This window comes from Eublepharis macularius, chromosome 12, assembly GCF_028583425.1.
Source record: "Eublepharis macularius isolate TG4126 chromosome 12, MPM_Emac_v1.0, whole genome shotgun sequence".
Taxonomy (NCBI): domain Eukaryota; kingdom Metazoa; phylum Chordata; class Lepidosauria; order Squamata; family Eublepharidae; genus Eublepharis; species Eublepharis macularius.
In genome coordinates, this window is record NC_072801.1 from 78,726,726 (window position 1) to 78,865,012 (window position 138,287).

Here is a 138,287-nt window from a genome sequence, read left to right on the forward strand (position 1 = left end):
TTCTGCAGGGATTCTTGATTAGAGCACTAACAGGGCTTCATTTCCCCAAAAGATTGCCTGGATCACCTTTAGTTGTTTTTTCCTGCAAGGTACTACTTGGTGGGGAGCTCATGGGTGACAATGAGATCTCAGCAATCCTGGCCAACACACCAAGTAAAGATCCAGGGGAGTTAGCCGTGTTAGTTTGCAGTCGCAAAATAGTAGAGTTCAGTAGCACCTTTCAGATTAACCAACTGATGCAATAAAGTTGCATCTGACAAAGAGAGCTGTGGTTCTCGAAAGCTTATGCTGCACCAAGCAAAGTGAACTTGCAACCTAAAAGAAGCCAAGTTTCCATGAAGCAGAGGGAGGGAAGAATTACCTTACACCCTACATCTTTCACATCTCGCAAGAGAGGTTGTATGAATGGTGGGACTCAGGGCCGGTGCGCCCATGGAGGCCAGGTAGGCAGTGGCCTTGGGCGCGCGGGCATTGGAGGGGCGCCAGAGGGGGTGTCGGGGGCGGAGGCGTGTGCAGCGAAGCTGGCATGACTGGGCTGCAGCTACTGCTGCAGCCAGCCAGCCAGCTCCGTGCTGCTGCTGCCGCCGCTGCCACACACCCCAACTGGGCGCAGCTTCCAGGCGCTGCCCCAGCAGTGGCTCGCGGCTTGTGCGCCTAGCTGGGGTGCGTGGTGGCGGCGGAACGGAGCTGTCTGGCTGGCTGCAGCAGCAGCTGCAGCCGGCCATGCCAGCTCCGCTGTGTGCTCCTCCACCCCAGCCGGTCGCAGAAGCCGTGGGCTGTTGCTGGGGTGGTGCACGGAGCAGCCTCCACGCGCTGCCCCAGCAGTGGCTCGCAGCTTCTGCGCTTGGTTGGGGCATGTGGCGGCGGCAGCACGGGGCTGGCTGGCTGGCTGCAGCTGCTGCTGCAGCCAGCCATGCCAGCTCCACTGCGCGCTCCTCTGCCCCAGCTGGGCGCAGAAGCCATGAGCTGTTGCTGGGGCGGCGCACAGAGCAGCATCCGCGTGCCGCCCCAGCAGCAGCTTGAAGCTTCTGTGCTCGGGGCTCCGTGAGCTGCCCAGCCCCCCTGCGGCACGTGATGACATCTGCGATGATGTCATCACGCAGTCCGTGGCGTGCGCGCGCGCGCATGCAGAGCGTGCGCACACCGCGTCGGGCGCCAGAACCTCTGGCACCGGCCCTGGTGGGACTGCATCTGCACAGAGTGTACCCTGCAAGCGGTATACCCTGAGACGCCTTGCTTGAGTCTCCTGACATCGTGTTGTGCTACGGTGCCACAATTTGAGAGCCAGGTGTCCCACCGCTAGTGTTAGCTGAAGTGTGGGTGTACGTGGCCCCGCCACAACAAGGATCCAGCCAAGAGACCGTGACGTTAGAAGGCACCGCCTGAAAACTCTCCGGTCCCAAGTACTAGGAAAGACCATTCGAGGTGGGCCAGCGGTCTGAACCGGGAAAGAGCTGCTTCATACAGACAATATGAATGGACCTGATACTACTTATTTGTGTTTAATTTGTTAAAACATTTCTACTTCACCTTTCTGAGAGGTACAATGTCTACGTGCAGCTGACCATTTCAGCTTTCTGGCCCTCACGGTTTTTGAGATGTATTTGAATCATTGTCTCAGCAGCTGGGGACGTTCGGGGGAAAGGAATGGACTTCCAGTTGAGAGCCTCTAACACTGTAGCCCGTCCAAAGCCCTCGCAACAGGAGGCAGCGAACAATTAAATACAACCAATGGAGAAGCTGCAGACCCTCGGGGTATAGAAATGGACAGCCTTTAGAAGGGAGCTGTGAAATGGGAGAGCTCAAATGCGAACCAAAGTTACATCACTGCAAAGGCCAAACCCGAAAGCCATGTCCAGAGCTTGTGCCGAGAGGAACCAACCAAGATTCTTAAAAATCAGCGTGCAAGTCTCTGAGCTATCTGGGCCTCTTCCTCAAGCTAGAAGTTGCAGAGCTCTGGAGGACTGGAATGCTTGCGTTAGGGTTGCCCATTCTGGATTGGGAATTTCCTAGAGATTTGGGGATGGAGCCTGGCGGGAGGGCAAAGACAGGCCTCAGGCCTCAGCAGGGTCTAATGCCAGAGAGTCCACCCTCCAAAGCAGCCATTTTCTCCAGGGAAGTTGATGTCTGTCAAACAGAAATCAGTTGTAATTCTGGAAGATCTCCAAACTCCAGATGGAGGCTGGCGACCCTAACGTGCATGCTGCTTTTGCTGTTCCATTGGATCCAAACAATAGAAATTTCATGGCTTTTCGCAAGTTACTTAGGAGAAACTGTGTGATTTCCTCCCATCCACCTGTGAGCGATGAAGACGGCTCATGTCGGAGAAGCAAACGAGCTCCCTCTAGAGGCGAACATGGGAAAAGAATTACACGGAGCAGGAACAAAAGAGGAATAAAGCGCATTCAAAACAAAGAGCAAAAACACACACGCAAAATATGGGGTGGGGGGATGGCAGGGAAGGAAAATTCTGAGTCCCAGATTGAAAAGACGAGGCCAGTCCTGGTTTTTACTTCTATCATGGCATCGTTCGCCCAGCCTGTTACAGAGGAGGAGATCAGAAGCTGGGCCCCTGCCCCAAAGAGGTCGCAGTTTCCAATCAGGGGAGAAAGAAAGCAGGGGGGGGGGGGAATCTGGCTCCCCTGCCCTTTATAAGTCCATCTGCAGGTTTTGAAGGGGAATTGAAGAGTTGCAGCCAGAGCTTCCTAGGAAGGGAAACCAACTAGCAGGGACTGGGCTTGGGAGGCAGGACCCCATTCAGGTTGGGGGCGGGTCATGGAACAGAAGGAGGGGGGGGAGCTGTGAGCCAGGCCCTGCAGCATCCTGACCTGGGAAGCAGAACACTCCGTCTGCCCCAATCACCTCTTTACTTTCCACCAATGGCACTCACTTGCTCTGCGGCTTACGGAGAGCCACCCTTGCAGTTGCCATCAGCCCAAAGAACTGCGATTACTTCCGCCACAGCACGAGGCCTGCGCCTTAGGAAATCTCGCAGTTTACCCATTCCTCCAGGGTGGCTATGGCCTTGCTCACTTCCCTGGGACATGAGGCAGGTGGGAACAGTGCGCAGTAGAGCCACCGGCGGCATGTCAAAGCACCACGTATGTGGCTCCTGAGCCATTGAGTATCACTGCTCTAGATGATGTATCGGGTCTCAGAAAAGTGTCGTGCTGGGGCAGACCCAGGCGCAGCCTTCCAGTCCTGCTTCCAGGCAGACACCACCAAGACACCTGCAAGCGGGGCACGGACTATGGTTGTTGTGGGTTTTCCGGGCTGTATTGCCGTGGTCTTGGCATTGTAGTTCCTGACGTTTCGCCAGCAGCTGTGACTGGCATCATCAGAGGTGGAGCACCAAAAGACCGAGATCTCTCAGTGTCAGGGGCACGAACTGTCTCCCAGCAAGCGGGGCACAGAGATATACTGCCTCTGAGTATGGAGGGTCTATTTATCCGTCATGGCAAATAGCCACCAATGGACTGATGATCCCCGTGACTTTGTCTCACCTCCTTTGAAACTGTTACGTTGTGTCTTGTGAGGGTGAGTTCCGTAAGCAAATCACCCCTTGCAAAGGGATCTCCATCGTGGTCAGTTTTGCCTCCTCTGAACGGTCAGGGGTTACCAGAGGCCGAGGCAGAACTCCTTCCCATCACCCACTACCACCAGATCCTTTTCACTGAAGATGCTGCCAGGGATTTAGCGCGGGGGGCGGGGGGAGTCTTCCGTAAGTCAAGCAGATGCTCTGCCACTGACTGAGCCACGGCCTCTCCCCTTTTGTACCCTGGAATGTGCAAGTAACATGAATGCACCTCTGGTTACTATGCACTCCCCCCATCCCCAAGGGACCACAGTTACCCCCCCCCCAGCAGATGACAGCCCAGGCCAGCAGGCTTGGGGGTACAACCCCCTTCCTCTTTTTCTTGGAAATCCTCCTAACTGCTGGGTTCAACTTCCCTTTGCAGGAGGACCAAGAATTCCTGCCTCGCTGCGGCGTCTCCGTCTGGAGCCTGCCAGATAATTGTCCTGTACCTGGGCTCACCTTAGGAAGCCGGGCCATTTAGATGCAAATCGCCCATGAATATGCTCAAGTGCCGGGGCACGCTGGGCCTCCTGCTGGCAGCGTAAAACCAGCTGCCCCCACTGAGCCAGACAAGCCCCCTCCTGGTAGAGACAGGCGCTGATGGGCAGAAATCACGCCGCAGCCATTTGCCGGTGGCTTCCAGAAAGATGCATAACAAGACGGAGAAAAGGAAGGGGGGTGGGGAGAGGAGAACAGTCCGGTTACCCCTCCGTGGGCGAAGGTATTCCTGAGGCATTCCTGAGTCCTCCTCCTAATGCTCTGCTCTGAGACTCCATTTCGAACTGCCACGTTTTACAATTAATTCAGATTTACCGGCCTAGAGTCTTGCTGCACCCTAAATAAACATTTGTTGTGTAGCAGACGCTTGTGCAAGCCAGAGACATCTGCTACAACAAATGCATTCATCTTTCAGGTCCCACAAGCGCCTTGGTCATTTTGGCTGCATCAGTCTCAGGCAGACCCCCACCTAAGTTTTGTTTAAATAGAAAGAACTCTTTGGAACAGCTTGTGACGTGGCGATGTGTGAGACCTTGCTGTTGACTTGCCCTGGTCACTTTAATCAAATGCCTCAGCCTGAATTACGAGACCTCTTTTATAGGAGCCCCCCCCCCGCCCCCCCCCACAGCAACTCTTTCATACACCAGAATTTCTGCTTAATCCTGTTCCAGCTTCCATGGCAGCTGAAGGCCTCGTCCTCACGTTCCAGTCTACCTCCAGAAGCTTGTTTTTTAAAGGGGGGGAAAAAACTAGAAAAGCAAAGAATAGGAATACTGAGTTAATAATAGCAGCACGTCTTGGGCACTTTCAGCATTCAATTTTTGTCCCAAATTTCATGGGTATGTGGAACACACACAGCTGTGTTGATAAGTCTCCCTCCTCGCAAGAGGTCAGAGCACAGCCACAGCCACCATTTAAAAATGTACAAAGCAAGCCTACCATCCATTACATTTGGACCAAGTCATGTTCTAAATTGCAGGGTGCAAGCTTTTCGCTTACACTGAACACTGCTTCGAATTGGATACTCGGGAGAACAAAGGATATTTTGACACAAAACCACTTTTTAAAATATCCCCGCTAAAGCTAGATTTTTTCCATATTTGGGGAAGGGAGAGAAAGGGGGAAATCCCAAAAAAGTAGAAATATTTCCAGTTTGCAACGAGAGAGAGACCCCTCTCCCTGAGGAGCAAGCTGCAGGTGAGGGAAACCTCCTTCCAGCTGCAGGTAATGGAATGTGCCTCCCTAACAAAACCCAGGATCCCTGCACACAGAAAACCAGCGTGTGAAGGCCAAGGTCTGGGGCCCAGGCTACCTGGGGCGTGCTTTTCTTCTCTGTGTGCCGATTACTGTTGAGAGGGCTGCACAGAAGAAACTTCGATCACAGGAGCCCAGGTGCAAGCTTACCGCCCACCCACAATCAGAAACCTTACAGCGCCCCCTGCAGGGTCGAGCAAAACCTAGATTTCCCTGCTCTCCTGAACGAGGCTGTGCAGTTAAGGGGTGGCAGCGGATGGGGAGACCCCGCTGGGTTAGTCAAGAAGTAATCAGAATAAGAGATCAGCTGCTGCTGTGCCCAAAAAAGAGAAGCCACGTGGCACACCTGGTGCTGTTTAAGCACAAACAGAACAATTGGAGGGAGGGGAGAGGAGAAATAAAAGAGCGTGTGAGAGAGGGCAGGGAGGTTTGCTAGCTCCAAATCACCACCTTTGTGAGATCTCAGGGGTGGCTGGAAACGGAACTGCCAAGTTTATTGAGTTTGGCTCACCAGAATTTCTCCCCGCCCCTCCCGGCCATTCATTTCCATTGCAAGGAAGCCGCAGCCCTGGAACTAGCCAAGTACTAAGACTGAAAGTGCTCTTGTACATGTACAGAGTGTTTGCACCTCATTTCTACATCCACAGGGGTCAAGAGGGTTTCGTTCTCATGGCCCCTTCTTACATACCCAGGGTAATGCCAATCACCACCTTTGGGTCAGGTAGCAATTTTCCCCAGGCCAGTTTGGCTAGGGATCCTGATGATGTTTTGACATCTTCTGGGCATGGAGTAAGGGTCACTGGGTGTGTGTGTGTGTGGGGGGGAGGTATTTATGAATTTCCTGCATTGTACATGGGGTTGGACTAGATGACCTTAGAGGTCACGTCCAACCCTATGATTCTATCATTCTAAGTGCTAGGCAAGCTTGAGGGCTGGAAGGAAGCCTGAAGTCCATTCACAGACGGGAGTCACAACACCCCCCACACTGTGCACGCCAGCAGTCGGCACTATCAGCCTACGACTAAGCTCGTTTATTAAATGTAGTTGTCAAAACGCTTCTGCCACCAGCCTGCCTTTCTAGCACTAGAGTCCTCAAAACGGCTCTCACTCTCCACCTGACTGCATTCACATTGGCTAATGCAGGCTAGAATTACCCCCCCCATTCCTCGCACACCTGAACTGGAAGGATGGCCCCTTTACCCCTCAAGTGTGTTAGAGCCCCATATGATAGACTGATCAGATTATCCAGGGCTTTTTTCCTGGGAAAAGAGGTGGTGGAACTCAGTGGGTTGCCCTTGGAGAAAATGGTCACATGGCTGGTGGCCCCACCCCCTGATCTCCAGACAGAGGGGAGTGTAGATTGCCCTACGCGCCACTGAGCGGCGCGTAGGGCAATCTCAACTCCCCTCTGTCTGGAGATCAGGGGGCGGGGCCACCAGCCATGTGACCATTTTCAAGAGGTTCCGGAACTCCGTCCCACCGTGTTCCAGCTGAAAAAAAGCCCTGAGATTATCCCATACTGCAGACAGGGGAGAGGTCGAGGAAGCGTGAATCTGCTAAGGTGGTGGAGGTAGTCTGTGGCAAAGATGAAGTGTGAACAAACACCCAGTCTCCCAGGCATCGCATGCAAGACTTCTGGAGCCAGAATGAAAGTTCAACTAGCCCTCCTTCCCCGCCACAGGGTGTCCTCTTCTTGGATAATGGCTGCCCCAAACCCTCTATTAGGAAGGAGGCCCGAACAAAAATCATTCACTTCCCGCCCATCCAGGCTCCGTTTCAACAGATGCTGGTGGACTTGGAGGCCCGAGCAGTCGGCAAGCGCGCAGCCTCTCCGTCTTGGAACCAGGCTGCCGCCCTAGCAATAAATAAGGATCTACCACGGTCAGGTCTCAATGACCCACAGTATTAAAGGACTCCGTATAGCTGAAGGAAAACACGCTCCCTCTAATAACTTATCAAAAATATTACTATTTATCTAACCAGCTAGGTGTTCATACAGTCATATTACAAGAAGTATGGTAGGTGTTCCAAAGACAATAGCAAAGAGTCCATAACAATACGATTTGAGCATCAAAGAATTATATCCCATAGAGAGGTCCAGATTCTCCAAAGTCCATACAGTTTGAAAACGGAGCCCAAGCTCTCTTCTTTAAATGCCTTCAAGGGAACCCGAAGCTGCGAGCGAGCAGAAAGCCGACTTCTGGATCGGTGGACCCACAGTGGAGACAATGGACGTGCAGGGAAAGAATCACAGCTATCAACCGCTCAACAGGGCGTAAGCTGGAGTCCTGTTTCGGTGTAGCTTTTTCAAGAGCGTTGATAGACAAGAGTTCCAAATGTAACAAGAAACCTCACTTCTCTAATCCCAAGTGGGAAACCCAGATACCAGGTGTCCTTTAATACTGTGGGTCATTTAGACCTGACCGTGGTGGATCCTTGTTTTGTTTATTGCTGTCTACTACACGGTGCCCTTCTGCTTTAGTTACTTTTGCTGCCCTAGCAAAGCAGCCAGCTCCACCCTTTGCTGCTTTGCACAGGTTGCGGGCTGGTTTCAAGAAAGTGCCATATAAGTACTAAGGGCCTGGGCCAGCCGCACATCCCAAAATCAGGTCTTATTCCGGTTCGGAACGATTTCCAATTTCTCACACCAGACCAACCCCCCCCCCCCACAATCCCACGTGTCCCTTGTGCAAATCAAACCCAACTCTCCATTTCCCATGCCATTTCTTCCCTCCCTGCCCTGAATTCTTTCTGCACAGTGTGCAGTTGCAAGAGAATCAAATCTACAAAACCAACCATGAAAAGCAGAGACCCGAAACTGGTAACAGGAACAAGACAAGAAAAGGGAAGTCCACTCAGCCCAACTCCGGTTTGGCTCAGACGGTACAGCTTCCTCTTCTGGACTTGTCTGGCCACCAAAAGGAGGACCTAACAACTTCTCTTCCCCCACATGTGCATATACTGGGGTGCGGACGGCACAAAGTGTCTGCTAAGCCAGGGTAACCACCTCACACCCCCTGCAATAAAGCCCACAAGAGGCCCACCGGGAGCCATCTTAGGTGGGGAAGCTGGGCTTTTCACACACACCCGCAGATACAGGAAAAGGTTAAAAGGAGCAGGCGCATCCACCATTTAGCGTGGCTCCTCTTTGCCACAGGAGCACAAACCAAGTTTGTCTTGCTGGGCTGAAGGCTACCAGCATTTGGCTGGATGTACAAAGAGGGAGGCTCATTTCCAAAAGACAGTCCAGTAGCACGTTTAAGACTAACCAACTTTATTATAGCATAAGCTTTTGAGAACCACAGTTCAGATTGGGTGAAGAGAGCTGTGGTTCTTGAACGCTTATGCTACAGTATGATGGATCTGACAAAGAGAGTTGTGGCTCTCAAAAGCTTATGCTACAATATGATGCATCTGATGAAGAGAGCTGCAGTTCTTGAAAGCTTATGCTACAGTATGATGCATCTGATGAAGAGAGCTGTGGCTCTCAAAAGCTTATGCTACAATATGATGCATCTGATGAAAAGAGCTGCAGTTCTTGAAAGTTTATGCTATAGTATGATGCATCTGATGAAGAGAGTTGCGGTTTTCAAAAGCTTATGCTACAATATGATGCATCTGACAAAGAGAGCTGTGGTTCTCAAAATCTTATGCTACAATAAAGTTGGTTAGTCTTAAAAGGTGCTACTGGACTCTACTATTTTGCAACTACAGACTAACACGGCTGACTCCTCTGGGTCCAGAAGACAGGAAGCCATACCATTATATACCATTATATATTCTGTTGTAAGCTGCCCTGAGCCTGTTTGTGGGAAGGGCGGGGTATAAGCTAAAACAAATAAAATAAAAATATATAAGTTCCAGGTAGTTCCAGAAGTTGCCTGTCCATAGCCTGCTGTCTGCCCGTTTTTCCTACTTCCCATGCCCTGGAGTTGAGGCAACTTCCAAATCTGAGCCCAGCTCCAAATGAAGGGCGGGGTGGGGGAGCGCCTTCCGCCTTCTCAAGGCCAGGAGCATCTCTTAGGCGGTGGCTTCTGCAGGGGCTGGTGCTCAGGCCCTCATGGGCAGGCCGCGCAGAGGCAGAGTTTGACAAGCACCCGCCTGTAATTTCGGTTTCATTACTGCAGCCTTTGAAATGGGGCAGAGAAGACAGAAATCCTTGGGCGCCCAGGAGGGGAAATATTCCTGTGCAGAGGCAAGCACACGCTGGTGCACCGGGCCTGTTCAGTTTACAGGGTTGCCAAGCAACAGGCTCTCCCTGCGAGAATTCACTTTGGGGCCATTAACAGTAACTATTTATACCAGAGCTGAGAGGGCTGGGGCCAGTGGACTACAGAAGAGGGAGCCTGGAGGAGGAAGAGGGTCTGGAATTCCTCTCACCCCAAACTGGGCTCTTGTCAGGCTTGGAGCGACATTCTTACACCAGCCTGAAGACCTCCTGCTCTGAACAGTGGCCATTCTCCACACACACACACACCCTGCAATGGTGCAAGGCCGAAAGCTTCTCCAGGCCCAACTCTATGGTAAGCGTGGGGGCTAGAGAACCTTCAGGAGGGGCAGAGGAACCCTCCCCTTCCTGGAAAGGCTTGGATTTGGCTACAAACTGCATTCGTGCACATTCAAACCTGCCTCGCCATCGAACACATAGGCGGGGCAGGAGGAAGTTTTAGCAGCCCTGGAGTCTGGAAGGGCCTCCCAACCACCCAAACCATTAATCCCATTGCAAGCAAGACTGGGGTTGCTCTTCCGTAGAAAGAGGAAGAGCCTCGCGTTCATCCAGGAGGAGCCGCCCAGAGAGACTGAGAGGCAGGCACACTAGAGGACGAGGGAGGAGACCGGGCCAGCTCTCACCAAATATGCACGTTTGTCTTCCCTGCCTACAAGTAAAGACAAAATTGGAAGCTTTGGATCAAAGACCAGTAGATATTTCATTCTCGTTATTATTTATCTCATTTGTACCCCGCCTTTCGCCCCAATGGGGACTCAAAGTGATTTCATTCTCCTCCCCTCCATTTTATCCTTGCAAGAAGAGAGAGCCCGAGTTGTGCTTCCTAGCTGAGAACGCAAGAGCAGCCCTGCAAAGTCAGAACAGTGTGTGGGAAAGCTGCTCAAGGCCCTGGCAAGCAAGAGGCAGCTCACCAAGCGGCAGGAATCAACAGCCCTCCACCGCGGCCCCTGCCACTGGCCTGGCGTTGAGAGAGACCCTAACGGCAGGTGCACACCTGGCATTTGGAGCCCGGCCATGTAGCCCTACGGACACTGCCGGGCCGAACTCGGGCCTATTTCACGTTCTCGCAAATTTACTGGGATTTTTTTTTGCCAGAAAGGGGAAGAAAGGGAGTGAGTGAATGAAAGGGTTTCCACACCTTTCAAAATCTCCCTGAACATCCTTTGCGGGAAATGACTTAAGGACTACACAGGTCCTCTTTCTTTCCCTAAAACTTGTAAGAACAAGAGGAAGGCGGCACAGAGCATCTTGCTAGATCCCAAACCTAACAACAGCAGGCCAAGAAACCTTGGGTGGGAGCAGGCTGCCCCCTTGTGGTGCAGAATCAGTCTTGCTACACCTCCCCCCCCCCCTCCAAATCCTGCAAAACTCAAGCTGGGATTTTTGCAGCTGGAAAACCAGACATTCTATCAGTCAAGAATATTCTTCGTCATGCCCTCCCAAACAGTGTGTGGAGCACTCAGGGGGCTCAGCACATTTTTGAACAAACTGAGTTGCTGCTCCAACTTTTTCCACAGCAGAGTATAATTTGACAGCCTACAAATTAGTGATTTTCCTTGCATTCCTTACTCAGCAGGATAAGTATATTATAAACTGGGTGCATGTTTTTAAAACCCATTCTCTAATGAAAACAGATCAAGACGGGTAGCCGTGTCAGTCTGTCTGTAGCAGGAGAAAAGAGCAAGAGTCTAGTAGCACCTATAAGACTAACAAAATTGGTGGTAGGGTAGGAGCTTTCGTGAATCACAGCTCTCTTCTTCAGACACAGCTAGAATGGCTCAATCTTCTAGCAGTATCCGAAGAAATTAGCTGTGACTCATGAAAGCTCCTACCCTACCACTAATTTTGTTAGACTTATAGATGCTACTGGACTCTTGCTATTTTCTAATGAAAATAGGAACATCATTTCATAAATGCACAAGATTAAAGTAATCCCACTCTCAAAACGGACAAAGTTTTAGAGCATGGGTCTCGAATGTACACGCAGATTAGGTTGGCATACCCTCAAAAGGGAATAAAGAACATGTGCCAGGGCCACCCCACCTCACAACAGGCTGCCTGGCAATTCAGTGTTTAGACTGGCGCCCTTGGAAGAAAGAGACAGTAAGAGGTACAACGTAATAAACTTTTATTAAACATCTGCAACGTTTACTGATTGGCAAAAGGTTGTATTCTACTACTCAAAAAAAAAAGTTAGCAAAGAATGTAATACCCAGAATACCCATCCAGAAGCCCCTGCCTGCCCTCCCCACGCCAGGCTGTACCAACATCCACCTGTCTGGAGAGCCAGTGAAATAGAGAAAGGTTTACATGGCAGAAAAGAACCATAAAAACTCTGAAACAATCATCTTCCTTTTTCATTTTTTTTTTTAAAAGGAGACCTCCCCATTCATGTGGGGCCTCTCGCCCCCCCCTTCCTGCTGCACACTCCCAGATCCAAATGCATTGCCTGCCCCTCCCCCCTGGCACTGCCAGAGCTCTCTCTGATGAGGACTTCAGGGAGCCAGTGGCTGTGGGTGATTCAAGCCACGGACGAAGGTTCTCAGCTGGAAAAGCTGAGGCCGCCATGTCTGCCCCTTTATTCCAGACCAGTTAAGGAAGCAAGGCTGCCATGAAAGTTGGAGGAGGAAGCTCTCAATGGACGTGGGGGTCTGCAGCCATCCCTCCCCCCAGGCATTGTTCCTCCTGGAATACAACAGAACCCACAGCTTTCTTGCTCCCATCTTGGTAGGTGCACATATCACGAGAGGCGCCCCTCTCCCCACAACAGGGCGCCTCAAAATACCAACATCCTAAAGTTTGGTATTTCTCACAAAGTAAACAAATTCCACTGTTTGATCTCTCTCTCTCTCTCTCTCTCTCTCACACACACACACACACACACGCTCACTCACTCACTCACTCACTGGTAAACTTCATGAACACACACATGCCACTTCCACGGGCACAGACCGACCCCGCCTGGGACACTCCCTCGCACTACACGGCTCTGTGAGCACAACTCCCCCCCCAACTCCTGAGAAGACGCTTGTCCGGCCTCAAGACTCCACAGCTCCAGTCCAAGAAGCAGCCGGTCACTCGACGGTTTGTGATGGACTTGCTGAGGCAGCCGAGGAACAGAACCACAACATGAGAGAGTTGCTCCCATGGGCCTGAGGGCAGCTGGGCAGGCGGCCCCCTTCCTTCTCCTCCTCCTCCTTTTCGTCCCCGCTGTCCCACAGGTCAGGAAATTTGCGTTGGCCAGAGGCAGTGGCCAGCAGAGGTAGGCTGGGGTGGAGGCTGAGAAAGGGGGGTCAAAGTCAGATGCGGAGGAGCGGCTGTTCTGCCCTTGACCCACAGAGTCCAGCTCAGCAGGCCGCCGTGCTCCTCTCCCCTGTGGCCAAGGAGCAGTCCAGTGCTAGACTGCCTCACCAGCATAGGCAGCGAAAGAGGAGTGCGATGGCCGCATCAGGCGCACCAGCCTCGACTGCAGACACAAAGGAGTGGAGCCGAACCTGCCCCCTCCCTCCCTCAAGGGAGACCCCCTTCTACAGAGCAGGCCAGGGGATTCCCTGCTCTGATTCCTGAGGGACGGTGGTTGACTTCTAATCCACTACAGCTCTCACCACACAAGCCACAGTTACTCTCTAAAAAGATGTGGGGCCATTCCCCCCCTTAGAGCCTCTCATGCTTCGCCAACCCCCCAGTGATACCACCAGGTGAGGAGGCCACCCCCGCACAGCAGAAGTACCTGATGCCGTTGACACAGTCTCTCAGGGCCTGGAACTGGAGGGTGGGCTGCAGGACAGGGCGAGGGGTGCTGCTTGGAGGCTGGGAGGTGTCCCAGATGGTTATCAGCCCTTCCGTGTCTCCGCTCAGCAAGAACCTCCCGCTCCTGGGACGGAAAGCACAAGAGCCCCTGCTGCGAGCCTCTCCCAGGACAAGAAGCATCCGAGATCTCCCCCTTGGGACCCCCTTTTGCATTCACATTTGACCGGCACTCATCACGAGTGACACCAGGCTTCGCAGGGCCAGTTCCGACCACAGTTGCACCCCCCCTTCCCATGGAGACCCTCCCCCAAGAACATTGCATCATCAAGGCCGTGTCCTCTTCCACGTTTCAGCCCACTCTTTGGCTCTGCCTTCAAGCTGCCCTGATGGGGCCAAAGACCGAGTCACGCGCGATCTTGTACGCAACACCAGGAAAAGAATCCGGGGGCTCACTTACGGATCCAAGTCAAAGTAGAGTCTTTGGTTGGTGGCCACCATTCGGCTCACGGAGAAGAGGATCTCGCCCGGCTGCCGGAGGTCCCAGCAGAGGATCTCTGAGTCCTGGGGGAAGGGCACGAGGCTCATCCCTGGCCCCAGAAGTCCTCGCCTGCTCCACTGAACAGAGGGGGACAGCCACGGCACGGAGAGACAAGCCAAAGCCCCCACTTGGCAAGGCCCCAAGACACTGCCTCTCCCAGGCTGCATGGCAAAGACAAAGCCCCGCCCAACACCATGTCACTCTATAAACCCTGCCTCCAGCTACTCTAAGCCACACCTACCAGCCCTCCCTTCCCAAGTCGAGTCCTCACCTTTCGGCCTCCGGTGTAGAGGCAGAAGCCCTCGGGGGAGAAAAGGGCATGAGTGACCCCTCCCCGGTGCCCATGTAGCAAGGCAAGGGGGTCTCCCTCTGCCCGGGAGTAGAGGCCGACTGTCTTCAAGTAGGAGGCGCAGGCATAGACCGGCTGAGTGGGGCTGAAGGCGATACACGAAATTATCCCGCTCTGCCCCTGCTTCTTTGCTGGGAATGGAGTGGGGGGTATGTTAGTCCACATGGGCTCCCTTCCCAGTCACACTCTTGTGCATGGCAAGACCCACTCCACTAAGGCAGCCCTACAACAAAGGAAGCCAGAGGAGGCGGGGCCTTCCCAGCAACAGCCTCAAGGCGATGCAACCTCCTCCCAGAGGAGACACAACTAGGGTTCAGCACCCCAAAAAGATTCAGTTTTCCTGCTTCAGGTTCACCAAAGTGGGGAAAAGGTTTGGAAAAACCTGAATCCCAGCTTTGGGTAGAGCAGCAGCAGCCACAGCATTTTTCTTGCTGTTTGCTCCAAATCCTCCTCCCCACTCCCATTGGGTAAAAAAGGTGGCGGGAAGCTTGAAAGCAGCACTTTCCTTGCTATTTGCAAACAGCAAGAAAAGTGTTCCAGCTGCTGCCCCTCCACCAGAAGCATTCCGAAGCGCTTTGGAAAGCTTTGCTTTGGTATTTCCGAACTGGCTCAGCAATACCGAGGCCGATTCAGAAATATCGAATCATTCCGAATTGGGCCCAATTCGGGTTAAAAATCCAAACTGGAAACCCAAAGTGCACACCCCTAGACACAACCCCTGCCCTGGCTGCATACGGCCCAACAATTTAATTATTTCTTAAAAAGTGAATGCTCCTTCCTATTGCTAGGCAGCTTTTAAGACACGCCCAATGCTAAAGTTAAGCAGGAGAGAGGATTTTTATAAACACTTTTTAGACATGGAACAATCACAATTAATCATTGCCGTGGTGGCAGCCTGCTGACTTGAGCTGGTGGCTGACTTGAGATGCAGAGGCCCCAGGAGAAAAGGGAATTCCCCAGCCTTTGCTTTCCTTCTTCTGCTCCCCCAAAGAAGGAAGAAACTGTTTTTGAAAGCCACCGCCTCCCCGCTTACAGGCCTGAATCATCAGAGTGGCCCGAAATCTCCTTCCCAGGAGGAACCTTGGAGCCTCTTCAGACATCAAAAAGCTGTACTGCCCATTTCATTCCCCGTGTAAGTGAGAATGCCAGGAAGGCTTCGGGCATGAAGCCACACCTCGCCCAGGAACTCCGACGCCTCTTTGAGGTCGACTCACCAAATGTGGGCCTGATCTCACATTCCCGGCCCGGGCGTGACGTCTCAAACACTCGCACCGTCTTGTCGAAGCCGCAGAAAAGCTGGGAGCCGTCTGGGGTGAAGCTCAATGCGTGGGCGGCAGTCAACTCGTCCTGAGGGAAGGCAGAAGGTCAGCTCCTGACATGTCTCTTGGGAGGGACGCGGGGCAGGCAGGCAGGCAGCAGATAAGGGAGCCGGAGGGTTCAGGGCCACAGAGGCAGGTACTCACAAGGTGGTTGTAAGAGCGGAAGGTGGCCCGCAGGTCTCCACAGAAAGCATCCCAGATGTGGATGGGATTATCGCGGCTGCTGCTGGCCACACTGCAGAGAGAGAGAGAGAGAGAGAGAGAGAGAGAGAGAGAGAGAGATGAAATAGGCAAGGAGGAGAAGCAGAGGGCTGCTTGAGCCCCAGAAGGGCTACCAATCGAGCAGAGGGCAACCTATGAATGAGAGGATGGCAGCCAGGGCTCCGTTTATTCCATGGATGCCTGGCCTTTTAGTATTTTAAGAAAAGCAAGTTCCTAGCCCTGGTGGTTGTGCAGATAAGCCTAGTAGGGCATGGGGGTAAAGCCAGTTGCCTCCAAAACCCTGCATGGCCAAGCCCTTCCCTAGGAGTAGAAGCCACAGACCTGGGCCGCACTGATTGGCAAGTTCTCTCATCACCAAATTCTTTACAAAACAGTAAAGAGTCCAGTAGCACCTTTAAGACTAACCAACTTTATTGTAGCTTAAACTTTTGAGAACCGCAGCTCTCTTTGTCAGATGCATTTCTTACTCTTTACTATTTCGCAACTACAGACCAGCACGGCTAACTCCTCTGGATCTATGAGCATGGAAATTCTTTACAGGTTGCTGAATTCTTTGCACAGAAATTGATTTTTAAAGCCCGCGCCAAGCATGCATGCACCTCACGAAGGCGCCAAAAGCCTAACAATCTTCATCCCCTGCCATCAGAGCCGGGCTGCCGCCTCCAATCTAGGCAGGGGCTTAGACAGCAGTCATGTGACACCCCCCCCCAATCCTTCTGCAGCTGACGGCAAGCCACCCCCTTCAGCTAATAACTCTGTGCATTTATCTGCAAGTCTAACTGAAGCAGCCCATCCCACCCCAGGGTGTGGCTCAGCTCTTTCTCTGAACCTCCTGCTGTTAGGGGTGGACTGGAGACTTCAGGGAGGGAAGCAGGGAAAGACAAGAAGTATTTACAAACAAGCCTGCGGGTCAGCCGAGTTCATGAGCGGGAACCAGCAGTAGTCATAGACAGTGTCTCCTTCGGCCATGTGCAGCACGGGGCTCTGTGGCGGGAGAGGGAGAGAGAGGGGAGATGAGTGGCAGGAGTCTGCACGCAACCGTGTACGGGGTCCCCTACTCCTGCTGGGGTGCTTATGGAGCCTGTTTGGCTCACACACACTCGTCATGTGTGTTGCCCAGAGAAGAACTCGGGTCTCATGAAGTCATGTGCAGCTATCCCAGAACTGTCCTCTAGGTTTGTCTTTAATTTTAAAAAATGGTATCCTGTATATTCAAACACGCCTGATTAGCTGACATTATGCACTAAGCACTACTGCACTTCCATATGTAATAAACCGAGAGCAAAGACTCACCTGTAAACTCCATCTCCACACAATCCTCTGCAAATTTAACCACTCAAAAACACATCTCGGTGGACTGTGTCCATTCAGTGCCTATTCATTGCCTTCAGAAAGCTAGCTGATAACTTTGGGGGTGGGGGAGCAGCTGCAGAAGGCCCACTCTTTCCAAGGTCAACTACTCTGCCTGAGAAGAAGGGATGGTCAGGAAAGACAGTTTAACTGATGTATGTGTGCATACAGGTCTACGCCAGAAGAGGTGTGTGGGTCCCAGGTCACGAATGACTAAAGATACTCAGCACATCAAAAAACCGAACCTAGGAACAAACTGGGGGAATCAGCACAGCTGCTCTCACACAGATCCTAGCAACACCATCAGTAGACCCAAGAACATCAGCCACATCACCTCAGGTTCACGCTTCTGCTCATCCTCCAAGGTCGTTTATGCCATCATGCGTCAGCGATGCCCTTCCACACACTACATTGGACAAACTGGCCAATCACTTCGACTAAGAATTAATAGACGTAAGTCTGACATCAGAAGCCACAACGTTAAAAAAACCAGTGGGGGGACATTTTAACCTCCCAGGACATTCAGTTGGTGACCTAAAACTAACAGTTATCCTGCAGAGGAATTTCAAGGGGAGATTAGAAAGAGAGACTGCTGAATTGCAACTGATAACGAAGCTTAAGACAACGCATCCACCCGGAATGAATCGAGACCTAGGCTTCCAGTCTCATTACCAGTGCTGATTTCTCCACCTCTACTACCCTTCTGCATACCCCACCCTATCCAATCACACCTGCTATTGCCATTCACTGGCTATTGTCATTTGGTATCTGAAATCACTCCACTCTCCAAGATATAAGAACAGATGGACTCACATTCTAGCTGTATCTGCAGAAGGGAGCTGTGGCTCACGAAAGCTCATACCCTACCACACATTTTGTTAGTCTTATAGGTGCTACTGGACTCTTGCTCTTTTCTACTGCCTCAAGCTCATTGTTCTATGCTCAAATCCACCCACTCCAATAACCAACTTGCATTTTGCACCAGCTGAAGTTTCTGAGCAGTATTCAAGGGCAGTCCCATGCAGAGCATGTTCCAGCAGTCCAGCCTCAAGGATGGATCCGCTCTAGAACAGTAGCCCCTCCGACTAGCATCACCATCCTGTCTGGATTCAGTTTCGGCCTGCTCTCCCCCCTCTGCTTGACCACCACACCCAGGCACTAGTTTAGGATGGAGACAGTAGTTTCTGAAGGCTTATTTGAGAAAAAAACCTCAGGGCATCAACAGTATATGGAAGACACCTGATTCCAAAGCTCTATCTTATTTAAATCAGCAACCTCATACAAATACCCGGCCACAATGGCGACAGCAAACACTAGGCAATGGACGCTGCCTCTCCAGAGGAAGCCCTCGGACAAAAGAGAGCGAAGTCAACCAAGTGACACTGCTGTAATGCTCCTCCTCCCATCTTTCTCCAATGGACACGATAAAACAGAGCAGCCACTGATAGATCTGACAGCACCAGTGCCTCATCCAACTGAAGTGGGCGACTAAGCACCGGGGTGATTAAAGCCAGAGTCATCCTGCAGCCAGGCCTGAAACTTGACTGGAACGGGCCAGGAGCTGTTCTGCCACCATCTGCTTACGTGCCTTGCCCCAACACAGTTGCCTGAAGCTGGACTACACATCCTTGGCCAAGTCTCGCTGCCGTGAAGGTACTGACAGCCCCTGAGCCATGCTCAGCAATTTCGTCCGAGGAGATTCTACCAACGCATTCTAATCATTAAATACAGTTCCATCACAAGGGTGACAGAGCTATGCTGGGCAAACTGGCCAACATGGCTTTGCTAACAAGTAAACCGTTCAGGAAGAGCTCGTGGCCCTGCTCCTTCCTCCCACAGCCAACTGATACATCATTTTTCTTATTAAGCAAATGCACGGAATTGAGCCCCTCCTCTCCCAACATGATGTGTCCTTCCGTCACCACCACCAACTCCTTTACTGGTCTCCTGGCCAGTATAGAAAGAGATACCATGAGTTCCCTCACGCCAGTGTACAAAGAGTTTGTGAAACTGCAGATACCCTTTCCACCCGCTTGCCCAGCCACACTGGGCTCTGTCCATCACCTACCATTTCCCCAATCGGCCCCCACTCATTAGCATACAGCTCAGGAGGAAGGTTGTAAATTCGCAGGCTGTTGTCAGCGCTGTTGGTGAGCAGGCAAGTCCCATCCGGAGCCCTGCAGAGAAGGGGTATGGCGTGAGCACCACAAAGTGATGTAATGCACTGGCTGGGGCATTACAATAGCATCAGCCACCCACATCTCTGCACTGAAGCAGAGCATGCTAGGGGCCAAAATGCTGATTTCACAAAATTGGAGGAAATGGGCCAAGCCATACGGCAACAGGAAAAGGAGACCCCACAAGGACTGCCAGCCAGCCTGATCCAGGGAAATGCTGACCACCACCCCTTCACCCTCCAGATTCCCAGAATTCCTCTCTATCCTTGCTCTCCTTTCTGAAGCTTTTCTCCCCCAATGTCCTCCTCAGATGAGTCCGTCTCCGCTTCTTCTCTTTGTCTAAAATAGCCTTCCTTCACATCTCTTCTTCCCTCCCTGCTCCTCATGTGGCCTTGACGTGCCTTGCACGTGCCCTCCTCCTGAGACCCTCGGTCTCACTCTGACCTCCGCTCTATCCCCCTGACCTAGTGCAGATTTGGAAAGCCCTTGGCTGGCACCCGAGTCACTCCGTCAGCCTGTCTAGCTTAACAGCCATCAAGGTGACACTCGGAGGGCTGGGATGCCTCGCGGCTCAAAGGAGAGCCCAAAGGGTGCAGTGGCAGCATCAAGACTCCCAAACTCCACCCTCAGCTCAAACCAATTGCCCCATTATGAGTTTTCAGCCTCACATTTCCTAGTGGCCAAAGCACAAGGCAAGAGTAAGCAAAGCTCCACTCCGAGGATACGTCCTCGGAGAAGGCCAGAAAGATCACTCCACCATTCTCACCACTTGCAGCCTTTCAAGAAGTTCTCTGGGGTGCGACTGTACTCTGCCCAGGAGCCCGTCAGAAGCTGGGGGGGCTGCGAGAAATCATATGTGGGGTAACTAGCAGGAGAGAAAAATTAAGAGCTGTTGGTCTAAAGAGTTCATGCCAAGTGCCCTTATGAGGGCAACCCATGCCCTCCTACCCCATCTTAGAAGGACTGCTCCCACATGCCGCGCACAGGACAGCCTCCAGGGAACGGGCACCGAGAGTGATCTCCATTCAGTGCCTGGCTGCTCCGCCCAGACGCAACAGGAGGGCAGTGGGCAGACTGCTGCCCCAGAAACACATCCACACTCACTAATATTCACCGCCTCCGAGTGCTGCTTCCCCTCCTTCGTCCCTCACTTCTTCCTCCGGATGTGGCGTTGCACCCTCCAACCGGGGCTCTTCTCCAAGGGCTTCTGGTCCAGAGATGCTCTCTCCAGCCTCCTCTTGTCCCCCATTTAACGTCAACTCCTTAGCAGTAGGCTCAGAAGCCCCTCCCACTTCCCTGTCGCTGCTAGCTGGCTGGTCCTGCTCCGGAGCGTCCTGATTTTCATGAGGCAGCTCCGCCTCCATCATGCAACCCCTCAGGGTCTCCTCTAGCCCAACTCCTAAGAGGTGCTACTCGGACAATGTTTATGCACGTTTCTGTCCTGGCTCCAACCAGATCTCTGGCTCGAGTGTGAATGAAGAGCAGCATCAGGTGCTTTATACATCCCAGCACAAGAATGGGCAGGGGGGCTGCCACCACAAGTGAGCAAAATATCTGCAGGTAAACAAAAAATTAACCAAGCAAGACACCAAGACGATCCCACTGGTTTTCCAAGCAGGGCAGTGAATATGCCATCTTCCCATGGGCGGGAATCAGAAGGCTGACAAAGCAACAGCCAAGTTCCCAGCTCCTAGAGCAAAGGAGGGTTGAGAGAGGGTAAACAGCCTGGGCCCAAGAGCTACCGACCCAAGGCGAAGAGCACCCTAGGTCCAGCAGGGAGCATTCATCCTTTCCCTCCCAGTGCTTTCTGGAAACTGCGATATTAATAGTTCTACAGAAACAAAAACGGGAAATCATAGGTTGGGGATTGGGAAAGAGTTTAGAATAAACATTCCAGCACCAGACCCAGTGCAGACACAGGAGTGGGAGAAAGCACAGTCACTTCCAGGGATGGGTCAGGGCTCATTGGCAGAACATCTGCTCAGCATGCAGATGGTGCCAGGTTCAATCCCTGACATGTTCATTTAAAAGGGACAGGTAGCAGGTGAGTGAAAGGCATGGAGAGCCGCTGCCTACTGAACTTGATGGGCCAAGGGTCTGATTCACTACAAGGCAGCTGTGTGTGTGTTTATGAGTGTTCCAGGGGCCAGCTGTGGCAGAGAAAGGCTAAGGGCAGTTCTCTGGAACAAAGGAGGGGACAGCCAAAAGGTGTGGGGCAAGACGAGGGTCTGCCAAAGCCTTATCTGGGAAAAGTTCCAAAAAAACAGTATCCTCATGCACACACTGGAACAACCAACAGACTGAAGGGGGAAGTGGCTACAGCATCCATACGCAAAGACAGTCTGTGGGTCAGGACTTGAGTCTGGCGGCACCTGAGAGATAGACAAGATTTCCAGGGTGTGACGCTGAAGAAGACAGCTCTGACTCGCGAAAGCTCACCCCCCTGGGAATCTTGCTGGTCTCTCGGGTGCCTCCAGACTCAAATCCTGTAATTCTTACTCCAGACCAATGTGGCTACCCACCTAAACGACCCGCTTTGTCCCCAGGAGGGGTCAACACCCAGGTTCTCCGGGCAACAGGTCCTGGGAGCCCAAAGGCCCCAGCGGGGCGAGAAGGAAGAAGAGGCCGCGCTCTGCACGCAGACCCTCCCCGGCTCACTCCCACCGCAAGAAACGGGAAGGAGCCTCCCTAAGCCTAACCCTGGGCCAGGAGATCCCAGCCAGGGAACGGGAGGCGCCGCAGAGCCCCTTCGGGGACCCCCTTCGGCGCTGGGCCGTCACCTTCCCGCGGCAGCTTCCCGCTCGCTCGACCGCCCGCTCAAAGCGCGGCGGCAGCCACTCGTGGGCACCCCCTGGAGGCGGCCATGACACCCACAGGCTCCGCCCCTTCCGCCCGGCCACCTCTCGCGAGAACGGGGACGAAGCCAGGGCGCTCACGAAGGCGTTCGCCCACAAGGTGGCGCTGTCTGCTCGGCGGGTTGGGGTTGCCAGCCTCCAGGTGGCGGAGGGAGATCTCCCGGAAATACTGCTTACTTCCAGTCGACAGAGACCAGTTCCCCTGGAGAAAATAGCTAAGTTTGGAGGGTGGAAACATTTGTCTGCTCCCATTCCCGACTGTATCTGTTTCACTGAATGTCCTCCTAACTGTCGTTCATTATTTATTTATTTATGTCATTTATAGCCCACATTTCTCGCTGAGACTCAAGGCGCATTACATTTCCATTTCCCTAGGGGAAAGAAATACAAGTTGACAAAGACATAGCATTAGCAAGAATCCAATACATTATTGTATTTATTCATTTATTTATTTATTTCTAACCCGCCCTCGCTGCAAGCGGTCTCAGGGAGAGGTACAACATTGATTAAAAAACAACTTAAAATCAATCATAAAAACAGATAAAATACTGTACTGCTTTCGGGGCAACCAGCGTGAGTGGACTCTCCATACCCCTTGTAGAGGGAGACTGGGGGAAGGCTTGGCAATGATGGCCTAAAATTAGCCTCCACCATATGCCTGGCGGAACTGTTCAGTGAATGGTTGTTGTGGGTTTTCCGGGCTGTATTGCCGTGGTCTTGGCATTGTAGTTCCTGACGTTTCGCCAGCAGCTGTGGCTGGCATCTTCAGAGGTGTAGCACCGAAAGACAGGGATCTCTCAGTGTCACAGTGAATGTCCTAGCTGTCAACTATATTCACTGGCGCTGTTGTAATCTGCCTTGGATCTCAGTGAGAAAGGTGGGAAATAAATGAATAAATAAATAATATACCTGGCAGAGGTCCCTCCCCAGACTCCCCTCCCCCCTGCCCCGCCAATCTCCAGGAATTTCTCAACTTGGAGCCTAGACAGGGGAGAGCAGAGAGAGTGGGCAGTCCCAAGTGAGAAGGGGTGCTTCCCCCCCCCCGCCCCATCCTCGTAAGAGGGAACTGCAGAAGAGAAGGCAGAAGCCCTCTATTGAATATGGGACTATTTTGAGCTTGGGTTAGGGCTGTCAAGTCCAGCCTGGGAAATTCCTGGAGATTTGGAGGTAGTGACTGTGAAGAGGAGAATTTGCAGAGAGGTCTTGCCTAGAATCTATGGTATACCATAGAGTTTGCCCTCTGAAGATGCCATTTTCTTCAGGGGAACTGATCTCTGTAGCTGGGAGCTCAATTGTCATTCTGGGAGATCTCCAGGCTTCACCTGGAAGTTGGTGAGTGGCAACCCTAGCTTGAGTGGAGTTTTTCCAATGTGGCCTAGGTTTCCAGTGCTTGGAGGGAGAGGCAGCTTTGCATACAAAAGGTCCCAGGATCAGGCCTCCATTTAAAAGGATAGGGCCCGGCTAGCTTCCCTGGACAACCGCTGCTGGTTGGAGGAGACAAGATGGACCCAAAGAGCAAAGGACTGACTCTGGAGAAAGCAACTTTGTGTGTTTACAAAAACCAGTTGCCGACAGGGGTGGGGGAGCTCTTTCAGAAGAGCCTGGAAGAGCTGCCCCCCCTGCCCAGCCTCTAGGATGAAATGCATCCCAAATCCAAGTCTCTTTGCTTCCATTTTCAATCCTTGCCTTCCTCCAAGGAACTCAGGGTGGTGCACCCAGAGTTCCTCATGTGGCCTTTACAACAGTATGTGCTCCTACCTGCTACCTGTGCTTCAAGTATGATCCTACTGGGCAGTTTTATGTTGTCTGATGTCAGCCCTAGAATTGCTTCTGCTCTGTTTCAGCATTTCGTCAACTCTGTATTGGATTCTTGCTAATGCTACATCTTTGCAAACTTTGCGAACTATGGCATTGTTTATGGGAAAGTCCTTGATAACTGATTGTACTAATGTAATCTGCCTTTAGTCTCAGTGAGAAAGGCAGACTATAAATGACATAAAACAGACAAACAAACAAGTCCTGTGAAGCAATGACTGGCCCAGAATCATCTACTGAATTGCTCAGACCTGGCTGAGCAGGGACCGGAACCCAGCCGAGCCTCTTGGCTGCCTTGGTGGGCACGGCAGACAGAAGGACCATGTACAGGGTTGGACATACAAGTGCTCCAAAAGCATCAGAAATGTTTCAGGTGCAGGAAATCTGAATTTCCATTGGACTCGAATCCTGCTGTTGTGCTGCAGGCCAACAAGGCGAGCCTCCTAAAATAAAAGAAACCAAAAAGCCCGCCAGAGGGCGTACGTAAGCCTCTCCTGCCTTTTTTCTAATTTCTATGGCCCAAGACCCTAAGCCTGACTTCCGGTTTGAAAGTGCCCTGGTTTCCGGCTCCAAAGCAAAGGATAGAGGCCTTTCACTATAGAGTTTCAAAGGCCTAGAGCGACACCTCGGGAGAATCGGCGGAAATTCCAACCCCTCCCCCCACACATCTCGCGAGATCTTAAGAGCCGGCGATGACGGAAAGCGGAGAGTTGATAGGCGCGGCTTCCCTTTTTCTATGGCCCCGTCTCTTGTTTACCCACTGATCTCGCGAGAGTAAGCGCCTCAGTGTGGCTGGACCCAGCGCCTGCTGCTCAAATCACGCGAGATCTGGTTTGGTGGATGGCTTGGCAGCGGTTGTAACAGAACTGAGTGGATTCCAGAGTTGCCAACTCAGGCTTCAGAAATACCTGGAGATTTTGCGTTGGAGCCTAGAGAGGGTGGGTTTTGGGAAGAGGAGGGGCCTCAGACTCCTCCCATCCAAAGGAGCCATTTTCTCCAGAAAAACTGATCTCTGTGGCCTGGAGAATTCGGGAGGTCTCCAGCCGCCTTCTGGAGCTTGGCAACCAACTCATCAAGGTCTGGTTGAGGCAAGAAGGGGGAATGAGTGAGCAAAGCTTAGGGGGCAGCACCACTGAAGATTGCTCCTGATGAGTTTGGACTCTGCATGGGGAACTCCTTGCAACTAGCGAACTAGCGCAGCAAAGGAAAAGGTTTCAATCTCCCTCTCTTTCCCTCTTGTGCTGGCTTTCTAGTTGCAGGGTGTTTGTAAGCTTCCGGCTGCAGCCCATCCTGCTGCCTCTCTGTCTTTGACTACAATAATCTCCTGGCTGTAGAAGCCAGGCCATAGCCAGCCGATGTCCTAACAATGGGGGTGTTGTTCCGACAGGCCAATTCCAGGTACAAGCCTCTTTAAACTCAAGGTGCGAGCCTCTTTGGTGCAAGCCTCTTTAAACTCAAGAGGGACCCAGGTTTGACTTCTCTCTTTGCTTGCACTAACCTTGGGCCAGTCAGACACTTCTAGACTAATCTACCTAACAGGGCTGTTGTGAGGACACAATAGAAGAGAGCAGACTGATGTAAGCCACTTTGGGTCCCATTTGGGAGAATGGTGGGGTATAAACGAAGGAGTAAAGGAAATGTTGGTATGTCCATGCACTACTAAGTGTGGCATAGGTTACGTTTATTTTTATTTATTTATGTCACTTATAGTCTGCCTTTCTCACTGAGACTCAAGGCGGATTACACAGTATGAGGTTAATACAATCAGTATCAAGTAAGTACAATTCAATACAATACCATAAGGTAAACACATACAAGTTTAAAGGCATAGCATTAGCAAGGATCCAAGACATAGTAGAGATACTGAAGCAAAACATAATCAATTCTGGGACTAACATTAGACAGCATGGAGTGATGGTTGTACATGGGAGTACGTATTTAAAGCAGCAGATAATATATGAGGCAAAAATGGTCATAGATGAAGTCTATGACCCCCAACTTGTTAGTGAAGCACCTGAGACCCCATCCCTACAATGCAGCCCTCCCATTTGAGTAAAACGCCTTTCTGAATAGTTCGGTTTTGCATCATTTACAGAAAGCCAGGAGAGGGGGGGCTCTTCTGACTTCCTCAGGCAGGTCATTCCACAGGATAGGGGCCACCACAGAGAAAGCCCGTGTACAGGCTGCTGCTGACTTCACCTGTGGCAGCCTGATTCCTGCAGGAGACCCTGTTCAGATGAGCGAAGCTGCCGTAGAGGAACATAGGGAGGGAGGCAGTTCCATAGGTATGCCGGACTAAAGCCGTGAACAACTTTGTATGTAATAACTAATACTTTGAACTGCTCTTAGTGTTTATAGACCTGAGTTCCAATCACCACTCTGCCATGGAAGCTCACTGGCTTACCTTGGGACAGTCACCTGCTATGCAAAAAGGAAAGTCCCATCACACCTTAAAGGCTAATACATTTATTGTTAGCCTCTAAGATGCTACACGACTGTTTGGTCAATAGCAATCTGTCCCATTGGAATTTGGCTGAGGAGAGACCTTTACCAATATGGTGTAGTGGTTAGATAACTGGGCTGGGATCTAGGAGACCCAGGTTGAATCCCCCCCCCAATCTGCCTGCAAGCTTTCTGGCTGACCTGGGGTCAGTCACATGCTCTCAGTCTAAACTGCTACACAGAATGGTTGTGTAGCCTAGGAGTGCTCTTGAACCCAGGCCCGTTACTGACTAAGCAAGGTGGCAGCTGTGGCCAGGAGTGCCTTTTGCCAGCTTCAACAGGTTAGCCAGGCCTTTCCTGAGCAGAAAAGATCTGGCCACTGAGCTACAGGCCTTGGCTACATCTAGATTACTGCAATGCATTCCACGTAGAGCAGCCCTTGGGAACTTCGATTGGTACAGAATTCTGCAGCCAGGATGCTGACTGGAGTGGGGGGTTGCAGGGCCACTGTACTAGCTCCCAATCTTTTTTCTGGGCACACTTCAAGCTGCTGGTGATGATGGTCTTTAACACTCTGTGTATTTGGGACCAACATACCTGAAAGACCATCGACTCCCTTATGAACCTCCCCAACCACTGCAGTCGTCTGAGATCCTGATTTGGGTGCCCCTGCCTTCTAATGTTAAGCGGGTGGCAGTCCAGGAGACGGCCTTCTTGGTTGTGGTACCAAAACTCCCCAGGAACCCTGATCTACCCCCTTCTTCTGCTATCTTCTGTCAGTGAGTAAAGACTTCTTTTTGTTTCATTTGGCATTCCTTCAATTATCTTTCCTACCCAATGTTTCAGTTGTTATTTTTGTGTTTTCTATCTATTTCAGCTCTGGTTTTAATTGTTTTATTGATGTGTTTCTTGTTGTTTTCAGTGATTTTCATGATATGATTTTTATCATGTATGTTTTAATAGTTTTTAAGATACTTTATTACGTATATTTTGTTAGCCACCCTAGGTGGCCCTTTGTTCTACATTCCGAACGTGGCACTAATCTGCCCAGAAGGGTGATATATAGGCACACTGTTGTTATTATTATTATAAGGTTAGTAAGGTAGGGTATGAATTTTGGAAACTAAACTAAACAAATAATAAAATGGAGGAGGGGAAATGACATTATAATAAGCAGTTTTGGGTCTCTATTTGGGACAAAAGTGGAATATAAAAATCTAAATAAAACAAATTCAGTTTTCCGAACGGTGATGTTACTTGCAGAATTGTGGGGAGGCAGAGGTGGAAACAGTAAGAACTCTTTAACTTTTTATAGCACTACAAGACCCTTGTAGATTGTTTCAAGAGGACATTGAGGTATTTCTCTGTCTTTTGCCCTCTGTCTAATACAGCAGAGTGGTGAGCAGAATTCAGCTGATGGGGTGGCACCCTCCTCAGTCACTGCAAAAGGGCTGCCTGCTATGCGGCTCTTCAAGACTTCCCAAAACACGATCAGGAAATAAGGACAGAGAGCAGCTGGATGAAAATGGCTTCCTAGCCAAAGTTGTGTGTATATCACAGATAACAATCTCCCAGCTGACTCTTCGTACATAAGAAAACCAATTTGGAATTCTGGACAATCAGATCAGAGAGGGCCCTGCAGATCTTACTTCGGCATGAACATTTTAGATCTTCTCCTACCACAAATGTCTTATCGTGTGTAATCTGCCTTGAGACTCAGTGAGAAAAGCAGATTATAAATAACACAAATAAAAATGTAAGATTCTTGGACTCCAGTACTTGCAAGGGAGGGTCCTTGCATTTACAAAATGAAGTTCCCAATGTAATCAATGAACTGGGAATCACAGCGGGAAGGTGGCATAAACAATTTGGAAATTTTCTACCCATATTCAAATTTCTTAATTCGGAATTCAATGAATTCTTAGCAGACCCTTGTCCCTCCCTTCTTTGACCAAACTGCTCCCATCAGCTTTGCCTTCTAGAACATGATCATTTCTTGTCAAGGCATTTCGGTTGTTTTTCCTTTTTCTTTTGGTTAATTTACAAAATTATGTATTTCTGCATACCGGGTTTGGTCCAGAAAAAAATTCTTTGTAACTTTATCCATAGGAGAGGAACAATGTAATTAATGCCAGTAAGACTTAACAGACTATTTCCTACTATGGCATTCAAATGTTTGGCTTTCTGGGTGGCTTCCCCCCCCCCCGCCCCATCTTTGGTGGACCCGATTCTACATTTAACTGTAGAGTTCTGAAGTAGTTTCTGTAACCTCTGACATTATTGGAACTAACCTTCAGTTTGATCTGTTACTTATTTTATTGAATTCTGCCAGTATAGATTGTCAAACTACTAATAGATTACTGATACTAACTCTTAATTGGTAAAGGCGCTGGAAGAAAGGCAGGTTAAAGTTTTTGAATTTGCAGAAATTAAATGCTTGATAGAAATAGTTCCAACTTTAATCAAAAGGAAACTATTTCTAGAAATAGTTTCCTTTTGATTAATATTGGAACCGACGCTCTCTTAATGAGCCCTGAAAGGAATGTGAGGTGCGGCGCTTTTACAGCTAATTCTTTATTATGGTTTCTAGTCACTTCTGCTTTTTGAGTATGATACTGTATAATCACTGTAAACATAACAATTAAAAAACTGAAATACAAAAGTAAGTTCCTTCACTGAGGAGCTCAGACAACTGGATCCCAACTCTCTCCCGCCACTAGGAATGAAGCCTCCGGATTTGGGCTCCTGTCATTGCCAGCTCTGGCTGTAGTGCTTTAGCCTTGAAGGGCTGACCCCGGCTGTCACCTCCGTGGTGCCTCAGGGCTCTCGGCTCCTCCAGGGACCGGGGTTCTTTCTTCAGAAGACAGCTTGCTTGGCCCAGCATCTGGATGTAGGGGGGAATGGACTGGCCAGGCACCCCCCTATAGACGGAGCAATCCCAAGAAGGTCCCGTGAGGACTTAGTATGAAAGAAGCATTGAAGCGTGGAATGCGCAAGTTCACACGGTCTCCATGTTGCAGGTGGAATATGCCTGGGAAGAGACAAAAGAGGGCGAGTTTCCTCCCAGCCATCAGCTTCCCTCTCAGCTGCTTTTGACAGGGTTTGTTACTCTACTCACTCCTGGTAAGCCTTGCAATGCTCTTGATGTTATGCCAATAAAAGAGGTATGTTGCCGCTTTTTTAAACGACACAAAAAGTTTGCAACTATTTCCTCATGTTGCTTAATATTTTCCACTAACCCTGTGGAAGGGCAAGTAGGCCTGCCCGGCCCCACAGTTCCCTACATGTCCCCGCTCTGCTCTGATGCACTGCCTTTTTCAAACACCTTTCTGCAGTCTGAGGAGATTGAAACAAGTTCTTTTTAAACATAAATTAGAGGTGAGAATCTGTCCCTGTTGGAACTGTACCCTTGCAAATTCTCTGTGACTGCTGTCTGAGGCCCCTCCAAACTAACAGTGAATATCCTTCATGTTCCTTTCGATGACGCAGAAGTGCTAGAAAACGTAGTTGCTTTCAGAAGAAAATAATAACACAGAAGAGATGCTAGAGAACTGCCGCCTTTTTCCCCTTGCCAAGTCTCTGACAGCTGACTGTCTTGCAGAAATTCAACCGGTGAGACTTCCCAGCTCCACTCTTCGGACCTCCAACTCCCCAGACGAGATCCACCCCTGGAGCCCAGGCGCCCTGGATCTCATCCCGCTTGCCTCCTCCCCCAGACTGGGCCTGCATACAGCTTCTTCTCTTACCTCCACTGTAGCAGCTGTTGTATGCCTGCTCTGGTTTGGCTGGCATGCTCTGGACACAGCGGAACAAGGTCTGATCCTGTCCCCCTGGCACCAGCCGCCTCAGCTCCTGCCCCATAGTAAAGGTGTTGTCATGAAACAGCACCTGGAAGAAGGAAGCATTGGTAGGCTCTTGATCCAGAGCTGATAGGCCAGCAGGAGGGTGAGGGTGAGGGGTTCAGAGGGGAAAGTTGTACTGACCAGGTGGATTGCCGTACATAGGGCTCCCCACATCCCTGCCAGTATTGTTGGTAGGACCCATGGATGAACTGGAGCAATGGCCAGGGGCCCAGGCACCATGACCCCCAGCTTCCTTACCTGGCTATAAATGAAATAGAGCCCCGTGTGTTTCACTATCACATCTTGACCACTTGGTTCCAGGGCTCGGCCCTGGCGGAGAAAGGTCTCCCACCAGATCTCTGTGAATTCTCCATCACCTAAGGAGGGCAGGAAAACAGTTGGTGCAATACATTCTCTAGGAACCAGCCTGTGGCTGCCCAGAAGGGAGATGCTGGCTGGGCGGGGGGTGGGGGTGCTCTCTGGTGTGATGTCTTTGCCTTTAACAACAGCACGAAAGCCTTCCTCCCAGAGTGCTCTGCAGACAACCGGAAAGCCAGCATTCTTCAGCACAGGAAGTTGCTGGCATGAAATAGCTGGATGAGAATTTATCAGGAAATCTGATTTTAGTCAAGATTGAGGTGTTCTCAGCCACTATAGGCAACTGGCAAAGCAAAACTCCGAAGATGGTGCTATCAGCACCGCCCGCTGCAGCAAAAGGTCCTGGAACTTGTTGCACTCGAGCTTGATCTAAAAATGTCTCTAAAGCTGTGTTTGGTTTTCTGCCAACTGATGATTCGCTTCACTCATCTGATGAATGGGCTCTAGGCCACAGAAGTTTCTGCCTCAATAAACCTGCCCGTCTGTAAGGTGGCACGACACTTGCTCTGGTATTAGCCTAAGTTGGCAGGGCTGCATTTGCAAATTATATGAATATAACTCAACATCTAGGTGCCGTACGGTCATCATATTAAAAAGCTCTACTCACTGTTTACACTCTAGAGAAGAGAAGAGGAAGGAGAGAGGCCAGCGGGTTGGGAGGAGAGGTAGACAAAGTAAGCAATTGGAGAAATGCCAAGAAGCCCGCAGGTTCCAGAGAAAAGGGACAAAGGCCTGGAAAAAGAAGAAGTAACTTGGGGGTTTTGCTTGAGCAGGACAAAGGTGACAAGAAGGCAGAAAAAGAGGACAAAGAAACAAAAAAATTATGACTTCAACAACGAAACATAAGAAAATGAAAAGAGTGTAACAAAGCAGAAACATTGCCAAGATGAGATACAGAAAAACAAGTAAAGAACAGAAGGAAGAGGCCGAGGAGGAGGCAAGCCAGAAAGAAGAGACGCACAATGGCCAAAGTGGGAAAGAGTAAGGAGCAAGATAGCCGTTGCAGAGCAGGAGACAAGGAAAGAATGAACGGGCGCAGTATTCAGACGTGGCAGTGGTCAGAAGAGAAGAAGAAAAACAAAGGGAGGCACCAGCAAGAGCTCTGTGGCTTGGTGCCTGGGGAAATCAGAAGCAGGCCAAGCGAGAAGCTCCCAGAGCAATGCAAGAAGAAGGGCCGGCAGCTCACCAGTCCTGGTGTCAACCAGTCATATTACTAGAAGAAAGGAATGGGGGTGGAGCAGAAGCAGCCAAGACAAACTGCAGAGGAGAACAGGTCAGGAGAAGGTTTCTTCAAGATGTGCTGGACGGAGAGAAACAAGAGCAGCTTTTGAGCAGGAGGGCCAGAAGACAGCCAGCGGTGGCCACTTCATAGAACCACAGAATCATTGAGTTGGAAGGACTCTCCAGGGTCATCTAGTCCAACCCCCTGCACCATGCAGGGAACTCACAGCTACCCCCACACACACCCCTGTGACCCCTGCTCCATGCCCAGAAGATGGCAGAACTGCTTCCTGACCCCAAAGTGGCGATCAGCATTGCCCTAGTTATGTAAGAAGGGGCCACGAGAATTAAGCACTGATGCAACTCTTCCTGCCCTCCCTCTCATGATCTGCCATAGGACTTCATCTCCAGACCCCTCACCATCTTTATTGCCCTTCTTTGGACATGTTCCAGATTGTCTATATCCTTCTGAAATTGTGGTGTCCAAAACTGAACACAATACTCAACCAGAGCAATGCCATCACTTCGCGTGATCTGGACACTGTCTATACCTCTGTTGATACAGCCCCAAATCACATTTGCCTTTTTAGCTGCCACATCACACTGCTGGCTCATGTTCAGTGTATGTTCTACTAAGACCCCTAGATCCTTTTTGCACATACTACTGCCAAGACAAATCTCCCCATCCTATAATTATGCATTTGATTTTCCTTCATAAATGCAGAACTTTGCATTTATACCTGTTGAAATTCATTTTGTTTGTTTTAGCCCAGTTTTCCAGCCTGTCAAGATCATCCTGTATCCTGACTCTGTCTGACGGTATTTGCTACCCCTCCCAATTTAGTATCATCTGCAGATTTAATAACCATTTCCTCTGTTCCATCCAAATCATTTATTAAAATGTTGAACAGAACAGGTCCCAGGACCGATCCCTGAGGTGCTCCACTTGTCACTCTTCTCCAAGAGGATGAGGAACCATTAACTAGCACTCTTTGGGTGCGATCTGTCAACCGATTACAGGTCCACCTAACAGGTAAAAGATCCAGACCCCATTTTACCAGTTTGTCAACAAGGATATTATGTGGAACCTTATCAAAAGCCTTAATGAAATCGAGATAAACTCTGTCTACAGCATTCCCCTGATCCAGCAAGGTAGTTTCAGCAAGAGAGAAGGTTAGTCAGGCACTTTCAGGCCTATCACGAAGGAGAGGAGCTCCCATCAAAGAAACAGGAACAACTGCAGCAAAGGAGGGCCAAAATGGACCTGGGGAGCAACTGGAAGAAAGAGAGGGAGAAAACAAAAGCTTATCAAGGAAGAACGGAGAAGAGAGAGAGAGCAGGAGGGGCTGAGGAATTTAGGAGTGAAAAGGAGGCCCAAGGCCAGAGGGGTCAGAGAAATGGGCGCGCTCAGCAGAAGATAGGCGAGCGAGTGCAGGGCGTCCCGGGTGAGCCAGACCGGGAACAGCGTGGGGTGCACGTTCTTCTCCAGTTACCCTGGGCTCCCCCCACTCCTTCCCTCCCTGTTTTCAGGGAGTTCTCTTTTTGCTTGCCTTGCTTTGGAAACTATCACATTTGTATATGATAAATTAGCCTCTCCTGGCCCATTGTGGAGGGTGACGGTACTCACGGCTACTGGATTGGCGAGCAGGAACCAAATGCAGGACAGATTGTTTTTCTGGCAGGAAGAGAGAAAAAGTCTCAGTCTAGTCCAGCCATTAACTTTCCCGAAAACATTCCCCTTCCCCAACTCTAACCCTTTTGTGCATTTTTCTGCTTCGAGGAAAGCCGCCAGCTGCAGCACCCTCATTCAAGGGCAACTGGCATGGAGAGAATCGGGGGCTCACACCTGCCAGGCAGCTGGAGTCCTCGGCCCTAACCCTGGGTGAGCACGGGGCAGCTTGTGGTGGCTGGACAGTATGGCCCAGGCACTCTTTTGCTCAGAGACTTTGTTTTTCCTCTTTGTAATTGCGCGCCAGGCCCTGAAGGTCAGACCCAACACTGCAAGCAGGCTTTGGGGATCAAGATCGACTGAATACTAGTTTAGCTTTCGCAGATGTAGGAATCCAGATCCCATCCTCTTGCAGGTTGTACGGGATTTTAGTTTGACAACGGGGAACATCTTCTGTAGCCCTTCCCCCAACGGGCCATTGCAGCCTGGATCCAGCGAAAGGACCCGCATGCTGGAGAGCAAGTGCCACCATCTGGTGTCTCTCTGCAAGCTGGGCCAGGCCTGGAAAGGGGCAGCGCTTTTGTACCCTGATCCTTGCCAAGCTGTATCCAAAGCCTCAGCATTGGCCCTGTTTCTGACCTGGCACACACAGCTGCTTCCCAGCACACTTTCACTTCCCCTGCCAAGCCACCCACATCCTCCCCGCCTTCCCTTCACCCCTCTGTCAAGCCAACGGCCGGAAGTGGCTGGCTTGTCCTGCCCGCCCTACGCGAGACGATGCAGTGCGCAGCCAGTATTTTGTGACAATGCTGCAAAGCATCCTGGGGCACACCTCTCACATCCACATCGCACCCTGCTTCAGTCACGCGTAAGGCAGAGAATGTGCCTGTGCCCCCCCCCTTTTGTGGTAATTTCATGGTAGTCAGAACAAAACTGCGTAGCCCACTTCAAAGCTCTTTGTTTACATTCTCTCAGCCCTGTCAATTCCTCTCTCCGCCATCGTTAAGATTTGCGCTGCCCGTCTTCTTTCCCCAGCAACACACAAGACAGGAATCCAACAGATGCAGCCTTTTCACAACATCAGTGTGCAGACCAGCAATTCAGTACCTATTGAACTTTTTTCTGCTGTGCAAAAAAAAAAAAGCCCCATCATCACACTTTAAAAGCTAATATGTTTATTACAGCAATTTGTTGAGCAAAATTCAAGCGCAGTAGCACCTTAAAGACCACCAGGGTTTCCAGGACCTGAGCCTTTAAGAGTCAAAGTATCTGACAAAGAGTGAGTCTCGAAAGCTCATATCCTGGAAATCTTGGTGCCCTTTAAGGTGGGAGTGAACTCAAATTTTACTTTTTTACTGCACTCCCCACCTGAATCTATCTCTAGATGGTTATCCTTTAATGTGTCACAGGACTCTTCTTTTGCCAACAGCCGGCTGTCCTATTGGAATTTGCCCACCGTGGGAGAGAGGATGGTCCCAGACCTCTACCAGTTCAGTGCAGTGGTTAGAGTCTTGGACTAGGGTCTGGGAGACCTGGGTTCAAATCTTCCCTCTGCCATGGAAGCTTGGCTGGGCAATACTGAGTCAGTCACTCTCAGCTTACCTGACAGGTTGGTTTGGAGGATAAAAGGGGCAGAGGAGAAGGATGTAAGCTGCTTTGCGTCCCCACTGGGGAGAGAGGCAGAATGTAAACGGAAGGAAATAAATAAAGTCAGGAAAAGGAGAGGAGGGAAGGCCAGAACCGCAAAGAAGCGGCCGTGCAAAGAAGTTTGCCTAAAGCAATATTTGTCACCACATGCATTTAATGGTGTGATCCTCACTCGCTTTCCATTTCCTTGTACCTTACACAGGTGACTCAGGGTTTCAGAGAGGTGACCTTTGCGACTGCCTACTCACTGCGTTGGCGGGGGGATTCCTGTGGGGTCTTCCTCAAATCCCTCTTCCTCCTTTCCGGGGGTGTTGGAGGCCTCTCCTTCGGATCCCAGGGCACCAGAAGCTCTCCAGCCTCCTGAAATCAAGGCAGGGAGGAATGCCAGGTCTGCTCTTCCCATTTGCTGCTCACCGTGCCCCTCAACCCAGGTGTGTCGTCATACTAGGAGCTTGCCAGGTACGAGTCGGGGCACAGAAGGGATGGTCCAGTCTCAACACTCAACAGCATGGACAAGTCCTGTCCCCTCCTCCCCACAGCTGGCAAGGCTTTTAAAGACAGACCAGCCTTGCTTGCAAAAAAGTGGTAACCAGATGCAGAGGGAGGGGGGTGGTAGTGGAGAAAATAACCTTTTGTTTCAGATCTCCAAGGCCCACCACAACCCCACTTTTTAATTTTATTTTATGCAAGCAGAAGCCCTTGGGGACTTGTGTGGTTGCCAACCTATAATTATTTTTGTGAACTGCTCCTGCATCTTCAACAGCATAACAATAAATTTTCACCCTGTTGCTTTTTTGCGTGTGGGAGATTCTTTTAAAGCCACCAGGGCTCTTGAGAAGTTTGCAACGCAGCGGGAAGCCGTTTCCCGGCCTTTTGATCTGCTCAGTGGCAGGTGATCAGAACTTGGCTTCTGTTTTGAGGCATGGAATAATACTGTGGTCCCCATGGCAGTAAATGAACAGGAAGTTCAAAGGGGAACTGTAAGATATGGGAGAAATAGAGAAGGGCAAGGAAGCAGGTTGCTCTCAGGACCCCCAGACGCCAGTCTGCTCTTCACCAGCATTACCTAGGCTCAAGAGCTGACATGAGGCTATTATCCTGAAACAGGAGATGTAGCAACAGCATGCCATAGGACATGTGCAGAGTGCATTTAGCTTACCACTCAGGGGCAACTCTTCCAAGGCAGTCTGAATCCGTGCCTGCCTGGGCGAGGAAGCTTTCTGCAGACGGTCAGAAGCACATTTCTTCCAGGATTCAGCTTGGGATTAAATGCATTCCCCATGCACACATTCCCAAAGCTGCCTTTCCTTATACGAAAATTGGCAACTCGCAGGAAGGGGGGGATTCCCTGTCTGTCCCCCGCCCACTGATTGATTCCTGGCAATGGATGGGAGCTAATTTCCCTTCCTAGGGCTGGCCATGTGCCCAGCAGAGATTTGGAAAACCCATTCCTCCCCTGCAAAGACAAGAGGCTGGCTTTATTGCGAGCAAAATAAACGAATCCAGTTTCTCGGAAAACACAAGGGAAAGGCAAGGCGCCAAGTGGACACACTTGCATGAGTAGTGGAGCCGGGGGGGGGGCAGGAATCCCATTTCTAGCGGAGCAAGTTTGGGGGATTAAAAAAAAGCCTGGAATGTTCGATCTGAATTAGGAAGATTGTATAACCCCCCCCCCACACACACACACACACCCAAGCCGTTTTCAGATCTGTGCGTCAGACTGTAGCATTTTGCAGCAAACATGCCCTGGCTTCATCCTGGGCTCAGCTGTCCCCATTGCTGCTGAGGCTGCAGCACGTTCCCAGGACTCCGCTCGAGCCTCACCCTGCCTGGCGGAGGTGAGAAGCCCATTTCCAGGTGCTGCCACCTCCCCCTGGAACTGTTGTAAAAAGAGCAATATTGAATGGCTGTGTCAATATTCCCTGCGACCCTCCGAGAATTCCGCATGCACTTAAGAGGCGTGTTCGCTTGTTCACTTTAGGGGGTTCACGGCACTGAATTGTGTGGCTTTTATGGAGCCTTCCATGCCCTGTAGCTTTAACCAACAATGCGAGTAGCGGACCCCAGTTGTGGAGAAGCTAGGACTCCCCATCCTTCCTTGCCCCTACCCACTGGACCCTACTGTCTCCTGCTGTGCCACCCCTTGGTTCCATACTGTGCAAAGGGGACCACCTCTTACCTGGGGGGTCCTGAGGGTTCCTGCGTCTCCGTGCATCTTGGACAGCAACTCTTTTCTCAGCTGAGAGAGCTCCATTCGCAAGGCTTCCAGGTGGCATTGGACGCATATTACCGTGAGCAGGCAGGCCGCCATTCCCAGGGCACCCCCACCCACCCAGACCGCAGCCAGCAGAGAGGGGTGGCGCTGGGACTCCAGCCTGAGTCCTACATTGGCCTTCAGTCCTGGAGGGGCAGCTGGATTTAGCATGCTGTGTTCACTCCCAAGTCCTTCTCAGAGACCCCTTTTTGTTCTCCTGATCTGATTGCTAGACCCTCCCTGCAATTTCCTCCCAGAACTGGAGACCCCCCCTCCCCAACACGATCTCAGCACTGGGGAGAGAAGCCAGGAGTCGCCGCTACTGCCCTCCGAATCCCAGCCTTTGCGCCCCAGCTGCCTGCTACGGAACCCCTTTTGCCTCGCTGGGATCCTCCGGTCCTGAAAGCTTTGGAACTGGGTGCCCCCCAGTACACCCCATGGCACTCATAGATCCTACCGAGCCTCTCCGCCAAAGGGATACCCGAGCACACCCCACATTCCAGCCCTGTAAGCTCTGCCCGCCTCGCTCTGTGCCACTGTACCGACCAGCCTGCCTGCCCGGCTCAGTCCTTGCCCTTTTGAATGGGCTCTGCGCCAAAAGGGAAGGAACGCAACTCCGGACTCCTTGCGCAGCTGGAATAGGCCTTCATGCCCCACGGCAGGGCCGGCAGCATCTGGTGTTAGTGAAAGGGACCTCCTTTCTGCCTAGCCTGTGCCAAGGGAGGTGGTGGATTGTGCAAGACTGAAGGGGTTTGAGGAAGCTGTTCCATGCCCACTGCTGCCGAGTGCACCCGCCCAGCGTGGAGCTCAGCCAACACGTTATTTCGTCCTCGTGCACCTACAGCAGAGTCAGGGAAGCACTCCCTGTGTCCCAGGGCTGCCTGGCCAGCGCCCACTCCTGCACTGCCCCATACCACTTCGAGCCACCTGCACATCTGCCACGGCAGGCTCCTCCTTGGCTTTCCTGCTTTGGGATTAATACACCCGAGAGTCCCAATTGACAGCTGTTATGTGTCATCTTGCCCTCAAACCCAGGACTCTGCTTTCCTTTACACGCAGGCACAATTCCACCACTTGGAGGATGCAGAGGCACGCCAGGGCCTGGGGTAGAGGGCAGAATTTGTGAGCCACAGGGAAGCAGAAAGAAAAGAATGGGGGAGAGTTGCAGGGAAGATAAAAAGCAAAAAAGACAGGCAGGGAGGGAAGTCAGCCAGGCAGATGGAAGGGCAGAATGGAGCCCAAGGGAGGGAAGGAAGGGGGAGGGGAACATTTACAACTTTGGCTTCTCCCCAGTGCTGTATTGATGACTGCCTGTACTAGGAAATGGGGGGGGCACTACAGCCTGAGTGGCTGGGGGTCCCACTGGCCCTTTAACAGGGAAATGGGGGGGGGGTGTTGTACAGAGCCTCCCCCAAGCAGTGCAGTAGCAGAGGGCTCCCCTCCAACCACACTGTCTGGGAGAGTTCCTCTACCCCCTCCCTTGCCTTGTAATTAGAAACAATTAAAAGCTTGTTCCTGGTGTTACAAAAGCGAGGGGGTGGGATACAGAAATTGCCCACTCCAGTCTGATCTCATTATCAGGATGTTTATCTGTTTCTAATGTGTGTGTGTGTGTGGGGGGGGCTCTCTGATCTCCTTTTCTTAAAGCAAAGGACCCCCCCGGGGGGGGGCTATTTTTCTGCCCTCCTGACAGAGACTTGGCAACCAAGTTTGCTTTTAGCAGTGGGGATGATGGAATAGGTCCCCTCCAACTGGATGGCTACCCCCCCCTGCACACACACACACCACTGCAGAGCAGAGAGCCCAGAGGCTGAGTCATTCTCCCTGCCTGATATGTGGGGCTTGGTAAGAGAGGAAGGCACTCTGTGCATGCTCCGTAGCATGTTCCATTTCAAATGCTGAACGAGCCCACACCAGGTTGGAGAAAAGAGGCACGAGGGCGGGGAACGTGATATTAACCACCATGAAGAAATGAATGAGCAGAGAGAGGGGTGAAGCCCGCTCGTGCCTTGGCCCCCCTCCCCATCCCAGCCATGTATACATTTGGGAATAGAAAGTATCTAGACACAGACACTGTTTGGTGACAATACTTCTGTTATCATGACATTTTCATTTAAATTTTTTTTCTGTGTTAACAACTATAATAATTGCAGTCCCATTTCCAGTCATCCTTCACTTTTCATTGACTTCTTCCCCCTGCCCTGCCCCACTTCAAAGTCAGTCAAGGACCGGAGGGGCGGGATATCATGCCAAGGGCTGTTCCTTGAGGTTGCCTTTGCTTTCCTCAGCCAATAGGAAGATTCCTATCACTCCATTGGCTCTTCACCGGTCCAGGTGGGCGGGGTTTGTCAAAGCTGGCTGCTTCCTGTCCTTCTGTGTCTTGTCACCTCCTGCTGGCTGTCACTGGAACTGCAGCCCGTATATACAGATGTGCCTTGGCCTTGTGCTCCATGGGTCCTGCCCCATCCCCAGCTCAAGGGTGGTGGTTGCAGCCTGCAAAGTCCTCGGCACCTGTGGGTCTGCATGAAGCTTTTGGAAGAGTTCAGCCACTTCCAACAGAAAGGAAATGGCAGAATAATATGAGGCATAGCAATTCACAATGGCACAGAGCCCAGCAGAGGAGAAAGCATAGCAGCATTCAGAAGACAATATAATCCACCGCAGAAACGTGGCAACCACTTGGGGAGTCCACACCTTTGGCAAGAACAGACTCTGTGCCTTTTTGGTTTACCTCTGCAGATGTTCTCCGTGGGATTCAACGAGGGGGCACCGCTGGGCTGGGCGATGTTTTCCCCCCATCCTGCTTGCATGAACAGAAAAAATGGACTGTGGAACCTTTGAGGAGGGCTACAACCAGGAAAGGAGGGCTGCGGATCAGAACCCAAAGGATCTGGAGAACTCACAGGGGAAGCAGCTGGACATGAGAGCCCCTTGCGGCCGGATCCAGTACAGCCGGAAGCAGGGAATACCTGCAGCGTAGAACCAGCCGCCGCTTCCTTCTTCTCTCCCACTAGACCCCATCCACACACCCCAAGGACCCAGGCGCTCCATTCCTCCCGCTGTCCAGTCTATCAGTGAACTTGGAAGAGGCCAAAGTAGGTGAGGTAGCGGTCAGCCTTGAGCTGGACATTTGGGATGGTTTGGAGCCGGATGGACTCCTGGGGCCTGAGCAGCACCAGCCCTGAGACGTGGCACACCCGCAGCTCAGCCTTCTGGGGGCCAGAGCTGGTGGGACGGAACTCTTCCACGCAGCGCAGAGCCAGCTGCCCCCCCAGTACTACGTCCAGCTTCATATAATTGATCTTGTCCTCATTGAAATGAACCTGGTAGCGATGAAGGAGGGGCACAGGGAGGGGAGAGAGAGAGAAAATGAACTTATGGAATTCAAGATGCAGCAACAGCCACCAGTAGTAAAGACAGGTTTCAACGAGGATTAGAAAAATCCATGGAGGGCAGGTCTAGCAACAGTCATTTGCGACAACGGCCAAAAGAGAACCTCCATGTTTAGGGGCAGTGTATCTCGAAGTACCAGATATCAACAATGAACGACAGCTGTGGCTTGTCGCTTCCGGGCTCTGCTGGTGGGCTTCCCCACAGGCTCTGGCTGCCCACTGCTGGAGTCTGTGCCAGCAGGACCGGTTCTGCAGCTGAGTCACCCAAGCAACAATAAGCAGAGTGCACCACAATGGCTGATCTCCTGCAGGGGCTCACCTCGCTCCCAGCCATGGGCGGAAGGGGAGCTGAGTGGCATCCCCTCCTACGTCTGTGCTGGGGGCAGCCGAGCCCAAGCCAAGCCCCTGCGGAAGTGGGCCCAGGAGGGGACTGGCATGCCTTGCTGAGGGTGGCAAAACCCATCCACTAGCCCCGTGCGACTGGATGTTCCTTTGCTCCCACCCAGCTTTTGCCCATCCGTCCATCAAAGTGGACAAATAAGGAAGCACGAGGAAGGGGGTGGGCGACGATTCCCCTGGCTCTGTGTGCCAAATGAGGGGGGGGCTCTTTCACTGATGTCCAGCTTAGCAATATTTTATTTTATATTTATTTATTTATATTTCAATTTATATACCACCCATCCCAGGGGCTCTGGATGGTGAACAGTTTAAAATAGATAAAAACAAAAAACAATACTAAAATCAATATACAAAACAATAATGAAATAAATTAACCAAGTGCAGTGGTGGGGAGAACCCTCCCCCACCCCAAAGGTGGGAGGCGGACATGACGCCGCCCCCCTTCAACCACCAAATGCCTGGCAGAAGCTCTGTCTTACAGGCCCGGCAGAACGATAATATGTCCCGCTGCGCCCGGGTCTCCATTGACAGAGCATTCCACCAGGCTGGGGCCAGGACTGAAAAGGCCCTGGCTCTGGTTAAAGCGAGGCGGGCTTCCTTAGGGCCGGGGACCACCAGTAAACATTTATCCGCTGATCGAAGCGGTCTCTGGGGAACGTACAGGGAGAGGCGGTCCCAAAGATATGCCGGTCCCAGCGGATAGCCTCCTCACATATGACTTTCTGCTCATCTGTCCTCAATGGAGACCTTTTAGTAAAGAGTCTAGTAGCACCTGTAAGACTAGCCAACTTTATTGCAGCATAACCTTTCAAGAACCACAGCTCTCTTCATCAGATGTATCATCGTCTTTCGAGAACTACAGCTCTCTTCATCAGATGTGATGCATCTGACAAAGAGAGCTGTGGTTCTCTAAAGCTTATGCTACAATAAAGTTAGTTTGTCTTAAAGGTGCTACTGGACTCTTTACTATTTTGCAACTACATGGCTAACTCCTCTGGATTGTTGCTGGGATCACAGACCTTTTAGCGATTCCAACAAGGCCCAAATACTGTCAGCTCCCTTTACATTTCCTTTCTGTGACGATCCTGGGAAGATTTCCTCAAAAGCTGCCCCCCATTACCTGCCCACGCCCGCCCAGAGAGAGCCCACGGATCCTGCTTCCCAGGCTTCCCTGCTGCAGCCCCCTCACCTGGCAGTACAGGTAATAGAGCCCTCTCTTGAGCACGGTGAACTCCCCGCGGCTGCTGTTGTAGCGGAGGGGGCTGCTTGTGTTCAGCTTGGCCTCTCCCCAGCCACGGATGGTGCCGCTACCATCTAGAGCAGGGTAAGGAGGGGGATGAGTATTCGGGCAAGACACAGGAAACCCCCACCCCCCCCACCCACCCCCTCATCCTTAGCTTGCCCAGTACTGGCCTGATGGGAAAGCAACAAAGGAACTCCTCCCCCCCTCCCCCGCTCTTCCCTTCCTTTCCACCCCAAGAGGCCCTGCCCAAAAGGTGTGTTACCTGCCTGGATGCCACCTCGTCCTTCTGTGGGTTGCACTGGAAGAGAGACACTCGGGTGAGTGGCGGGGAGGGAATTCAAGCTCAACAAGGTTGGCCCTGCGACGACCTTCCTCTGAGGCTGCAGCCCGGCCTAGCGCCCAGCCCCTTCTCCGAGGGCTAAGCTACAAGGGACACCAGACTGGTGGGAGAGGAGCTTTGCAATTGTTTTCTAGCAATCTCAACGGAGAGGTGAACTACCAGCTCTTCCCCTCTGCTGCCTCCCTGTGCTGGGGGCAGGATCCTGTATTCCTCTCTCCGTTAGGATTGCAAGAAAACAGTGGCGCCCCCAGTGAGTGACCTCGCGCAGCCCTCTCTTTGAAAACTGTCTTTGAAAAGCTGTTCCCCTCCCCCGCCTCCCAACGCTAGGGACATAAGGCTGTTTTCAACTATCGTTCCCAGGTAAAATTGCATCCCTGGCACATTAAAAAACACGTGTCTGGCTCCTCTAAGCAAACCTCCAGCAACTGGGAAAGACCAACAACTTTCCCCCAGCAACAGAATTCTTCGCTGGCACAGCACCGGCTCAGGACAGGCCCACAGGGATGCGCCGCGGCGGCTGCTCTCAGAATCCAGGGCAACAGGAATGCCACATGCCCGAACTGAGAACCGGAAAGACGCACAGAACCAGTAATGCGGTGGTCTAGTTAATGGTCTGTGTGTGTGTGTGTGTGTGTGTGTGTGTGTGTCTTTCAACTAAAATTAAATAGGATACACATTTTAAAAACATTTCTAAGTACTTCTGTTGTTCTCTGTTAACTAGCCTAATAAAAGGGAGCTCTGACTCTCGAAAGCTTACCTTCTGAAAATCTCGTCGGTTCCTAAGGTGCCAAGCTTACCCAAGTAAAAGATAGCGACAACTAGGAGCCTCGAGTCCCCCCTCCCCGCAAGGGTCCATTTGCAGTGGGAGGGGGCAGCCTGGAATCCTGTTCTCCGGAGAGAAGGCTCCACTAAGGCGGCGGCAGGGGCTTGGGGAGGGCCGGTGGTCTCTGCTCAGCATGGCCAGAAAGCAGCAGGCCCGCAGGGGCCGAGCTGAGCCATAGGCAGGCCCGAGCGCACGCAGCGTCGTCTCTCACCTTCGTAATGCGCAGCAGAGATCGTGCTTGCTTTGCTGGACCGACGCTTCCCTCGGCCAGAGGCTGGAAGGGAGGGGGGAGAGCTTGGTTACGGGTGGAGGGCATGGAGTCAGCAGCTCCCTCTCCGGGGGGGGTTAGGGTTAGGGTGGGAGGGACCCTTGCCTCAAACACCCTAGGCCCTATCATCAGCCTAGCCGCCTCCGAGCACAACCATCACCCCGACTGCCAGGGCTCAGCCGCGAGAGCAAGGAACTCTTCATGTTGCCTGAGGCCTGGTGGGAATGACACAGGTGAGGGTGAATTGGTACCTCCCCTTCCTAATACTATCAGGGGGAGGGAGAAAGGCAGGCCTCGAGCCTCATAAACTCCTGGAGGCTGGTGTCTGCCCAGTTCTTCCAGCTCCCTTTATTCCCCCCTCCTCCAGGGGTGTTGAACTGCCCTCAACATTCCACGGATGCCAGAGGGCAAAGAGCATCCTCCGGGGTCTCTGGGTTGGGTTTTGGGGGAAGAGGGGGGAAGGATAGAAGGAATCTTTTAAAAAAGTTTTGGAGAAGATTCTTTCTTTGCATACCAAGAATACAGAAACTGCAGCCTTTTTACGGGTGCCCTACTGAGAGGCACAGGATCATTATCTGTAGTGCAACTGCCCTGCTTCTTAGATGTCTCATCTTATGGAGGGACTTACCCAGCGTCATTTGCCTTGAGTCTCAGCAAGAAGGATGGACTAGAGAGAATGGCGGGCCAGCAGGGTGTAGCAGCTAGAGGGTCAAGCCAGGATCTGGGAGACCTGGGGGCAAATCCCCCACTCTGCCAGGGAAGCTCAACTGGGTGAGCCAGCCACACACACTTGGCCTAACCTACCTCACAGGGTTGTTGTAAGGATAAAAGGAAGATGGGGAGAATGTTGTCAACCATTTTGGGTCCCCCTTGGGGATAAAAACGGGGGAATAAGTGAAGTAAAAATAAATAAATTTCTTTTAAATTTAATTTATTGCCTGTCCTCCCCACAAGCGGGCTCAGGGTGGGTTACGACAGCAACAAGAATGCAATAAAAGATGAACCATAAAAATGCTCAATAAATTGAGATAAAATAGAAATAACCACAACACAAAAGTTAAAACTATAGTACCCAAGAAGCGGCATTCATAGTTTCACGAACTACATTCCGACGCTCGGTTATTATGGGGTATGACAAGGCAGGTTAACCAAGATCCAACTAGCAGAACTGGGCGGGCTAAAAAGGGCCACAGCAGGAAGGCCAGATGGACAGTTCATCCATGCCTCAACCACAGCCGTAGGCCTGGCGGAACTATAACAAGTCCCGCAGGGCCCTAGTCTCGACAGGGAGAGAGTTCCACCAGGCCGGGGCCAGGGCTGAAAAGGCCCTGGCCCTGGTCGAACCCAAGCGAACATCCTTGGGGCCAGGGACCACCAGTAGATGTTTATCAGCAAATCGATAATATAATAAATAATATAAATAAAGTCTGCTATAAGATGGAGTCACTTTCCACAGCAGGAGCAATCCACGTGGTCCCTCTAACAGATGAAAGGCACTGCTATCGCAGGTTAGTTCCACGCGGATGTTTTGCTCTGCTTCGGCTTCCTTACAGGAGCACTTTTTCGGGGATGAGCCACATGATATCCCCTCTTCATTCTTCTTCTGTGTTTCCCCCCCACTTAGTTGCCATGATTTCCAAACTTGTTTTGGTGTGGTCTCTTTTGGAAAAGATCAAAGCACCTCTGGATGCCATGTGGACAGGACAGTGTATTTCCGGAGGTCCTGCCCACATCCGCACAATTATTCTTGCTTCAGCTCCTATGACCGACGTTCCCCACCCACACACACTCACAGACAGACCAGACAGTTTTTCTTGGGCTTAAAAAAAGAAACCAGGAACTGCTAGATTTGTGTAAGATTGTAACAGACTCCTGTAAGAATGTACTAGTTCCCAGCCTCCATTTTTAAAAAAACGATGTCCCTTTCCTTTTGTTGCAGATTTATAAGGGAAAAGGTGGAGGCTGCACTTTTCCCTGTACAAGTTTAGAATAAAATGGGCTAGAAACATGCTTTTTTAAAAAATGAAAGCTGCCAAGAAGAGTCTTAAGCTGTTATAGTGATCTAGCAATTACTGATGTTTAAAGTTCTTTGTTGTAGCATGAGGAAGCGATGGCTGAGGGGGCTGAGATAAGGAATGCGCAAGGGAGACAATGGAGTGGACAGAGTGCATTTGCAGCAGCAACAAGACTGCGCAGAGAATTGTCTCCACCTGGAAGCAGCTATGCCACTCAGGCTGATCCCCGGCACAGCTGAATGCCTGCCTGTATAGACTATTTGCTGCCTTTGCCTGTTTTGTGGCCCAAAAGATGTCCTGCCGATTTGATCGCCCAATCCAAGGAGCGGGGACTCACCTTGTCTTCGCTGCCGCAGTGCCCCCTGCTGGGCAAAATGGTGTAGGAAATTGCCTTGGCTGCTCCAGCTGGAAGAAAGCACCACCTAGAGGGGGGGAATGCAAGACAGAGAAGGCAGATGTCACGAAAGGGGGGAAAGAAGCCATCCAAACAGACTGTGCGGGCCAAGAGTTGGTGGCTGCCATCCCTGCCCCGCACCACAGAAGATGTGCAGTCCTCGGCTGCTGGGCATTCTGAGCAGACTACAATCCCTACCCAAAACAAAAGATGAAGCCCCCTACCCCCACCCCTGGAGACAAACCCTACAAAACACAGCACAACGGGACACTTGTGGGCCCAGGCAGAACACCTGTGACCCCCAAACTCTCTCCCCAAGTACCAGCCCACCAGCCTCTCTTCCGCACTCAGGTCTGCAGCGTACCAGAAGCTGAGCAAATGAGCCTTTCGGAAGCAGGCTGTCCCCTCCTCCTGCTCCAAACATATAAAGCCAAGGAGACTCGGACACAGGCACCTCCACCCGTGCTTCACCTACACGCCTGCCGATCACCCTAGTGCAAGCCTCAACAGCCATTAAGAAGAAAAGACACCTACTGAATCCATCGCCTTGGCGTCGTCTGCAGACAGCGCCTCCTGGCAACCAAAGAGAGAGAGAAAGATGGGAGAGTCGCACCCCCAAACTGCAAGAACACGAGAGCCCAGCTGGAAGCAAGTCCTCGGGAGAAGCACTCCTTCCCCCCAAGGCTCCCGTTTCAACTGAAATGGTGGCCCGACATGTGAGATTGTCCAGAGCCAGCTGCCTGCAGAAGCAAGCCAGACAGCCCAGTAGAGACAACCGTGCCACGGACGTGGCTGCCAAGATTCAGAGACTGCTCTTGTGGGGTTGGAGGCCCGGCCTGCAGCAACAAGGCATTGGCAGCCCAGGCCCAAGATGGTCACTTTGGACGGCAGGCTGAGGGTACCCACTGAAAGACAGGCAAATGGGATCCGCGGGGAAGTTGCCCTGTACAAGCCACACAGATCCGAGTAAGACCGGAGTCCCGTAACCTTAAAAACCAACAAGGGAGTAAGGTTTTGAGAGCCAGCGCTCCACCTGAGCTGTGCACTGTTGGGGTGTGTGTGTTGTGTTCAATCACTCTGATGAGGGCAAAAAAATACTAGCGTGCTTGGATCCTGACAGGTTTTGGGCTACACTACACTAACAATAGTTCTCAGCAATTCAGCAAAGTAACATTTTAGCAACATAGTATTTTGGGCTGATTTACTGCTTTTATACCTGGGAGGGGGGGGGCAGCTGGCCAAAATCCAGCAGTGCTGAGATGGAATGTACTTGGGGGTTTGCATCCTGGAAGCAGTTGCTAGGGAAACACAGCAAACACCTCCCCCAACATCCCAGCTGCGAGGCCAGGAAAACACAGTTGCCGTGCGGATTCCTTCTGGCTCCCCTTTTGCTCTCCAGTGTCCCCTTTTGCAAAGCACCTCAATGCAAGGGCTTCCCTCTAGAAAGAGGCACTGGGTCTGCAATCTGCCTCCTGGGACTACAACTGTGCTACAAGTGGTTTGCAACTGTAAAGGAGAAGCACTTTGCACACACTTTCCTTTTCCTGGCGCTATCAGCTGTTCCAAGGCCTGGAGCCGGAGGCTGAAAGAAAACTCGAGATGAGACCTTGCTTGGGGCACCTTCACTGCCCCCCCCATTTGACAGCTGTGAATGTTTGCTATTAACAACTTGGGCAGCAGAGTTCAGAAAGCGGCTACAGGATGCATCCAGAGCAGCTCCTGAGGCCAGGCCAGCTGTTGGGCGTGAGGCTGTGGGTGGGGTGGGAAAAGCAAGGCCTGCTAGAGGGGTTCCCACCCCCTCTGGTTCCCACACCAACAGCTCCTGGCAGTAAACGGAGGGTCAAGAAGCAAGCAGAGCATCGCTGGGGATGGCACAACTGTCCCAACAGATCTCTGCACCCGCCAGTCCTTGCCAAGCTGCCACTCAGACGTGGGGGGCCTTTTAGAGCCTTTGGTGGGGGCTGCTGGCTGACCTGCAGTGGAGGCACTTGGGTGGCCCCAGGAAGCCAGGCTTTGTTTTCCTGACCCGAAAAGGGGCCGAGCGGGGCCCCTGGGACCCTCCTCCCGCCCTTCACACCCAGCAGCTGGGCTGGCCTCGGGAGCGAGGGAGGCCTGCCTGCACCAGATGAACCTCTGCGAGGAAAGCAGAATGGCCGAGGGCAGTCTACATGCAGCTGTGCCCGTGAAGGGTGAGCCCAGGGCGCCCGGCCCTTGCCCAGCAGCCCAGGCGGCTGGTTCCCAGCTGGGCTGCTGGCTGCCAGGTCCGAGGCAGGCTGGCCCTTCCCTTGCTCCAGCGGGCTCGGGTGCCTTTCGCGGCGCCGCGGCAGCCTCCGGGGCTCCGGTCCCACCCCGGGCAGGGCTGCCCTCCGGCCCGCGTCCAAACTGGAGACCGACCAAAGCGCCCCCCCCCCACTTCCAGGCAGACCTCAGCCCGCGCCCCGCCCGCGGCTCTTGGCGCGGCAGCGGCGCTGCAACCGGAGCCGTGCGCGCGTCGGGGGCAGCCCGGGAGGGGCTCCGCGCGCCCTGCCCGCCGGCTCATGCCCGGCCCTGCCTGCCTGCCTGCCTGCCGCGCGCGGGGCTGGTGCGTGTGCGCGGAGGGAGGCGGCGGTGGCGCGCGCGCGCTCCCGTGCCGTGCCTGCTGCCGGGCTCTCACCTGTGGCGCGGCGGCGGCGGGGCGGCGGGGCCAGGCGGCCAGGAGGAGGCTGAGCGAGGCGAGCAGCAGCGCCGAGGCCGAGGCCAGCGCCAGCGCCAGCAGCAGGAGGCGGGCGGGCGGCTCCCGGGCCCGGCGGCGCCTCCCCATGGCCGGGGCGGGCGCGGCGGCGCTGGCGGGCGGGCGAGCGGACGAGGCGGGCGGGCAGGCAGGCAGGCAGGCAGGCAGGCAGCGGCCGCAGGAGGAGGCGCCGCCGCAGGAGGAGGCGGAGGGGGCGAGGCCGCGCTCGGGCCGCTCGGCCGCCTGCCAGCAGCGGCGACGGCCCCAGGCAGAAGCCGGAGGGGACGGGGCTGGACGGGGCGCGCCGGAGCGCAGCCCGGGCGGGGTTGGCCTTTCGCGGAGCTCCTTGGCGGCCATCCGCACGTGCGTCGGGACTAGCGTGTTGCGAGTTCGCAGAGAGGTGCCCAACCCGCCGCTCCCCGCGCACGTCTGGATCGGCCGCCCTCGCGAGTTGCAGCGGAGCAGCGGTCCCACGCCGGCCTCCGTGCCCCGGGGAAGGGGGCTGCGAGGCCACGGAAGTTTCTGCGGCTGGTCTGGAAGCCGCCCGCGGGCTCCGTTTGACGCAACCTCGCGCCGGCGTCTGTACGATGCCTGGCCTGGCCGGGCGACGACGGCACCTGTTGATGCTCGGTCCTAAAATGGGGTGGGGGTGGAGCACTTGCCCAAAGGTGGTTGGTGTGAGATGCTCACCTCGTATCTTGGGGAGGGGGACGTAGATAGTTCAGACTTCCTCAGAAAGTCTGAGCACCGCTGGGGTTAAAATGATTTCTTTGTAAAAAGATCCAGAGGAGTCAGCCGTGTTAGTCTGTAGTAGCAAAATCAAAAAGAGTCCAGCAGCACCTTTAAGACTAACCAATTTTATTGTAGCATAAGCTTTCGAGAATCACAGTTGTCTTCGTCTGACAAAGAGAACTGTGATTCTCGAAAGCTTATGCTACAATAAAATTGGTTAGTCTTAAAGTTGCTGCTGGACTCTTTTTCTTTGTAAAAAGTACCCCAGTTGCATCTGCCAGGAATCCGACTGCTGGGAAGGCACAAGGCGGCTCAATGCACCATCAGCTCAGTTGGCTCAGGGTCGAAGGTGCAGCTGGGGCAGCACAGGATGGACGAGGCAAGACCCGAGAAGCCCCTCACGGTCCTCAGCCCCCGCCGCACGTTTGTTGATGCGCCCCACGTCACCCGCAGTTTCGCTGCAACACACCCATCGCCCCCCTGATTCTAGCTTCCAGTATAATCCTATGCAAGCTTTTCCAAAACACATTTTACATGCTCACAACCAATCATCAATGTGCCAGCCCCTCACCTTTAATAACCAGCACCAGCCAGCACAACAAGTGGTTCTGAAAATGATTTGGGCTGCTTATTCATAACTCACAAGTTCTTTTGCATAAAAGGAAGGAGGGGTAGGCTGCTCCAGCGCTGCTTAGCAGGAAACGGTTTCCAGTGTTACCTGAACATGGGGGAGGGTACCTAGTTGAACCTTTCTGTGATTCGTTTAGAAGCCCCACACCCCCTCTACCTAAGGTAGCGTGGCCGAGCGGTCTAAGGCGCTGGATTTAGGCTCCAGTCTCTCTGGGGACGTGGGTTCGAATCCCACCGCTGCCAGATGCTTTTCTCAGCTGCCACTGGCAGGATTTTGCTGAGTTGGCGCTGCTTCCAAAGTGGGAGGAGAACTCTAGGCCGCTGAGTCTGCTCCTCCCAACCTTTCCCTGCTGTGCTTCGCTCTCTCCATTCCTGCATTTCTAGTTTCCATCAGCCTCCTCTCTACATCCAGCGTTGGTGGTATAGTGGTGAGCATAGCTGCCTTCCAAGCAGTTGACCCGGGTTCGATTCCCGGCCAACGCAGTTGTATTTTTTGCTGCCTATTTTGGTCCTCCTGCTGTTTTTTCTCCCCTAGTCAACCTCTGAGTTGTCGTTTGTTATAAAAGGCAAAGGATCTGCCTTTGACGGAAGCAGGGGCCGCTCCAGAAGAGAGGGGATTTTATGTAATGCTTGCTGGTCGCCGTTTTATTTTTTTTTTTAAAAAAAGGATGAAATGGGGGCAAGATGGAGTCTCCAGCTAACATTGGCTCACAAGCCCCTCCATGCTTTCTGATCCTGATAGCCACGGAGTTCCAGGATTCAAAACGGAGATCAGCAAAGAGGCTGAGAGCAAGAATTCTGTCCACGGTGCTTCTGCCTTGCCCAGCTTGCAGGTTGGAAACAGAAAATCTGGGAAGAGAAGGGACCTTTGACTCTCAAAAGCATATACCGCCCAGGTGCCATGGGACTCAAATCCTGCTGATCCTAGGTTCTCATACAGGTATGCGACAGGGAGCCTCCTCTGGGTTAATTCTACTGCAGCTTTGGAGATGGAGCAGTTGACTCCAATCACACACAGGGCAAAAAGGACAGAATTCTCCAACATCTCCACCCCGCCCCACAGACTCATTGGCAGGAAGCAAGGATAGTGAGGCATGCAGAGACACAACGGGAGGCCTGTTTCACGTATTGTATCTCGAGAGCCTTGGTTTCAAGTGGCAGTTTGGGAACTACCATGCTAGGACTGCAAGATTCGAGTCCAGGAGTACCTTAATCCCAACAAGATTTTGAGGGTAGAAGCTTTTGGGAATTAAAGCTCCAGTCTGCTGCAGGCCAGCACTGCTACCCACCTGAAACTGTGCCAAGACTGGATGTCCTGTACCTAGAAGCACCTTTGATTCCCCCCCTTGAAGCCCCTACCACATTTCTCCATCGTCAAGATCTCGGATATATTTTCTGCATGTGTCCAAATGTTGTCACAGTAAAACAGGCCTCAGCCCCCCCCCCCTTTTTGGAAATCAGCAGGACACACAGGGAAGGGGCAGTTCTTTTTAAGAGAATCCTCCTTCCCTTAGGTACTGCTCCAGGCAAGGAAGGTGCCCCCCCCTCCAAGTGTTGCACATTGTTCTTCCCAGTGTAAGTTGTTGTGAGTCCCCCATAAGCAAAGGTAGTAGCTTGCATTGCCTTCCTCGTACTCGGAACTGTGGTGCTCCAGAGCAGCTTTGACACTTCCAAGTTGTAGCTGTGTTTAGGGAACAACTGCTTACATCACTCAAAATAAATGAGCCTTCCAGCAGGAAGTCCTGCAGGCCCAGCCGCCAAGGACTGCGAGGCAGGCTACGGAAGTGCTGCGTAGCCTTGCAAATAGTCACAAGGCTCTATCCAAACCGGCACGACGAGCCAGTTCCAGCACAGCTTGGCAGTCTTGGCCTTCAAGAAAGCCAGCTGGAAAATTGATAGCCACCTTCAAAGGCGAGCTTCAGGTGTGGGTTTTTTATGCCCCAAGATTAATAAATGCAACGAGTTTGATGTGGTGTTTAAGAGCAAGGGGACTGTACTCTGGAGAAACCTGGTTTGATTCCCCACTCCCCTGCTTGAAGCCAGCTGGGTGACCTTGGGAGAGGCAGCTCTCTGGAGCTCTCAGCCCCACCCACCTCACAGGGTATATACATCGAATGCTGTTATCAGGGCTTTTTTTCTGGGAAGAGGCGGTGGAACTTGAGACCACACAATAGCGTCATTTTGGGTCAGCTGGAACAAGGGGAGAGTTTTTTAGTTTAAATCGCCCTTGGTGAAAATGGTCACATGGCCAGTGGCCCCATGCCCTGATCTGTAGAGTTTAGATTGCCCTCTGCAGTGCAGAGGCCAATCTGAACTCCCCTGCCTGGAGATCAGGGGGTGGGGCCACCAGCCATCCTGGTTATTATTACTAACCCCACTTCATTTAAAGATTGGCTGCAAAGTCCAGCTTCATATACACAGCCACCTCAGGGTTAGGGATTCTTACATGGAAAAAAAAATCACTATCCCGACCTTCAGGCATGTCAATAGAAGTGGCTGACTTCCATCTAGCACGAAGAATATGCCAGGCCCATCCATCACCACACATCTCCAACAACGTAGCACTGAGCTTCTAAAAATCACTATTAAAAGGCCTTCCCCAAAGGGCAAGATTTTGATTCACTCGTGTTTGGTTATTTGGGACCCCACCCCCTGCTGCCGGAACATTAATTTTTTGCTTTGGTTATCTTTATGTATAGATCTTCTTTGCTGATTTTTGTAACTGTTATACATTCTATTGCTAGTAGCTTCTTTGAAGATTCGACATGACAGAACGAAACGGTCCAAATGCTTGCAATGAAGTTCTGTAGTTAATGCAGTTGAAATTAGTAAAAAAAATTTATTTTTTCCTGAAAGGTACAGTTTTGTGTTGCCAGAAAGCAAAAATGTCAAACAACCAACAAAATGACAGTTTAAATAGTCTCTCAGCCCCCTTTGTTCCACCAGCATGAGTCACATGTGCCCTCTCAAACTGTACCCCCAAGCAGAAAGTAGAACTGAAAGTGATGTCAGGCTGCAACCCCCCCCCCCCCCCGCCAAACGAGGACAGAACAAGAAATGACTCAACTTTTAACATGCTATGCAGGGGGAAAAATAGCCAACTTGACAAAAGTTTAAGAGTTAAAAACGTCTTTGAGATTTTTTTATTCTCAGACCAAAAAAAACCCCCAGCCCACAGAAACCTCCTGAAGTCAACATAAATAATTCCTGACAGACATGTTAAGAAGCATTGTATATATTCGGCAGCTGGAAAAGCGGTCACTGAAAGCAAGCAAGAGATTCAAGGAATCAGATTTTTCTTCCCCACTCAAAAAAAGACCAGAGATTTGGCTTCTTCTTTCTTCCTGCTGAAGGCAGAGAGTCGGGTGTGGGTTTTTTCGGCGGTCCTCACCTCCAAGCCGCTAGTGAGGTTACCCCTTAGGATATATGTACAGCTTTATTAGGTAGTCTGGTTATTTACAAGAGATGTTTTTAAAGATAAAAATGCCAAAAAGTGGCCGAGTACGGAGACTAAAAGCTCCTCCACTGAAAAATAATAAAAGGAAAAGGACAGGTATCCACGCAGTAAGATTTCTCACTGGCAGCCACAGATTTCCAGAGGTTGCTAGACGAGAGATCGCACCCTGACTGATCTGCAAGGTGACGGGAACTCCCCCTGCACTTTCAGTTGTCTTCATCGCTGTCATCCGGACTGATAGCAGGGCTGGTGAGGCTGTAAGTTGGAGAAGTAGGACTGTAGCCAGGAGAAGTTGGGGAGTATGTGGAGCCTTTGGGGGAGGTTGGAGAATAAGTAGGCGACGTCGGACTGTACTTGGGCGATGTTGGCGAGTAAGTGGGGCTTGTGGGGCTGTACTTTGGAGAGGTTGGCGTATAAACAGGCGATGTTGGTGAGTAGGTTGGGCTGGTTGGGCTGTACTTGGGCGTGGTGGGGCTGTATGTTGGTGAAGTTGGGCTGTACTTGGGCGAGGTTGGGCTGTACTTGGGGCTGGTCGGACTGTACTTGGGCGATGTTGGGGTGTATTCTGGAGAGCTGGGGCTGTACGATGGGCTCGTCGGTGTGTACTTGGGGCTGGTTGGGCTGTAGCTGGGCGAACTGGGGCTGTAGCTGGGTGACGAGGGGGTGTAAGTGGGTGACTGAGGGGTGTAGCGGGGGCTGGAAGGAGAATAGCTAGGTGAGGTGGGGCTATAGGATGGGCTAGTAGGAGAATAGCTTGGGGAAGTTGGGCTGTAGTTTGGAGAAGTAGGTGTGTAATTGGGAGATGTTGGACTGTAGCTGGGAGAGGTTGGGCTGTAGCTAGGAGAGGTCGGGGTATAATTTGGAGATGTTGGACTATAGTTGGGGCTTGTGGGACTGTAACTTGGACTTGTGGGACTGTAGCTAGGTGATGTTGGACTGTAGCTAGGGCTGGTGGGGCTGTAGCTAGGTGACGTTGGACTGTAGCTGGGACTAGTGGGGCTGTAGCTAGGCGATGTCGGGCTGTAGCTGGGACTAGTGGGGCTGTAGCTGGGCGAGGTGGGGCTGTAACTAGGGCTGGTTGGAGAATAACTAGGCGATGTGGGGCTGTAGCTGGGGCTGGTGGGGCTGTAGCTAGGTGATGTGGGGCTGTAGCTAGGACTAGTTGGAGAGTAACTGGGTGATGTGGGGCTATAGCTTGGGCTGGTTGGGCTGTAATTTGGGCTTGTGGGAGAGTATGAGGGAGAAGTTGGGCTGTATGAAGGAGACGTGGGGCTGTAACTGGGGCTTTGTGGTGTGTACCCTCCAGGGGATCGAGGTTCATAAGCAGGAGATGTTGGGGAATAGCTAGGAGACATGGCTCCACCTAGAGGAGTGGAAGAAGAACAGCTGTTAGCTGACAATCCATCTCATAAGGCTCAAGGGTGGGGGGAGGCACGAATGCTACTGGCTTACCTGGCGATGGGATGTATGGGCTGGAAGGCCCAGGAGAGCCAGGAGAGCCCGGGGTGGGAGACCAGGCTGGAGAATAGCCCGGACTGAAGCCACTGGCATCTGAGGCAGCGCTGGGAGAGAAACCTGCAGCACCCGGAGTCATTCCACTGCCTATATAAGAACAAGGGAAGGTGTTAAAACCAGACCAAGGGGGAGAGTCTGTGCAGCTCCGACACACCAGGGCCAAGACTGCTCTGCCCTGGCAGACACAAGTGAAAAGGAGAAAATCAAGGATTCCCTTGTGGGGGGCCCCCCCCTCCCCCTTTGGCGGAGATTGCTACATCGAGAGTTGCAGTTGCAAGTACTGGTTTCAAAGACCCTGAAGGTTTGCTCCTTGCTGCCATTTTTTTGGGATGTAAATTTCATTTAAAAAATAAAAATTGCAATTTAAAGTGCATGGAACCTTATACAAAATACATTAGACTACATCAGAAAAAGTACACAGAATATACAGTAATAGATTTGAGCTACATAAAAGACAGAATATATGAAAGAACTGAACATCATACTTTTACTCCTGTCCCGCACTTCCATTATAAGGAAGGAAAGAAAGAATGAGTGGCCAGGATACTTCTAAATGTATCTGATAACTCATTTTTAGAGCTTTTTTGAGGCGAGAGTCAGCATAAGTGGAACTTTAAACTTTCCATATTCAACATTGTATTCTATCACAATATTTGATATATTTAGTTGTTAGTTTCAATATTTAACTTAACCATTAGTCTATTTGATATTAATTGTGCATTCTAAACGGATAAACTATTATATAGCTCCTTGCTGCCTTCTGTAACATGTAGCCCATTCACTTAATACAAAAGGACAAGAAAATCTTTATAATTCCTAGAGCAACCAGAAAACACAAAATCTAAGCATAATATACTTTTGAATGCAGTGATCCCCCAATATGGCACCCACGGGATTACTGCTATGTTTTCCGAGGCCCACTTGCTTTCCTCCCAAAGCAAAGAGCCAATCTTAGTTCTTCTCTACTTCATTACAGCAGGAGATACTTCAGAAGACCCCCTGAAGCATCGCCCTGGGGTCTGCAGGGAGCACCCTTTTGGAAATAGCTGCCCTCCATCATAGGATATGGGCTTGGAATCTTCAAACGTTTTTTTTCTGATCCCCCCCCCGCCATGTAGGGTTGCCAGCTCCAAGTTGGGAAATTCCTGGAGATCTGAGGGGTGAAACCTAGAGAAAGTGGGGTTTGGGGAGGGAAAGGACCTTGGCATGGCATAATTCCATAGAGTCCACCCCCCAAAGTAGCCATTTTCTCCAGGTGAACTGTTCTTTGTGGCCTGGAGACCAGTTGTAATTCCGGGAGATCTCCAGCTACTACCTGGAGGCTGGCAACCCTACCCCCATGGCAGCCATTTTGTGATTGGTCTTGCCTCCTACGGCAGCCATTTTGTAGTTCTCACTATTCTCTGTCAACATTCCAAAAGGGCCTACAGGCTCAGAGTTGGGGACACGCATCAAGTATGTATGAACAATTTACAGGGAACCTATCGGCTTAGGAAGCGCTTCCCATAGCTTAATATCCAGAGTTGCCACAAAAAGAGAAGCATCAGAAACATAACTGCAGACAATCCATTCAGACCATTCCCAGTTTATATTACATTAAAAGGGGTGTTTTTTTCGCAACAGCCTAAAAAACAAACTTTTTGTCTTCTTAAAACTGTTTTGTTAAATTGTAGTGGTTGTAAGTTTTAGCTAACCGTTGATAGTTACAAGGATGCTCCTCGCATTAACAGTAAAGTACCTTAAGATGAGATCTCCTCAACATGTGGGGGAAAGGCTTGGTTCACCAGGATCAATGGCATACACCCAGCACCTCCCAACAGGCGGAGCCCTGCGAGGAATGGAGGGCAAGGAAAAGCCGCCCCCACCCCGAGCTCTGCCAGGGCACTGCACCCACAGAAGACGGCCCAGCAGCTCATTCTGAAAAGCCCAGGCAGGCTGCGGAGCAGCTTCTGGACGGACGAGCGCCCAGAATCCCACCTACCAAATGCCACAAGATACGCAGAGAGAGAGAACTCAAGCCACTGCCATTTTTGTGGTAGCTGTGTGGTGGTCCCACTTGTGCGTGAAGGGGTTTCTAAGCTTGCGATTCCTGTAAGTGGTTCATACCCATTTCATGTAATAATAATAAGTAACAACAACATTCGATTTATACACCACCCTTCAGGACAATTTAATGCCCCTTCAGAGTGGTTTACAAAGTGTGTTATTATTATCCTGACGACAAACACCCTGTGAGGTGGGTGGGGCTGAGAGAGTTCTGAGAGAGCTGTGACTGACGCAAGGTCACCCAGCTGGCTTCAAGTGGAGGACGGGGGAATCAAACCCGGTTCTCCAGATTAGAGTCCTGCCGCTCATAACCACTACGCCAAACTGGCTGGATGCAGCAGCACAGTGGTTAAATAGCAGAGCTACAAATCAGCACTCTGCTGGTTTGACTCCCACTCCTGCCATGAGCTCAGCAGTTGGCCTTGGGTCAATCCCTGTTCTCAGCTCCAGCTCCCCAGCTGTATTGTGGGGACAATAACAACACTGACTTGGTTCACCGCACTGATTGGACTCTAATCTGTCTAGAAGAGTGGTACATGAGCGCACTGTTATGCGAGCTGCTATAGCATAGTGGTTGGACTGTGAGTCAGCACTCTGCAGGTTCGACTCCCACTTCTGCCATGAGCTCAGCAGGTAGCCTCTTTCAGCTCCAGCTCACCAGCTGTATTGTGGGGATAGTAACACTGACCGCCGCTCTGAGTGGGGCATTAATCTGTCCAGAAGGGCGGCATATGATCACACTTATTATTATTACTTTAGGATACAAGGTTTCCAAGCACTGAAGACAATTTGGGTAATTTTTAAAGGTTCTTCCCTCAACCTTTCAGTTGCCTGTTCACTTGTGACTTTTATTGCAACAGAATTAAGATCCTTTTTGCAACTATGGGATGAAATCCAGACAACTGTACAGGGAATGAAATCCTGTGCTTAAAGACACAGAACGGTAAGAATAGTGAAGTTAAATGGGCAGAGTATCATTTTGGCAGCTAACAACCACCCAAAAGTACAATGCAGGCTCTGGGAGGTCTTGGCGGAGGGAGGGGCGGGGGGCAAATCAAAGGGAAAGCTGCCAAGCGAAATAGTTCAGTCTGAACTTGCTGAAAAGAAATCCTGGTGGGTTTTTTCTTGTGTTAACATTCCCCCCACTGATACATACCGACACTAGGGGACCAAGCTCCATATGCTGGTGTGGCACCTTGGTTCCATGGAGTCATGGCAGGTGACATTCCACCCATTGGGCTGGGAGCTGACCCAAAGAACATGCCGGTGGCTGTGAGGATCAAAAAAAGGGTTAAAGGACAGTGTTAAAGGCCCATGTGGGAACTTTCCCCCTCTGTACATATGCAGATGGGAGAAGTCATCTACAGGTGATGCCCTCCTTCGCTAATGGAACACACCTTGCCCATTTTTCCATCCAACTTCCCATAATTTATTTTATTTATTTGATTCCATTTATATCCCGCCCTCCCTGCATCAGCAGGCTCTTCCCTTAAATTCCCACCCAAGCCTCTACATGCTCCCATATTTCTCCTCTACCCATAGGGTGAATCTGCCCCTCAGCCTCCACCAGCTGTGACCTCTCCATCTCTCAACAGCACATTTTTAAAAGGTAAAGATCCCTTTTTCCTATCACTCTTACCCACAGATTAATCCAGAGTCCACCACACAAGCATACAAAGTTGTGCAGAGCCCTACATGCCCCCCAAACCCAGGGAACTCTGAGGAACCAAAGGCAGGAATTGCTAGGCAATCTCATTTCAATCCTCTGAACGCGGGGCGGATCGCTAAGGGAGCCCCAGAGTGTGTTCTGCAGCAGTACCAAATTCCCAGCGCCGCCTGCTCTGATCTGCTCTCTCCTCCACCCCTAAGCCATAGGGGGCAGCTCGGATTCTCAGCTCTGTCCCCTCCTTGCTCCAAAGCCCAGCACTTACGTCCGCCCACCCCAAGGCCTGGGATGTTGGTGGGAATCTCCATGCCGTATTTGCATTTCTCTGCATCCAACAGGAGGTCAAAGCAACCAGTGCCTGCAGGGGCAAGCTGGCCTAGCATGATGTTCTCAGACACGCCCTTCATGGGGTCGCTTTCACCATGCGCAGCTGCTTCCATCAAGACATCCACCTGTGCCAGCAAAGACAAGGAAGGGTCAGAGATTACCCACTGCTTCTCTCCTCTCCCCTTCACCGTGGCTGACGGATACAAAACCACCACTGCCCCGCTCACCGTCTCCTCAAAGGAACACTTCATGAGCGGCCCCGTGTCCTGGCGGTTGACGCCGTGACGAGTGATGGCCATTAAATGCCCACGGCACGTCATGGTGTCGCAGAGCAATGCCAGATGGCGGTAGTTGACATAGGAGCCGTCGAAGGAGATGACGTGATACAACTCCCTCTCCAGGGCCTTTCTCACGGCCTCGATGCCCAGCACCTGCACGAGTGAGACCAGGAGGTCAGAGAAGCATCACCAAGCCACTGCATATGAAACCCTTTAACCTCATCCCCCAGAGCACAAGGCACGCTTTAGTCCCACACCACTGTGGGGAGGTGGTCAGCCCCAGGGCAGTCCTTTCTGAGACGCTGCCTGCAGGAGACAGGGCAACCTGCACCCTCTGCTGCTTCATGGTGTAGCCTAACCTTGGACTCTGGAAGAGGCTTGTTCAGGCTGCCCACCTGTGCCACCTGCCCTCTACAATGCTCCTGGCTAGGTCCTCCTTGTGCAAGGCGGGCTTGGCAGTCCTGCCTGTCCCTCGGGGGATGCAGCAAACGTAACAAGCTGCCAGGCTGTTTTCCGAATCCCTTTTCACATCAGGCTTGAGTTCAAAGCAAAGGCCACCCAAGGAGCACACCAGCCCTCACAGTATCCCCCCAGCTCCGCCCGAGATGCCCACCGTGAAGATCTCCACGATGTCGTTGGAGGTGGTGCGCACAGGGTCCACGTCCTTCTCGCTCAGCACTCGCATGAGGCTCACACCGTCTGTCTCCAAGATCCACTCCTGTAAGGCCTTGAACTCCCCGTCCTCAGTAATAATGATTTTCTTCTTGTTGTCTGTCTGGGGCAGGTGCATGTACACCTAGAGGGAGGCAGGGCAGAGCGGAGGGGGAGAATGTCAAAGACGCCCCCATGAGCGGCTTCATCAGGCTCAAGGCCTTCAGGGAGGAGGGGGCTCTGGGCCATCCTCACCTTGCTGATCTGCTCAATGCCTTGAAGGGTCATATCTGTCAGCATGTTGGATTCAATACAACGCAGGAAAACGTCATCGTCCATCTTGTCTACCACCTCTTCCTCCTAAAGAGAAAGGGGAAGAAGGCCATGTCAGCCCCATCTGGTGGAATCAGGCCCGTACGCCACTTAGTTCAACAAAGTGCTGCAGGGCACAGCTGTTTGTTTATTTATTAAAGCACTCATACCTCACATTTTCCACACAGTTTAAGGCAGCTTATGAATTTAAAGAAGTTCTAAATTAAAATCAGGATATTGCCCCCCCCCATGCCTGCCCTTCACACCCCTTCAAAAGCCCTGGCAAATAAGCAAGTCTTGCAGCACCTCCCAAATGTCTCCAAGGTTCCCCTCACCTCCTCAAGGAGCCCATTCCACAGAGCTGGGGCATGCTGGAAAAGGCCTGGCCTCAGGTCGAAGCCAGGCAGGCCACCCTAACTGGGGGGACAGCCAACAAATGGCTGCCTGAGGAGCACAGCTGGCACACTGGGACAGATGGAAGGAGAAGGACCTTCCAAAACGTGGGCCCCTGGTCATGAAGGGCTTTACAGGTCATGGCCAGCACCTTGAACTGAACTCTGAAACCACCTGGCAGCCCATGTCACCGTTTCAAAATGGGCAACGTCTGTTCCCAGCAGCTGGCCCCTGCCAATAGTTGGGCTGCTGCATTCTGGACCTGTTGAGCTTTTCAGGGGCAGTCCCACAGGCAGCATGTTGCAATAATCTATACATCTCCCAGGCGTCCAGATTTGTCAACACAACTCAGAACTTCCCAAGTCGTGATACTGGATGGGGGCCACACGAACCATCTCTGCTCTTTGTGGCTGGCTTGAGGATAGCGGCCTGACCTGCTCCAACCATTTGACCTCCTAGCCTGGATCATCGCTACAGCAGTCCTGTAATATTGCACACGTATGAGTGGAACGTGGCCACCGACTCACGCAGGAATGGTCTCACTCCTGCACTCTAATCTCAGGGTCTAAATGTTCTGGTACCAGGAGGCAAGGGGTAGGTCTGCCTCACCAGACCACTGCAGTCTTCCAGCAAGGAAAGCAGGGCTAGTGGCCAGCCCACTGACACATTTCACTCTTACTATCAGGAACAGTTTTCAAGACCTATGACCACGACCCCTTGTGGGAGGAAGGTCCCACGATCCCATTCCCTGCCAGCCAAAGGCTGTGTCTCCTCTCACCAGGGACTATATCAAGACGCAAGTCCTCCTGGCAGGGCACCCAGCCACAAAGACCACCCCAGTGGCCCAAGCTAAGCAGCCCACTGTGCAGGAGGGCTCCTGAAGCTCTCTCTCCCCCCCCCCCCGCCCACTGGCACACTGCTTTCATGCCCCACCTCTTGCATCTTGTTCTCATCACTGTTCATGATGCGAATCCGCAACACCAGCTTCTCAGCGTTGTCGTCATTGAAAATGCAGTTGAGATCGTCCCCAAAGCCTGTGCAAAAGAGGACATCCCTTTTTCGGTTTGCCCAAAGGTGCCCTCATAGCCAACCAAGAAAGGCCCTTTGGATTATGCCCTGTGCCCGCCTGCCTCACTGCGCCCCTCACCAGCATTGATCTTCTCTGCAATCTGCTCCATGGTCAGCTTGCGGTCCGTCATGTGCTTGCGGTCCAGCTCCACCCGCAGTAGCCAGGGAGAGATGCGGGTCACATCAAAATCAGGCATCTCGTAGTAAACATTCACCCACTCCTGGTCTTCAGCCACCACTGTGTTCTGTGGGTTGGGGTCATAGTAGATGGCTGTGTTGGCCGTCACCTTGCGAAGGGTGGTGTGTTCAAGGCGGCAAAGGATATCCTGGGAAGACAGAGAAGGGAACCAGGAGATGGAGATCACTGAAGGGGAGAATAGGGAACCTGCAGCTCCAGGCAGCATGTGTTTTCTTAGAAATCCTGCCATCGGTCACTGTTTTTATACTATGATTTTCATACAGCAAGCAAGCTTCTGCACTGAAGTGTGTACATTTGGCACAATGCACAGAACGAGCTAAACTTCATGGAATGGTGAAACTGAGCACAGCGACCGTCAGGAAAGAAAAGGGCTCGTGGTGGTCAGACGAGAAAAGAGACTGGGAGCTCTCAAACAGGAGGGGAAGGGCTGTGCGCTGTCGGGCAGAGGGGAGCACACGGATTTAAAAATGATCGTGGTCTTGGCTCTTCGCCTGCCTCTCGAGTCTCAGGCGCCCTCTTTCTATCCCCTCCCCCCTCAGCCCTGCTTCCCCGCCCCCCCCCCCGGCATGGGCAGAGTGCGCGCATCCCAGCCCCTCCGCTACCCTCCCCCTTACCTTGGCCCTCTCAGCGTCACGGGCAGACTGCCCCAGCAGGAAGACAGTCAGCGAAGGAGTCTTGGGCTTCTTGGAGATGTTGATCAGCTCCTTGAGACGAGGCACACCGAGTGTCACGTTCTTTGCCGAGACGCCAGCGTAGTGGAAGGTGTTCAAGGTCATCTGAGTGGCAGGCTCGCCCAGGGACTGGGCAGCCAGGGCTCCCACCATTTCGCCCGGGTGAGCCTGGGGGCGGGGGGAAAAAACAGCTGTGATGCCAAGTCTCTGGGCTGGGCCCCCATCAGCTAGGCCAGAGCCCACCCACTCCCCACATACGCCATTTGCTTTCCAGAAATAAAACCTGTCTCTGAGGGCTGCTGTAGCACAGTGGTCAAGTGGCTGGGCTGCAAATGAGCACCCTGCTGGTTTGATTCCCACTACTGCCACGAGCTTAGCAGGTGGCCTTAGGTCAGCCATGCCTCTCAGCTCCAGTTGTATTGTGGTGGTGATAACAAGACTGACTTTCTCCACTGCTCTGAATGGAGCATTCATCTGTCCAGAACGGTGGTCTAGAAGCATGTTGCTATAATAATAGTTACTACTGGAGCAAGGGAATTCTGAGATGGTTCACCCTCCGTAACTGCACTGGGTCATTTCCAGACCACCCAAAGACAACTCCCCTGCCTGCTGCCGTTTACACAAATACCTAAAACGTTATTGAAAGTTTGGCTCCCCTTGCCGCCACCGCCTGTTCAGGCACTCACAATCGCCTGGTTGAACTTGGACTCGATCTCGCCCAGCAGCCAGTCAAAGGCCTCCCCGCTGAGGCGGAATTCCTCAATCATGCGTCGGCTGCACAATGTGGAGCGCAGGTGGATGTTGAAGAGCAGCGTGGCGTTCTCCTGCGCCTGCTTGCTCAGCGGGTCATCCCCATTCACAATCACCAGCTTCTTGCTGAGTTCCTTCACGCCTGTCCCAAGGCGAAAAGAGGGAGGAAGACCAATGACGAGAAGGACAGTGTCTTTCTGGGTGCCACTTTCAGCCAGGTGCCCCTTTCAGCCAGGATCAACCGTCACAGCTCAGCCACACCCTCCAGCACTTGGCCTGCAAAGCCTTCTATCCGCCTTGGGCAAACCCAGAACCGCCCCCCCCCCCCACCCGGGACAGGCTTTCTTCCAGCCCACCACTCACCCTCCACCACTTTGATGGGGTGCAGGTCAGACGGCAGCCGTGTGTTGATGTGGAAGATTTTCTGGGCATTCCAAATCATGCGCAGCAAGTTACAGGGAAGAACCACCTGTGGGGTTAAGGAAGAGCATGCTGGTCAGCGCAGCAGTGAGGAGGGCTGGGATCAACCACACCCTGCCGCCAGCTGCAACCCCTGCTGCCTTCGGCCAGCCTTGGACTCCATCTATGGCATATTTTGGGACATGGGCACATCTCTCTCTTGCTTCTGCAACAGCAATGCTGGGGTGGGATGAAAGGAGAACGGGTGGTACAGTGGTTGTTAGGAAGGCAGGCCAGAAGTTCTGGTACTTCTCTCCTTGCATTTGGGAAAAGGAGCAGGTTGATGAACACAGTCTCTCCCCTCTCCCCTCCCCCCCCCACACACACACCCATCCCAGGAGCACAGACAGGTCAGGAACACCCAGGGGGTCCCCCCCTAAAAAGTGCCTTGCTGGGCGTGACCAGATGCCCCCTGTAATCTCATCCAGCTCTGCTCAGGGTGCCGAGAGAGAGAAAGGCAGGGCCCCCGCCGCCTCACCTTGCTGTCTCCTGTGGGGAAGATGACCCGAAGCACCTCCCGGTCCTCCTTCATCTTCTCAAACTCCCTCTCCAGCTCGTTCTGGATATGGGCGTTGCTGAGGATGTCCTTCACCATCTCCTCCTGCAGGGTGCGCCGCAGAGCCCGCTCGTTCGTGTAGTCGAATTTGAACCTGAGGAACAGGCAGGATGAAGGCGATTCCTCCCCTCCCTCAGCCCCTGGACCCCCCAAACGCTCCCTTAGAACGCACAGAGGCAATACGCCTGACGGAGGACGGGGAGCCTTTCGTGTGCACCGGAGAGACTAGAGTTCGCCTGTTCCTACGGGCCTTACCGGGGCTCTGAAACAAAGGCCCCCTTTCCCTGCCTCTCCAGAGCATTTTAATCTTGCCTTTTCTACAGGTGTTCAGGGCAGCTCCATGCCTGCTTCTGCCTGCCCCGTTCTGACCTCAAAGTAACCAAGCAAGGAAGGGGAATCTGAGAGAGTGACTGGCCCCAGTCCTCTAATGGCTTCACTACCCTGGTTCCTCACTGCTGCGCTCCATTGAGGGCAGCCCTTGCGCCACCCTGGCGTCATCAAGCCAAGCAGGAAGAGCTCTGTTGGAACTGCTCCCCCCCCCCCCACCCCACCCCAGCCCAGGACTCACTTCTTCTCAAAGGCCTTGTTGGAGGGCTTGAGGGTGGCCAAATTCTGGAACTCCACGCTCTCCCCCGCCAGCCCGTCCTCGCCATAGCGCAGCTGCACCACCTGATTGATGGAGTTGCGCACGGTGGCATCATACTTCACCATCACCGATTCCATAGACTTGATCAGCCGACGCTGGATGTAACCTGGCAATTAAAGGTGGAGTAAAAGCCACGGATCAAAACTGACGAAGGCAGAGGGAGGAATTCCCCATTGCAATTAAACTGTAACCAGTGTGAACTTGGCACACAAGATGATTTATCTTAACAGTACAGCCACCTCCCAAGCATTCCTAGCTCCACATCCTTTGCCACTTCCCCACACCGTGCCCATCGCCAGCCAAATCACCGGTTTCTGCTGTTTTGACAGCTGTGTCGATCAAGCCCTCTCTGCCACCCATGGCGTGGAAGAAGAACTCTGTTGGGGTCAGGCCAGCCAGGTACGAGTTCTCCACAAAGCCTCTACTCTCTGGGCCATAATCGTCCTTGATGAAGTGGGGCAGCGTCCGGTGCTTGAAGCCAAACGGAATGCGCTTCCCTTCAACGTTCTGCTGACCCACCACGGCAATGACCTGCGGAGCAAGGACAGGACAAGGTAGGACTGGCACACAGGGCTCTGTAGCAGCAGGCCAGCCAGCCCTCCGGCCAGTCCCGAGGAGAAGGCAGAAGCCCACCTGCGAGATGTTGATCTTGGAACCTTTGGCACCCGACACCACCATGGACTTGAAGTTGTTGTACTCCGAGAGGGACTTCTGGGCAGAGGAGCCGGTCTTGTCTCGGGCGTCGTTCAAGATCCTGTTGACCTGGTTCTCAAAGGTCTGCCGCAGCGTGTTCCCGGGCGTGGGCTCCAGCTCGTTGTTGTGGGCCTTCTCAATGACCTGGGAGGGAAGAAGCAAAGCCCTTCAGGTCTGGTGCCCCTCCCAAAGCACGCACGCCCCCCCCCCATTAAGCCTAGTGAGCAAAGTCTACTTTTTAAAAAATGTATTTTATTTATCCCCCCCCTTCTCCCTAATGAAGACTCAAAGCAACTTACATCATTCTCCTCTTCTCCATTTTATCCTAACAGCCCTGTGAAGTAGTTAGGTTGAGAGGGTATGACTGGCCAAAAATCACCCAGCAAGCTTCCACGGAAGAGCAGGATCTGAACCCGGGTCTCCCAGATCCTGGTCTGACACTGACCATTACACAACACTGGCCTACTTGATCCCCAAACAAAGGAGACTCCAAATTCATCTCTTTTCACCCCAACTCCCACCAACCAGCCTCCTTGATCTGATTTTCTATCTGCTTCTGTCTTCTATGTCTCCCCTACTAGCCACAGACCCTCCTCCTCTACCACCAAAGAGCTGACAGAGGATCTGCAGAGCCAGCATGCAGCAACGCAGGATGTCTGGGATGTCTTCCCCCACCACTAATGATCAGCCCTGGACCCCTGGCCACTAGGCCTCCCGCCCCTCAAGTACCTCCTCTCCCAAAGGCCAGCTTGGGATGGAATTCCTCCCCTCCCCTCCTCCTTGCTCATACCTCTATCACATCCTGCTTGGCCTTCTTAATGGTGTTCTGAATGTCCTGGTAGGTCTTGGCATCAGCAATAGAGTCCCCAATGCCAATCGTGTGACCTGCGGACAGGGACAAGTTTCAAAACCAGTCCTCGTGCCCCTTTGAAAGATGGTTGGCAGGATGCCCATTCTTATACAAGATGAAATTAAGAGAAGGAGCCAGCGCCTCATTCCACCTGTTGGTGGGGTACCCCTTTCCAAAGCCTTCCCTTCTATGGGCCCAGGACTCCTCTCTCTGTGTGGGTCTCCCTAGTCTCCTGCTGGCTGTCCACCCGTATCACATGCTCCCCATATGCCAGGTTGTTGAATGAGACCCCCAATGAAGCTGGAGGACCCTTGGCACTATGAACCGTGGTCTCTTTGACCGACTCAGCAGGGCTTGATTCCCAATATCCCTTCACGTTTTGTCCACACTGCAAGGCTCGCCTAGAATCCCCAAGGGAACAGGGGGGAGCCCCCAGCATCACCCGCAGGACTATCATTCCCCGGGTCCTTTGGAGGAAGCCACAACAGACCACTAAACACGGAGTTTCACCTTCAATCAACAACCAGTTGTTGATGACCGTCTGGATGTTGCTGTAGAAGAGACGGGTGATATCATGCCCCATCTCCAGGTAGGAGATGTGGACCAGAGAGCCTGCTGAGGTTCCCAGCGATTTCTTGCACAAGATCCCCATGATGAGCTCCCCGTTTTCCACAATGACCTGCAGAGGAAGAAGTGTGAGAAGGAAGCACTGGGCAAGGAAAACCTTCTGCGGCTGTTGCTGCTGTGGGCCATGCTGTAAGAGTTTTACAGAGCCAGGGCACGAGAGAGGCCAGGTCCCATGCTACTCATTCCTTGAATTTAACATCCCACCCCCTTCCTCCAAGGAGCTTATAGAAGTGTATGGGTGATCCCATTATTCTCTCTCACTTCGTAGCAAGGCGGTGGCAGAAGTGGTCGTGCCTGCCACCTTTAGGGCGCAGTGACATCTGAGCTGCTGCATAATGCGCAGCAGCCAGGACCCACCGAATCCCAAAGACAGCCAAAGAGGGCTGCCAGCCAAGCCAGCACATATCTGGATTTTGCCACGTTTGGGGCTCTGGTACAGCATCATCCCTCAATTCCCTGGGATTTCCTCTAAGAAGTGGCTAGCTGTGTGTGGTAGTAGTGGCATGTTTCTTGAAGTTTACTGACAGATTGTCAGTCTGGGAGGGCACTGCTATAGGAGCCCAGAAAACACGCAAGTGTAGAGACTGACTGCTGCACAGGAGCAAATTTTTATTTTATTTTATTAAATCCATGTCCCGCTCTCCCTGCAAGTGGGGAGGGTGTCAGTCGCCTCTTGACACTTTTCCCAAGGGTGGTCCAGGGCAGTACCTTGGTGTCTCCAGGAGAGATGTGTTTGTAAGGCCCACTGTCTTCGTCGTCTGGGTGAGTGCTGTGCGTACGGATGCAGTTGATGTGGCCCGGAATGATCAAAGAGAAGATCTGCTTTCCAGTCCAGAGGGGGCGGGGCTTCAGAATAGCTGGCTGGGGCACTTTGCCATCCCACGTGGAAAGGAACATCAACAGATTCATCACCTCCCCCTGACAAAAGGAAGTGAGAAAAGGTAGCACCAGAGGGCAAAACATGAGCACAAAATCCAGCTCCCTCAGATTTGACATGTACAGAGTACCCAAACATGACTGCATTGATGTTGCTGTGCACATCGTCCAGGGACTGCTGCTAGCGCCAGAGGGTCATACTTTCTGGAAAGACGTTCACTGTAGAGCAGTGTGCCATTTAGAACTTCTCCCTTCAGGTGTAACGTATTTGTAATGCACTTTCTGCATTGTTTACGGTAGGGCACACCATGCCTAGAAAGTAGGTTTTTTGTGCTATTTTCTGTAATCCTAGTCCTATAAAATGCAATAATATGCTGTCTTATTGCATCTTTTAAAACGTTTGGTAATCCACCTTGAGTCTCAGTAAGAACGTCAGACTATACTGAGCTTGCAGCTGGAAATGTTGCAAAAATCCACCTTCTCATCACAACTTTTTAATAGGGAACTTTGCTGGAAATCCTAGAAGCAGGAGGCCATGCGCTCCTCCGGCAAACAGGATCACATATCTATCAAAAGCCCGTGGAGATGCTCCCCCCACTCACCCTCTCTAGGAAGACGTCCCTCTTTGTGAACTTGCGGACAGCCGTCAGGGTATCCTGCACGATCCCCATGACGGGTCTGTTGGACTGCGGAGTGACAATCATGCGAGGCACCATGGCCAACTCCTGGATCTCAGCTCGCGTCTCCAAGGACTGGGGAAGGTGGAGGTTCATCTCATCACCGTCAAAGTCAGCGTTGTAAGGGGTGGTCACGCTGTTGGGAGAAGACAAGGGTCAGAAGTGGAGCTCAGGTGTCTGACTTCATTGTTACTGAATTGGATGCAGTTGTATACAAAGTCACTGCAACTCAAACCCACCCCCTCCAGCACCATGAATGTGCAAGTCAGCCCCCCCCCCCCCGCTTCCTCAGACTGGCAGTGGGCTCTTCAGGGTGCCTGCAGCTGGACAGCCTTTGACTGGAGATAGCTGGAATTGGGATTTTCTGCATGCATGAAGCTTGGGATTGCTTTCCAGCTTTGAGCACAAACACGGAACTCCATTCAGTGTGACAAAGAACTGGTCAGAATCTGAACCCAAGTCAACGGAAGACCTGGCTGAGAATGCCCTTTGGAGAATGCCCTTTGTAGGAAATAGGATTTGTACAAGTCACTAACAATCAAAAGGTAAAGTTGAGCATTCAACGCCAAAGAGAGGCTGTCCTCGTTTGTGCTGAAAGTCTTGTGTAAAACACTGCTTTGGTCTGCATATGAGCTGTGGAGGAATTTGATGCAATGCTGATGCTTTCAGGTCCATTTCTATTGATGCTGTATAACGGAAGCATGCACAGCAGCAAGAAAACAGACTTCTTTGAACTCTGAACTTTGCATCAGAATAAATAACTAGGTTAGGGGCCTTAGCAATGCTACTGCATCCTGGCCATCTGCAGCCAAACATCAGACCGTAAGTGCTACCCCCAGATTTCCATTCAGCTTATTCACAAAGTTCTTTGTACCAACCACCTGATCTGTTTCCCAAGATGATCTTCGAAAAAGATTTCGATCCCTCTTCATTTCCTCCAAAAAACACTGGTGTAAAAAGTGAACAAAAGACTGCCTCTTTGCTTCACCTGAGATTGAGGCGGAAGGTTGACCAGGGCAGGATTCGGACCCTGTGCCCCATCATGGACATTTTATGCAGCGTCGGCTGCCGGTTGAAAATGACAATGTCCCCATCACACATGTGCCGTTCCACCTGGAAGAGCAAGCAAGACAGGCATGGCTACGGACTTGGAAGGGCAAGCATAGACATGGGGGCAGCAAGTACACTGGCACACCTGTTAAGCTGAGCAAAAAGTGACTCGATTCAGTCCCACCCAGTGCTGTATTTGAGATGCTGACTGCCTATTTATAACACGAGGGTGAGAGAAACAGAGCAAGACAGGACCCCCAGCAACTGCCTATGCTTTCTTCCGTTAAAAGTTGGGCAAAGTGATTTGCACAGTCTGCTGTAAGCCACTCTGTCCGTAGAAGAGGAGCGGCTGCTTTTCAAAAGGCAAAGGCTGCAGTTTATGTGATGCCTGTTAATGTTGCCAGACTCTGTCAAGTCTTCCCTTGTCCAGTAAAAACCTCTACAGGGAAGGCAACAGGGGCTTCCCCAATTCGACCACTGGTCAGGAACTCACTGATACACCAATTCAATTCCCCTCTTGGGCCAAAACTGCCGCCCAACCCCTGCAGCACTGACCTTGTATCCTATCTGAAGGTGGAGGTCGCTGGGCTTGGGGTGAAAACGAAGGTCGATTCTGTCCCCGTTGTCCCGGATGATGTACTTGGCTCCAGGATACTGGCTGTTCCCTCTGCGCACCAGCTCCTGCAGCCTAGGAGGGACAAGAGGAGTTAAGCAGCTATGCAGACTGGAAAGGGCGTCACACCAGGTTGCCATCAGCCTTGGAAGTGCCTCACCTGTCAATGTTGAAGGGCGTCACGATCTCAGCGAAGGTCATGTTGGCCGCAATGGAGCGGGGCACGCCCACCTGATCAATCGATAGGTTGGGATCAGGCGTGATAACCGTCCGGGCAGAGAAATCCACTCGCTTCCCCATCAGGTTCCCTCGCACACGCCCCTCCTTCCCCTTCAGCCTCTGCTTCAGGGACTTCAGAGGCCTCCCTGATTTCTGCATAGCCTATGAGATGGGAGGACAAGTACAGTTAATAAAGGGCAAATCAAGAGTCTCTGATGAAGCCACGTCTCTAATGGTGAATTCCTTTGAATATTGTTATATGTGAGGCCTCGGAGGGACTATTAAGATATTCACCAAAGACTGTTGAGGAAGTATAGCAGTAATGGGGTAACACAGATTTGTTTTAAAAGTTGGTTAAATGACAGGAAGCAGAGAGCAGAAATAAAATGGACAGTTCTTGCAAGGGGAGGAAGCGAGCAGTGGGGTCCCAACAAGGACTGGTATTGGGGCTGGCGCTATTTAGGTTGGTTCATAAATGATCTGGAACTGGGGCCAAACAGTGTAGTGGCCAAGCCTGCAATGATTTATCAAATGGTTCAGAATGGTGAAAATCAAGGCCGACTACAGAAGTACCTTTCTAAGTCGGGTGAGAGGGCAACATGGCAAATGTTCAATGTAGTGGAACGATGACAGGATCTGAAATGGCTGAGACTGTGACAGAAAGAGATCTTAGATCTTTAGTAGAAAACTTGATGAAAACGGTGACTCAATGTGCAGCAGCGATGAAGAAGGCAGGCGCCTCGAAAATAAAATATTGTAATGCCCTTATATACACAGCTACTGTGGACTTCTTTGGATGGCTTTCAAAAGGGGTCAGACAGATTCATGGAGAAGAGACTCATCAGTGGCTATTAGCCATGGCGAGTTAAAGGAACTTCCATAAACGGCGGCACTATACCTTTGAATCCAGTGCCCTATGCTGGCCTGTCCAGCAACTGGTGGGCCACTGCTGAAAGAGGCTGCTGGTCCGGATGGACAGGCAGAAGGATTCAGCAGGGCTCTCCTTGAGATCTTACGACTAATTCTCCAAGTAGATAGCAACATAACAACCAAGCCACAACACCACACTTTAGGCCAAGTTGGATGCTGCTGGCTCCTACTGGCTCTCTATATCTGGGATAGAGCCGACAGGCATCCTCAAAGCGTGACTGTGCCATTCTCTGTGCAGGTGTCCCCGATACTTACACGAGGTAGCCCAGGCAGCTCGTTGTCCACCATAGTGGCCACGTGGAACTGCAGCAGCTTCACATCTTCAGCAATGACGTGAGCAGCTGCCCCGTTCTGTTCATTCCGCCGCAGCTGGTTGTTGATTTTCACAATGTCAGCCAGCTTATGAGTCAAATCATCCTAGGGAAGGGAGAGGTTCAATTAAGGCAGGGTACTCGGAGCCAAGTACCCCAAGAATTCTGCCCCCACCCTCAAGGCTAAACCACGGATTTGTTTAGCTCTGAAGATCAACTAAGAAAAATACCATGTAGGAAATGTGCAGTTTACGTGACAATTTTACTTATTAGCAACTGAACAGTTATCTGAATTTCCTGGCGCCCACGTTACAATCTACAACTGGTAGACGCTAAAATCGGCCGGGCCTCCCACCTGGTTTCTGGCAGAGCCCTGCATGACCACAGCAGGCCGGACAGACAGCGGCGGAACTGGAAGCACAGTGCAGATCATCCATTCAGGCCGGGCGTATTTCGGGTCCATGCCAAGGATGAAGCACTCCTCGTCTGAGATGCGCTTGAAGATCTCGTGCACCCGCTCTGGGCTCAGCAGGATCTTCTTCTCTTGGGAATCCTCATTTACGTGCTTCCACTCAGCATAGAGCTCCAAGCCTGAACGTCGAATCCTTGGCTGGTAGCGCCCACAGCCCCCGTGACCCTGGATAAAGAGAAACACAACCAACATGGCCACTTGATAGGACACAGCCTGCCCCCTTAGGGGTTGCCCACACATCTGATCTCAGTCTGAGGAAGCTCAAGTCAGGATTGGGGTCTCTTTTGGGCGGCCCTGCACTTAAACGGAAGAATTCACACAGGAAGCCTTGATCTGAGGTCCCATATTTAAAATATAATGGAAATCATGAGGAAATCATTAAAATCTTATCTTCTGTACTACTAGGAATATGAAATGGATTGTTACATGTTAAATCAAAAAGAGCTACTGGACTCTTTTTGATTTTGCTACTACAGACTAACACGGCTAACTCCTCTGGATCTATTACATGTTAAAGTAACCCCACTGCAAGAATCGTTTCTTAAAGAACATGCCTATAAAAATAGGTTTGAAGAGCATAAGGTAAGCAATGGCCCCTTACGAAAAGAGTATTTGCTTAATACATACTTCTTCCAAGTATATGAGTACATAATTACCAAGATAATGAAGCTAAAAAGTTATTACATTAGAAAAATTAATATTCTCTATTAACAGTGACAACAGACCCATTTCTGTCTTTAAGAGTATTTAAAATTCAATAAGATTAAAACAAATTATTTGCATTAAGGTTACTGATAAGAAAAAATTGAGCACAAGCATTTATTTTAACATGGTCTGCTAGCCCAGTTCCTTTGTATCTGACAAAGGGAGCTCTGACTCCCGAAAGCTCATGCCCTGAAACTCTTGTTGGTCTTTAAGGAGCTACTGGACTTGAATCTTGCTGTTCTAGCCCAGTTACATTTACTTGTCTAAGAACTTACAGCATTTGTTCAGCTTTAACTATAAGCTGTTACTTATGAAAATTAAATGGGAAGATGGCAGGAACAACACGTGTACATATTGGTTGGGGAAAACTAACCTAACAGAAATGATTACCCTTATTAGATTTTTTTTTCTTTTCCAGGGATAACTTTACAAAAGAGCGACTATACTGAGACACTAGCAACAAAGCTCGTTGTAGCAAAAAGATACAACGGGCTCTAGAAAGGGAAGGGGGGGGAGCTGGCCATTGCTCCCTCCCCAGCATCCCATCTGGGTTGGGGGGGAGGGCAGGGCGGCAGGGCTGGGCATTGGCCCCCCCTCCCGAGCACTCCAATCTGCGGTGGGGGGAGGAGGGCAGGGTGGCAGGGCTAGGCATTGCCCCCTCCCCAGTGCCCCAATCTGCGGCAGGGTGGCATGCCTGCCTCCGCACCCCCATCACGGCTTGAGAGGGAGATGAGCGAGGCATGCCTGCCGATGCATGCCCACCCTTACCCCCAACCCCCCCCCCCACTGTAGCATCAAGGTAGACTTGCCTGCTCCAGGTTGGAACATTCCTGGAGATCTGGGGGAGTGCAGCCTGGAGAGGGTGGGATTTGGAAAGGGGAGAGACCTAAGGTGGGTACAATGCCTTTGAGCCTACCTTCCAAGGCAGCCATTTTCTCCAGAGGAACAGAGCTCTGGAGATGAGTTGTGATTCTGGGAGATCTCCAGCCCCACCTGGAGACTGGCAAATCTTAGGCTTTGGGGGGGGGCAAGGCAGGCAAGTCACCCCCCCCCCACAATTGCGGTTTTGGTGGGGGGTGCAGGTGAGCGAGGCTGGCCCGCTGCCGTGTGCCCGTAGGGTTGCTAGCCTCCAGGTGGTATACAAAAGAGAGGCACTCCCAATCGAACAAGCTAGTAATGCGGACAATCTGAGTTAAAGGGAAATAGAGACACTTAAAGCAGTAGTGTAACCTCATACAAAAATAAAGAAACTTCAGTGTCAGTTCAGTCAATTACAAAAATATCTATTTAAACAACTTAGCTTAGTTGTTTAGGGTACTTTCTTTATTTTTGTATGAGGTTACACTATTGCTTTAAGTGTCTCTATTTCCCTTAAACTCAGATTGTCCGCAGCCTCCAGGTGGTAGCTGGAAATCTCCCGGAGTAACAACTGATCTCAGGCCACAGAATCAGTTCCCCTGGAGAAAAATGGCTGTTTTGGAGGGTGGATTCTATGGCATCATACACTGCTGAGGTCCCTCCTCTCCCTCAACCCCACCCTCTCCAGGATCTGGCCCCCACGATCACGGCTTTGGGAGGGAGAGCAGGTGAGGGAGGCTTGTCTGCCTCTGTGTACCCCCCCCCGCCCTCCAGGATCATAGCTTGGGGGGGGGGGTGAGGCAGGTGAGCAAGGCTTGCCCGCTGTTGCACGGTACTCCTCCCACCGCCCAGAATCGTGGCTGGAAGGGCGAGGTAGACAAGGGAGGCTGGCTCGCTGCCACTCAGCCCCCCCCGATTGTGGACGGGGGGGGCAGCCCTGCTTGTCTGCGCTGCCAGGCCTTCCAGCTGACTAAGTACTTATCCCTGCGAACTGCATGTGCATGGGGATAAAGTGTGAGCCGTCTCGAACACGGTTTCTCTTTTATGTTTAAGAATTGTTGAAGTGAAAAAATAGAAAAACATTTCTCTCCCTATGTGAGCTGTTTACAGAAGAGCAATATGAGAATTTTTTGCGCTAATCCTGATTGTTTCTCTCCCCCCGCCCCCAGTCAACAGGAGAAAAATTTCATGGAATTACTCTGGAAAGGGGGTTGTAAAAATAGACAAGAATGACTGTAGTATTATTTCAGGGTTTTTTTCAAAACTGAAAAAAGCAGTACTCAGAGATGGAGAATAATATTGGAGCGCACACACTTACTACAGATGACTTGTCGTTAGCTAACGGATATGCTCAAGGATTACGACTATTAGACAGAGCATTTGGTGTTTTACCTTACAAATTACCGGCACTGTCATTCCCGTGGAATGCTGAATCTATAAAAGGGGCTGGCGTCTAGGGCCCAAGTATTTTTTATGGTTTTCAAACTACGATTACAGATTAAAAAGAGAAATTCTCTCAAAAATTAATGTTTTGTAATGACGCATTTTATAGTCTTTCCAATCTGCGCAAACACAGAACTAGTTCATACAGATTTTACAAAACACAGAAGGAAGCACGATGTCGGCGCCCCAAAAGCTTCGGAAACATGGAATGGAAAAACTCCCTGGTGTGTTTTACAGCTAGATTCTGTCACCCAACTTCCGGCAGGGGGCCACCAAACCCACCCACACCTCCTTCTCCCATTTTGTGCTCTGACTGACCTTCTCCTTGCTGATGTCTTCGTCGCCCTCTGGCTGCTCCACTCCGAATTTGTTGTCCATCTCCTCTCCCCCTTCACAGATGTTTTTGCCTTTGCAGAGGTCATAGACGTGGGTCAGGCGCTTCTTAGGTTGCCCTTTGGATTTGGCCAAAATGTCTTTAATCTTTGGATTATTCTGCAGAAAGGAAGGGGAAAAGAGGGTGCCCCCACAAGAAATGAGATGACGGCCAGAGCCTGAACTCTCGTCGTCTGCCTCCGCCCGCCCCAGCGTGCTTCTAACATCATGTGACAGAACCATGCACTTTTATGTTACCCACGAGTGTACGTTTAAGGCTGGTTCTCTACAGGAGACTGTGATCCCCCTGTCAGGCACAGTCCAATTTTTGGTGAACTACTTAATATCCACTGGTTAGTGGGATGCTTTCCCCCCCACCACATAAAAAAAAATCCTGAACAAGGCAGACCTCTGCCTGATCCAGTAACATCTAAAAGTATGTATACTCAGAAACATCTAAAAAAAAATGCTGTACCACTTAAGAGATACTGAACTTTGAAGTAACAAGTGAACACAAGAATATTAATCAAAGAGAATAAGAGACCCTTGCAAAGCTTCCCCCATCCTGCCTTCTGGGGGTTCTGCTCTAGGGGCTCCAGCTGGTATGCAGGGCAACCCGTGAGACTAGAACTTGTTTCCCCAGAGGCCAGCCTGTTGCCACACAGCACTCCAGACTGTTACCAAGGATTGGTTGTAAATTACCCTCAGTGAACATTTTCCCTGTCTTCACCTGCAACTAGCACTTCCCTGTACCTTTTCTACTGTTGTTACTTTTCTTCAAAAAGTGCTCTGAGCCTCAAACAGGCAAAGAATTAGTGATGTTAACTAGTAAGGTAATTTAGGGCATTACTTGCATAAATTAAAGCCTCCTGTATTAGCCAAGTCTTGCAGGAACAATTCAAGAGTGCGCGGTTGCCCTTCACTTCTATGCTGCCTGTGGGCTGCTCGAGTCTGCGGAGCTATGCTACCAAGTCCCTACCTAGAAGAACCAGGTGTTCAGTGAAGGTGTGTAGGGATATTCTGTGGTTCTCTGCAGCTCATTTTTACTAGGCAAAAACATTACCATAATGAGACAAAAGACATGTTGGGGAGAGGTAAAGATCTACTCGGATCGTGCTGACAAACGGTCCAAGAACAGAAGCACCGGTTCCTCTAAAGAAGTCTGTGCTCCCTTCCCTGTAAGTTCTGTTAGAGCGGCAGTCGCAAGTGATAAATGGACACTCTAACAAGGTAAATCTACATAAGGCTATGATCAGGGCAGAAAAGGGGCAGATTCTTGAGGAAGCAGAGGGTATGAGGAGAACAAACTGCAGAGTTACAAAAAAGATGAAATGAACAACATCAAGAGATTCATCAGCAGCTGTTCACCAGGTTACAGGTGGCAACTAAAGAGCACCCCCAGGCAGCCAAACAAGAAATCTTTTGCGAACTGGGACATGGTTGAGTCTGTTCCTCCTTTTTAAGATGCCAAACGACATTGGCAAGTGGGCTACTAAAAGACCAAAGGTTAGCCACTTCAGTGGGATAATGTGTAAGGTTGCTACTCACAGAGTCAACCAGCAGTTTGGAGCAGAAGAAGCAAACACAGCGCAGAACCTTCATGGTCTTGCCCAAGAAACCAACGTGGAAGACTGGCTTGGCCAGCTCAATGTGTCCAAAATGGCCTGGGCACTCAGTCATGTTACCTGCCCAAACAGAAAAGATGAGGGCACCATCAGACCCAGCTATCAGGCATCTTCTCAGGAGAGATTCCTTCCCTCCTACTGTCTGTCTTCTAGTTATGATTGCAAGCCACCCACCTGCACATGTCTGGCAGCGTCCAGTCCTTTCAATAACACCCTGCCGAGGGTCCATCAGTCCACCCAGCTTAGGGCGACCCCCTTCCGTTGTCTCAGGATATTTAATCCCCCCTTCTGTCACAGACATCCGTTTCTAATGGAAAGAAAATTACAAAAACAGCATCAGCACCAAACATCGCTATGGGGACATGCTTCTCAGAAAAGGGAACAATATCAAGCAGATTTTTTTCTGATTACATCCCCAAGCAGCTCAGGTATGCAGGGCCCCATGATGGGACACGCAAGCTCCATATGGACAAAAGGCCTCTGGGGACAGAATAGAAACTCAGTTGTGTCCAGTTATGTCACTTCCTCCACGGTCATCTACCACAACAGTTTCAATACACTTTTGTCTACTACAAGCAACAGTAGAATTGTTTTAATGGAAAGGCGACAAGTCAAAAACAAAAAAAGGAGTTTACAAGCAGCACCATCTTGTTAAAATTCTCTTATTATGCACAAACAAGGTTTTAAAACCAGTATGGGAGCAGGGACGCCTACATGTGCTGTTTAATATGCAAGACTTACTGGACCCCAACCAGATCAAATGGCATCTGCCCCTATTCCAAAGCGCGGTCCCAACAGCACGTGGGAGCATAACACTCCCAAATCACCATTCTCCATGGCTTAAACCCTTTACGAAGGCTCACTACGCGCCAGTCCCTTGGCGATTCCCCCAAATTGCCCCCTCCTCAAGAAGACACGCGCTCCCAAACCACAAGGCGCTGCGATCCAGCAGGCAGGACTTCTGCATGCATTCACTTTTGGGGTTTGGGGGGTTGGTTTTTTTTTTTTGCAGATCTCCCTCCACCCATTTGATTTCCAGTGGGCCTCGCGTTCCTGCACCCCAAGGCCGGAACCCCTTTTTAAAAAGCCACCCACCATCTCGTCCGGGCTCAGTACGCCGAACTGCACGCGCTTGATGGTGCGCAGAGGGCAGGCGCTGTCCCCGGAGGGCGCGCCCCCGTGCATCTTGGCTCCTTCCCTCTCGGGGGTCACGTGATGCAGGCGCCGCTCTGGCCTCCGCCTCGCTCAGCCGCCAGGCAGGAAGCGGCAGCCGCCTCTGCCTCTCGGCCGAGGCCCAGTCAGCTCCCGGCGCCCCGGAGACCGAGACCGCCGCCGCTCGCGAGGGGCTCGTCACACGCAGAGGGCGGCGCTCCGCCCACCAGCGAGGAAAGGCTTGCCGACCGCCTCCTGAGCCCCGCACGACCACGTCCGGCCGCCTCTCTCCCTCCCCTGATCCGCTCCCACCGCGCTCCTCAGCGCGACTGAAGGGAAAGAAGCTCAGGCGTCGCCTTATATAGACTCGCCCCCCTGTACGGGGCTACAGGAGCAAGACGGCAAGGGCCAAGGCGGGGAAGGGGGCGGTATTGCCGTGGCGGCCGCAAACCAGAAGGGGGCGTGGCTATGCTAAATTTATTTAAAAAAAAGAAAAAGAGGGCTGAGCCCTGGATGGGCAGGGAAGAACCGTACCAACTCTGGAAGGGAGGGAGGACGTTTGGTTGCGAGAAATGCCTGCTGATAGGAGCTGCTTCAGTGTTTTTCTGTCTTGTGCAATTCTGATTGTCCTTTTTTAGAGTGCGAAGTAAATATGTGTTGATGTGGAAGCAAGTGCTGCAGAGTTCAATAAAATCAGCGGTCAGATTAACTGGTCTAAGACTACAACAGAAAAAATAATATGCTTCCTAAAATAGCTATTAAAGTAAGGCTTATGGTGGGGGAGCTTGGCCTACGACGTTTCTTTCTTTCGCTGGGAACTTTAAAAAGTCCAACGTTTCCTTTAAAGGACACCCTGCCAGGACCGCTGTGTCTGTATTTCTTAAGCCCCGTGCTGGTTTAAATCTTCGCAAATTTGCACTTACGTGTACCCTCTATCGTCTTTTATTGAAACGTCTTTGGCATTGACTCGCACTGTGTAATCCACCTGGACACTCAGTGAGGAAGGTCGGTTATAACTAAAGAAAATAAAAGCACCCATTCGCTTGCAACGCCTGCCCACCCTCCCCCCAAAAACTATCCGCAAAACTTCACAGCTGGGAATGATTTAATTCTAAGTGGTCAATATCTTTTCCATACTTTCTAGTACACTCTCTAGAAGCTTGCATGGACAACCTGCGGCCCGATCCAGTGCATGGGAAGTGAGACCCACAGATTGTAAAGAGACTTTATTTTTCATAAAAATATCGTCTTTATGCTCGGCTTAATGCTTGTTTTCAGATGTTCTGCTACCGTACCCTATTGCATCTATTAATTGAATGCCCTAATTGTTGTTCATTATTATAATTTGCTCAATGAATGTCCTAGTTGTTGATTTCACTTGCACTGTGTAGTCCGCCTTGGATCTCAGTGAGAAAGGTGGACAATAAATAACCAATCAATTCTAAAAAAGGGTCTGAAGAGTCTACAACCACAATCTCTCTCTCTCCCCCACCCCCTTCCCCTTGCTAATGGTACAGTCTGCAAAGAAGCCGGCGGCCGAGGGGCGGAGAAAGAAATCTGCCTCCGAAAGGGGAGGAGGGAGAGAGGGGTGGTGATGTTCCGGAAATTGCCGGAGATTGCCGAATAGATCCGAGGGTGGAAAGTGAGGCGTCCTATCAGAGCCAGCTTTTGTCGAGAGCGAAGTCAAGGCGGGTGGAAGTCTCCGGCGAGCGGCCTGGAAAGCCTCGGGTTCGCGTAGTATGCTCGGCTGCTAGGCGGCGTGTCTTCTCGGCGGCTCTGCTTAGGAAAGGACGCGGCCTTGAGGCCTATCTCGGCGAATGAGTCCGGCCTTGGCGGAACGGGGGGGGGGGGGTGTTGTTGAATATGGATCGGCCGGGCTGGGAGAAGCGACCTGGTTGGGTATGTCGGGGTACTTACAGAGTGGCTGGGGGTGGAGGCGGTTGTGATGGTAAGGGGATGCTTGTGGGGGGAGGTTAGTCCATGGGTTGGGGGGTGTGATTTGAAAATAAAGGGCAGTATAATTTCGGAGGTGAGGTGAGTGAGATTAGAGGCTTGGAGATGTTGCTGGGATATAAAAATTACAAAGATTTGGGGTTTGGAGCTATAAGGGGAAAAGGGCAAACCTTTGGGTCAGAGCCAAGGAAATTCAAGCTTAGGACTGGGGGGGGGGCAAATATAGGTGAGGGTCCATATACTTGTAACTTTCTAGGCCTGCCTGTATGGTTTTAGGGGTAGGGGGTCCCTTAGGCTCAAGGGTGGGATCGAGGAAGTAGCTAAAGGAGCGTGGGGGGAGGAGACATGGAGGTGGGGAGGGTTGGATCTTGCAAGAGGGGATACCAGTGTTTGCCTCTTGCCCACTTGGTTGGGAGGGAGTGATCCTTGGCGTGACAGCCTTGCCAGGCCTGGGGATCAGGAGGTGTGGGGGAGAGGGCAGTTGGCATTGAGTTATGGGAGGGGGGGGTATGCTTAGAAAGGTTGACTTGGAAGCCAGGGGAGCAAACGGGTGTGGGGAAAGTTGGAGAAGAGAAAGCAGCTCCCAGATTCTTGTTATTTAAGAGGGAGAAGAGCTGGGGAGGGGGAGGGGAGAACAGAACAAAACATTTACACAGAGAACAGAAGTGGAGTTCTTGGCATCTCAGGAAAATTTCAGATTCTTGGCAATAGCGTCACATATTGAGCTCTAGGCTTTGTTCAGGAGTAAGAGAGTAGTTTAAGTTCTCAGGTGCCAAGAACTCTTGGATGTTCTGTAGATTTGGGGAAAGTGACTTGTAATGTGAAAACCTTTTCACTAGGAAAACAAAGAATTTAGTCTAGGGGTTGGGTGCAAACCAGTCTATCGGGGCTGTTATTTTCTGAGTTCCTGTTTTATGAGCCTCACGTAGTTGGAAAAGTGATAGTATCAATTGGCCATATATCTGATTTCAAGATAGTGTCTAAAATGCTCCTCCTCACCATTTCTTAGGGTAACAATGCAGGGAAATCATATGATAAAACCTTCAAACAAGAACTAAGTGAAAACTAATGGCACAGAAGTAGCCACTCTCTCTGTTAGATAAGTGCAGAATTTAAAGCTGAACTATATAGCAAAGCTATTTCCCTTTTAAGTAACTACTCCCCCCACTTTATGATCCACTAACAGATGCCTTTATAATAATAATAACAACAACATTCAATTTATATACTGCCCTTCAGGACAACTTAATGCCCACTCACAGCAGTTTACAAAGTATGTTGTTATTATCGCCACAACAAAACATCCTGTGAAGTCGGTGGGGCTGAGAGAGCTCCTAGAAGCTGTGACTGACCCAAGGTCACCCAGCTGGCTTCAAGTGGAAGAGTGGGGAATCAAACCCGGTTTTCCAGATTAGAGTCCCACGCTCTTAACCAAACTTTTGTTTGTTTTTTGTTTTTCAGATCTAAAGCAAGATAAATAGGAATTTCTCTGCAGTAGCAATTCTGTCCAAATTGGATAAAATCTTTGATGTGAATGTGTTACTTGTTTTGGAAGGATAGCAAACATATCGGATCCAACCAGCTTTTCTGCTGGTGAAGGGTCTCTTTTCATCACCAAAAAGGCCTTGCTGGGAGTCTCAGGACCTGCACAGACAAAAGGCATTTGGAATGAAGTATGGAGCGGAATTGGGCACAACTCAATGAAAAAGTTTGCTCGGACCCGTACAGTGCCACCCTAACTAGAGCAGGTGTACACTTCTAGCTGCATTGAAGTTAATAGACTTCGAAGGGTGCAGCTCTCCTTAAGACGGCGCGCTGTAGGGGTGCAAAGGCCAGAGGAGCAGCTTTGTCGATTCGTTGCAGCAAAAAGCAAAGGATTTATGTGGCACCTTAAAGACCCACATGTTTTAATTCTAGCACATGGGGCGTGACCAATCCCAAAATGTTAAAATAGTCACTAATTATTAGTGCATTTTAAAACTTAACATTTCAAAAGAATTTCCCTGAGACTTCTTGGACCACCCCTCCCTTGCCGGGGGGCTACTGCTCCCCAAACCCCTTGCAGATAGGTATAGGGTGATTGAAGAACTTGTTTCCCTTGGGGATGATTAAGATATAAAAACCACTCTGAGTGGTTTTAACTTTGTAAACCTCTCTGAGTGGGTAACAAGTCATCTTGAAGGGCGGTATATAAATCTAATGTTGTTATTATTATGTTATTAAAAGGTTAAGAACCCCTATTTTACCATAACCTTTTGTGGAGAAGAGTGCACTTTGTCAGATGTATGTGGTGGGTCCTCGCTAGGCTGATCCTTATATGGCTACCTGTTCAGGACTCACTGCATACATCTGATGAAGTTGACTCTATCCCAAGGGTGTGAAACATGGCCAGTGAACTAGATCCGGCCCCTTCAGGGCTCTTGTCCATTCCGTGAGCAACTGGGGGGAAAAGCAAGAGACTGGAGGCTGCTTTGGTGTGTGAGCAGGGTTCACGAGGTGGGGGTGCGCCAGCTTGGAGCTTGCTGGCTGAGGCTTCCGGCTCCCAACTCACCTGGTCAATCCAGAGTGACCTTGGGCTCACCGGGGTGGGGGACACATGGTGCGGGCTTCTCTCTGGTCCACTGCCAAAAGGAGAGCTTGCTTGCTTTTTCTGGCTTTTCTGACTCACCAGAAAACCATTGGTGGCGCTCTCCTTTACAGCATGTGGAAGCGGCTGCAGCCTCTGGCAGTGAACAAGGCTGAGGGTAGCAGCTGCCAGTAGTGGGAGGTGCCCAGCCAGGACCAGAGGCAGCAGCTGCCTACTTCTTGGTATTGGCTCATCTCCAGCTTAGGTGAGGGGGGGGGGCTGGTAAGGGTTAGCTTGGGATAGGGGGAGGACTCCTCCAGAAATGCATCACCGCCACAACCTTCCCATGTGTACAGGAGGTTCTCTGTCTGCTCGCAGGTCTATTGTGTGTGTGCCCCCTGTCCTTCCTTGTCCGGATCATGCAGGTGGGGGTGCAGATAGAAAAGCCTCCTGGCGAAAATACTGTCTTAAGAAGTGGTCATCCTTCAGTGCCCAACCTAACATGCTGCTTGATGGGTGGGTTGCCTCTACCAGGTCTGGTCACCAACTGCCAGGTGGGGTCACCTCAGATGCCCTGCTGTGAGAAACGCTGGAGCTGCAGCAGGCCACAGAGAGTTGACAAGACCAAGAAGATGGGCCTTGATGGGCTTTTTGACTGTGCAGATCCCTTCTGGCTTTGGAAGTGAGCTCACTCATACCTGCCCATCACTGGACAAAGGGATGCCTTGCTTATGTGCCCGATGAGCCTGCATGGTGTGGTGCTAACCTGTTGGATGATAGACTCAGGATCAAATCTGCAGTCTGCCATAGAAACTTATTGGGTGACTTAGGGCAGTTGCTTTCTTCCAGCTTAACCTACCTCACAGGGTACTTGTGAGGATAAAATGGAGGAGCCTGGCTGCTATGAATTTGTAGGGGCATTTTTTTCCCTGTCACTCTTTTCCCTTTCAGCCTTTGCACGTGTGTGATTTGGAACAGTAAGATGTTGGCTATCATGAGATTAGCAAAGAAGAAAAAAATAGATGCAGAGTATCATGCTGTTCAAGAAAAATGGAGAAAACCATCACTTTTTAAAAGTCACATGAGTGAAGCTGCAGTTAAGGCAAGCTACATGATCACCCATGAACGAGCTGTATCAGCAAAACCCTTTTCAGAAGGAGAGTCTGTGAGGAAGCGTATGATCGTGGCTGCAGAGCTAGGCTGCCCAGATCAGCAGCAGGATTTTGCAAATGGAAGTCTCTCAAGAAACAGGCTGCAGAGGGAATTTGTGATTTATCTGAGAATCTTAACAGACAACTAAAAAAAAAAAAAGCTAGGTCCTTTATTGCATTTTCAATTGCAACAGATGAAAGCGCAGATACTACAGATTTAGCAAACTTGCAGTTTTTATTCATGGAGTGGATGCAAAGAGGCAACAGAAGAATGTACAGGAATAGGTCTAATGAAAGACACAACCGCAGATGATGACATCTTCAAGAACGTTGTAGGAACTCTGGATAAGATAGGTGCCGGCTGGGCAAAAGCGGTGAGTCTGGCCACAGATGGAGCACCACATGTTGGGGAGGGGGGGAGAGGGGGGGCTGGGGTTGCTGCAAAGGGGGACATTGGCAGCTGCAAATGCACGTGATCCGTTTTTTCTATATTCGTTGCATTTTGCACCAGGAAACTGCACAGAAATGTTGAAGATGGATATTGCGATGAGTGTCAAACAAACTGTTGATTTTATTCGAGCCAGAGGCGATTTAACAGTCTTCTGGAGGAAAGCATGATCAGATACGGGTCACCATGTTGTGCGGAAGTGTGATGGTTAAGTTGTAGAGCTTACATTGAAATGTTTCTGTGAACTGCAATATGAAATATACAGGTATTTATGGATTAGAAAGGGAAGTCTGTCCCTGAATTACATGATAATGAATGGCTTCAAGATCTTGCTTTATTATGATGGATATTGCAGAACACCTGAACTGTCTCAGCACAAAGATGCAGGTTCGAAACAAAGTTGTGACATAGTTTTATGACAGCATTTGTGTCTTTGAGATGAATCTTCAACTTTGGGAAAAGCGACTTCAAGGATAGAATTTGGTGCACTTTCTCACCATGAAATCTGTCCAGTGATCATATGTCCACAGAAAAGTAAAGGAGAAAAAATTCTGAACTCAAGAATGAATTCCAAGAAAGATTTTCTGCCTTCAGAAACATACACAGAAAGCCACTTTGGTATAGTGGTTAAGAGCAGTGGGACTGTAATCTGGAGAACTGGGTTTGATTCCCCACTCCTCCGCTTGAAGCTAGCTGGGTGACCTTAGGTCAGTCACGGCTGTCTGAGCTCTCTCAGCCCCACCCACCTCACAGGGTGATTGTTCTAGGGATATAATGACATATTTAGTAAACTGCTCTGAGTGGGCGTTAATAACAACAACAATAATAATAACATTCAATTTATATACCGCCCTTCGGGACAACTTAACATCCACTCAGAGTGGTCCTGAAGGGCGGTATATAAATCGAATGTTATGTTGTTATTTTGGATTTTTCTGTACTACTATTTTCTTCCTGCTCCAGATGGGAATAATTGATCTGCGGTGTGATGCTGTGCTTAGGGATAAGCTTTCTGAAGCTAGCATTAGCAAATTTTACCAGTTTTGGGGTCCAAATTATCCCCAACTTAAGGTTTTTGCTTCTAAAATCTTGTCTATGTTTGAGGACAACGTACATCTGTGAACAGCTGTTTTCTGTAATGAATGTCAATAAATCCAAAGTACATTCTCGGCTTAGAGACATACCTGTCTCTGCTACATTGCTACAGTGCAGACTTTAACTCCAGATTTTGAGGCAATAGTTCAGAGCAAGAGGTGTCAGTTTTCAAAGACTGTTGAATAAAGGAAATGTTGTAAGAGCGTTAATGTTTTATGCATGTTTGTGTTTTGAGAAAAAAATATGTAAGTTGGGTCTGCCTGTGTCCTTCGTAAAGTTTATATCTCCAGTACCTGATATTAAATGTTATGGTACGCATGACCCAGCCTGACAGATCCAGCCCTGCTAACAAATGAATTTGACACCACTGCCCTATCCCATGAAAGCTTTTGCCGAAATGAAATATCTTAGTCTTTAAGGTGCCACAAGACCCCAGTTTACAAATGATACCAGCGTTGTGGAAATTCTACAGGCCGTTGGAAGAAGAAAATTGGCACATTGAGTAAGCTTGGGGTCCAGTGGTGCTTTAAAGACCAACTGGATTTCCAGGGCATGAGCTTCTCAGAGTCAAAGCTCCCCAACACAGATACTCACCTGACATTATCTTCATTGAAAATGCAAGCATACAACTCTACAAGTAAATGACACGAAGTTCTGAATATTTTGCCAAAGAAGGTAGAGAAGTTAAAGTGAAATGGTCAACAGGATATGTAAAAACCAGCAACCAAAGAACAGCTTAGAATAAGCTGCAGAGAATGATGTTTTTCACTCATATTTCTACAAATTCTAAATATATATTTGGTGCTGAACTTATATAATGAACCATGCAGGAGAGAGACTTCTGTAATAGGCAGTACTGTTGAGAAAGAAAAATGATTGCAAAGAACACTTTCAACAATTAATAGCACAGATGGATGGAAAATATCAACAGAAGCCTTTTTTATTAACAGCTCTTTGCCAATTCCATTGATGGATTCACAAAGACCAAGCAATTAAGATTGAGATTGATGCCTATTGAATGTTACAGAGAAGAAATTTCATACTTGGTCTCTTGAGCAACAGCAGTGATTTCTAGTTGTTGGTGTGCCAAATATTCTTTGGACATCCTTATCACAGATATATATTTAATCAGAAGGTTCAAGAGGTGATGTGAAAATGCTGCAATCTGCAATTGAAAATATGTGGTTGGATCCTGCAGGCCCATTGCAATTTTTTGCAGTGCTTTCCCCCGGCAGAAGAAGGTTTCTGTTGACTGCATCTGAAGATTTCTTGTGCCAGGGGAATGTGCTACTGGATCTAGCCCAGGCTTCTGCCTGCGATTTGGGGGAGATTCTTCAGTCTCACTGTATGCTTCCCTCAAACGCATTCTGTTACCTGAAGTCATGCATCATCTGACACGTTCAAAGAGGATCTGAGCCACTTTGGCAAAATGGAAAGTGACAGATGTGTTAGATACTTTGGCGATACAATTATGGATGGACAGGTGCCAGTCTCATCAAAACATTTCTTGGTATTTATGAGTGCAGCTTATGACAGCGATGGCTTCAGAGAGGAGACTCTCTGTAGCCAGATACAGGCTAATTGGGGGTGGGGGGGGTGGTACTGGAGGTGAGTGCCTGGATTAAATGTATGGTGGCTGGTGGTGGTAGGGATTCTTAGGTGTTGCATGGGATGCGTTGTCCCATGCAAAGCTCCTGCTGCTGTCTCTCAAGCCCCTGTACTCTGGCCTTTCTGCCTTGTTTTGAAAGAACCAGCTGCTAGTGCATGCCTGTGCCCCTCTGTGCGCACATTGAGAGGAGCGACAGGACAAAAATGTGACAGTCCTCGGAAATGGATAGGACTCCTCTCAGGCTTATTCCTCGCTAGAGTGCACTTCATGTTTCCTGGCCCTTTTGCTCTGCTGGGCCCTTTTGTTCCTAGCCTTGTCAAGAATCGGGTCTTATATCTGGCTCCCTGCCTTCCTGTCATGTGACAGCGGCTCAGTGGGTCCCCATGCTGTCATCTTAATGGGTAAACGTGGATCCCGGATCTGGAAAGACGGCTGACAAGATCGTTGTGTTAAGGGATGGCATCAGATTCAGAATGTTGGCTTGCTTCTTTCTTGGACCAGAGGACCTGAAGCAGGTCCCAAGCAAGCAAGATTTGGATATTAGGGGTTCAGAGAGGAATGACTGGGAATGGGGGGGGGATGCATGAAAAAATGGGGTCCCAAGGGCAGGAGGGGGGGGCATCTCAGAACTTGTGCTGTGCAAGGGACGGTAACACCATACACCTTGCACTCTTGTGTTGTTTGGTAATAACTGCCCTTGTCATTAATGCGCATGAGAATCCCTGCTTACAGGAGTCCCCAACCTTGTTGTGGTTGCAGGCACTTCCTGAATTTTGAGAAAAGGTAGTGAGCTTCAACCCCAAAGGACTCCCATGGGAGCCCAGTTCTCTCCCAGGAAAGGCTTTTTTTTTTAAAGATTTTGTACAGGGTAAAGAAATATTTATTGCAATTAATTGTGATGGATCACCTTGGTTGCCATTTATGGTCAATGGAACTGGGGATGTGATAGGAGAATCCAGTTAAAGCCCATAGCAGGGAGTCCATAGGCCTGTGTACAGTGGCTTTTATTTGGCTCCAGGGTGGGTGACTGAGATTCCTTGGTTCTTCTCCTTTGCCTCTTCCAATTTTGTATACTCTTCCTTCTTGTAGTTAGAGCCCTTCCTTCCTGCTGATGGTGAAGTTGCAGCTTCAAGGGAACGTATACACACCTCGACACATGGAGCCAGCCTGCAAACTCTCGTGCCCATCACCCTTTAAACTGGCTGCTGCCCAGACTTCGCAGGAGGTGGCTGGAGAGCTTGTCTCCCACCCACCTCCTCCTGTCCCATTGCCTCCACACTTCCCGTCGTCTTTAGCACACCTCAAACCAAGCTGGAGGCGTGTGGGGCAGGGCAGAGGGAGTTGAGGGAACAGAAGAAATGTGGAAGGTGACAAGAGTAGAAAGGAGTGTGTCCAGGGGCAAAGGGGGACAAAGAGAAGGCTGACACTCGAAAGGGGATAAGGAAAGTGTGGAAGGGATCGGGCAGCAGGTTGCTGCCATTGGGCGGGGGGCGGGGGTGCTCTCATGTTTGATTTGTGTTGGATGGGAAATTTTGCCCCTTTCCCTACTCTTGAGTCTCCCTTGATGCCTGCAGCAGGGCTGCTTGAAAGATCCCGGTAGATTGCTTGTCCTTTGATCTTGGATGTGTTGCCCAGAATAGAACCTAATGAAATGGGCCGAAGCAGAAAAGCCGGCCTGGAAGGGCATCAGAGGAATTTGTTCCTCAATGAACGAGGCCTCCGCATTATAGCACCTTAAAGACAGCCGGGTTGGCATCATCTGTACCAGTGAAGCAAGGACTGAGGAGGCCTGGGTCCACGTCTGCCACAAAGTGCGTGTGGGCTTGCATCAGTGTCTCTTACAGCCTTTAACCTCTTTTTGGGGGGTAAAATGGCCAAGGGGTTAACCTGCCCTGAGGTCCTTGGAGGGAAGGCGGGAGGAAGATGCAGTAAACGAAGCCAAATTGCGGCGTATGTGGGCTAGAATCCACTTCATCAGAGTCCGGCATCTTTGTGACGCTGAGAGACCTCTGTCTTTTGGTGCCACACCTCTGAAGATGCCAGCCACAGCTGCTGGCGAAACGTCAGGAACTACAATGCCAAGACCATGGCAATACAGCCCCGGAAAACCCACAACAACCATCGTTCTCCGGCCGTGAAAGCCTTCGACAATATATCCGGCATCTTTGTTACACGTTTTCAGAGTGTCAAAGGACACCCCTTTGATTGTGGGAAGGGGTTTGGGTTTTGTGTAGAATGGGAGTGCAGGAAGGCGAGGCTTGGAGCGCCTCTAGCCTGGCAGAGGGCCCAGAAGTGAGGTGCGGGGGCTGCTTTGGGGGGAGGAAGCCTGTGGGGCATTTCTCCGGCGGGGGTGGGCCTGCCCGTGGGGGAGGAGGGGACGGAAGTGGAAAGGGCGGAGGAGCGGGTGCCACAGTGACGGCAGGGCGCCGGGCGCCTTCTCCCCTGCTGCCGCCGCCGCCGCCCGTCGTCCGCCAGATGGCGCGAGCACTCTGCCTGGCCCTGCTGCGGAGCTTTCGGCCATCCCATCCGGGCTGAGGCTGGAGCCCGCAAAGCCGAGGCTGGAAATGGCTGCGAGGCCGGGCCCGGCCTCCTCGGGCCAGGAGCGGCAGGGCTTTGCACCTTCGTATCCCAGGCGGCCTCTGCCTGCATTTTCTCCCCCCCCCCGTCCCTTCCCAAACACATCAGGAATTGCCAGGCTGAAAGGAAATACGTTTTGGTTGGGATTTGGAGCCAGTCGAGCTGTTTGTTCAAGCTAAATGCGGGACACTGTAACAATGCGAGCCACGGGAAGGCTCTGGGGCCTGCGTTCCGGGTTCCTGGACAAGCCGGCTCTCCCCCCCCTGCCGCCCCGTCCTCCTTCCAAAGGGGCTCCTAGGAAGAGGGGTGGGGCTGGCCTGTTGCTACCTGTGCTTGGAGGGCCACTGGAGGGGGAAGCCAGACACCTGGTTCCCCCCCCCCCTTGAGTGAACTGAAGGCTGAGCTGCTCCTGGGAAATGCATCTGATTTGGGCTCATAAATACAAATACCATCTGGTTGTCACGGACGTCTGGTGCCTTAAAGTGCCTCTGATTACATTTGCATTTTAATGAGGTGCTGGGAGCGCCAAAGCCTCTTTCGGGGCTCCTGCGGCGGCAGTTCCTGCTTCCCGTTCCGTATCTCCCCCCCCCCCCCCCTGAAATTTTGTCATAGTGAAAGATTGTGAATAAAAGGTCTTTCTAACTAATTGAAATCTTGCCGCGTGTGGTTGTACCTGCTGATTGGCTCCCCAAAAGCCCTCTGTGGAGGCAGCTTTCAGTGAAAGAGACCACTCGGGTTCCTTGTGCAGGGCGGGGATGGGGGGGGGGGCTGAGACTGAGAGTGATCCGAAACTGGACGGGGAGGGGGGGGGGAACAGAAGGCGAATGGAAAGCTTCAGATTCTGTGTTTGTTGTTTTCCCAATCTGACATCTTTGAGGTGCTGAGTCATGACTTTGGAATTTAGAAAAGATCAGCGGTTGTGGTTAGGCTCCGCTGGTAAAAGGAGACTGTTTGTGCAGCGCGACCTGCCAATGATTGTCTTCTGAAACGGAGGAACTGCGCCAGACCGTGGTTGGCGATGTTTTTCCCCTCAAGGTCTGTGTAGGCCTGGTGCACAGCTCGCAAGAAACAAACCGAAGGCAAAAAGGCGAGTCGATGGGCTTGCCTGCCCCTTCCTCCCCTTGAGCTTCGGTGCCGGAGAACGGCCTCGCTGCACCAGCCCTCTGGAGCACTCCGGGGCCTGGGGTAGCTGCAGCGGTTGAAGAGGGTGAGCCGAGGAGGGGTCCCTGGCTGAAGCCTTTTCCTTCTCATGAACTCCGTGGATGGCCCCAGGTGAGGCTGCAGCCAACTTCGGGTCAACTGCTGGGATTGCGGTCTCAAAATACTGACCTGCCTTGCAGGAGTAGCCGCCTGGGTTGCTGAGAAAGCAAACACGAAGCATTCTGAGCGCTGTGAAAAGGCAAGGAGGTGCCCCTTGCGCTCACGTTTTGCAGATACATTTTGTACAACGAGAACAGGAAATAGCCAGTCACCAAATGGCTCTAAAGAGGAAGCAAAGGTGGCCTGTGATTCACCAAGGCGACAGCAACGCTCAGTCGCCCCGGGCTGTGCCTTGCAGCAAGGAAAAAGGTGCTGCCTGAATTGCCCTTCAAGAGTTTACCCGCTGGCAGGCTAGCTCCTTGCCCATGAAGCAGACTGCCAGAGGGCTCTTCTAGAGAGCTAGAGGTGCCCGTGACCGAACCTGGCACACCTCTCTCTGCCAAGCTGCTGCCACAGCTGCTTCCTGTAGTCCTTGGCTAGGCTGCCTGCCCATCGCAAGGAGTGGGCTTGGGAACCTTAAAGAGCCTGGGAGGGGGTGGGAAAGACAGAGCTCATGGTTGAGAAACCGGATTTGGAAGGGAGATTTGAAGGAGTGGGGAGAGGTAACCTGCGGGGGTGTGTGTGTCCAGCCCAGAAAGCATCCTGGGGGAGGCCCCAGAGAGGGCTGGAGGGAGGAGGCATGAGGTCAGTTTTAAGGCTTCAGTTGCACGGTGTGAGAAAGGCAGCCCAGGGCTGTGCTGAACATACCATGCTCCGCCCACTGTTGATCTGCGTTCTTGCAGGAAAGAGACTAAACGCCAGCAAGCGCAGGACCGAAGTGCGTGTTGTGAACTTTCCAGGCCGTTGCCTGGCTGTGCATGTCAGAAGCCCTTCCGGCCGGCTAAGTGGCCCAGCCAGCAAGCCGCCAGAGGGCAGGGGGAGGAAAGCGTTTTCCCCCGCTAGGAGCTTTCCCCTCTGCAGGCTCTCCTGAGCCCAGGGCCTTCGAGGCAGGACTTGGATTGCTCTTAAAGGTGCCTGCCTAGATCCTGCTTGCCCTCCTCTGGGTCTCTTGGTGGGGAAGTCCTGTAGGAACAGAACATTTTTTTTTTTTTGTAAAACAAGACAAATGTTTCAGATTCTTTGAAGCCCATACACCAACCTCTTTTTGGTCTCCACTTTCTTCCTGTTTGTTTCAAGTTTTCCTGAAAAAGCTGCACATTGAATAAAATGGAACTATTTTGTACACAAATACACAAGCAATCAAAAATGCTACACATCCTGGACAGAACTCGGTAAGGGCAGGAAAGGGGAGATCCTCAGCGGCGGCACACAGGAGCCAAATAGGATTTCTGCTTCCCTTCTGTATTTTTCCATCCTTGTTTTCAGGGGGAGGGGGAGGTATTGACCCTTCCCCCCGAGTGTTGCACCCCTGATTCCTGCAACCAGAGCTTCTGGTGCTTCCTCCAGTCTAGTGCCGCGGGGAGGGTACCCCAGTTCAGATGTCTGCTCCACCAAAAAGCTTGCGGCGGCAGGGTCTCTGGGAACCTGTCAGTGAGCCTTGAGTCTGCTTCTGGAAGAACCCTGTGCCTGATGGGTGCTGTGATAAGGGGACTCTGGTGTGATCCAAGCAAGGGTGCTGGTGGCCCAGGATCGCTTCGGAGTGGTGAGTGGAGGCTTCACTGTTCAATAACTCTTGAGCAGCCACAATTCCCTTAAGCATTTAAAACACACCAGTGGATCACAGGGCAAGAGCCAAAATTAAGAAGGCCAGGCATCAGTCTGTCCTGGCATACCACCCAGGACCTAAATTGGACACAGCAGCAGCAGAGGCTGCCATAGATTATTCTGACATAAACCCAGTTCTGTGGTTGCTGGAGGCGGTCAGATAACCCGTTCCCACCATGTTAAAGTTGTTTATTTGCATTTGAGCAAGCCTTCAGCAGTTGTCCCTGCAGCAGTCACAAGAGCCCCTTCTCCCCCTGCCTTTATCCTGGTCTGACCCGAAGGGGGGACCCCCTTGGGTCAGTTTGAGACTGGCAGTGTGTCCTACTCCCCACCCCACCCACCCCCAAACTGGCAAAGGCTTCCAGTTCTGCCCTGCCTGTTCTTTCTCTTGACCCACATACCTTCCAGGCGGTGCACAGTTGACCCCTATGGAATTTCCAAACCTCCTGTTCAATGCCATGCTGGTGGCTTGCAATATTTAGGAGCATGAGACCCTAATCTCTGTGCAGCCAAGCTCTTCTCTCCCCCACCAGTTCCAGCCATATGTTATGTCATATTTAAAGTCCCACCTTACCCTATTCCCACCAACTCAGGGTAATTTACGGTCTTTTAAAAACCTCTTTATTTTTGTGTAATCTGAATGCAACCTTCTACCCCTTTCTAACCTGTTTCCCAACTCACTGTAGATGTATAGTTTCATGAAGCTTTGAAAATAAATTCCCCCTGCCCGCTTACATGTCACTTCCTTTAAGTGACAGATAATTCCCCCTTCAACCTTCCCTCCCCCACTAGGCTGTGCCAGCTGATAAGTTAAAGTCCCCTTGAGCATGTTACCAAACTGTGGCTAGAGGCATGTCTGTACACAGGGCAGATCTCTAGGCACAAGGGCTACTTGTGGGGGGGGGGAGGGTGAGCATCCGAGGAGGTCTAAAGCAAAAGCAATGCCTGGCTGGTGCCCCCTGCACACTCCAGCTGGGGCAGCTCCCAAGGTGACCTCCGTGTGCTCCTGAGCTCTTCTTAATGTCCTCAGTCTTTGTCCCCAAAGCAGACAGCAATTAAATAAAAACAACTCTTTGAAAAACAAAACCCTGAGGAGCAGAAGAAAGATTTGCATAGATGCCCTTGGCGTGGCCTTAAGTTCCACAATGGCTTCTGTATGCAGAGTGGCTTCTCATCAGATATGGGTGTTTGAAGCTTAGGGTCTCACCCCCATTGAATGGTGGGCTGGCATGCACTTGTGCCCAGGAGCCGAGCAGCCAACCTTGTCCTGACGCCTTCTGGAATGGTAGGCCCTGATGTGAGGTGGAGGGTCTCCAGTTTGGGGGTGTTTGCTTTGCGGCACTCCATCAGTTTGTCTCAGTTTCGTTTTGGTCTCCCCCCCCCCCCGCCCCAACCAAGAAAGGCCCAAACAAAAACCAGTTTCCAAAGGCTCGGGTCAGGTTTCCAGCAATGTATTCATGTGGTGACTCAGCAAGACTGACTTCAGTGCAAGCCATGCCTGGGAATGGCGATGGTGTTTCACTAAGCTCGTTTTTATTGTCAAGTGCGGCTCCACATCGGCAGCTCCAGTGCCAATATATCCCACCTCAAGAAGGGTGCTAGGTGTGAAAGGAAGAAGCCCTGCCTTCTCCCTCAGGGCTGCAGCCGGTTTGAAGGAAGAAGTTCTCCTCCAGCACTGAGGGTGGGCTGGGGGAAATACGCAGTCCGACTGGCTCAGCAAAGGGGGCTTTGTCTGGGGCTCTGGTCCCTGGATTTTTGCAAGGGGGGGGTCTCTCCTGCATATTGATCGTAATTACATTCATGGAGGCGGGTGGGACCCATCTTTTCTCCTGCTCATGTGGCTCTCGTCTCTCCAGATCTGTGGGTGGGGATTTCCCACAGCCTGGCAAAACCCAGGGCCCCACTGGGTAGGTTCAGTAGGAGAGAGAGCAGGCACGCTGAGGCCAAGAAGCGGCTACGTAACCCTAAGGTCCTGGGAATCAGGGTGGACAGCCAAGACCCTGCTACCTAGCTGGGCCCAGAGAACTAGGCCCAAAGCGTCCCCTGCTCCATGCCTTATGCTGTGGCTCCCCAAACAGCTCAGGACGCCACACCCTCTGCAGCAGACAGTGACAGCAAAAGAGCCTTTTCCTGCTCTCCAGCTTCTTCTTTCTGGTGTATCTTGTGTGAGGTTTCTGCTCCTACCAGCTCTTCTCGGCCATAAGCCCTCACATCACCCCTTCACCATCCTCAGGAGCATCGCTGCTGATCTTCTGGGCTGTGATGATAGCAATGCTCCCTAGAATGACCCCTGCCCCTATGACAGCAAAGGGCGTCACCGCTTCACGCAACACGCAGTACTGGACAGCGAGGGTCACCACCACTTCCGAGTGCAGCACAGCGCACACCAGGGCCGGGTGCGCTTTCGTCACAGCATAGCTGGAGCACAAGAAAGACACCAAGGCGAGGACGCAGATAACCACCAAAGAAGTCCAGGTGAGGGGATCCACAGGCATGACTGGGTCTTGGAGGAGGAACATCATCGGGGAGCACAGGAGGCTTCCCACCCCCCCAAAGAGGAAGGCTGCCGTCACCAGCTTGCCTGGGAAGTCCAGAGCTCGGAAGATGATCAGGCCCAAGGCTAGCGACATGCCTCCCATGCAAGCCCAGACGTACCCCAAGGAGTCGTGGAGCAGGGTGCTCCTGTCCAGGTTCATCAGGTCTGGGATCACCATGATGAGCAAGCCGACGGTGCTGCCCGCCAACCCAAACCAGTCGTAGCCCGTCAAGCGGGTGTTTTCTATGCACAAGGCCAGCAGGACGGAGCAGATGGTAGAAGAGCCCTTGCGGACGGTGGTGGCGTTTCCACTGGGCACCACCATGAAGGAGCTGTAGGCGCAGCCGACGGAGATGACGTTGATGGAGGCATGGAGGAGGGCGTGCCTGCGCGCCTCGGGGGGCCCACAGCAGTGGGCCCTTTGCCAGCAAATGCGACAGATGAAGAGTAGGTGGAGGATGCAGCGGAACAAGAGGATCTCCAGCGAGGGGATGCCCGAGGCTTCAGCCTTGCGGGCAAAGGGGGCCACAAAGCCGGCTGGCACTCCACCCCCAAAGAGAGCGACCAGCAGTCCCTTCATGCTTTCTGACAGGCAGCAGCAGTGCCATGCTGGGCAGCGCAGAGGTGGCAGAGGGCAGCAAGGAGAGAATGGGCACAGGTCTGCCATGGTCCAGGTGGCTCTGGGTGGGGGCCTCTCTGCCGATGCCATTGGTGGTGTGTGCAGGCTCAAGACCCGGCAACACAGATGCCCAGTGGAGTCACACAGCAGCCTGGGGGAGAGGAGGAAGATCATTAAGACACCTTTCCCACTACCCTACCTGGAGCCAAGAGGTGGCCTCCGTTCCTTTTTCACCTTTGCTGTGGGCTCTGTGGTAGCCCCAGGAGGTTCTTCAGCCTCCATGTGTGGAATAGAAATAAAGGACAGCCAGTTTGGTGTAGTGGTGAAGAGCGATGGGACTCTCATCTGGAGAGCTGGGTTTGATCCCCCACTCCTCCGCTTGAAGCCAGCTGGGTGACCTCGGGTTAGTCACAGCTCTCTCAGAGCTCTCTCAGCCCCACCCACCTCACGGGGTGATTGTTGTGGGGATAATGATAACGCACTTTGTAAACCACTCTGAGTGGGCTTTAAGTTGTCCTGAAGGGCTGTATATAAATAAAATATTCTTGTTATTATTATAAGTGGCCTGCCTCGGAGGGTTGTTGTAAGGCCAGACATACTCTAATGATAATAAAGCTAACTGAAAAGGCTGCCTGAGTGGTGCGGCCATGGATACACTGCTCTCAAGCAACTGAGAAGTCTGTAGATGTGAGGCATGCAGCTTTCACAACAATCCTGTGAGGTAGGCTGGCTGAGAGAGCGTGGTGGCCCAGGGTCACCAGCAAGCCTCTGTGACATGATGGAGGGATATCAGCCTCCATCTCCTTGATCCTAGGCCACTGTTCCAGCCGGGTGGTTTTCAGTCAGCAGAATCTGTACCACTGGTGGGACGCAGAAGTCGTCTCGGGGCAGGGTTTTCATAACAATTACTAAGAATTTGCACTCCCTCAATGCCTTCTAATTAGTCATAGTAATAACATTTATTCTGGATAAGACTGCTGCATTTAGAAAGATCTCCTTTAAATTTACCATAAATGATAAATTCAATAATAGACTGCCTTGGGTATATATAAATGAATGTACTAACCGGGGCTTTTTTTCAACAGGAACACAGTGGAACAGAGTTCCAGAATCTCTTGAAAATGGTCACATGGCTGGTGGCCCCGCCCCCTGATCTCCAGACAGAGGGGTGTTTAGATTGCCCCCCCCCGCACCTCCGAGTGGGGCAGAGGGCAATCTCAACTCCCCTCTGTCTGGAGATCAGGGGGCGGGGCCACTGGCCATGTGACCATTTTCTCCCAGGGCAACCCACTGAGTTCCACCACCTCTTTTCCCAGAAAAAAAGCCCTGGTACTAACTATTGATTATTTCGTAGTCACTTGCAGTATTGTAATCCGCCTTTGATCTCAGTGAGAAAGGCAGACTATAAATAAACGATGATGATAAAGATGCTCTTTTGAGCATGCTGCCTTTTTCCAGGGCAGCTGTAGCCCAGTATGCCAGCCGAGAGTGCTCTCTGTGAGCAATGAGGCAAGACTGGGGCACGGAGAGGACTGCTGCATGGTTGCACTTTTAAGACTAACCAACTTTATTGTAGCATAAGCTTTTGAGAACCACAGCTCTCTTCATCAGATGCATCGTCAGCTTTCAAGAACCACAGCTCTGTCAGATGCACTGTCAGCTTTTGAGAACCACAGCTCTCTATCAGATGCATTGCCAGCTTTTGAGAACCACAGCTCTCTTCATCAGATGCATCTGACGAAGAAAACTGTGGTTATCAAAAGCTTACGCTACAATAAAGTTGGTTAGTCTTACAGGTGCTACTTGGCTCTTTATTATTTTACCTATCCAAAAAAAAATCTTTTTGCAATGGCGCTTGCACACCAGAACCTCACTCATCAGTAAAGAATGCCTGTGAGGACAAGCTCTTCAGGTGGGAAACTGAAGCTGGAAAAGGTTGGGCTAAAGGAACCTAGGGGTGGGGTGGGGGGTGCTCAACACTGACTTTCCAGGGCCATCCGTGCCATCAAGTGAGGATGTTCTACATCTGATTCTAGAAGGGAAGGCGGAAAGTGGGGGGAGGGAGAGAAGAGGCAGAATCCCCGACTGCAGGGAAGAAATGCCAGCTCAGACCTCACCTACCTCGCCAGCCACTGCTCAAACAAAACACCACGAAGTACCTTGTCTGGCTCACTTGTTGGGAGGAATTGTGATGTTGCACATACTTGTCTGTCTGTGACATCACATCCCCATGAGCTCAGTGGGCTCTTCTGTAGGCTGATGCCACGTCCAGGGGGGGCATTTCTCTGCGCCACAACGTTGGTGGCAGCTTCTGCAAAGGAAGCATTTTGTGGCGAGAGCAGGGGATGTGTGGAAATGGGGTTGGTTGTGTTTTCTCATCACTGCTCCATTTTTTGTGCATACACATGTATGGAGACAAAAAGAATTCAGAGGCGGGGAAACACATGAATTTGCTGACAAGATAGACATTTTTCTACTTCGAGTATTTTTAAACATTTCAGCTATAGATGTTGAGATTAGAAAGATTAACTGTGCAGTATAGAAATCTGAAAAATTAAAGACTTCAGTGCTTAAACTATTTTTAATGATAGTATTTGAAAGTTTTACCAGCAAGAGAGCTCTATCAAAGATACATATTAAAATACAACCTCCCGTGTTGGTGGAGGGGAGATTTAAATTACCCTAGTGAAATATTTTTTAAAACAAAAACTTTTTTATATGCCTCCCTATTTTGAGGGGTCAAGATAAGAAGGAACTGTTTCAAAACATCTATAAAACCCATGAAATAAAATAGTTCATGGCCGCTACAAGAGAGAGTGCTATTGTTAGTACGTGTATACAGATGTGCGTCTGGTTCAGGCATCTGTAGACCCACAGAGGGAAACGGCAACCTGTGAGTTTAAGGCTTTGCCTAAATGGCTGGGCCGAACTTGGCTTCTCTCTCTTCCTCCCTCCTACCCACCCATCAACCCCCATACAGCTCAACGCAACTCAGATTGGCAGTTGGCAAGAGAAGACTCCAGTGCATTCCTGTCCAGCGAGTCCAGCCTAAACCTACTGCTTGGGTTAGGCCAGCCTAAGGGCAGAGGAGTTTGCTGCAAAGGTTTGTTTTGTTCATTTCATTACATTTCTATTCCACCCTCCCCGTGAACGGGCTCAGGGTGGATTACATCAGTTAAAATATAATCACAGTACAGCAAAGATTTACAAAGTCATAAATCCAGAGGGGTTTGCCGTGTTAGTCTGTAGTAGCGAAATAGTAAAGAGTCCAGTAGCACCTTTAAGACTAACCAACTTTACTGTAGCGTAAGCCTTCGAGAACCACAGCTCTCTTCGTCAGATGCATCAAGTTATAAAAGCATATTGAAATCACAGTTTACATATAAATACTTGAAACGGTATCACAAGGGCAGCAATCACAATGTGACATCCTCGCTCAATAAAACAAGTCTAAAACAATGGTGGTAACACATCTGGTGGCGGGGAATTAAGCATTCATCTTGGGCCAGGCAGCCGAGCCTACCTCCCAGGGCCGTCGTGAGGGCAGCAAGGCAGGCTCCGGGGTGCCGGATTGTGGTTCAGCGCAACCGGTTAGCCTCAGCATGAGAGCCATATGGCTGGCGGAGGCCAAGCCCAGCCCCAACCATACGCCTGACGGAACATCTCTGCCTTACAGGCCGGGCGAAAGGACAACAGATCCTGCCGGGCTCTGGTTTCAAGAGTCAGAAAGTTCCACCAGGCTGGAGCCAGGACCAAAAAGGCCCTGGCTCTAGTCAAGGCCAGACAGGCCTCCTTGGGACCAGGGTCCACCAGTAGCTGTTTGTCTGATGATCGAAGTGTCCTCTGGGGCGTGTATCGGGAGAGGCGGTCCCATGAGAATGGCCCGTGATTCCAATGACTCCAGCAGGGATCAGCTGAAACCAGAGCCCCGGCCACACCTGTATCAAAGGGTAACAGGGCTAGCCTAGAACCCTTCTAGGGTCACTCTGAAACCAGTTGAACACCATCTGCTGAAAAGCAGCCTGAATGTTTGGGCTCAGACTTTGGCGCATCTCCAGGGTCAGCGAGCTTGGTCCGCCAGAGAACCAGACTCACTGGATTCCATGAGAGCAAGCCATGACACTGAAACCGGCTTTCAAGCCTAGTGCAATACCAGCTCTGATGCCTTCTCGTGCCTTCCTGTGCCCTTCTTCTTTCTTTTTTTTTTACTCAAGATTGCCAGAGTCTGACCCCTTTCTAAGTCCATCCGTGCAAGCAACTTCATGCAGACAACCGTGTGATCGTCTTTTCATTGGAAAGTGACGCCAGGGGCTCAGTTTTCTGGTGGTGGGGGAAACAGGATACAGCCCCAGTATCTGTTTGTAGGGTTAGGAGTTGGGCCTGGAACAGGTGAAAAAACAGCCAGCGAGCCTCTGAACATGTGCAAAGTGCACTGCAGCACCACCAGGCCCAGCCTCTCTACAGCGGGGATAAGAAAGAAGAGATTGGAAGCGCATTTGGGGCTCTACTGTAGATGTAAACTCCGGATTAATGTAAAAAAATTAACTGACACCCCGCCCCCCCCCCCAGATTTCTCCCTTTCTGGCTCTCAGGCTGAGGCTAACCGGCTGCGCTGCGCCACGACCGGCCCCCCGGAGCCTGCCTTGCCACCCTCACGACGGCCCTGGCAGGTGGGCTCGGCTGCCCGGCCCAAGGTGACCCCGTGCACACGTTCCCCGTGTCGTGTCGAGCGGCTGCGCGTGGGCGTGGCGCGGCCGCTCGGAACCGCCGGGCCGGGGAGCGGAGCGGGGCGGCAGGTGGCGTCCTGCGGAGGCTGCGCTGCCAGCGGGCCGAGCTGCGCACGAAGCCGGGCCGGGGCCGGCGAGCGATGATGTCAGAGGGGGAGGCGGCGGCGGCGGCGGCGAGGCTGGGCTGAAGGCGGCGGCGGAGCCGGAGCGCGGAGCGAGGGCGAGGCGGCCCGGGCCGAGCAGCTGCGAGCATGAATGGCGGGGAGAGAAGCCTCCATCTTGGGCTGCCACCTCCAGACGCTCGCCAGCAGGTAGGCGCCCCCGCTCGCCTCTCCCCGCCGCTCCGGGACGGCCGCCGCCCTGCCCGGGCCGAGCCCTGCCCGGCGCCCCTCCGGCGCTGCGCGGCCGGCCCGGCGAGGACGGAGGCGGCGGCGGGTCGGGCTGACCCTCCGGCCGAGCGGGGCAAAGTTTCGCCCCCGATCTCGGCGTGGGGAGCGGTGCGCGGGGACGGAGCGCAACTCCGGCGGGGCAGGCCTGGGGAGGGGGCGGCGGCGGCCCCGGCTCTGACCCGGGAGGGGGCGGCTGGGATGGATCCCGGCCCGGGGGGCGCTGGAGCGGCTGCTTCCCCGCGGGGGGCCGGAGGGTGCCTCCTTCCGTCTCCTGCGGGGCCTGGCCGAGAAGTTGCGGGGTGGGGCCGGGGTGCAAGTGCCCTGGCGCGGAGGCCAGCCCAGCCGCACACGGCCGGGCCTCTCCGCTGGGCGGGGGCGGAGAGAGCGGCCAGGCTGACCTCATTCGCCCCCCCCCCCCCGCGCCCCGATCCCCTGATCTGGACCCACCGGGCAGGCGCCGCGGCTTTCTTTGGCGCCGCTCTCAGGCCCCCCGGGATGTTCTTGACCCCCGATGACCCCGGCCTCAGGCCCTCCCAGCCGTGGCCCCTGTTGGGTTCGGCCTTCGCAGGCGCTTCTCCCCATCTCTTGTCCACACCCCGCTTCTCACAGCCCCCCAGGACTACCCTTGGCACCTCTTCAGCCTCTCCCATGCGCATCTGCACGCAGCTCACACACACTTTTTAAAAAACTGTCACTCCCATAACTATAGGTCACACTCCTTTTACATGGATGCGTGGAACAGACCTTCCCACCCTCCACAGGCTCCACACACAGATCCACATGACTCGCGCATGCATGCTCAGAATTATGCTTCCACATCCCTGATGACGTACATTCCCTTCCATTCTTTCTGTAGTCTTAGCAGTAACCCACATCGGTCATACGCACACATGTGAATAGAGTGCACGTGTGTGGACTTGCAGCTGCATGCTAAGCCTCACGGATGCTTCTTTTCCAGGTCTTTGTTGACCAGAGTTGGGCCTGAGATGTTTTGGTGCCTGAGGCCCAAAGTCAAAGAGGCACTTGTCTGGCAAGTAATTTTAACATGGGTCACAATCCATGCCAAGCATCTTTGAAATGGAGGATAGCATGCTTTTGTATGGCTCTCATTTGTTCCAGCTGGGTGTGTGGAAGAGCAATTCCCGGTGGATTGTTTTTGTCCTTGGCCTGGTCTTCCCGCTCTCCTGCCATTAAGGGCACCCAGAGTTTGCTGCTTGAGTGCCTCCACTTCAACCTACTGTGTGGCAAAGCTGCCTCCGATGTTTACCTCCCCTCATCCAGCCACTTTGGCCTTCCGCGCGCTGAAGTCTTATCGCACACTTCTGAGGCAGGACTGGGGAAACATTTTCAGCGTTCACTGCACAGAGTGGGAAAGTGCGTCTTGATTCATGGGGGCCATTTCTTCATTTCGAGGCATGAAAATTTTCCCAATTTCATCACAGAAAATTGTTCCTGTGCCTTTCATGCCATCCTGGTAGCCATGCGCATGTTTGAGCACTCCGCTAGGCCATACTCCCAACTTTCCTTTTGATTCACATTTGTTTTGATTTCCTCTATGTACATGCCTCACACCCTTTCGGCCATTTTCAGTTTTCTCCACTCTCCTTGGACCAAATTTCCTCACAACCATGCAAACACATTTTTTCTTGCAAATTCTTCCTCCCTCCCTCCCCCCCCCCCGCCTCCCCTCCCCATAACACACAGGCACACCCTGTAGCCACGCCCCCACTGCCCTGACACAAATACATTTTTATATCCTTTCACAACCTGGCTTATACCTCAAGCCATGCCTCTACAGTTCACCTTCTTCATAAACATAGCTCTGCGCGTACCTTCCCCCATGCTGTCTTACCCCACGAACCCTTTTGTATATCCTTCAAATGCCCCAACTGTTCCATAGCCTGGATTCCTGAGATACGTCTTTCTTTGCTCCTGCAGCCAGTTTTTCCACACGCACTTTTCAAGGACTCTCAAATGGATCTAGTTTGAGGTTCAGGCCAAAGGGTGTGCATACACGCTGAAGAAAGATGCATATTTAGCAATGAATTTTTGATGGCAGCCATGCGTATGTTTGTGAGAAGTAGGTTTTTGAGCGGACGTACAAGTGTAGCATGTTGCAGAGTGTGTGTGCATGCTGCTGTATGTTGTACACATTTGTAAACGGTAGTATGTGTTTTGTGCATAACGGCGCAACTCTGTGCAGTGCTCAGTGCCTGGTTGTTTGCTATGTTGAGCAAAGCGCCGCGGTATCTGGAGGATTTTGTGTGATGCTCTGTGTAGCCCTGCCTTTGTGTATAAGCAGGGTGCGCTTTTCTCAGAGGTTTGAGACTAGGAGTGGGGAAAGAACAAGACCCAATCAACGTCAATACAAAATGGCATCACCCCTTGACGCAAGTAATGCGCAAGCAAAGGTACCGACTGCTGTGCCTGTTTTGCCTTTTTCTAACACTTCCATGTGATGCGTGCATGCATAGCAGACGCGCACACCCTTTTTATTTTAAGTAGTACCTATTTTATATTTCTGAAGTTATAGATATAAGAAATAAGTGTGAGTTGCTTTTCTATATCTCAGGGCACCCATCTTAAGATGTGACAGAGAGGGGGCTTTGAAGGTGAAACCACTGGCTCCCTCCATTCCCCCCGTAATCTATGCAGCACACATACTTATCTTGGGCCTGCAGGGACCATGCCACGCAGTGCAAGAAGTGCAAGGGTGGTGTGGGCTTGTGCAGTAAATGGAGAGGGATGGGTGTGTGCAAGCGATGCTGCCTGGCCACGCATTTTCAAGTAACGGTTGCAGCGCTTCAGGTTTGAAGTTGAAAAGTGAATGGGTGCATGTGTGTGTCCGCACCGGCATGCACTGCTGTCTCCCATCAAAGGCCTTGTATCTGTAGCCATTTCCCAGATGAAAATAGGTTACTTGCGCCTGGAATCACATGAGCAAATAGCTCCTCATAAATGCTAGTGCTTCTCAGTTGAAGAACAATGTAAACTTTAACATCAAGATACGCATTTCCATCCCCGCTAGAAAACCCTACCATAAATCTCATTGTTGCGTCGCCTTAGTTTCAGTATTGCTTACAGCATCTCTGTTGATATGCCAAAACCGAGAATGCTGAATCTGGCATTCCAGCAGCCAGTTGCGCAGTTCTTCAGTACAGAGACCCACAGGATAAGAAAATAGGTATGGATTAATTTTTGGAAAGCTTTGTTGCTGATAGACGCTGTTTCCTTTATGAGCATAAGCTCCCAGGATGGGACACTGTTGCGCAAGCGCATGCACAAGGAGTCCCGCCAAGTGCTGCTGACGTCGCACTTGTGGCAAGCTGGCAGCCATCTTATTCTGATGCCAGGCTCCACAGAGGGCACTTCCAGGCACAGGGCGGCCGCTCTGCCTGTTTCTTCCCTGGAGGGTAGCCAGCCCTTCTGATCTTAATTGTTGCGTTGGCCCCCCCCCCCCCCGTTCTTTTCTCCTTCGTCGTCAGTTGAGTTCTGCCTCCTTCTCGCTGCTGTTATGAGTCAGGCCGCCTTCTTGCTGCTAACGGGAACAATCTCAGACAGAAAAGGTCATTCCTCCATGGAAAGCATCGCAGTTGAACGTCAAACAGGCCTTGCTTGGAAATCAGAAGCCCCAGAATGTCCGGAGAAGGTCTCCTGTTGTGAAATCTTTCTCTGTAATGTCAAACATGACTGGAGGTCAATATTTGAGATTATTTCATATAGGCTTGCTACCTCTCGGCATGTTTTAACTGTCCTTTGTGCCCTCAGTCAGAACATGCACTCGTGGTCACTTAATGTGAGTTAGCAAGTGATTCACACCCAGAAACCACCTCTTGTTATTCACAATCAGGATGGTTAATAGGAGAAATTATTATGGTGGAGGAGAAAATAGCAAGATGGGGAGACACAGAAAGAAAGGGAGCCGAGGAAATGAAGAAGATCCAAAATAGTGGATGCCGTCCAGAGAAAACGTTGCCAAAGCAGCCATGTTATAATCCCACCTTTTCTCCAAGGGGTGCAGGGTAGCGTAAACGAACATGTGAAGCAGCCTTCTCTCAAGTCTGACACCCCCCCCCCCCGAAGTTCATCCTTCTCTGCTTGGCTGTGTCTGGTAGAGAAAGGTCTTTCACATCCCCTTCGGCCTGGTCCTTGTCGCAGCAGTGGCTGCCCGCTGGATCTGGGATTTTCTGCGTGCAAAGTAGCTATTTTGCCACAGCCATAGCCATGGTTTTCCTCTCTCCCATTTTATTCTCGTGGCAATACTGAGAGGCAGGTCAGGCCAAGACACTAACAGGTCCAGTGAGCTTCATCGTTGAATGGGGCTTTGAACCAGGGTTTTCCCACTGTTAATCCAATACACTAACCACTGAAGAAGAGATTTTAGTTTATGTTCGCCATTATTGAATGCCAAAACAATGGTTGACAGTTGTTCTGAATTAATTAATTAGCACATTTTAATCCCTCCCTCCCTCCAGGGAGCTTAGGTGACATACAAGGCTCTCCCCACCTCGATTTTCTCACAACAACCCTGTGAGGTTACAAGAGAGTGAGTGGCCCAAGGTCAGCCTGTGTGCTCCATGACAGAGTGGGGATCTGAACGTGGATTGTCTGGAACCTTCTCTGAGGCTAACCAACTTTATTGTAGCATAAGCTTTCGAGAACCACAGCTCTCTTCGTCAGATGCAACTTTATTGTAGCATAAGCTTTCGAGAACCACAGCTCTCTTCGTCAGATGCAACTTTATTGTAGCATAAGCTTTCGAGAACCACAGCTCTCTTTGTCAGATGCAACTTTATTGTAGCATAAGCTTTTGAGAACTACAGCTCTCTTCGTCAGATGCATCTGATGATGCATCTGATGAAGAAAGCTGTGGTTCTCGAAAGCTTATGCTACAATAAAGTTGGTTAGTCTTAAAGGTGCTACTGGACTCTACTATTTTGCAACTACAGACTAACACAGCTAACTCCTCCGGTTCTCTGAGGCTGCCTGTCTGAGAGAATCTGAGGAGGGCCGTGTGATGCCAAAATTGTTTTAAAAAGTGGTAAAAAGGTGGAATTTTGCATTGCCTTTGAGGCATGGATCCAAGCCACAGGGCTTTTCGATCTCAGGTTTGTGGCGCAAGGGCTGCTGATTAGCCCATATGATAGCATTTCCTGCTCTGCCGTATCATTACAGAAAGATGCCCCTTCCTTCATGCCCGCTGAGTTTTTCTGTTGCCCATCCTTCCCTCCTTTCTGTAAGTTTAGATAGTCCAGGGTCCTTAGCGTTCCTCACCTTTTTTCTTCGGCGGAGGGAAAACATCTAGAGCAAAACATCCTCTTGCTCGTCAACAAAGGCCAGAGTTTTAGGGGGTCTTTGTACAGGCGGTAACTCGCTCGTGCAGGACCACTGAACACCCAAGGGATGGCTGGCCACTGAGCAGCCAGTTGGCCTCATACAGTATTCGACAGTGGCCGCTCTTACAACAGACTAACTCAGCTATACAGCTGAACTTACTATGTACTTTTTGCATCTTGGCAAATAGGGCTCCTATTATTTATTTATTTTATTTGTATCCCGCCCTTTCCGTGAACCGTCTCAGGGTGGCTAACAATAGCAAGAACAACAATAAATACAAATTTAAAACAGAACTATAAAAACAAATTGCAGAGCACATTAAGTCAGTCTCAGTTTCAGTTTCAGGCACCGTTTTGGTGGGTAGCCGTGTTGGTCTGCAGTAGAAGAGCAAGATTCGAGCCCGGCAGCACCTTAAAAGACCAACTAGATTTCCAGAGGTGGAGCTTTCCAAGTCTCAAGGGTCTGTATCTAACAAACGGAGTGTTGACTCCCTGAACCTCGTGTTGGTCTTTTAAGGTGCTGCTGGGCTCGAATCTTGACTTAATGTGTTTCTGGATTGTGTAAACACACTTGTGATTGCCACAGTTCACCTTTCACACGTGTATGCCACACCCTTTGGTGTCCAGAATTCTTGCGGTTTTATTCAGTACGTTCCTACCCGCTCTTCCCTCCAAGGAGGTTATTGGTCCTCCATTTTATCTACACAACAGAACAACCGTGTTAGGCAGGTTAGTCTTGAGTGTGTGTGACTGCTGGTTGCCAGCTCTGGGCTGAGAAATTCTTGAGATTTGGGAGTGGAGCCTGGGGAGGGCAAGGTTTGGGGAGGGGAGGGGACTCAGCGGAATATAATGTCTAAAGCCGGTTTGGTGTAGTGGTTAAGAGCGCAGGACTGTAATCTGGAGAGCCGAGTTTGATTCCCCCCTCCTCCACTTGAAGCCAGCTGGGAGATCCTTGGGTCAGTCACAGCTTCTAGGAGCTCTCTCAGCCCCCCCCCCCCGCCTCACAGGGTGTTTTGTTGTGGGGATAATAATAACATACTTTGTAAACCGCTCTGAGTGGGCATTAAGTTGTCCTGAAGGGTGGTATATAAATTGAATGTTATCATATAAAACAGCCATTTTCTCCAGGGGAACTCATCTCTGTTCCCTGGAGATCATTTGTAATTCTGGCGGTCTGCAGGCCTCATGTGGAAGCTGGCAACCTTATGTTCAAGACCACCTAGCAAGGATTGCCTACCTCCAAGTGGTGGCTGGAGATCTCCCGGAATTACAAATGATCTCCAGACCACAGAGATCAGTTCCCCTGGAGAAAACGGCTGCTTTGGAGGGTGGACTCTATAGCATTGGACCCCACTGAGGTCCCTCTCTTCCACAAACTCCACCCCCTCCAGGCTCCACCAACAAAATCTCCAGGAATTTCCCAACCCGGATCTAGCAATCCTGCTGCCAGCACACAGAGCAGGGATTCGAACCTGGATCTCCCAGATTCCAGTCCATTATACCTCACTGGAAGGTGTGTTTGTCCAGAGTGTGTGTTGGACTATATGTTCATGGGAGCACTGAGGTGCTTTGGGTAAGATTTTGTGGTACAGAATTCACACCAGGGCCTCATTTCTGGATGCTGCCAGAGCTCTGGAGCAAGGGATCTTGCACGCTTGGGAATGCTTCTGCCAGTTCTTTGTGTTTTGGCTTGTTTCATGATTGCCTGGAGAAGTGTGTGTGTATGAAGAGGCGTGTTTGGCGTCTTTTGGTGTGCATATTTTACAGAGGGTGTGTCCCTCTAAAGAGTGGCGGGTGTGTTTGGCTTTCTAATGTTTTTTTTGATACTGTAAAGGGGGGGGCGCTGAAAGGAGACGCATGACATCATGGACAAACTAGCCAATAATAATGCAGATCTGTTGAGTGCCTTTCCTCCCTGCCATCCCATTGGCTCTGGCTGCTGTGAGCCTTGGCGTGGGCATGCCTAATGCTTAAAGTAACTGCGATGTAAATATTTGTGGCTTGTAATGGGAGCGAGTCCCTTTCTCCCCCTTCTAGGACCTGAGTTCGAGAGCTTGTGTTTTTGTGGTGGCAGCTGATGTCCGTCATGTGGTTGTCCTGCAAGCTGCTTCTAGGAAGGCCTCTGGGCCACATCTTCAGCCCTGAGAGGGTGAACGGAAGGGGAAGGGAAAGAAAGCCGCTGCTCTGTTTGGGCGGCGGGGGGGGGGGGGGCGGGAGAGAACAGTGTTGGCGTTTCTATGGTGACACCTGGTGTTGTTTTTTGGTTAATGATTCCTGAGTGCTTGGCCACTTCCTTTGGCTGAAGAGAAGTTTTCTTGTCCTGTTTGAAAGGAGAGGGGGGGAGGAAATAATCCATCGGGGTTATTTATTTGCTTTGCAGTGACGTCAGCTGGACCCTGCCTGATGTTACGTGGGGCAGGCTGCAGTCTGTCAAAATCTAATTGACGAGCCCCCTGCCCTGCTGCTGCTTTGTTGAGTGCCCCTCTGTCACTCATTTACAGATGTGGGGATGCACAGTCTTGTTTCGTATGACTCAGTGCTTTGCAGAATTGCTCCGGCGGTCTCACCAGATGCAGGCCTTGCATGTTTCCAGACCTTTGGCCTTTACGCAGGACTTACAATCAAGGTTATCCAAGACCTCTTGCATCAGATTGTGCCTGACAGTTACCCCCAAATGGCTCCCAACTGCCCCCCTGAAATGCTGCATGCATTTGTGTCCAGATGTATATTTGTTTATTCACTTCCATTTATACCCTGCCTTTCTCCCCGGTGGGTACTCAAAGCATCTTACATTGTTCTTCTCCAGTTTTTCCACACAACTATCCTGTGAGGTAGGCTAGGCTGAGCATGTGCAACTGGCCCAAGATCACCCAGTGAGCTTGCATGGCAGATTGGGGATTCGAACCTGGGTCTCCCAGATCCTACCCTGACACTTTAACCACTGTACCACACTGGCTGTCTATACATTGTATACTGTATAGACATGTTGGGAGAATAATAACTTTGTAAACCGCTCTGAATGTGGCATTAAGTTATCCTGAAGGGTAGTATATAAATTAATAATAATAATTTATACAGCAGTTCTGTTTCCCTGTCTGATGCACACAAGCAAGTTCCATCCACTTTGGCCTGCCATTAAATCGTCTTCTCTTACCTTAGGGCATGCATTGTGTAGCATTTACAAGACGTCCCGCAAGGTGTGCAGGCATGCACCCGACAGCGTAACTTGACTGCCAGACTCCGTATTCCCAACCACATCCTACTCTCTGAAATAACGGCATGCCTGCTGAATACAAAAAAATACAAACTCTACACACTCTACGCGGATAGGTCTTGGCCCACATACCCAAACCACATCTAAATGCACCTAATGGGTACACGGTGGTTATCTTCAGTGATGTTTCCCCATCCTGTGCAGGAATACATTTCCTCCCCTTTAGTCCAGCCAGACTGTGGAAGTGTGGCAGATCATATCACCGTCTTCAGTTACACCCACCTCTAATCTTGACACACGCATGAAAGAGGCTCCAGTTTCTGACACACGTGCAAACTGATCACAGCAACCTGCCCCTCCGAATAACCCTCCTGCCCAGATCCATTACACAGCAAGGGTTACGCTGCATGAATACAGCAGTCCACCCATGGCTGTTGGAAACTGCGGCCTCCTGTTTGTTGGCAGCTACGATGCCCTCCCTCCCCCCCCCCCCCCGCATTCTTCTGCAGCTAAGCTTGGGAGGAGTGCGCGAGTGGCTCTGCTGAGATCACAGGCTCTCCGGAAATGGAAGGGGATCGGGTTCCCACTCAGACCGCTGAGAGACGCACAGAAACTTGTAGGGCGCCGTAGGCTGTGTTGACTGCAATGGGGCAGGCTGCTGCAGTTCTTCTAAGACCAGGAGCTGGGCCTTCTGCCTTTTCCAGGGAGGTGGGGAGGGGTTCTGGCAGGGGGGAGCCAGCATTTCAGATCCTGCAGTGAAGCGGAATGACGTCGGATTATTAGAAGTGGAAGAATAGCTGATGCTTGGATCAAGGTCTCGTAGATTGCTGTGCTCTGCTCTGGAAGTGAGGCCTTCAGTGTTGACACAGGCCAGGGGAGCCTGGATGTGATTTATTCCAAGCCCCCCCCCCATCCTTTTTGTCTGGAGGGGATTTTGCAGCCCAGAGCAAATAATGCAATCACTGGTGTTCTATGAATGCTGTACAACAAAGGTCACAGAGGAAATTTGTCTGTGCAGTTTAGAGACCGTGTGTGGGCCTACTCTGTGGCTTATAGTGGTTAAGAACCAACAGGCTTGAGAGCATTGAAGGGGAAGGACTGGCATTTTTGAACATCACAGTTGTATAATCTTTGAGAATGCGCAAAACAATGTTTTTAAGTTATCAAAGCAGCGGCAGTGAGCTGCTAAGATTTTCCTGGGACTGAATATTGGAGCAACTTGGGATTGATTGATTTCTCCCCTTGTCATCCACTCCCAGTTACAGGTTTTTAGAGGTATAGGGAAGATACTCTAAACTGTTTTGTGGGTGTGTTTCTAGTAATCTGAATGTCTTAAAACTTGAAAGTTCTAAGCATAGAAGCCGGGGGGCGGGGGGGAAGGGTGAGTCACATTTTTATTATATAAACATGGAAACTCTTGGAGGCTTTGTGATTGTGTGTAACTTTTCTGTCAAAATGGCAGGCAGGCAGGCAGAATATTTCCGAGAAGGATGTTATAAGCAGTTTTTTTCTTCAAGTGATGCCAAAAAAAAAGAGGTCGTAGCATTTTGTTTATAAATAAAAGGGAATTGTTTGTTAGTTTTATTCCACCCTGGTCAGTGGGTCCGAGGGATTGCACATAACAGACAGTTCCTAACCAATGCTGCAGTTTCTGCCTTATTTGACAGAATGGAAGCTGAGACTCCGGCCCCTTCCTGTCAGAGTAGCCTGTCTCCTGTAACTTGTGCACATGGAATCCAGATTCCTCGGAATGGAGACTTATTGTTTCTTCTCTTTCAAAACCTGTTTCTAGTCCTTATGAGTGAGGCTAGAGATACAACTGAACAGTTGTACCTCTAGCCTCTGTTTTGTGTTGGGAGTCAGCGTGGTGTAGTAGTTAGAGTGTTGGCCTAGGACAAGGTTCCCCAACATGGCGCCCATGGTGCTCACCAAGGTTTTCAGAGAGTAGGCAGGACCACTGTAAGACAGGGCTTGTTGTTGGCTGCCCTCTTTCCAGGGAAAGGGTTTTCCACTGTAGGACCAGGAGGACTAGTAAGCAGCTGGGCTTTCGTGTGTGATTTCATTCCCCCTTCAGTTCCTTCCTTCCTTCCAGGTGGTGCATGGAGGGAGGCATTCTGTTTGACTCTACTTCCTGAGGCAGCCATCTTGAGTTTGGGTCTGCTTTCTATGGAAGCAATTTTGGGATGGCGCTTACCACCCCCTCACAAAATTCCAAAAATGCCCACGTGGACAAAAAGGTTGGAGACCCCGGACTAGGATCTGGGAGACCCAGTTTAGAATCCCTACTCTGCCATGGAAGTTTGCTGGGTGACCTTGGGCTGGTCACCCACACTCAGACCAACCTACCTCACATGGTTGTTGTGATGATAGGAGAGGAGAACAACGTAAGCCACTTTGGGTCCCCACTGGGGGGAAAAGTGAGGTATAAATGAAGCAAATAAATAATAAAAGCTTCCGTTTCTGGAGGACAGAGGAAGATTTTATGCCCAGCCTGTCCTTTTTATGTGGCCTCTGCCTCAGGCCCCTGGCTCATATGCTGCACCATCACAGGCCTTCATTTTCCCCATGCCTTCTCTTGCTTGTTATTTCACTCCTTTTGTCCACCTTCCAACCTCCCCCTCGTCATGGTGGAGATTCAGCGTGTTCTAAGTTGCATACATGTTACTGGTTTGACTACAGAATATTAACTTTCCGTAGGTTTGTGTGGTGAGGTGTTGGGACATTGGTAACAAATAGTTTTGAGTTTAGGGTAATGTTTTGCATCTCTTTCTCCCCCACCCCAGAGGGTCCTGTCCAGGCAAATTTGGAGACGGAGGCTCGAGAAACAGCAACACAGACGCCCAGTAGATGTGGTCAACTTATACAGGTAAGTGGCCTCCCATCACCTGGGCCACATCAGGCCCTTTGGAGTTCAGTTCTGTCTAGCCCATCCTGCTTAGGTCTCTATGGTAATGCTGCCTGCTTCCAGGCCCACTAGGTTTCCATGGCAACCCTGGCTGTATGTAGGCCAGTTACTACTTTTCACTCTCTGAGGCAACAGTGGCTCTATCTAGGCCAACCACGACTTCTAGCTCCCGTCCCTATGGCAACCACAGATCTCGTTGCTTCTAGTTTTGCACATCTCCATGGCAGTACAGGCTAAGCTTAGCTCTGTTTCTGTCCAGTGTTTTCTAGAGCCTTTCTTTGGCTTGTTGCCTTCTTCTAGAACTTTCGGCCTACTGCTTGGTTTCTTATAATTTAAAACTTCCTGTAGACCCAAAGGTGGATCCAGAAAGCCATCTTATCTCCAACTTTAAAAATACGTCTAGAAATACCCCCTTCCTCCCAGTAACCTGGCATGTTTATCTAGAACTAAGACACAGCTTACCAAAACAATAGATTCCAAGTCTGGAGATCTTGACCAGCTGTTGCCTGTTTTACAGGTCTTCTCTTACCCACAATGGCAGAATCTAGGCCTCTGACTGACTCTTTTAGGCTCTGGGCCTCCTATGATCTCCTCTCTAGGCCCTTGAGCTGCCAGCTCTCTTCTCTAGAAACATCTTTTAGGATCTGAATCCTGCGGTCAGTGCCGTTAAGGTGCCACAAAACTCGGTGTTCTTTTCTTTGAAGGAGATTCACAGGGCTGTGGTGGGCATGGCCTATCCTGGCTCCAAGCAAGGGCTTCCTAGGTCAGGGCCATTTGGCTGTGGTCAGTTGCAAAAGAAAAAAAAAATCCTGGTTGATAAGAAACTATAGGATTAATCATAGTACATAGTGGGGCCCATTTCTCTCCAGAGACAGTCTTGAGCAGGAATTTTATATAAGTGTTAGTCTTTGGAAACCAGGCCACCATTGCATAGCCTTGGGACGGGGTGGGAACTCTCTTTTCCTGTAGTGGGCAGTTTCTCAGGTCATGCAATGGGATTGATTTTTTGCTTTTAAGGAAGCCCTGTTCACTGGCACAGGTGAGTGTCCCCCTCCCAGCCTCGAGCGTACTTTCCCTGGATGCTTGGATCGGACCCCCCCCCCTACTGCTGCCACTCCTCATAGTCTGCTGACCTCCGCTTCTGTGACTCACCATCCAATCCATCCTTCTTGTCCTCTTGTTTATGCTCAGCATTCGGGCCTTTGTTCCCTTTCCGCCCTCCTCCCCTGCCCCTCCATCTTAGACTGCATGGAAGCAAAGCGCAGGACTTGATTCCAAGATCCCCTGAATCTAAACCTGTTCTTGCGGTCTCCCTCCCTTTCCTAGGCCAGTCACTTGAAAATCCGTTCTTGTTTTTCTTCCTTCCTTTCGTGGATGTACATTTCTCTCCAGGTCTTGGCTGTGCTTTTCACTGACAAGAGGGGAACGGCAAATGCAAGAAAAATCCATCCGTTCAGAGTTTCATTGGGGCTCTTGCAAAGAAGGAAAGAGGGCGAAATTTTCCCAAATTTTGTGGAATATGCAGTGTGCAAATTTCTTCCTCGTTTCATTTAGTTTCTTTATTCATTTACATTCTCTATGCTTATAAGTCGTAAACTTGTGCCACGGAGTATGCTGAGTAATATTACTCGGAAATACCTGTGTGGCGTGTTTTTTGTTCATCACTGAAGGTATTACGTGGCCCCCTCTACAGGGGTGGGTTTCTGAGCAAGAGGCTGCAGTTTGCAAGTGGACCTGAGCCCCAGCACTGTTCAGAAGGGATCCGTGCTGCATTCATTCTCAGCCAGTTCCCACGCGCTTCCTCTCCTTGAAAGGAGGGCAGAAAGATCTGCTGTAGATCTTTGGGACCCCAAAGTACTCTTTGTGTACTCCAAGGACTGGGGCCATCAGGTTTCCCCACAAGATCTCTGTGATCTTCTAGGATCCGTAGTGAGAAGCTGGACACAATGTGATCTTTGTGCAGGTAGGACTGTGATGGCCTTTGGGGCAACAGCAGTAGAAAGCAGCTAAATAGAGGCTCTCCTATGGTTTGAGAGGTTGACTTGAGAAGGGCCGGAGGATTTGCTGGAAAGCGTAGAAATTGGGGCTGAGGAACCGGAGTGTCGGTCCCAGCGATTCAAAAATCTCTTGGTATCTGTGCCAGGAGAACCGCCACAGTGTATATCCTCTTCAGATTCACTCCCAAGGGCTCCTTTTTTTTGGCAAAGGCACCTTTCAGTGGCCGTTTCTTTCTGCAGCATCCTCCACGTTGCCCATTTGCAGTTGTCCAACCGGTCCCCGACACTGCTGATTCCTGATCCCCACCACAGCACCGCCTCTCCCGCCCCTTCCCCCTCGTCTCTCTCGCTCCCCCGTCATCCTGTTTCCATAGAAACTCCCTTTCCGTTTGGATACTCCTGTCACAGCCAGGAAGGGATTGTGCTTGCGGGTGTGTTTGTGTGATATCCTCTCAAGGAGTTGTTGTTGCCATTGTGTGGCATGCACATGCACACACATCCCATCCCCTGGTACAAGCACACTTGCAGTACTTGCTCGGAGTCCCTTTAGCCTGTATGAGTGTGTGGTTCTCATAGACACACAAACACACAAGAGGGATGAGAGAGCGGAAGCAGTGTGTGTGAGGCAACAAGGGGAGCCCACTCTGACATGCACACTCACCCTGTTTTCATGCACATCGCTGGGGGAAAGCGGGCTTTCACTGACCAGGCTAAGTGCAAAAGACCAGGCAGAGTGCCAGCGCTTGGCATGAAGAGTTGCCAGGCCAAAAGGAGCTAGTCAAGCGTCCCGGGCGATGGGGCCAGCTGCTTGAACCAGCATCGGTGCCTGCTTGGATCTGGAGGGGGCTGGGCGAGCAGATCGGCTGTTAATCCAAGCTGGCACAAGGCTCTGCTTCCTTCAGCCATTTTAGGCTGCCAGCTGGGGGAACTCCTTGAGCAAAATGGCTCCCGAAAGGGGGGAACAAATCTGGAAGGAGAGGGAAGAAGGCAAGGGGAGGAGAAGCTGGCCCCAATGGGGAAGAGGGGGGACCTCTCCCCACTCCCTACTTGTTGCTGTGCCTTGCCCTGGAAATGCCAGGTTGTGCCCTCCTGTGTGAGTCACGTTGCGGACAGAAACTAGGCCTTTCTGGTCCCCAGAGTCCGGCTGCTTTCTCCTTCCCTACAACACAGACATAAGGAACTAGTTGGTTAGAAATACAACCTGCTATTAGGCTGCTTTCCCAGACTGGATGTGTGGATGTCTGAACTCCTTGTTCCCACACTCCGTGCTCCCACCTAGCAGGCTCCAGTTCAGCCCTCTAACCCTGTGCCCAACATCTCCTCAACCATTAGGCAGGACTCAAAGCCTTTATTTCTGGCTCCTGTCTTTTCACCCATTGGATTCCTTTTTCTGCTCAAAATAGTAAAGAGTCCAGTAGCACCTTTAAGACTCACCAACTGTATTGTAGCATGAGCTTTCGAGAACCACAGCTCTCTTCGTCAGATGCATCTGACGAAGAGAGCTGTGGTTCTTGATGCATCTGACGAAGAGAGCTGTGGTTCTCAAAAGCTTATGCCACAATAAAGTTGGTTAGTCTTAAAGGTGCCACTGGACTCTTTACTGTTTAGCAACTACAGACTAACACGGCTGACTCCTCTGGATCTTTCTCTGTTCAGGACATCATGTGCTTCAGGCTTGCTGTCCTCCTCCCTCTCCCCTGTGCCCACCCTGATGAAAGCCCAGCCCCTTGGGCCGCACTCTCTTCTGCTAAAACATCGAAGAGTCCAGCAGCTGTGGGTCCTGCCTCCCATAGCTAAGCTGCAACATCCCTGTTCCTTTAAAGAGGGTCCAGGTGTGATGAGCTCCCCCTCTCTTTCTAGTAAAGAGTCCAGTAGCACCTTTAACCAACTGATGCATCTGACAAAGAGAGCTGTGGTTCTCGAAAACTTATGCTACAGGAAAGTTGGTTAGTCTTAAAGGTGCCACTGGACTCTTTACTGTTTAGCAACTACAGACTTAACACGGCTAACTCCTCTGGATTTCTCTCTTTCTGCAGGTCTGAGGCAGCGCGATGGCTCCGGTTGTGGAGGTCACGGACATTGGCCACGCCAGTGCCCTTCTGACCCAGCTGAATGAACAACGTTTGCGCGGCCAGTTCTGTGACGTCACCATCATCGCCGAAGACACAAAGTTCAAGGCCCACAAGAACGTTCTCGCTGCCTCCAGCCCTTACTTTAAGGAGGCCCTTCTGGAGGAGTCAACGTGTCGGCAGCCGAGCCAAATCCTGGAGCTTCCAGACATCCAGGCTGAGGTCTTCTCCGATATCCTCAACTTCATCTACAACTCCCATCTCTCTGTGCCCAGCCCAGCTGCCGCCAAGGAGATTGGTGTCGTTGGCCGACGTTTGGGCATTTCCCGCTTGGAGAACTTGGATGACCCCTTGGCTGATGCCAAGATGGACGACTCAGGTGTTGTTTCCTCCAGGCACTGCGGCTCACCGATTGACCTCACCTGCCCTTCCCGCTCCAACGAGCTCTCCAGCCCTCTCTGCTTCCAGGATTTGTCCAAAGCAACCAGCCCTGTGCAGGACATTCACCCTGACACCGAAACAGAGACAGCTAAGATCCTCTACAACCTCAGCTCTGTGGCCACGGTGGCTGCCCCGCCTGCACCACCACCTGACCTGGCTTTCATGCTGAAGGGCAGTGTAGAATGGGACCATAATGAGCCTTCTGGGAAGCCCTCAGCAGCCACCGCCGATGCTGAAACAGCCCAAACACTGGCCTCCTCTTCCTCGTCCCCGTCAGGTGCTTCCTACCCAGCCAGCAGCACCTTCTGCTGCGGCAGCTGCAGCCGCTCCTTTACTACGGCATCTGCGCTCAGCCTCCATGTGAAGCTTCACCGGACACGGCGTTCCTTGTCTTGCCGTCACTGTGGAAAGAGTTTTATCCACATCAAAAGACTGCAAACGCACGAGGTTTTGTGCAAGGAAGCAGAGAAGCCAGAGGAGGGGGCCTCCGTGGTCGAGGCGCTGCCAAACCCAGAGTTACCTTCCAAGGCGGCGGCAGCAGCAGCATCGTCATCTTCCAAGAAGGGCATTCTGTTTCGTCACCGGGGCTTGCCACGACTGGACTATATCTCTGACCAAGACCACTTTGTCAAAGTAGTGGATGGCCACATAATCTATTTCTGCACCGTCTGCGAGCGGTCGTATATGACACTCTCAAGCCTCAAACGCCACTCCAATGTCCACTCCTGGCGACGGAAGTACCCGTGCCGTTACTGTGACAAGGTCTTTGCTTTGGCTGAATACCGCACCAAGCACGAGGTCTGGCACACGGGGGAGAGGCGCTACCAATGCATCTTCTGCTGGGAGACCTTTGTCACCTACTATAACTTGAAGACCCACCAGAAGGCCTTCCACGGCATCAATCCTGGCCTCATCTCCTCGGAGAAGACCCCCAACGGGGGCTACAAGCCCAAACTCAACGCCCTCAAGCTCTACCGGCTGTTGCCCATGCGCTCCCAGAAGAGGCCCTACAAGACTTACAGCCAAGGCTTGGTGCCGGATAACCTCTTGCTCCCAGCTCAGCCCATTCCCCTGGCATTAGGGGATGGGGACTCCTTGGATGGCAATTTGGTCTCCTCGCTGGGTACCAATAACGTCTCTTCCGTCTTCGCCACCAACAGCAGTTCCTTAGAGTTGCCTGAAACAGAACGCTTTCAGCAGCCAGACCCTGTAGGTGCCCCAGAGATGCCCGGGCTCCCAGCTGCCAGTGGAAAGGCTCAGCAGGCTAAGCGGCCAGCACCACCGGGCACGGAAGTGCCCACAGTCATTGCCTACGGGCACCCAACTTCTTCCGTAATAGTCCATAGTACTTCGGTGCTGGCCCAGGCCCCCTCTGTGATCGCATACAACAGCAAGTCTTCAGACACAGCACCAGATACCGGTCCTCTGCCGCCACCGCCACCACCATCGTCCACTGTTGTGGCTAAGCCCATCAAAAAGCAAGTATTGAAAGAGTACATCCAGTCACAGAAGGCAGCAGAGCAGGCCTTAGAAGAGAACGGGAGTGAACACGGGCACCGGGCAAGGGGGCCACGTGTCGGGCGTACCATGACTTACATGGCCAAGCCAGCGTATGTGGGCACTGCCTCGGAAAGCCGATCTGCCCCACTTTGCCAGATCACCGTGCGCATTGGCGAGGAAGCCATAGTCAAGCGACGGATCTCTGAAACAGACCTCATGTTGGACAAAAGCAGTCGCGTTGGCGGGAAGCGTTTCGATTTTGGCAGGGACCAGAACGGGGAGAAGCAGCAGCTGCCAGTGCTGGCCCCCCACGGCAAGCACGTCGAAAGGGTGTACCCCAATGAGAGTGGCGAGGAGGAGAGTGACCGAGGGGACACGGAGGACCAGCTTTGGAGGCCATACTACAGCTACAAGCCCAAACGGAAGGCATGCGGCGGGGGCAGCAGCAGCGGTGGCAACGCTGCGCCCAAAGTGAAGAAGTCCCGGTGGCGCCGTAAGCTCCGCTCACTGCGCTGGATGAAACGGACAGAGAAAGCCGAGGAGGAAGAGGAGGAGGTCAGTGTGGGGACCAGCGACCCAGTGTCTACAGGCCTCGGAGGCGCCTCTGAAAGTGAGGGGATGGAGCCCCCTCCAAAAACTGGGGGTGGGCGGGGCTCCGATTGGAAGCACGAGTGCAGCGTTTGCAGTAAGCGGTTCTCAGCCCTGAAGAAGCTGAGAAAGCACGAGAGGATTCATGGCCGCCTTGGCACGGATGACCAGTCTCCGATGCCTTTGCTGGCTACACCCCACCGCGTAGGCCGCAAACCTTTGGTGAAATTCACCTGCACCCACTGCTCCAAGGTCTGCAAGACGGCAGCCGCGCTGAGCCGCCACATGAAACGGCACGAGGGCGAGCAACCTGAGGATGCCCCGTTGCCAGCCCTCACCACTGTCATTGCCTACTCCAAGAAGACCACCGATGTGCCCCCTGCAGCAGCCCCATCGCCAGTTGTCAAGGAGGAGACCACGCAAGAGATGCAGGTGTCCTCCTCTAGCGGCGAAGCTCTCCTGTCCCAGCAGGAACCGCCCGAAGAGGGACCAGTTGCCATGGAAATGCAGCCCGCCGATGGCTGCCCGCTGGTGCCGGTGCCAGGAGAGGAGAGGGCACCGCCGCTGAGTGACAGCAAATCCCCCCTTCGCGAAGAGCTGCCCATTCCTCCACCCCCTTTGGAGGCTGCCACCAGCCTTGCTGATAGGCCACCAACTTTGTCCCACTCCCTCCAAGACCCTGTCATCTCACACACAGGCCTGGTCCAGAAACAGGTTCTGGCACCGCCGCTGGTCGAGGAGGATCGGTACCCGGTCCAGGAGTACCCCTTGCCACTCCTGGTTCCTGGCAGCTGCCGGACCAGGAAGGATCTGGAGGACCAGCCCTCCTTCCTGGCTTATCCCAGTGCCATCCAGTTCAACACGGTGGGCAAAGCGGCTGGCAGCAGCGAGGGCGACGGCAAAGTCAGCTTCTACCCTGATCCGTACCCCTTGATGTACGGCCACCAGCTCCTGGCCACTTACCCCTACAACTTCACCCTGCCGGTGGCTTTGAACATGGTCGTCCCCGATGAGAAGGGGCAGCCACTCCCCTTCCTGCCCAGCGTCTTCAGCTACTCGATGAATCCGTGCCGGAGCGAAGCCCACGAGGGAGGTGCCGGGTCAACTGGGGGCATGGCGATTGGGGGCAGCGCTGCTCGGGAGAGTAGAGGAGACCCGGCAGCTTCTGAGCGGCTTAAGAAAGGCAACCTGCTGTGAGGGACAGAGAATGGCTGGTTTGGAGAAAAGGCAACAGAGAGATAATTGAGGGGGAAGACAGTCTGTGGTAGGAGAGGGGATAAAAACGTTCCCCCCATTCGTTCTGGGAATGGGGGGGAGAGTGTGGAGCATCGAAGGAAAGAGTTTGGGCTGTAACTAACTGCTGTTAGTCCAGCGGGGAGCAGGACGTGCTGCCCCCGTAAGCCCCCCTGCTTCACAGTGGTGGCGGGTTAAGTGGGACACATGGTAGGGTAAACTTAAAAGTAGCAAATATAGGTACAGGGTAATCCCTCTTTCCTCCCCGGCCCCCTGTGACTATCCTCTTGCTCAGTAGACACAATTCAGAGTAAGTTTGCACAGCCATACCCTCCTCTCCCCTCCTGCACATGGCAATATTTGCTCAGTTCCGGGCATGGGTGGCCCACCCCTTTACTTCCTGCCATGCGGGGAGGGCCACGTAGAGCAGGGGGAGGGGCGTGGGCTCTGGGCGGAGCTTGATCTCAGACCCTCCCACCAGGTGGCCCCCCCCTTACAGTCTTGTCCTCCCCCCAGCCCCATCCTGTGGTCTTTGTGCAGGGGAGGGTGGGGGTGTTGCAGAGAAGGGGACCCTCCCCAGCCCTGTTCCGCCTCTCCTCTCTGCCCCCCCCCCCGGCCAGGCCTCTTGTTTGCTCTCAGTGCTCTGCAGCTGCCAAGCGAGCCGGCACCAGAGGTTTTTTGTTTTGCAGCCTGAATGGGATGAATCACATTTTCCTTTTGGACGGAGGAAGGCGGGGCGGGGGGGGCAGGGGGGAGCGTGCATGAGGCAAGGCGTCCCGCCGAGCAGCGGAGGGAGCTCTTCTGCGGACTCTGGGTCTTCCAGAACCTTCCCTAGCCCATAATGTCAGAGGTTGGCCAGCTGGGTGTGTGTTTCACCTGGCCCTCCTAAGGAAAGGGGCAGCCGCGTTCATGGCCCCTGCTGTCCCAGTTGGCTGGGGTGGGCAAGCAGACCGGGTTCCACTGTGTACTCTGAGGTTTGATTTTCACCTTGCTTACTGTCCCTCCTGGGGTGGGGTGGGGTGGGGGGGTCCTCGTCCCCTTTTTGCAATGCTTCCCACAGGTCTACCCCTCCAGCCTCTCTCCCGGCAGCCCCTTCCTTTCACAGATGCCCCCCCCCCCATTCAGACAGCCTAAGCGCAGCAGTAGAACTAGTCTGGAAATTTAAAAATGTCATTTAACAGTAAAAAAAAAAAAGTCCTCCTTAGGTTTTTCAAGAGCTCAATCCTTAAACTGCCTGCTTGGAAATAAGTGTGCATCTCCTGCTCTATTCAGCAGGGGGTGGGGTGGGGGGGGGACATCCTTTTTTTGTTTGTTTGCATCGGTTTGGCTTCGATGGAGTCTTGAGTTTCAGGCAGAAAAGGGGGGGGGGGCATTTGTAAGGCGGATGAGTGTGCTTGCCAGTGTGGATTGCACGCACTGGCATTACGAGCCAGACGGAAGAAAGGGCTTTTTAGAAGAAAGAGATCCCAGCACAAGTCTTGTCGGTTTTAACGGGCGTACGTTCCTCCCCCTTTTTGTCTGCCTTGCTATGAGCCCAAAAACTTAGTCTTGGATATTTTTTAGGATTAGGGACACAACGGATTCCCCAGTGCTGCATTCCAAAAGAAAATCCTGCTTGGTCTGGGGAACTGGTTTTTTTTAAAACAAACAAGGAAAATGTCAGTCATTAACACGAGAAGCCAAAGGGTAGAAAATGTGGACCGCTTTTCATCCTCGGGCCTCCTGCATTCTTCCCCTGCCCCAGATGAAGAACTCGCAGCAGGTTTCAGTACAAGCATTTTAAAGAAAAAGGACCAAAACCAGTGACTATTAAATGACATAAATAAAATTTTTATAAAGTGGTCATGGTGGGGGTGGGGAACTGCGGATTGCAGCTTGTAGAGGAAACTGTGAACTTTAAAAAGCAAGCAGAACAATTTTCCAAAACAATATAGAGGGACTTCAGGCACCAGGGATGAAAAAAGAAAATAGAAGGGGGGGTTGGGGGGGGTCTGAGTCTGGTCAAGGCGGCAGCTCCCCTCCCCCATCATCTTGCTGTTGCTCCCATGGCCCCCTCCCTCTCACACACACACACACACACGTGGCCCTCTGCCTTTTGCCTCCCGGGAAGGGCTCCTGTTGCTCTCCTCGGAAGAGGCTTTCAGCCCTGTTCCAAAGCTTGAGGGGAGAGAGGGCTGCAGCTGCAAACCGGCATTGGTGTAACAATGCCTGCGATATCCCTCAGTGTGCACGAGCATTATGGAGGGACCGCAGTGCAAATGCCGCCTCTGTCTCTCACACACACAGCCCACAGACACTGCAGTGCTGAATTCTGCTGCGCTGGTGCAAGTTGACGCCTGCTGCATTGAACTGGTAACACCACAAAGGAAGCATGTGTGCATATATGCACCAGGGTTCATTGCAGCATCAGAGGAAGTGCAGAAATCCATCCCCTCCCACCGGTTTTGCAACAGTGCAGATCCCTTTGCGGTGTGCAGTCATCTCTGGGGCACCTTCATGCCGCATTCCATTGTCCCTTCCCACGCAGGCTGCTGCAGGCCCACAATCCGCTGTGGGAGAGAGCTCCTCTGCCCCTTTGCTGCGATGCAGCAAATGCAGACCTCTGCCCCCCCATCTCAGTGCTTCCTGCCCCCAGCCCCCTCGAGATTTCCCCACCACAACGTGCCCATTTGGGGTTGGCCTTCTGCATGGAGCTACCAAAAGGGCAGGCCCTTCGGCTGGAGCCCGGCCCCCTCCCCATGCATGGCCCAGGCAGACCATTGGGGAACCAGAGCTGGGGCCCTTTCCTAGAAGTCTTGCATGCTTGCCTTCTTGGGTGGGAGCTGTTGCAATGAACAGGTATAAAACTGGTTTGTCTGTAGTGCAGGGCCTGCCTCCGTGTGTTCCTCACACAACCCTTCTCTTGCTTGCAGTGACAGCCAAGTGCTGTGCTCCACTTGGTGCAACGGGTTGTGGTTGCTTGTTGCGAAGAAGGAAGTCTGGCAGGTCCCATTTCCCACAGGGGTGGAGGTCAAGGCAACGGCCTCAGCCCTTCCCAGGCCCGTTTAGCCCGAGTGCCAATTCCTGCAATCTGGCAATGTGTTTCCAGAAGGGGCCCTTTAATGCGCTCTAGGGGTAGGAGAAAGGGAGGGGAGAAGAGGGGAAGAGCGCACCAAAGCTATTTGGGGAAGATGCCCCACCACCCCTCCAGTAGGGAGGGAAGGGTTGGGGCCATCGGGGAGGGGGGGGCAGAAGGGCGGTCACTGATCTGTACATAGCTGTCCGTCTCTCCGATCTTTTGCACTTTGTCACTGGGGGGGCCTCGGTGATTGTTCAGCGTTTGCTACTGAATGTACCTTTGTCTTTTATTTTTATTTTCTAGAAGCACCTCTAGCTAGTTTTATGGCACTTTAGAGATTTACTGAAGCCGTTTAAGGGGGAAAAAACCAGGAAAATAAATACCAAGGGTTAAAAAAAAAAGAACAGAAAATGACAAAAAAAAAATTGTTGATGATAATAATGATGATGAATAATTCCTCTGCTTCTTCCCGGTCTCTGTTCCAAGTGTGACAGTGTGAAAAGTCTGTTAGACAAATGCCGTATTTATCTTTCTGCATCTTTGTGTGTAATTCAAATAACTTCTCCAAAATAAAAAGACAATTATATGCTCAACCCAAAAGGCTGGCGTGGCGCCCCCTCCTCTCACGCAGGCAGGTAGTGGGCACAGGCCGTAATCTCCAGGGATCTCTGCTGGGGGCCATTTGACCTGCGCTTGCCCTCTGCCCATAAGAGGTCGTCTGCACTGTTGCGGGTTCCAGACAGGCTTCCCCTTCCTTGACCCCCTCCCCTGGCCGGATTCTGAGCAGTGGGCGAATCCTCAGCTTGGTCCAGTGGGTCAGGGTCTCCAGGGCAGTGGTGGGCTGGCCTTCGCAAGAGGTGGGCAGAGGGGACAGGCCAGGCAGGCCGGTCCAAAAGTGCATTTCTGCACCAGCCAAGCACTGGGGGGGGGGGGCGTGTTCTCAGCAATCATTTTAAATGGCGCTGCTGGGCTCTGGCTGCGGCCTTGGGGGGGGGGGAGGACCGAGGGGCTCGGGCGGAACAGCAGGGCCAGTTTCAGGGCGGGGCACAGAAGAAGGGCGCTGGCCGCAGGGCGAGGGTGCAATGCCCCTGGCCTAGCCCTGACTCCACCGCTTTGGCACCGCTGTGCTGCAACCTGGGCAAACAGAGCCATTCCCCCGGGGCCAGTGACCGCTGGCCCGGGCGCAAAAGCAACGCCGGCGAAGGGGGAGGGAGGGCTGGACGAGACCCCCGACCAGAGGGGGCCTGCGTCGCTGCCGTCGCGGGGTATACTGCCCCTGGCCAGGGAGGCTCCACTCGGCCAGGCCGCCCTGCCGCCCGCAGGGCTCAGCCCGATGCAGCCCCGCGCCCACTGCCAGGGAGGGGGCCGGCTGGGGGCCTCCCTCCTCCTCCCCTCCCTCCCGTGGTGGCCCCGCAGACCTTGACCCGCGGCTTAAGTTAACAGGCCGGCAAGCGCCGCCCGCTCGGCAGTCCGGCTCCAGCGCTCGCCCTGCCCTGCCGACCGGGGCTCCCAGCGCCATGCCCGGCCTCTTCGCTCGGCTGCTGCTGCTGCTGCTCGGGGCTGCCCGCGGAAGCCGAGGCGCCCAGGTAAGGCGAGGCCCGGCACACGCCCAACGCCAGCGAGAGTGCCTCTGAGCACGTGCAGAGTGCCGCTCGGTGGCAGGCGCAGGGGGGGGCGCAGGCGGTTCCGCCGGAGCCTCAGGCCGCAGCGCCGCCCCGACGAGCCCTCCCGCGTGCCTCGCTTTCTGCAGCTGGCGCTTTGCAAAGCCCGCGGAACCTTCTGCCACAAGAGCTCCGGGCGGCTTTAGGGCGCTCCCGTCCAAGTCACCCGGCCTGGCTACCCCGAGGCATCCTGGGAATTGTAGTTCCTGAGCTGGGGCTCTTTCCGCTTCCCCAGGCTGGCTTGGGACAGGTGGGGGAAGCCTGCGAAAGGCCACCGGAGCCCTGGCAGGCAAAGCGAGGACGAGTGGACAGCCCCTGCCGCGCTGGACGTGGACGCCCGGGAGGTGGCGTGACAGCCAGGCGTTCAACCGGCGAAGCTGCGAAACTCGACCTGGTGCATGACTGCCTGTCTCGCAGCAAGGGGAGGGAGCAGCCTGGAGCGGGGACGGCCCACCTGCCCTGCTGTGGCGCATTTCACTAGCCGGGGGCGCTGAGAAAGGAAAAGCTTTTTAAAAAACAAAAAACAAACCTTGTCCCCTTTTCGCCCTGGTTGTTCCAGCGTAAGAGGAAGTACGGTTGCCAACTTCCAGGTGGGACCTGGAGTTCTTCTAGAATTATGTCTGACCTCCAAGCTTCACAGATCAATTCCTCCTGAAGAAAATGGCTAGTTTGGCAGGTGGACTTTGCAGAGGTCCCTGTCTTCCCCAAGCCCCTCTCCGCAGGCTCCTCTCTCTCCCACCCCGCCAAACCTTAAGGAATTTCTCCATCCTGAGTTGGCAACCTTCAGTGGGGAAACCTAATACCCATTTGCAAATTATTAGTTTTTAAACACTCGGCAGTATTGCTAAGCGAAGGACATCGTTCCCACGAGACGCTGAACACGGAGGAAGAAAACGTCCTGAACTTGCAGGTTTAAGGGGTTAAGGAACGAAGGAACTCTTGAATCGTTTTCCGAGGGACGTTAAGTTTCTTGGAGCAAGACCGCCACTGCGTGGACATAAGAGGCAATTGCAGTTCGGAGCGGTTCTGGTGCGTCCCGTCCGTGTTGCTCTTTAGTGCTGCCACCTCGTGGTTGATGGGAGGTAATGCCCCCTCTCTCCTTTCCCAGCAAGACCAGTGTTCCCAGTCGCCCGCTAACGAGGCAGGTGCTTTGAACCTCGGGCAGAGATGGGGAGACCCCTCACCAACAGCCACCATGACCATAGACCTGCGTAAAGTCACAAGGTAAATAGGTTGTGTTGAGGGGGGCGGGCTTGCCAACCCCCAGGTGGGGCCTGAAGATCTCCCAGGATTTCAGCTCATCTCTGGGCGACAGAGATCAGTTCCCCTGGAGGAAATGGCTGCTTTGTGGGGCGGACTTTATGGCCTTCCTCCCCTTCCCAAACCCCACCTCTGGAGGCTCCTCCCCCAAAACTACAGGTATTTCCCTGCCTGGAGCTGGTAACCCTAGTAGGCAGTTGCAGCCTGATAATTTTGAACACGTCATACTGCCTGCTGAGGACTCCACTGGTCCAACAGTCTGAGGCAGGGCTTTTTTCCTGGGGAAAGAGGTGGTGGAACTCGGTGGGTTGCCAGCACAGGAGGCAACTCTTGGTGGGAGGTGGTGCCCCTGGTACCACATGCACATGCAAAAAGTGTGCACATGCTCCCAGGACCGGACAATGACGTCACTTTGGGTCAGCTGGAACAAGGGGGGAGTTTTTTAAAGTTTAAATCACCTCGGCGAAAATGGTCACATGGCTGGTGGTCCCGCCCCCTGATCTCCAGACAGAGGGGAGTTGAGATCGCCCTCCACGCCGCATGGTGTGTAGGGTGATCTAAACTCCCCTCTGTCTGGAGATCAGGGGGTGGGGCCACCAGCCATGTGACCATTTTCAAGAGGTGCCGGAACTCCATTCCACTGCGTTCCAGCTGAAAAAAAGCCCTGGTCTGGGGCATTCTGATCAGCAGCCGCTGCCAGCTTTCTCCAGCCTCTGATACTTTTTGAATGGGTGAGATTTTATGTCATTTATACTCCGCCTTTCTCACTGAGACTCAAGGCAGATTACATAGCATGAGATTAATAGAGTTAATATCAAGGATCTGTGACATTCCCAGTGCAAAAAATAATGTAGCTAAGTAAATCAGTAAAGCGCTGCTCTGCCTCTGAGCCAGGCACTCAGGGCCGTATTATTCATAAGGCTGACTAGGCCAGAGCCCTGCAGGGACGTGGGGCCCATCAATTTTTTTTGCTGAGGCACACCCCCACATAAATTATAATTAATTGATTCTCTTATATAACCTCTATTAGTAAGATAATTAACTGCTTCCTTATTGAAGTGAAACAAATTCTCTTATATTAAAACAATTATCCATAAATTATATATTTTTAATTAATAAATAAATAATAAAGATTTTATTCCCTTCAAAATATTACAGTATTGAACAAAATATGCTTTCCTGAAGTGTTCTATGCGCACAATAAAAATATTTCAAAAATTGGGAATAGAATTCTTCAGGAGACCCTCAAAATGGATATAGGGCTATGTACTGCGGTCTAGTACCTACCGTACCAGGGTCAGGCTGTCAGCTGTAAAAGCTGTTAGCTGTAAAAGACTGAAGTTATTACAGCCCTCACAGCACACTGGTATTTAAAGATGATGGGACTGGACATGATTTTTCAGGTAGAGTTGCTGAGCATTTAATGGCGGCATAACCAGTGTACCTTTTCCTCCTATGGAGACGCATTGATGGTGGTGGGGGGAAATTGCCTATTGCATTTCTTCTATCAAGGTACAAAAATCTTAGCCTCCCCTCAAAGTAGGCTCACCCTATAGCCTACACATCCGAATTCTTTCCTCCCCTCTCTGAGGAGCCCAGTAGGGTTGGATCAGTCCTAGCAATGGGACAGGGAGGTGAGATCCGTGGGGTTCAATTATCAACTTCCTCCCCCTCCGCAGCGCTACTTCCACCTTTGAGTTCCGCACATTTGACCCCGAAGGTGTGATTTTCTACGGGGATACAAACCCCCGCACCGACTGGTTCGTCCTGGGATTGCGCCAGGGGAAGCCAGAAATACAGATCCACAACACAGTCACGAACATCAGTGTTTCTGGGGGGCAGCGCATCAATGACGGCCAGTGGCACGAGGTACGGTGTGTCTTTGCGGGGCTTGCACATTTTAAATTTATTTTACTTACTTCATTTATAGCCCAGTTTTCTCACTAAGACTGAAGGCGGATTGCAACATTTTAAAAGCAATTCAATCAGATGGTATAAAGCATGCAGGAACCCATGCGATAAAACTAGGATAAACAGAATTAGAAAACCAGGCAAACACAACACACACAACAAAGAAAAAACACTTCCTTGGCAAAATATTCTCTAATGCAGAAAGTGCACAAAGACGGAAGACGGTGCCCAGGAAAAGGAAGGCAATATGTCCAAAGAACATTGCGATAGAATACCTATTCGATGGTTGTTGTGGGTTTTCCGGGCTGTATTGCCGTGGTCTTGGCATTGTAGTTCCTGACGTTTCGCCAGCAGCTGTGGCTGGCATCTTCACACTGAGAGATCTCTGTCTTTTGGTGCTATACCTCTGAAGATGCCAGCCACAGCTGCTGGCGAAACGTCAGGAACTACAATGCCAAGACCACGGCAATACAGCCCGGAAAACCCACAACAACCATCGTTCTCCGGCCGTGAAAGCCTTCGACAATACAAAGAATACCTATTCCCTTACAAAAAAAACCCTCCTGGGCTCTCCATTCTGCCACAGTTCTAATCCTTTTATAGAAAGGTTCTCCTGAACATTTCTGATATGCACATTCTGCAAAGTGACCATAGGGCAGTGGCCTTCGTGACCTCCTCCAGTCGCAAGGTGGGAGGCACCACAGTGCCTGTGTGTGAAAAGGCAGTTGCTCATATAGCCCAGGCCGTTTTCACACGCCCGTAACCTCCAGAAAATCACGCAAAACTCACAGCACTAAGCGTCTTCCTAGTGCGATTTCCCATCATGATCCCGTTTAATGGTGCGATTTCTGATGTCATTGCATCATTAAACGAGATTGTGATGGGGAATCACTCTGGGAAGACGCTTTGCGTCATGAGTTTTGCATGATTTTCTGGAGGGTTATGGGGGCGTGTGAAAACGGTCCCATTTGCAGGATCCTTTTGAAGGCCTAGGAGAGGCGGGTATGCGGGTCCAAGGCCAGAAAGGGCAAGCCTGAATTCTCCCTAGAAGCTAAAATGACCAAATTGAGGCTATTGTACTTTGGTCATATCATGAGAAGATGAGATTCATTAATTCTAGGAAAAGTGGAAGGTGGCAGGAAAAGAGGGAGGCCTAAAATGAGATGGGCCCTTTTCACACTGCTTACCTGCTCCCGGGACGTTGCGAAATATTGCACAAAAAACGTGGAAGATAGCGTCTTCTCGTGAGAGCAACATTGCGCAAAACTCTCACGAGATCTTCACGTTTTTTGCGCGATATTTTGCAACGTCCCGGGAGCAGGTAAGCAGTGTGAAAAGGGCCATGGTTTGATTCAATAAAAGAAGCTACGTCCTCCATTTTGCAAGATCTGAGCAACTCTGTTAACGAGAGGACGTTTTGGAGGTCTTCATAAGGTCACCATAGGTCAGAGGTGACTTGATGACACATAATACAACATAGGTCATTTCCAGAACTTTGGACCAAACCTAATAACTGATCTGTGACCAAGGGAGCATCTGCAGAACGAGTGTGACGTGCCGTGTTCCACCTAGCTCTCGATAGTATTCTGGCTATGGTGTTCAGTCCCAGCTGAGGTTTCCTGAAAGGGAAGGTTCACGTAAATGCATGGCAGTAGTCTAGCCTGAAGGCAGCCATCGTGTGGATCCACACGGCTGGATCAGCCAAGGTTAGTGTAGCTGCATTTTTTGGCAGCTGCAGTGGCTTCCTTCTCCGGCGTTATTGCTGGATCCAAAAGAAACCCACTGCTCTTAACTGAGTCCGCGAGTGTCAGCAGGACCCCCTCAGTGGGGGGGATTGTGTGCCCCTCAGGATCTCAGCCTTACTTAAGCGCACCAGAAGAGACCAGTAGTCCGGCTAGGGAAGCTGAAGAATGAATGAATGGAATCCTTTCCCTCAAGTCACAGCGGACTTATGGCCACCCCTGGTGGGGTTTTCTTGGCACGAGACTAACAGAGGTGGATAACTCTGTCAAACTGAGGTGAAGAGAGTTGAAGACCTATTGGGGAAATTTAAAAACCAACAGGCCTCCAGGTCCTGATGATGTACACGGGAGAGTTTTTAGGGAACTCGAGTGTGAGATTGTTCATCGACAAACTCGTATATCAAAAAGAGCCCAGTAGTACCTTTAAGACTAACCAATTTTATTGTAGCATAAGCATTCGAGAATCACAGCTCTCTTCCTCAGATGCATGGAGGGCAAAAAGAGAAACTGGTATATGTAACTCATCGCTAAAATCAGCCACTGAATCAGATTTAAACGTGAAATTCTCAGCCAGAGAATATAGTGATGGCCACAGGTGTAGAAAGTGTAGAAGGCTTTAAAAGGGGATTAGCTGGCTTCGTGGAGGAGAGGTCTCTTAGCGGCTACTAGGCATGGTGGCTAAAGGGTTTGTAAGGCACTGGTCCAGGATCGCTACAGCATCCTCAGGAAAGGAGAGAGACCACTGGTTGTTATCAACATATTGATGACATGCTTCACAAACCCACGAATGCTTTCCCCAAGGGCTTTACGCAGAGACTGAATAGCGAGGGGGATAAAGACTGAGCCCCCTGGAATCTCACATAGGTCCCTCGCTCTGATCACCCGCAGCAACCTTTCAGCCCTGTCTGCCGAAGCCAATCCTGGCCTACAGATGAATTATCTAGGGAGACTGGGGTGTCGGGAATAGGAAAGGCTGTTCATACCTAAATTTAGTTCCTGGCCATTGCTGAGTCAAGGATCTGGACGAAGCTGTGCCTCGGGGGTGGGGGGCTCATAACCTAGGCAAAGATTTAGCTGGTTTGCCACCAGCCAGTTCATAGCCCCGTAGGCCAGGGCAGGTCACCCAGTACTCCCTGGCCATATGTCTTCTGTGGTGCTCCTGAGCAGGATTTTAGATACTTCTAGCAAACACATGCCCTGCTAGGCATAAGTCCCTGAAGGCAGTAGAGCATCATAATAACTTGAGAGGTTGGTGGACCGTTGTGTTCTGCCCTTTACGTAGAGTGTCTGTACACGAGACATCTGACATGTGAAGAACATGTGTCAGGAGATGCAATGTTAGCCGGGAAGGGCAGTTTAAAAAGACAGAGCTGGCGGCAGGGCAAAGGCTTTGCTACACACTGGAGCTGTGTGAAGGGGCTGTGAAATGCCAGAAGGGAAACTTCAGCCCATTAGAACCTCTCCAGGTCCAAGCCCGGCTCTGGAAGGAAGCTCCAGCCCATTTCCATTCCTGGTTGCCCTCTGGCTGGGATCCCACACAGTTTTAGACTGGAGAGGTGAAATTGACAGAGCCTTCTGGGAGGAGAAGAGGAAATTAACAAACCCCCTGAGGAGCGATCTCTGCCAGCTCTGTCTTTGTAAACTACGCTTCCCAGCTAACATTGCATCTCCCTGCACCTGACAAACATGCGCCGAGGTGTCTTGTGTGGAGAGGCTCATAGTGGCAGAGTGGATTGCTAATCTTATCTTGGCAGCACTCGATGACAGCCCCCCTTTTTAGGAACCATATCCCCACCCAAGCAGATACAACACATGACCTCACAGTGGATAAGTTATGTTCAAAGTAGCATTGAAATTCACTGCCTCTGTGGGTGGCACCGTCATATGACTTGCCTCCTGTGCTCTGCTCCACTTCCTTCAAGGGACCTGTGAAACGGCGGCCTTTTCAGTCGCCCCTGCTTTTGCTGTAGGGGTCGGGGGGGGGGGGAGGTGGGCTACGGCATGTCGCTTCAAGAAATGTCTCATTTTACCTCCTGCTGATACTCAACAGGTCATGGTGAAGAACGAAGGGGACAGTGTGGTGCTAGGACTGGACGGCGATGACCTGCTGACTCTTCGGCAAGTTTCTTACGCCATCATCGATAACCCTTCGGCTGAGGTGCGCATTGCCGTGGGGGGTGTACTCATCCCCGGAAATGACTTGCTTGTTCCGGTAAGAGCAACCCCCCTCCCCGGGTCTTGGAGGGGTGTCCCAATGCAATGTCTGGCGGCAGGAAAGTACCAGCCCTGCTCATGCGTCACCGAGAACTTCCCTGTGCCTCTGAAGCTGAATTTGCTTTCTTTGCGGCTTGGAACCCAGAAGGGCCACGCCTTTCCTTAATCTCTGGCCCGTAGCAGGTGTGAACCAAACACTTTCTGTGGCACTGAGAGTCCCAAACGTGGCAGACCACAAATGTGGAAGTCAGGGAAGCAAACACCTATGCTAAAAAAAGGACTGCATTTATGTTTAAACTCATTGTTACTAGCTAAATCAGGATGGGTACCTGTGTTTGTCTGTAGCAGTAGAAAAGAGCAGCACCTATAAGACTAACAAAATTAGTGGGAGGGTATGAGCTTTTGTGAGTCACAGCTCCCTTCTTCAGATACAGCTAGAATGTGAGTCCATCTGTCCTTATATCTTGGAGACTGGAGTGATTTCAGAAACCAAATAATAATAGCCAGTGAACGACAATTGCAGGCGTGATTGGATTGGGTGGGGTATGCAGATGGGTAGTGGGTGTGGAGAAATCAGCATTGGTAATGAGACTGGAAGCCTAGGTCTCGATTCAGTCTAGATGAAGGCATTGTCTTGAGTTTCGTTATCAGTTGTAATTCAGCAGTCTCTCTTTCTAATCTCCCTTTGAAATTCCTCTGCAGGAGAACTGCCAGTTCTGTTACTAGCTAAGGTTTTTAAAAAATCTCCTACTAGCAACATGTCATTTTTTCCCAAGCCACAGCACCTCATTCATTTATAATGGCAGTGGGGTCGAGGGCGGGAGGGGGAGGCGTAGTTTGCTTGAGACGAGATATTTCGAGGCCGTCTGGTTGCTGGCCTGGCTGTGCCAGGCTGGGGTCTCCAGGAGTGGGGCAAACATCAAGTTTTGCAGGAAGGAAGCAAATTGGGGGCAACAGGAGGGCTACCCTGTTGTAATGCAGTGAGCCAAAAGAAAGCCAGACTGGCCCGGCATCTTAATGTGCTTGTGAGTGTCCAAAGATGGAATGTTTCACACGTCCATGGGAAGAGGCGGGCAGCATCTCTCCCCCTCCCGCTCTGCCCTTCCTTCCTGCCTGCCTCTCTCTTTGCCTTCCAGATTAACACAGCCATGGATGGCTGCTTGAGACAGTGGAATTGGTTGAACACGAGCAGCACGTGGCATGAGGGGGCCACGCTGGAGGGCGAGGGGATTAAGGCTTGCTTTGCCAACATCCAGCGGGGCAGCTTCTTCCCAGGACATGGCCTGGCCAGCTTCCTGCTCTCAGGTAGAACTGGTGAGACTGGTCTTTGTGGGGGCCAAGACCTAGCAAGGCCCAGGAGGGTGGGGATTGGGGCCTGACTCCCTCCCTCGCAGGCTTTGCTAGCGCTTTGTTAGCTGAATTGCACACCTGGCAGTAAGCAATAGCCCCACCACATGAGGATTTTGCTTTTGACTGAATCCTTCCATGTTTGCTCTGAATTTGGGAGAGGGGTGGAGAAAGAAGGAAGCTCTGAGTGCACACAGATGCCATTATTTTTCATGCATTTCTTGCCGGAGTATTTATAATTTGATTTACAGATCAAGCTTAGTCATAGTTGTAGTAGGAATACAGCTAAGAATACAGCATTCCTTCTGCATGTATTTGGGGCAATGTGTACATGTGAAGTGCTTCACGCACCACCTCCCCTGTGTCCCAGTCAGGGGAGTCTGTTCTGTTGCGTGGATGAGCAGTCAGGCATCCTGGGTGAGATCTTAAAAAGGAAAAAATCTTTTTTTACCAAAGTACAATGTCACTTCTCTTGACCACAAGGGCACTGGGAAAACTATCAACACACTCCTGGGCAGGGCTTTTTGTCTGGGGAAAGAGGTGGTGGAACTCAGTGGCTGTTTGTCTCCATAAAGGAAATTCATCCCCTTTTAGCCTTTCCTTGAAATCAGGGCCTCCCTGAGTATTAATGGAGATATTCTGCATTCCTCCAGAATAATCGTATATTCCAGTAGTCATAGTAGATGCAGGAACGAGTCCTTTTAGTAAAACCTTAGTAAGTCATTCCCCTTCAGGTAGCTTCTAATAATAGAGGCTGAAATCCTCGCAATAACAGCACCTCTGTGGGAGGCAGAGATTTAGATATTTATAGTTAATTATGCTTTACTGTTCTCCTCAACGGGGACTCATTCCTCCCTTTTGTTCTCACAACAACAACCTTGTGAGGTAGGTTAGGCTGAGAGCGACTGCCCAAGGTTGCCCAATAAGCCTCCATGGCAGAGCAGGGATTTGCACCTGGGCCTACCAGAGCCTAGCGCAACACTCTAACCACTGTACTACACTACTAGTTCCAGTTTGTAAGAATATTCTCAATTGTTAATGATAGTAGCAGTGGCAGTTTGGGCAGCAGCTAACACACAGTGGAAATTAAACTGTTGTAGCAGTAGTAGTCATCAAATTTTACACCAATACTGGGGGGACGCTCCTTCCAAGAGCACTTTTTATGTGTGTAGGGGGACGGTCTGCTGAACGCTAGTAGCTTTGGTAGGTAAATAAAACTTCCATATACAGCAGCAGTATACCTCTGAACTCTGCTGGGGGCGGGCAAGCAGGGGGGAGGCTAACCACGCCTGCTTGCGCTCTTCTCCGACGTATCTGCTTCAAACCGGCTTCTGGATTAGATGGACCTTTGGTCTGCTCCTGCCTGGCCCTGGGATCTCTCCCCTTCACTGACCCCTTCTCTCCCCCTGCACTGATTCCTCCCCATAGGGCTCCCCACCGGACTCAGCCTTGCTGATGAGAGTGGGTCCCTGGCTGTGGAGATGCAGCTCAGTGCCGGCCGGCAGGTGGGGACTGTCCTGGCCATCTCACCTTTGGAGCAGGGACCTGTCCTCAGCCTGCGACTGCAAGACACGGTGAGACCCGTGCGAGGGGGAGGCTGCGGGCAGCATCCGGCTACCCTTGGGAGCAGAACCAGCGCGTGACCGTCGGGCTCCGGGAGAAATTCATTTCCCAGGGTTGTTAAATTTCTGACATCTGGGGATCTTGTACCACCGAGGGGACAGGCAATTCACATCTCCTCCGCGTTTCTCACGCTAGGATGTGGTGGCCCAACTGGGGGACAAGGCGGTTGTACAGACCCCGCTGCCCATGACAGGCTGCCAAGGCGTTGATGTCCTGCTCCGCGTCACTTCGGCTCAGCTCACGTTGCGCCTGAATGGCCATGAAACCTCAGAGGCAATCCAGAAGACGGACTTCGAAGCACTGCGGCATGTGTGGCTGAGCAAAGATGGCCGCCTCTTCATTGGAGGGTTCCCTGGTAGGCCTTTCCCTCACAGGGGACAGTTTAGTGCACCTACAAACTGGTGCCAGGGAGGGGGAACACATTTGTACATTCTCTTCTCTCACGTTAAGTCATCCTGAACAGATAGGTAAAGGTAGGTAAAGGTAAAGGTAGTCCCCTGTGCAAGCACCGAGTCATTCCTGACCCATGGGGGGACGTCGCATCATGACGTTTTCTTGGCAGATTTTTGTTACGGGGTGGTTTGCCATTGCCTTCCCCAGTCATCTACACTTTACCCCCAGGGAACTGGGTACTCATTTTACCGATCTCGGAAGGATGGAAGGCTGAGTCAACCTTGAGCCGGCTACCTGAACCCAGCTTCCGGCAGGATTGAACTCAGGTCGTGAGCAGAGCCTGGGCTGCAGTACTGCAGCTTACCACTCTGCACCACGGGGCTCATCCTGAACAGATTTTTTTTTTTAAATTTCACAGCAATATTTAAACATTTTGGTAGGGTGTGACGCTTTGCATGGGAACAACTTTTCTTCAGCCACGCTAAGACTGGCCGTTTTCACACGTCTTACCTGCCGCCGGAACATCGTGCAAAACACCCGGAAGACAGTGGCCGTTTCCAGATGGCTTACCTGAAGCCGCTCCATGCCGCAATGTTGTGGATCGTGCCGAGGAAAATGTGATATTTCGCATTTTCCCCGGCACGATCCACAACATTGCGGCATGGAGCGGCTTCAGGTAAGCCATCTGGAAACGGCCAGTGTCGTCTTGCGTGAAATCGCACCAGGAAGACGTAATTTTGCACAAGAAGATGCTGTATTCCGGGTGTTTTGCACGATGTTTCGGCAGCAGGTAAGACGTGTGAAAACGGCCGCTATCTTATAAATATTATGCCTGGCCACAAAAGAGGGTGATCCACTGGATGGCGGCAAACGGCACTAAGGCTGTAGTAAGGTGGCAAGAAGGAGTGTGAGGATCAGGGCCCGGGGGCGGGGGGCGGATATTAGCCAGAAATTAATCTCCCCACCACACACACTTGAAAAAAAATGGATTCACCCAGGAGCTGGATAGCTAAGCTATTTCCGAGGAAATATCTTGGATGTTTTGGGGGGTTGATTGTTTATCAGTTACGGGCTCGAGGATGAATTTTACCCTAAGGAAGATTGAATGGTGTCCCTAAGCCTGCGTTGCCTTTGGCTGGGCATGTGGCTTGGCTTGCTTCCCTGAGCCATCTTAGAGCCGCTTGCTCTGTGGGCTCTTTGGAGTGGTCCATGCCTTTTTTCTGTGTCTGGGGAGTGCTGGCTGGTTGGTGGGCAAAGGCTTGGCCAGGCTCGGGTAGGCGTCCAGCTGTCCCTTTCCCCGGACCGAACAGAGCACTTTTGGAGACGGGGAAGGAAGGAGGCAGACAGCAGTGACCTGGCCGGGAGTGACGCCTGCGGAAGGGAGACGGCTCACGCTGCCCTGCCCAGCCGTTGACTCTCATCGAGGCCCTTGGGGGCCTCTTCGCTCAGGTCTGGGTCAGCGTTTTCTCATCGCGCCCTTCCTGTTTACTTCCAGGGCAGGGAGAGTCCCCTCAGCCTCAGGAGGAAGGCTTCTTTCGGGGCTGCCTGCGTGAGATCCGGGTACAGGGACACCAGCTGGACCTGGACATGGCACACTACAGGAGTCACACCATCTGGGCGCACAGCTGTCCCGGGAAGGAGAACATCAACCCCGCAAGCAACTCCAGCTCAGACAACAGCAATTAAGCGGTGCCAGATGGGGAGGTCCCACAACACTGGCTGCCTCTCCCCTCCCATCTCAGCTCCCAGATCTGCCCCCCTCCCTCCCCCTGTCCCTGAAGAAATGTGAGCAAAGGTGCTGTTTGGCTGCTAGCTGAAGACCCTGCAGGCTTGCTGTGGCCAGGGGAAAGTAGCGCTAGGTCAGCCTGCCCGCAATTGTGTCAGGCGCAATTGTGTCACTTGCACTCCCCTCGATCACGTAGTGAATAGGGAGGAATACACGTGAGTCTGTTCACTTGCCATTCAAGTGTCATTCGTCACTTGCAGTTTGGCTCTCAGAGTCAAGCTACAAGTGACGCCTTACACAGGTTGGACACTTGTCGGCTTCCCTCAAGTTTTGATGGGAAATGTAGGCGTCCTGGTTTTACAGCTTGGCTCTCCATTACAGCTGCAAGACCAGGATGCCTACATTTCCCATCAAAACTTGAGGGAAGCTGACAAGTGTCCAACTTGTGTCATTCCTCACTTGTAGCTTGGCTCTCAGAGCCAAACTGCAAGTGACGAATGACACTTGAACGGCAAGTGAACAGACTCACGTGTATTCCTCCCTATTCACTACGTGATCGAGGGGAGTGCAAGTGAACAGGGAGGAATACACGTGAGCCTGTTCACTTGCCGTTCAAGTGTCATTCGTCCCTTCTAGC

At 51.6% G+C, this 138,287-nt stretch overlaps 7 protein-coding genes and 2 non-coding genes across 11 annotated transcripts; 4 read left to right on the forward strand and 5 right to left on the reverse strand.

The window, feature by feature from the left end:
- Positions 1 to 11,668: 11,668 nt before the first annotated feature.
- Positions 11,669 to 22,118, reverse strand: WRAP53 (WD repeat containing antisense to TP53). 2 transcript variants are annotated; one of them, XM_054995149.1, is made up of 11 exons: positions 21,785 to 22,118; positions 20,367 to 20,816; positions 20,029 to 20,127; positions 19,154 to 19,262; positions 16,631 to 16,719; positions 15,658 to 15,748; positions 15,409 to 15,541; positions 14,117 to 14,325; positions 13,765 to 13,868; positions 13,288 to 13,431; positions 11,669 to 12,836 (listed from the first exon to the last, which is right to left on the reverse strand). In XM_054995149.1, exons 2-11 carry the CDS (start codon positions 20,627 to 20,629, stop codon positions 12,632 to 12,634), a joined length of 1,446 nt encoding a protein of 481 aa, XP_054851124.1. In that variant the 5' UTR covers positions 20,630 to 20,816; positions 21,785 to 22,118; the 3' UTR covers positions 11,669 to 12,631. The 2 variants fall into 2 exon arrangements, with proteins under 2 accessions (XP_054851124.1, XP_054851123.1); XM_054995148.1 differs by having other exon boundaries at positions 13,765 to 14,006.
- Positions 22,119 to 28,941: 6,823 nt separating this feature from the next.
- On the reverse strand, positions 28,942 to 51,055 carry LOC129340003 (uncharacterized). The gene is made up of 15 exons (XM_054994547.1): positions 51,044 to 51,055; positions 48,913 to 49,602; positions 46,794 to 46,832; positions 46,203 to 46,287; positions 43,794 to 43,856; positions 42,682 to 42,717; positions 42,366 to 42,490; positions 40,466 to 40,708; positions 40,117 to 40,252; positions 37,311 to 37,576; positions 35,380 to 35,491; positions 33,443 to 33,490; positions 30,475 to 30,593; positions 30,121 to 30,262; positions 28,942 to 29,405 (listed from the first exon to the last, which is right to left on the reverse strand). The coding sequence occupies exons 1-15, from the start codon at positions 51,053 to 51,055 to the stop codon at positions 29,296 to 29,298; spliced, it is 2,226 nt and encodes a 741-aa protein (XP_054850522.1). The 3' UTR covers positions 28,942 to 29,295.
- TRNAL-UAG (transfer RNA leucine (anticodon UAG)) lies at positions 50,493 to 50,574 on the forward strand. The gene has a single exon. It is a non-coding gene; the product is annotated as a tRNA-Leu (tRNA).
- TRNAG-UCC (transfer RNA glycine (anticodon UCC)) lies at positions 50,743 to 50,814 on the forward strand. The gene has a single exon. It is a non-coding gene; the product is annotated as a tRNA-Gly (tRNA).
- A 2,388-nt stretch (positions 51,056 to 53,443) lies between the features above and the next one.
- POLR2A (RNA polymerase II subunit A) lies at positions 53,444 to 79,099 on the reverse strand. Of its 2 annotated transcripts, XM_054995076.1 has the most exons (29): positions 78,742 to 79,099; positions 77,821 to 77,953; positions 77,570 to 77,706; positions 75,968 to 76,141; positions 72,527 to 72,808; positions 72,116 to 72,277; positions 70,872 to 71,092; positions 70,654 to 70,786; positions 70,037 to 70,161; positions 68,974 to 69,184; positions 68,204 to 68,413; positions 67,379 to 67,547; positions 66,809 to 66,903; positions 65,959 to 66,162; positions 65,634 to 65,856; positions 65,248 to 65,431; positions 64,602 to 64,773; positions 64,028 to 64,133; positions 63,601 to 63,806; positions 62,858 to 63,082; positions 62,124 to 62,370; positions 61,910 to 62,010; positions 60,527 to 60,631; positions 60,234 to 60,416; positions 59,570 to 59,773; positions 59,281 to 59,467; positions 58,506 to 58,619; positions 55,241 to 55,390; positions 53,444 to 55,151 (listed from the first exon to the last, which is right to left on the reverse strand). In XM_054995076.1, exons 1-29 carry the CDS (start codon positions 78,829 to 78,831, stop codon positions 53,995 to 53,997), a joined length of 5,910 nt encoding a protein of 1,969 aa, XP_054851051.1. In that variant the 5' UTR covers positions 78,832 to 79,099; the 3' UTR covers positions 53,444 to 53,994. The 2 variants fall into 2 exon arrangements, with proteins under 2 accessions (XP_054851051.1, XP_054851052.1); XM_054995077.1 differs by lacking the exons at positions 77,570 to 77,706; positions 78,742 to 79,099 and having other exon boundaries at positions 77,821 to 77,863.
- A 16,269-nt stretch (positions 79,100 to 95,368) lies between these two features.
- On the reverse strand, positions 95,369 to 96,406 carry SLC35G6 (solute carrier family 35 member G6). Its single transcript, XM_054994548.1, has one exon. The coding sequence runs from the start codon at positions 96,404 to 96,406 to the stop codon at positions 95,369 to 95,371; it is 1,038 nt and encodes a 345-aa protein (XP_054850523.1).
- Positions 96,407 to 100,968: 4,562 nt separating this feature from the next.
- LOC129340005 (basic proline-rich protein-like) lies at positions 100,969 to 101,835 on the reverse strand. The gene has a single exon (XM_054994549.1). It carries the CDS (start codon positions 101,833 to 101,835, stop codon positions 100,969 to 100,971), a length of 867 nt encoding a protein of 288 aa, XP_054850524.1.
- Positions 101,214 to 124,366, forward strand: ZBTB4 (zinc finger and BTB domain containing 4). The gene is made up of 3 exons (XM_054995096.1): positions 101,214 to 101,354; positions 112,766 to 112,848; positions 116,921 to 124,366. Exon 3 carries the CDS (start codon positions 116,936 to 116,938, stop codon positions 120,677 to 120,679), a length of 3,744 nt encoding a protein of 1,247 aa, XP_054851071.1. The 5' UTR covers positions 101,214 to 101,354; positions 112,766 to 112,848; positions 116,921 to 116,935; the 3' UTR covers positions 120,680 to 124,366.
- An 843-nt stretch (positions 124,367 to 125,209) lies between these two features.
- SHBG (sex hormone binding globulin) lies at positions 125,210 to 137,964 on the forward strand. The gene is made up of 8 exons (XM_054995164.1): positions 125,210 to 125,359; positions 126,543 to 126,658; positions 128,374 to 128,563; positions 132,398 to 132,559; positions 133,698 to 133,866; positions 135,337 to 135,482; positions 135,667 to 135,886; positions 137,420 to 137,964. Exons 1-8 carry the CDS (start codon positions 125,291 to 125,293, stop codon positions 137,608 to 137,610), a joined length of 1,263 nt encoding a protein of 420 aa, XP_054851139.1. The 5' UTR covers positions 125,210 to 125,290; the 3' UTR covers positions 137,611 to 137,964.
- Positions 137,965 to 138,287: the final 323 nt, after the last annotated feature.

Coding starts and splice junctions, on each gene's coding strand:
- SHBG (XM_054995164.1), top strand. CDS start 125,291: ATGCCCGGCCTCTTCGCTCGGCTGCTGCTGCTGCTGCTCGGGGCTGCC. Junction 125,360..126,542: donor GCGGAAGCCGAGGCGCCCAG/GTAAGGCGAGGC, acceptor CTCCTTTCCCAG/CAAGACCAGTGTTCCCAGTC. Junction 135,483..135,666: donor GCCTGCGACTGCAAGACACG/GTGAGACCCGTG, acceptor TTCTCACGCTAG/GATGTGGTGGCCCAACTGGG.
- LOC129340005 (XM_054994549.1), bottom strand. CDS start 101,835: ATGAGGTCAGCCTGGCCGCTCTCTCCGCCCCCGCCCAGCGGAGAGGCC.
- SLC35G6 (XM_054994548.1), bottom strand. CDS start 96,406: ATGGCATCGGCAGAGAGGCCCCCACCCAGAGCCACCTGGACCATGGCA.
- ZBTB4 (XM_054995096.1), top strand. CDS start 116,936: ATGGCTCCGGTTGTGGAGGTCACGGACATTGGCCACGCCAGTGCCCTT.
- WRAP53 (XM_054995148.1), bottom strand. CDS start 20,629: ATGATGGAGGCGGAGCTGCCTCATGAAAATCAGGACGCTCCGGAGCAG. Junction 15,542..15,657: donor TCCGCTCTTACAACCACCTT/GTGAGTACCTGC, acceptor GCCTTCCCTCAG/GACGAGTTGACTGCCGCCCA. Junction 14,007..14,116: donor TCTACACCGGAGGCCGAAAG/GTGAGGACTCGA, acceptor TTTGCCATGCAG/CCTGGGAGAGGCAGTGTCTT.
- LOC129340003 (XM_054994547.1), bottom strand. Junction 43,857..46,202: donor ACTGCGGCAGCGAAGACAAG/GTGAGTCCCCGC, acceptor CCTCCCTTCCAG/CCTCTGGCCGAGGGAAGCGT. Junction 30,594..33,442: donor TGCTCGCCAATCCAGTAGCC/GTGAGTACCGTC, acceptor TGCCCTCCTTAG/GTGATGGAGAATTCACAGAG.
- POLR2A (XM_054995076.1), bottom strand. CDS start 78,831: ATGCACGGGGGCGCGCCCTCCGGGGACAGCGCCTGCCCTCTGCGCACC. Junction 65,857..65,958: donor CCAAGATCAACATCTCGCAG/GTGGGCTTCTGC, acceptor CTTGCTCCGCAG/GTCATTGCCGTGGTGGGTCA. Junction 62,011..62,123: donor TGCAGAGAAGATCAATGCTG/GTGAGGGGCGCA, acceptor TCTTTTGCACAG/GCTTTGGGGACGATCTCAAC.